Source organism: Centrocercus urophasianus, unplaced genomic scaffold, assembly GCF_019232065.1.
Source record: "Centrocercus urophasianus isolate 14NV4802_14NV808 unplaced genomic scaffold, USGS_Curo_1.0 seq_21, whole genome shotgun sequence".
Lineage (NCBI taxonomy): Eukaryota > Metazoa > Chordata > Aves > Galliformes > Phasianidae > Centrocercus > Centrocercus urophasianus.
In genome coordinates, this window is record NW_024884767.1 from 1429818 (window position 1) to 1573996 (window position 144179).

Consider the following 144179-nt stretch of genomic DNA (forward strand, 5'->3'; position numbering starts at 1 on the left):
AACATGAGCCTTGGTAACCTGGCTAAGGATTTAGTCCTGAGACATTGTACTTGATTCATAGAGCACTGGTGGTACAGCTTTACACCATTACAATGAGATGTTGTGTTTCTCTGAGTTCAGCTATGTTTTCTGCATTTCAGGTCACTCACTACTTACTTGACAAGACACTCATCATAGATGAAGATACTTTGTATGAGCTTTCCCTAAAGCTTGAACCCAGACTCCCTGCCTGAAGATCCAGCTTTGTCTCAGAGTCTACAGAATGCTTTAATACAATGAACAAAATTATGCATGCCCAGTCCTAAAGACAGCAAGGGAAATACTGAGAAGAATGCAAGCTCTCTTTTCCAGTAAGAGATACTGAACCTCACAGCATTTCCCTCTCAGGCAACAAAAATTTGCTGTTGGACAGGGAAGACAAAGATGCTTTCATCTCTGCATTAATGATTGCTATTTTGCAAAGACAGTGTTTCACAGTAAGATGTGTGCATTTAGTGGAAAATAAGAGGCTTTCCTGTGAAAGATAACTCATTCTAGCTATCTTAATGTTGACAAATTTAAACAGTGGTAATATACCCAGTTACATAAGGCAGATGAGCAAAATGAGATGGCTCTGATGTGGTCTGTGTTGATGGCTGACAGTGCAGTCAGCCACACACTTCACTGAGGAAGTAATGGTACTGGTGTCCTCCTGTGACTTTAAATTAATTGAAAAAAAACGGGAACTTAACAGTCATCTCCTAGCCTGGAGTGACTCTAAGGTAGCATCTAGTATCTCTCTCCCTATCCACAGTTGTTCTAAATGTTTGTTTAATGATATCCTTTATAGAATGTTACCTTTGTTTCCTATAAATGTCTTATCAGCCTTTTCTAAGGTAACTGATTTTACATATAAATAAATTGTAAATATTTTTTCATTAATATTCTATGAGAATATTTTCAGCATGGAAAGCAAATAAACTAGCTGAATAGTTGTACACAGTTGCCAACCTTGCAGGCTTCAGCTGGGAAGTACAAGGTTAGGAGCTATACCTGAGACTCGAGAGATCTGGACCTGCAGTGAACGGGGATGGTTAGTCGTGTTGCAATGCAGTCCTGAAAAGGCACTTTATTTTTTCTGCACCTTCTGCAAGTTCTGCGGCAAGTCAGGCAACAGAGCACTTTCTGGACACACTGTGGAGAGAAGAATATACATGGTCTGTCAATAAGTAGTGACTATTAGAAGTTGGAATGGCTGTTTTGCTTGGAAATGTCTGGTTTTTGTTCAGTCACTGAGTGCTGACTCTGCTCTAAAATCATTCATATCAGCGGCAAACTTGGAATGGAGCAAACACGTACTACACATTTTTATTTGAAGTAGTGATTGTCATTTGTGTAGGGGCACATGTTTCAAGGAAATGTAACAGATGGTAACTGTTTTTAAAGCCTATGCTTTTGTGATATGTACCAGGTAGACAGATTTCATTTCTACAGATAGTTGCTACTTCCTAAAATTTTCTGATCATAAGTGGCCTGTTGTAGCTGCATGGCAAGTGAGCTCAAATGCATGCTGTAAAGTACATCAAAATACAAAGTGCTGGTATTAGCACTGCTGAATAACTTGGCTGGAAAAGTGTCCTTTTCCAATGATGTTCAGCCAGTTGAAGAAATAGGGCTATATCACTGTATACCTCCCTTAAATCCTCTCAGGGAGATAAATGTTCAAAATGGATTGTGACCTAGGCCTATTTGATCTGACAGTTCTCACTACAGTCATGATGCTTCTGAATGATTGCAATGAAAAATGGATCTGCCTGGCTTGTGTGCTTTGTCTTTAATTGCACTTTAATTATATTGTTGGTCCAGCCGAGAACCGCACAGTAAATTCATTCATTCTACACAAGTGTAAATGCAAGCATTTATAAATGTACCTTAGCAACTGTAAAATTAGTGAAGGGTCTTCATCTGAAGGACCACCTCTTTGTAAATAACTGCATGTAATACTGGGAAGTTCCTCAATTAGAAAAGCAGACAGTGACAAAAAAGGAAATTCCAGAAACATCTGAAGTATTTCTGATGATTGCTGTAGAAATGAACGTGGAAGATATTATTTATAGAAGCTTTTAATTATCAAAATTGTGCTTATTCTTTTCATTAATTGCTGACAAAAAAGCTGGTCACATCCCAGTGCATGGTAGAATGAAAAGCATGTATTGTTTGGACCACAAAACCGGCTTTTTGTTTATTCTCTGTACAAAAACAGATACTATCTGTTATTTTTGTTAAAGATTTCAAGGTCAAAAAGAAATGGGGGGAAAGTGGTCAAAAAAATATGATTTCTTAATTTGGTTTTGTTGTTTCTCTGTTAACACGGAAAATATGTAACAGCTGTCAGCGTGGCTTGGCATCTCTGTTGTTTGCTGTGAACTGCTGCTTTATCTTCCTGTATCCCTCTATACCAAATTTCCTCGATGTTTTTAGGGTTACAGGGTACAGTTCTTTGTCTTATTTTGTTCAGTTTGTTGTTCTGTACTTTTGGTACATGTATTGGTTCTTCAGACTTTGAGAACACTGAATATGTTTTAATGCTTGCTGTACACAGGGGTGGTGCTGTGCTAGTGCTCCAGTGTTACACATGGACATAGGCTAGAAAGATGAAGGATTAAAGATGTTTATTTTGATGGTGCTAAGCATCTGGTATCTTTAAGTCAAGTCAACCACAGTGTGGTTGTTCAGCCCCTCTGGAAAGGGATGTACTACTTACATGCCAAAATTTACCCCTTGGTCAGTGGCAGGATTTAGACTGGCATCACTGGAGTAATTTGGTAAATATTATGGTCAGAGCAGTGTTTGATTCAATGATAAACAATTTAACAATGGTTTTGGATGTGGATTCAATGTGTTCATTAAAACACAGGAGGTGGCTGCTCAAAGAATTGATCAAATATTTTGACATCCATAATCCTAGCCAGTATTTGCAATCCCAAATCTGAGCTGGAAAAAGCTGTTGTGAAGAAGTCCTATGCAGTAAGTGCAGAGTGATGCATTTTGCCCCTCACTCAGGTAGTATATGCATTTCAAATGTAAGCAGCCTGAGTGCCTCTGCTACAGTACTGCTGCAGCGCTTGAGCTATGGCTGTAGTTAGTGGGCAACCTGCTTTATGTGAAGCTTTGCTCAGTACACCCACCTAACCAGCTAGTGCAGTGATCTGTGTCTCTGTACTGCACAGGGCTTGTGCAGTTCCTTACTACCAGTTTCTCTCTGCCACTCCACCACAGACGTATAATGTAGTGTATTGAGATGCAAATCCTATTTATCAGATACCCCGTTTGCCACTGGTGTTTCAGGGAGGATGTTTCCAAGTGAGGATTTTGGCATTCAGACCTTGCTGTCTTTTAGGATCTCGTCCATTGTACTTTTATGCCGTGCAAGCAGTGCGGACTTACTCATTTTTGCAAATGGAGCTGAAAAAGCCCATATGATTTAGAATTTGTGAGAAAGAGAAGGGCTGAAGTACCTCTCTACTTGCCTTTGTTAGCTCCTCAGCGCTGCTGCACCAGTGAGACGCAACAGCAGTTCTTTCATTGCGGGGGGTTGCTCTCTTCATTGCTCTCTGGACAAAAATGCCTCAGGGTGTATGGGCTGGCTAGCTGCAAAGGGGATAGCATATTTCACCCACTTTTCTCAGTGGGCACATCTGCCAGCAAAGTCCAGGAGAGTTCTGCAGTAACTTTTACTGTACAAGTAGCATCCCAGAGTCAGCCTGCAGTCAGCTGGGGACCTGGGCAGGAGCACGGGCACTGCCCCTGTGTGTGACAGACATGTCTCACAACGGTAGGGGCCTAGAAATGCCTTCACCCCAGCCTTCACTCCCTGCCTGCTCACTCCCCTTCCCCACTCAGCTCTCCAGTGTTGTTCATGGCACTTCATACCAGCCAGTGGATGGAGGCCATGATCAGTCATCATGTGGAAGCAAAGTGAATCTGTTGAATTTACAGTTGCAGTGATTGTGTCCTGTCCCTTTCTTTCTGCTAGTCCTGTAACAAGCAAACATGCTGCTTAGGAGCGACAGATTCAGCCAGGACTGATAACTGTCTAAAAGCAAGAAAGAAATCTCTGCCCTCTTTGCGCTTTCCTAGTTCTTGCTGCTGGTTGTTATTCTGTAGGGTAAAAAGAAACTTCTTATTTAAAAGTATTTATTAAATTTAGTCACGTTGATTTTGATTTCGGGACATGTTCATTATCCCCAATTTTCCTTAATTACTATTATTTATTTTAAGGGATTTTTAAAACATTGTTTTATTTGTATGGAAATTCAGTCTTTATTCCTTTCACTCTTAGCAACAACATTAAGCTTAGATATATAATTTAAAATTCTCACTAATAGAGATATTTTTACCCGGTCATAATTGCTTTTCATTAAGGGCAAAATCCTTCAGACCTCATTCTGACATTACGTTAGGCTTCACTGAGAGCTTTTCTTAACTAAATTTTTGGGGATCTGGCTCTCAGCTATTTGCCTGTTAACAGTTTTTGCCTCCAAAGGTCAAATGTCTCTGTACTTTGCTTTATGTCTAATATTCTGCTTACTTATGGTGGTTTTGTGGTACCTTTACTTTTGCAATTGTCTCTGAATTTCTGTTCTCTAGGTGAATAGATGTATGTTTATTTGACAGATGTACCTATATCTAACTGCTTGGTGCACATCCAGATGTTTTTGCATGTATTGTAACTTATCTTTTACTGGAGGTTATTGCTTTGTATTGTTAGTAAGGCATATCAGGCAGGGTGTTGTGCCTGTGTGCTGATTAAACTTTTTTTTTCCTGAGTTTGAGGAGTACTTACTGGCTTCTGTTTTTTTTTTTACCCCTGGTGGTGAAAAGTGGGAACTTAAACACACCACGTCTGAATTCTGGGTCTTTGAGGCAAACAGAAGATGAGAAGGGACAGCCCATTAATAAGGAGAAAGCCAGAGAAAAATCTGGGTGTTCGACTTTGAATTTGACCTTCTCCATTTTATTCTTTGTTTGTTTATGTTGCATTGCAAATGCTGTGGGCACAATGGGGATGAAAGCTGATTTTTAACTTGGAGCAAAGAATGAAACCAATTTCAGACACGCTGATCCATTGTGATGTGTAGGGGCAAAGTGACTAAATTAGATATGGAGCAGATTAAACAGGACCAGCTGCACAGCTCATTCTCCTTCAGCTGAGGAAAACCTGTGTACTTCTACACCTCCATTCTGTTTGTACTCCTGCAGATAATTAGAAGGTGCTGGAGTTTAAATAGCATTTCAGAAGGTGTTTAATGACTTCCTAGTTCAATAGAATGTTTTTTGAAACAAGAAACAATTAGTTATTTAAATAGAAAATAGCATTGTCCCTAACATCTTCCTCTTGTTGCTGTGTTGCTGACCTTTTGACTAAATATCCTAAGCCTTTTCTTGGCTCCTGTACTGCTCTGGACTTAAAGGTCATATAGCCACATACTCAAAACACGTTAAGAGAAAACATTCTAGGTTTGTAAGTAAGGTTTGTTTTCCTTTGTTGAATTAAATTGGATGAAAAGATACCTATTAAATCTGTTTCAAGAAATAAAGTAATTTAAACACATAAATAGGGCACAAAGCGGTGTATTCAAATCAGAATCCATTCAGTGTTCTGTAACCCTGCAATCACTTTTTTTGCAATCTTTTTATATTCTCATTGTTTTACGTGAGGACTGGAACTGACCTGAAAGGGCAGCTTACTCTTGAAGATGTCAGATGTTTTCATTCAAGAAAAAAAACTTAACCTGACAAGCAGCTCTTTTAAAATATCCTGGCTTTTGCAAGATCATTTTCATTTCAAGTTGTTTTCCCTTCAATTTTAACTGTTTCATTAAGCTTATTTTGACGAGTTGGCTGGTTTTATATTTTTCTCTTACTGCCATAATCACAGATCGTTGAATGAGATTGTGATAGTCCACTTCTTAGTATGTCACAGGAAAGCAACCACTAAATATTCTCCAAAGTGGTAGACTCAGTGTAATGGTCAGGGAATCCGACAGCATACTGCCTTTTTAATCTTGAGAATGAAGAAAGAGAGGAAAGCTGTCAGATGCCATTTGAAATGTCAGCTCTGAAAAGAAAAACCTGAGTTTGGTATTGATTGAGCAAAGGTAACGAACAAGAATCATGAAGACTGAGCTTACCTTGAGAGCTGAGTTTGAATATTCTGATCCAGAATTTGTGTGTTCTAGAAGAAATAAAATTCGGGAAGAGCTTGAAATCTCAATGAGCACTGAAACAATCCAAGATGTTCGTTTCAGTTTCTGTCTGCCTGAGCCAAGGCTGCATACTTGCCTTGCTAAGTGTTCTAGCAGAAGCTATTTTAAATTTGTTTTCCCACTGGAAGCAACTCCTCTGTGTAAGCTTCAGACCAGGCACTGGTCTGCCATAGTTGCACACAAGCTGTGCACATGGCTGCATGTTGGAAACTAGGCAGCAATGCTGTTACTAAAGACATACTGTCTCTCACTGCCCTTCCTGGAAGCTACTCGCTTATTCAGATTGGGAACCAGTTTGATTTTACCTTTCTAGGTCCTGAGTGTGTTTCGCATAAGTAAAAACTAATAACTGTTCCAGACAAAAAGAATTCACAAAGTCCTAACTGTCTTTTTCATGCTCTTATAAATCTAAATATTTTATTCATTCTTGTTGTTAAAGTTTCATTTCTGATTGGCCATGCAGTTGAAAAGAGGACACTTCTTCCCTCACTACGCCTGCTGGAATTGCCATAATGAAAAGTATTGAATCAATATGGTGGAAAGATAAAGGTGCCCAGACTTTACCATATTTGAATATGTTGGCTGCGCTTCTCTTTAGAATTCCCTCACAATCTCAGAATTGATTAATTTTTCCATTTCTTTATTGGTAATTGGCATAATTAATCATTTTAAAGTAAATGCAGCATTTTGCTGTATTGTTTTATGAGGAGAATAAGAATCTCCCTTTGAATATTACAGACTCAAATCCTTAGTTAAGGTGTCTTGTGAAATGAAATAAATGGTTTCCATCACTGTCACCAGCTGGCCATGCAGGAGTGACAGGAGAAAGAGAGTTAAGTATCATTCTCTGGGATGGGGATGAGAGAATGCAATATCAGGGTTCCCTCTTGCAGAGCAGGTACATTTGTTCTCAACCTGTTCTCTTGAGAGAGGGGGAAAAAATAAAAATTTTAAAAAACATTTCAGTGTAATACAACTTTTTTTTAAGTGAGACAAAATCTCCACAAAAATATTGTTTAAGAGCAATTTTCAAAGGGCTGAAATCGTCTGAAATTAAATGGCCGCCCCTTTCACACATGAATCTACACTAGACTATTTCTAACTTCAGTCTTCCTGCTCGGGTCCAAAAACATGCCTTGTGGAGCTCTGCAGTGCGCTCTGGCAGAAAATAGCACGATCAATTTTTAGACAGTCACGAAGGCCCCATGATTCTCTTGTAAGGATTATGAATATTCCTACTTTCCCGTAGGGTCAGGCTCATTTCTAGAAAAGTCCTTTCTCCTCTCTTAGACCAAAAAGCACTTTGCTAATTATAGAGAACCTTTCGTATAGAATGTGGTGGATGTCCTGTCGAGAGCAACTTTAATAACTTAAAATAACTGGGGTTATTTTTAAATGGTTGGCTGGATCCAGCTCAACTTTTTATTTAGCAGACATGTATTAGCACTTAAAAGTAAGCTGAGCAGCCACAGCTGTAGGAGGACTACTCTGTGCCTACTTGAGCACCTGGTCAGTGGAAAATTTTTGCCCCTGCTTAGCGCCAAGTACTTGCTTAAATGGCAATCAACTTCAATGAGATATAACTGGTTTTTTGTTTGTTTTTTTGTCAGCTCAAAACAGAATGCTTTTCTGTCTGAGATCTCAGTAATTTGCATATGCAATTTGCATAATGAACTTCCACAATCTAAATAAGATCTCTGGTAATCATTTGGTACACAAGAATATTTCTTCCCAAGAAGGCATGCTTCACTGTGTTGGCATATGACTGCCTTGAGAATCTGAAGAATTAAAGACCCACTGAAGCTGAAAACCAGTGATTTTCATTGCTCTGGGGCAAGCTGACTTTTAGCTTTTGACGATGGTGTGAGGAGTGGCTCTTTGCAGCTGCGTGATGCCAGCACTCTGATTCCAGCAGTAGGAGAGCTAATAATGACAGGTGTCCTTGCAAGCTCTTCACCACAAATTTAGCATCCTATAATTCCTTACTCAGCACCTGTAATAAGCAACTACAGCTAGACTTACAATTTCTGTCATAGTTGCTTTGATAACTCTATTTCCCACAAGTGTGAAAATCTGACTTTATAGAAATTTTCTTTCAAACAAATGTGCTAATCAGGAATGCCTTCCCATAAAACAAAATGACCTTTTTGTCATCTGTATGGGTAGATTCTCTGCTCAACAGCTTCCACACACACACAAAAAAACTCAAATGGGGCACAGATTACATCTAAATTTCGGCTGAACTCTCTGCACAGGGACAGGTGGCATTAAAATGAATAGCAATAGAATTAACACCCACCTACTACTAACTCACCAGCACAAGCACAGAAACCAAGACAGCATCTTAACTGAGAGGTTTCAGATAAATACTGAGATTAGATAGACATGAATTTAGAGCATCATTTATGGATGGTTCTTAGCATTCCAATTGTTTCTGTAGCTGAGTTCCTCAGAAAACAGCTCAAGGGACTGAGCTATTTCTCAAGTACTGAGTGAAACTTCAGAAACTGCAAGGGAACCTGCTAACTCTGCCAGCTGCTTGTGATGTTTGTTAGCAGCCTGAGTTTTGTTTTCATCTTCTGTCCTGCCAGGCTCTAACAAATGGCTTAGACATCTGAGTGTGTCACAAAGGTGCTTACATTCATGGTGTCAACTACTTTGAGGGGGAGATCTTTGTGAGAAAAGGCTGTCTTCAGTCAAATACTTAAAATGAGGTCTGAGCTTCAGACTGTGTTGCTGGCACAGTGGTTGCAGTCAGCATAGATGCATCAGCACACAGAACTTCGTGCTGCATGCAGATGGGGCCCATTGCCAGAGCAGAAGTGATGCAACCAGCAAGGCACTCTTGCTGAGCATGGCAGGAAGAGTCACTCGCTGTTTTCTTTGCCAGTTCCTGCGCTGAGGTGGATTTGTTATGCTCATATTTCTGTGCTCATGTTACCACAGGAGAAACTCCGTTGGGTTTTTGTTGTTGTTGTTTTCTATCAAAACCAGAAACACTGTGCTGGTTTGATAGAAAGCAGGTGTGGTAAAGAGCGGGGTTGGTTATGATTATGGTGAGAACGCATTGTTCTCATTGACAAAATACGTTACGATATTTTTGGGACGCAGTGCCTACGTTTTATGTAGCTTCAAAAATCTGAGATTTGATGTTAGGAAATCACCTTGCATAATTCAAGAAGTATTAAGCATACAATGGGAACAAATAAAGTGTTGGACTTTTTTTGAAAGCTGCTCAGTATTGGCCCTTATGTTTCTCTGCCAGCCTTGAAAAATGCTTAGCTCCAATGAGAAAGTAACTAGGCCAATGAAATTGTATATTCCTTCTTTCATGTGCTTATTTCTTAACTACTTTGCAATAACTCCAAACTGGAGTTTTAGTGCTTCTCTTACACCAACACCTTCAAATTTCACATTTCTGGACACGTCTGCCTTACAAGAACCAACAATGAGTGTGGTGGAAGAAAAGGATTGAAAAAAACCTGCCTGCTATCTTGTCTCGTCACCTGCGCTGTGATGTCACCTCACCCACACTGTGAGGTTGCAGTGTTCTAACCCTACTCCCTCTGGGTGAGTGGGGCTGCTCTCTGGGCAGGCCAAGTGAGAGGCCTGGCCGAGAGGGTTTGTGGCATCTCTTTTCTGGGCCCCCAGGCCGAGGCCATGGCCCTCTCTGCCTGAGAGAAGTGTGTGAGGGATGGTGTAGCTGTCACTCAGCTCACACACCTCCTTCTGCCACATCCTGCTCCTGTCCCCAAGGGCATCCTTCTGAGTGCAAATGTCATTCATGTAACCAGGCATTTTAGGATTGGCCACCGCAATTATTTTCCCTTCCCTCACCTCATTCTGCCCCTCTCATATTACCTGGACTCCTGTCAGCCCCAGCGCGTGGCTCCCCTCACACGCCAGGCTCGCTGCAGGCAGCAGGACCTCTTCCTTCGGCTGCAAGGTCAGTCCCACTAACCGCATTGCTTCTCTTGCAGTTTTTTCTGACACAGGGCTGTTCCATCACTCGGAAGCACTGCAGGACTCAGCACAGCGCGATTGTAATTTATCAATCCACACTGCTCTTTGGTTCAGGAGGAAATGTCAGCCCACTGTGCAGCTGCTTCACAGGCTAACCCTTCAGTGACAGTTTTAAATAAGGGCAAAATCAGTTCCTCTGACCTGTAACAGCAGTGCAGGGAGCACGATAGTTCTAGGAGTGGTTTGTGGGCGGGATACAGCTCTGTGCACTGGGGTTATGTTGTGCAGCAGCGTCTGAAAGCTCAGAAGGGCCCCAGCTGGGCCCTGGTGGGGTTTGCATCCGTTCCCACCAGGAGGAGCCCGAAGTGAGGCCTCGTGCAAACCATGGCGTGTGCTGGGGCTGGCAAGCTGCCTGTCTGGCAAGGGACACAGCTTTTCCGTATCTCCTCTGCTCGTAGTAATTGATTTAGGCGTGCTTTTTATTTAATTTCACTCAGATGATTAGATTTTTATACTTGCTCACAGGCCTGTGGAATTATAAGCAGAAAGAGGCTGAATGGCAGGTTATTTTCTGTAGAGGTGCTGTGTGCTGTGTTGAGGTGCAGTCAGGAAGATGCCTACACTGCCGCTACTTCTGCACTCTAGACATCCTAACTTAAGCCCTTCTTGGTCAGAAAGGCCAGGGGCAAAGGGAAAGTGGGGGATAACCCCTCTTATAGCTGCTGATAAAGATTTAATGTTTTAATTTGAATCTCACACTCTGAGCACGTAGAGTGAGGCAGCAAATGAAGAGCAACGTCAGCTGTTTTCTGGGCATCTAAAAATGGTGCCTCCCTCATTTAGTTGCTTGTGATATTTATTGCAGAAGTTTCTAAGGTGCCCACAACTTCCATAGAAGGGCAGAGCAAACTTTCCCCTGGCATCTGCAGGCTTTAGCTGAGATGACTCAAAGACATAACTTCTCAGAAATAAAAGACCACCTCCGCCAATACCCATCTCCACCATGTGAACTTTCTGCTCACCGCCGTGTCAGCGTGACCCAAGAGCTTAGCAGTTTGAGAGGCACATATACGTTACCTGTGTGAACTTTGGCTATGACTCTGCCATTCCTCTGAAATGTCGCTCGGGGTCACATGGTGTGGCAAGTAATACCATCCATGACTCGTCCAAATATTTGATCTTGTTCTATTTCTGGAAATGTCACTACCGCTGTAACCGTTGCACCTTCTTTCCTTCCTAGCTGCATGCACACGTGCTACCTGTGCAGGAGTAAACAGAGCAGATGATTCCTCTTTAGAAGTTCAAGAAAGTAAAGGGTGAATAGCAAAAGCATTCATTTGCCCACATAGTAGTAAAGTTCCTTAAAGGTTAACGAGGTGGTTTGTGCATCTTCTGTAATCTACACTCCTCTGAAATTTCCAGAAGAGGATACCACAGCTTCACCTGTATGCAAGTCACAAGGCGGCTGTGTGCAAGGTGACCTGCTGGGAGCTGGGCACAGTGTGGCTGTCTGTCAGCACAACATGGGGGATGCTCTGCAGCCTCTGGCAGCAGCAACAGTGGGAGCTGTAGCATGGTCTGCTTCCACTCCACTGCCAGATGTGATTAATATGTTTTAATATTGGTTAGGGACCTGGTCTGTGAAAACCATACTTCTTCTGGAAAGGGCCCTCAGCTTTAGCAAAGGCACTAGTCTAGGTACATTATGACAAAGAATGGTTCAAGCCCTGAAATAGGCACTCTCCAAATTTCTTCACCCCAGCATTCACTCTTTGATCACCAATGGTCCCACTTCCTGAAATGACACTTGCAGTCCTTCAAGCTGTTTCCCCTCCAGCTCCAGCACTGCAGCAGTGACTTCTGCTACATCTCACACTCTTCTGTTCTGACTCTGTGTGCAATTTCATTTACCCTCTGTGGTGCTGCTGTGCAGGAAATGGGACCAATTCTGCTCAGCTGTGAAGAAAACTTGGGTTTGGAGACACGTTGTGATATGTGCTGCATGGTTCATGCCTGTTATGCTGTGCCAACATTGCATTAATTCCCTTCACAATCACCACTTATGCTTTCAAAAAGGCTTGTAAGAATTGACTAAAACTGTTCACCATAGGGATTAATGTGCTACATGAAAAATATGGAGAAAGAACATTTGAGTTAATTGCTCTGTGATTCTTCTCTTCTGTAGAACAGTGTTTTTGCATTCTCCAAGCAAGTCCCAGTGACCTTGGCAACAAAGCTTCAGAGGATCTGTGGTTGCCCATGACAGAGTCCATGTACTCTGCCTTTGGGCCAAAGGCATAAGTAATCCTAGAGGGATACAAAAAACATCTCCACTTGTTGTCATGGTTGGATACTAGGAAAACGTAGGAAGAGCAGTGATGCATTGGAACAGGATGGCCAGGGAGGCTGTGGGGTCATTGTCCATGGAGGTGTTCAAGAGACTTGTACATATGGCACTGAGGGACGTGGTTGGAATCACAGAATCACAGAATCACAGAATTGTAGGTGTTGGAACGGACCTCCAGAGATCATCGAGTCCGACCCCCTGAGTTAGTGGGCATGGTAGGGATGTGTTGATAGTTGGACTGGGTGATCATAGTGGTCTTTTCCAACCTTGATGATTCTATGATTCTATGACTCTATGAAGCAAAGCCAGTGTTGTTACTGTCTGAAAACCGAGTGACATGTACCTGAAGTCTCATGTTACAAATTCACCTTGAAAACACAAAATAATATTAGTATTGTACCTCAACAATTGTTGTGTATAATGCCATAAAAATTAGACTTTGTCTGGAAACTGAAGAAGAAAAATCCAGAGCTTGTTCAGATGCACCTCATTTTGTCCTAAAATAAAAAATCCAAGTTCAGATGTAGCTTATGGTGCATGGAAAGAACCCAAAGTTTCTGCAGTGCTGGTGCAGATATAAACTGAAGTAGAAATCTGTAAATGATTACTAGAAACTAATTAAAACCAATTTTATGATTATTATTCTACCTTATTATTATTCAAGCTCTTCTGGTTCCTGGATAGCATTCCTGCTTATAGTGGTAGCAAAATTAGTGGTAAAAAATGATAGATGTGCAGTGACTTCAGCTAATCTGGTGTCTGCTGCTGCAGATGCTCACCACCATGCTGGGCCTCATCCTGTGCCAGCATCCATATCAGAAACTGTTCCTGTGCTCCTCTGAGCCCGATCCACACCAGAAAGCACCAATCCCTCAAGTGATTAATGTGAAAATATCATAAAGAAGTGATGAGAGACATAGAAAGGAAGCTAGTCAGTGTGTAGCTACCCATAAAACAAATAATTAGGAGAAATCTCTAAGAGAAGATGATAAATTTTGTAGCAAAGGACAGTGACAGTAAATGCACAGGCAGGCAAGAAACAAGTGCTGTGTTTATTTGTGCATCAGGCTGACGAGCCCCTCTGTTTTTTCCTCCTGTCTGGTGGACATTCTCCTGATGCTGGTGCCTCTGTCCTGCATCACAGCAGCTTGGGACAGTGCTCAGTTTCTACCAGGAGATAAACAACTGAATTATTCAGAAATCATGCTATTTCTAAAGGAGAAAGAAAAATGCAAACAAGACAAAATGCCCTTGTTTTTTATCGTGAGGAGTCTTTCTCACTGTGTACCCTCATTGTTTAAAAGCTCTTTGAGTTGACCTCTGAAATTACCCACCACATTCTTGAGCCAGTCATACTGCTATTATTGCTAATACTGCTACTGCTATTACATATGCCCTTGTAACACACAGCCTGGGTTTGGTTGGTGCTGCAGCATTATATGCATTTATATTCAGAACAACAGCCCTTGCTTATGGCAAATCCTATTAACTGAATTAGGAGTTTTGATAGAAAAGACTGTAGACCTCTTTTCAGAGCACCCCAGAAGATACTGTTCTTCTCTCCCACACAAAATTCCATCTCTCTTGCTCTGCCAGTCCCTTCACATTCATCAGCCACCAGCAGTGGTCCCTGCAACATCACTGCCACACTGCAGACTCCGAAAGCTGAATGGCCACGGCCCTTTCAGACAGAAAACAAACTGCTCACTATGCTTTTATGTCTGGAGAAGGAAATGTAATGAGGTGACACTTAAGTTGTACCAACAGGTGTGCAGATTGACATTGTTCAAAATAAAAAAATCCTGCCTCACTCTGATCTTTTTTTTTTTTTTTTTAGGTCGTTCTCCTACACCGGCTGTGGCATCTCCAGTGTTGGAGGCTTTAGGAGCTCTTAGAGAAGCATCTATAAGGTAAATCAGAGCCTGCCTTGGGGAGGGGGAGAGTTTTCCATGATCCACCAAGGAAAAAGTGTCCTAGGAAGCAAGTACACTTGATGGAAGACAACACAGTCCAAAAGACAATGCATAGACACATGCTCTTGTGGCCTTCTAAATACACTCCTTCTTGTGGCCTTCTAAATACATGTGACTCCTATAGTTTAATGAGGTGTGTGGATCAGATTGGCCCCTTGAAGTAATGCAGTATTCAGAATGTACCAAAAAGATTCACAGCTGATGTGTGCCTGGGGCTGCTGGAGGGATGGTGTCACTGTCTGCAAAGGGACATGTGCACAGCTTTGGGTTTTCAGGGCAACATTTTGACTGTAGGCCAATTCCATGCAGTAGGGACAGCATCTGTGAAACAGAACTACAAACACATACCATTGTTAAGAAAATGCATCGTTTCTGAGACACTGAGGTATAGCACTAATAGTTCTCCTCAAATTAGTCACAAGCAAATATTTCCAGAGCATGGGTTGCAGAAGCTACAGTGCAATAAGACACAAGCACTATCCACCACAGACCCAATACTTCATTTTGATTTGCAATCCTACCATCTCCCACTTTGTTTTTGGTACAGCTGCAAGAGCCCATCCTGCAGCTGTCACCAAAATGAAGGCATTGATAGAGTAGAGGCACTCGCAGAGCTCAGAGGGGCTCCACCACACAGTCCAAAGGGAGTGGCCTGCTGGAAATCCACGCTCACTAAAAAAAAAACCAAGTGAGATTTTTAACTTCATGTGGAAAAATTATGAAGAGATTATACAAACAAATATCAATACATTGATAAAGCCATGACAAAACAACAGGGACTCTTCCATGTCCATTTCCCAAACGGGACTTGTCAGAGCCCCTTTTTAAGAAAATGTTTCCTTCAGCAACACAAATTGGAATTTGTGTTATTGATTTAAACACAGCATACACCTTCTCAGGAGCCAAGTCACTTGCAAAACTGGTTGCATTCTGATTCTGGGAAGGAAAAGACCAGCATTTTCTTCAGACTTCCAGAACATGCTAGTTTCTCTGCTAGACTGAGATAGTGCTTGGGTTTAATCAAACTCATGGCTGAGCTGTGAACACATTTCTGGGAATAATAAATTATAAATAATTGGGCACATGGATTCCTAACAGGTTTTTAAAGCCTGGATTATTTTACTGGTGCTGCTGTCTGCCTCTGGATCACTGCGGATTCAAGTAACCATTACATTTGTTCTTATTCTAGATCTTTGTGCAGGACACGTGGTGTGAAGGTAAAAGAGTATCACTCTTTGTCCTGAAAGAAGAGAAGTCACAAGTTTTTGAGCGGCTGGGAGTCAGAAACTGCTATCTGTAGTGTGCTTCTGTTCTTTGTGTCTTAAAGAAGTCATTATACATGGCCTTCTGACGCTATATTTGCTGTTCAGAAAGCTTCTGTTATAGATGCTTAATAGGTACTTCTGTATATTTTCTGTAGCTTTTTAAGTGTTAAAAATGATTATAGTGTTTCAGAGCAGGAGAAAATGTAGGTAGCCCAGTAGCTCATTGAGGAAAGTGGAACAAAGTATGCAATGCTCTGTCCACATTGTCCCCATGGCTTCCAGCTGCTGCCAGATCCAGGAATTTTGTTAGCCTGTTTCATTTTGTCTGCTACACGCACACAGCTCATTTCTCTTCCACGTGCTCATCCAGTATCGCTGAAGACACGCACACCACTTACCCACATTGTCCTTTCACAAGGAGTTCCTTAAGTCCATGACAGTTGTATAGAGCTGCCTACCTTCATTTTGGTTTTTGCTCCTATTTGATGGAACATGCTCTTTTACTGAAAAAGATAGCGAAGAGTTGACCTTTATTCCCATTCCCATGCCAGTCAGGGTTTTCAGGATTCAAGCATATTGAGCACTCCTTCCTGCAGTGATTTATAGCCTACTCCAACTTTAGTCCTATAGCAGAAAAAGCACAATTTTTAACAGGCCAAGGTAATGCAGAAAAAGCATGGGGGTTCTGTTGGTGATAGCACTGTAAAGAAATTCATGAGTGTCACATCCCATCACATGTGACCATACTTTACTGCATCTTGCCGTACTGACTTACTGGTCACTGAAAATATGTCTCCAGATAACATGCTGTTGCTATGGAGCAAACTAAAGGATTTAATTATAGCCCTAAGTCGTGAAAATAAATAAATAAATAAATACACTGGTTTAGAATTGTGTGCTCAATACAGAACTAAAAGCCAACCAATTTCCAATTCTACTAAAGGTACCTTTCCAGCCTAGATAACTCTAGGATTTGACAATGCTATGTAGCTGGAGAAATGCAGTAAACACGAACCATTTTGTCTGAACACACTACTTCAGTGCAAACCTACCATAAAAGTAGATTGCTTCTTTTACAGGGACACTGTTAAAATTGATGGTTTATTTGTCATGCACACTGTGAGAGGGTTTTTGAGTTGATGCTGGGCTGCTTTCTCTTGCAGAGATCGTGTCCTCCAAGAAGGATGGCTGGCACCTTTGGTCGTCTCCTGGCTGGCCGTGCAACTGCTGCACTTTTTGCAGCAGCAGGCACAGGGGTACTCACCACTGGGTACCTCCTCAACCAGCAAAATGTGAAAGCTGCTGTGCATGAGAAGCGGAAGCTCTTCCCTCCCAGGTGGGCGCTATAGGCTAGGCATCCCATTGGGCTCCACGGAGGAGGAAGATCCTCATCAGAGCAGCAGAGTCCTCATGCAGTCACCCCGTCTGTGTGCCTGAGGACTGACAACCTGACAAACAACACCCTTTGCTGGTCACCTCAGTTTTACACCAACAGTGACTCTCAAGACAAGAAAGCAGGGGTGTGTGATAGTATCAACACTCCAAAAAACACTGCCAAACAGTGACAAGCCTACAGAATACTTCAAATTTCTGGCAAAACACTAAATTAGTCCTATTTTATCTCATCAGCTATGTAGAACTGTTGGGACTGGCTGACAGTACAGACTCTACCTTTAGGAACTGTGAACATACTTTCATCATTCAAGTAGCAAAAAATTTTCCTGTGTAATTACAGCACTTGAAATATTCCTAATTTTGCTGCAAAGTGGTTGGCTGATGATTAGAAACTAACTACAGACCTTAATGTACAGGTTGATTTTGCTGGCAATATTTGTGAAAAACAATAGTGATCAGGCTCTGCCAATCTCTTTTTCTCAAGTAGTGTACATTAGTTAAAATAAATTCCAATGGAAATAATAGGGTTATGCATCAGACAAAATGTTACAAGGTAGGTGGGGTATGATTTGATTGCAAAAATGCCTTAATAAGCATAATATGTCCATTCTGTGGAGAACACCAAGCTGAGTGATACAGTCAAAATGCTGGAAGGAAGAGATACCTTCCGGAGAGACATTGACAAGCTTGAGAGGTGGGCCTGTACAAACTTTGTGCAGTTGAACATGACCAAGCTGCACCTGTGTTGGAGCAATCCCAAACATGAATGTTTTTGGTGAAGAATGGATTGAGGGCAACCCAGAGAAGAACCTGTGGTTGCTGGAGGATGAAAAGCTCAATACAAGCCAATACTGTGTGCTTGCAACCCACAAAGAAAACCATATCCTGGGCTGCATCAAAAGAGGTGTGAACAGTGACTCTGTCCTTCTACTCTACCCTTGTGAGATCCCACCTGGAGTACTGTGTTCAGCTCTGGGGCCCACTATCTAAGAAGAACATGGATCTGTTGGAATGAGTCTAGAGGAGAGCTATGAGGAGTCAGAGGGCTGCAGCACCTCTCCTGTGAAGAGAGCCTGAGAAAGTTAAGGTTGTGCAGTATATTGGAGGAGAGACCTCATTGTGACCTACCAGTCCCCAAAGGGGTCCGAAGCTGGACAGGGAATCTGTGTCAGGGAGTAACAGGACGAAGGATAATGACTTTAAACTGAAAGAGATTTGGGTTAGATGTTAGAAGGAAATCATCCACAGTGAGAGTGACCCTGGCACAGCTGCCCAGAAAGGGTGTGAGTGCCCCATCCCTGGAGGCATTCAAGGTCAGGTTGGATGGGGCCCTGGGCAGCCTCAGCTGACGGTGGATAACCAGCCCACAGCAGGGATTGGGACTGATGGACTTTAAGGTCCCTTCCAACCCAAACCATTCAAAGATTCTATTATTCTATGATTTTTCCTGGCTTGGAATATGGTTCAGCTTTACATAAACAGTAGTAATACAAGTACAGAAACAGCAGGTATTGCAGATAAGTTAGCTTTCCCACTGACAGAGACCAGACAGTCCCACTGATATCCACACAGCTGTGAGAGTACCTTGTCTTAGAATTACAAATCCTTTTTCAACTTAATTCCCTTCCTGCCTAACAAAACAACATTACAACTCATTTATTTCTGACGAGGAGTGTCTCAGCAGAGAATTGGTGGGGTTTGGTACATTTTTAAAGCTCATCAAGATTATTTTATGGTTGCTGCAGGTAGCAGAAAGCTGCAATTGTATGCGGGATTATTCATCTGTGCAAAGTTTGGGGGCATTTGGAGTGACCTGAATGTTCCTCCTCTCCTAAAATTTGGTGCAACATATAAACAAAGAACTAATGTTACTGTCAAGTCTTGCAGCATACTTCATATGTCATGATCCCTTTAATAATTCTGTGAACTAGCAAAGATCACCGTTCAAAGTTACAGTGTTAACTGCTTGGGATGTTTTTTCTCTTCAGTGCAGACTATCCAGATCTTCGCAAGCACAACAACTGCATGGCTGAGTGTCTCACCCCAGCCATTTATGCTAAGCTGAGGGACAAGCTGACTCCCAATGGCTACAGCCTGGACCAGTGCATCCAAACCGGGGTAGACAATCCTGGCCATCCTTTCATTAAAACTGTCGGCATGGTTGCAGGTGATGAAGAATCCTATGAGGTAAAATGCTTTCATAAAATTACTGTGTTTGTTGCTGTTTTTATGGTCATTAGTTGAACACCGCTTCCTGGCAGGGTATGCGCTCCTAAGATAAATAACACTCCAGAGAGCACGTAAGAGGCAGGCCATGTTTATAAAGACAATGCATTCCCTACTCTTCCACATGAGAAAACGCAAAAACATGAGGCATTGCTACATCTACCCTCTCTGCTGCAGTCAAAGCTAATAAAGTACAGCTGCTTTAGAGCAATATTCTACCTGCCTCCAGCAGCAGCCCTTCTTCCTACTGCTAAACTTAGTTTATGGCAAAACTATGCAACCCTGAGATACACAAGATGAAGGTAATGTGGAAATTGTATTGTGGAACACCTAAGGCAGAAATGAAATGAAAATGTCTTCTGGGATTTGCCAGACACCTTTAAGCTACAGCTATTGGATCATGACAGAAGAAGAAAATAGACAGCATTAAGACGGACAGGTTTACTTAACACTGAAGTAGTAAGAAGAATAGGAAAAAAAAGAAAATTATTATTTTTCTTGACATCTCTAATCTGCTTCCTTCAGCCTACTACACAATGGTACCTATTATTACATGGTCTCTTAACAGCATCCCAAATGCTGGGCCATGGAAGATGGACTGGGACTTCTGACATTCTGGGTTATCAGCTCCTGCAGTTCAGTTTTCCCCTACAGATGTGGTGGCTACCCTGAAAAGCTGCTGTGGCTACTGACCCATGACTGAATGAAGGTGTGGTTGTGGCCACAGCTGACATGTGACTCTAACGAGGATCATGGTATTGGTCCTGAATGACCTAAAAGCAGGAGGCAAGCTGCCAAGATACTCTATGTATTCTAGTTGGCAATACATTCTGAAATCTAGTCTGGTTGTCACAACATTCCATGCCTGTCTGTGGTAGCCAAAGCAGGCTTGTAATCTGCTATTACACCTTCATTTTGTGTGAAGATCAGCAACCGCTACAGAGCGCTGTCTAGGTCAAAATGCCCTTTTCATACTTACCCCTGTCAGCATTTGCAAAGCTCCCTGTCTATGCCAAAGTGTTTCTCCTGTGGCTGAGGCTCATGCTTTCGACTGTTTCTGTGGTGTGGCAGATTCTCTACTGATTTTTCTGACTTCCATAGGTGTTTGCTGAGATTTTTGACCCTGTCATTAAAGCAAGACATAACGGCTATGATCCACGAACCATGAAGCACCATACAGACCTGGATGCATCCAAGGTAAGACTGAAAATAATAAGGAAGTAGAAGATCAGGACTGCTTCCCACAGTTACAGTATTGCTGCTGTAGTATTCCATCCGTGGTGGGACCTTCAACTGAAGGACCAGTTGGTTACTCTGCCATATCCTGGGTCAAGATCCTCAGGCAGAAGGACGTACCGCATTTTGTAGGTTGGAATTTTTCTTCTAAAAGTGTAGCAAAACAGCATGCATCAACCATAAAATCCCATATTCTTCCTTCAGATCACCCATGGCTATTTTGATGAGCACTATGTCCTCTCATCACGTGTGCGCACTGGCCGCAGCATTCGTGGCCTGAGCCTTCCTCCTGCCTGCACCAGGGCTGAGAGGAGAGAGGTGGAAAACGTTGTGGTAACTGCCCTAGCTGGGCTGAAGGGAGACCTTGCTGGAAAGTACTACAGCTTGACCAACATGTCTGAGAGGGATCAGCAGCAGCTTATTGATGTAAGTACAGCTCCAGAGCTGACACTGTCTACACTTACCCTTGTTTATTTTTACCTTCACCTTCCTGTAGGGTACATGCCTTCCTTGTAGTTAAGGATGATAATCATAGTGTTAATCCAGTGGTTATTGGCCCAGCAATATTTTTAACTTAATGGCAAATTATCCAGGGTCTGTGTTTTGGTTATACACATGGACTCTATGTGTAGGCACATGGAGTTATGTTCTGGATATCAAGCTCTTTGTGAAATTTATGTGGATGCTGCTGCCACCTCTTTGGACAAATAAACAGAACTTTTCCTTGATTATTTTCTTGCTCAAAGATTGACATTTCCTATATTAATAACCATTCTAACTACAAGTATTACGTATTAAAATATTATATATTATTTGTATTCCAGACTGCCGGGGTTGGGGCTTTAATCTATAACTGCTTTATGTCAAAATCACATGAATTCTTTCCCTGGAATGGTTGTAGCCAACTGCACCCTATGGCCTTTTCCCAGTCCTACAAATGCACTTATGAACTTGAAGGGTCAAAAGCAATTTTCATTGTCACAGAGACGGAAACACAAAGATTTCCACCATGGATTTATGTCATTGTTCAGTTCTGCAGAGATGTTTTGAGGCAGCCAAAGTTTCCAAGTGCTAACCTAGCACAAATAACAATCACCTTGAAAACCCATAACAGGGATTCATGTTGAGATTTTAAAAATCATAAAAATCTATAAGATTGTTTTAAAAAATGAAAACAAAACAACAAAACAACACAAATGTTGCATGTGCATTTTATATATCCAAAGGAATGTCTGTACCCTGTTAGCTATATTTACGACACAGTTATTTGTTACATCAACACAAAGGCAGCTGATGAAGTAGCATAACTATTTATAACACTACAATCAGGTGTTATAGTCTGGATTAACCAGGAGTTATGCATTATGTAAGGTCAGAAATGTTTTTTATTGAATGTTCCTGGTGATATATTTATTGGCAAGATGTTGGTTACCTGTGTGAACTTTACTCCATTGCCCTTTTCAGCAGGAGAGAGCTCTTCAGAAGGCAGAGATCAAAACAGGGCTGTGGAAAATCAAATTCCTTTGCAGTTCAAGGGTAACTTATTGGGGAGGTGGAATAGGTTCACCGATTCAGCATTTTGCCTTACTTTGCTAGCTTTTACAGTAGTGCCAATTAATAAAAATCAGGGCATTGAACCTTGTAACCCCAGGTTCTATCTTTTACTCATAACATTGTCTTCTCCCTTCAGTACTTTAGGACCTCAAAACCCCAACGTGTATCTTAGAGCTTGCTGTCACTGTTTAGCAGGCACTATTTGATCTCTCTAAGACAAAATGAGTGCACTCAGCACAGAAGGCATTGAAGGTTTGGCCCATATGCTTGTACAAGAAAGTAATGGCACTCTGCTGTTCACTTGCAAAAGGATGACTTTTTTTCTCAAACAGAAGTGTAGAATAGAGCAGGTAGAGAAAATAAATGTCTCGTCCCTGTGGAACTCCATATCGTTTTCCCCTGCATGTGCCTATCACAGAGCATTCAGAGATGAAAGTCGAAAATTCTCCACTAAGGGGGAAAAGAAAGTAAATTTTATTAGCTTGTCTATCATGTCAAATTTATTCTGGATAGCCTTGGTATTAATCTTAATTAAACTCCAGGGGAAAAAAAACAAAAAACCAAAAAACAACCACATACAATATTTGACAAGGCAGTGTTTGAGGAATTGAGAACTAATTATTTTTCAGCACACCCATTAAAATCTTATCCGCTTTGAAACAAAAAGAAATCTCAGTTAAAAAAAAATAATTGAAATATGACAAGTCTGTGGCACACTGAGTGCTGAGTTTATTAACACTGGAGACAGCATCACTGCTGAAGAGCTGCACAAGGCTGTGATGCCAGAGGTTGAGCCCAGCATAGTGCTACCTCTTTTCAAAACTGCCACTGGATATTCTGCAGTCTGTAAAGGCTAATTGGCTTCCCCTACAAGAAGTGTTTTGGGAAAACACTCTTGTACATTGCCAATCAAGAGCCTGCAAGATTCAGGAAAATTCACCTGGGTAATGTGCTTTAAGCTTCCACAAGAAGGAACCAGATTCATAGGGTATACTACATCATTTACTTGTACACTGATTGCCTTCATGTAAAATGTATTGATACAAATTATACTGCTTCCCTGAATGAACTTGAATTTTGTTTCCTTTTCTCTCTCTCCCTTTCTCTCTGGCCCCATTTCCTTGGCTAGGATCACTTTCTCTTTGACAAGCCAGTGTCCCCTCTGCTGACATGTGCTGGGATGGCTCGTGACTGGCCAGATGCCAGAGGAATCTGGTATGTTGTGTGGCATCTGCTGTGTTTTAAAGATTGTATTACTGTTCTCCTTGCTTGTCTTAGCTTTGCAGCCATGCTATCCTGATACTCACAGCATATTTAGTTGCTTTAAAAAAATAATAAATTCTTGCTTAATTAAAATATCCAAGAAAGGGAAGTAAATAAGACCTTTATGTTCACAGAATATTTTCATGTACTCTCTAATAATATCAGTACAACACTACAACATAAGCATGGCTCCTTCTTTGGGTCTTTATCTCCAATTTTTTCTATTTCTATTTCTATTTCTATTTCTATTTCTATTTCTATTTCTATTTCTATTTCTATTTCTAGTTATAAATTTGATTTGGGAAAAGGCCTATCAGTCACTATGAAACCAGTATAGCTGAGTTTAGGAAAGCAGCTGTAACAGCAGTCAGCAGTGATGCTGACAGCTGGAAACCACTGGCCATACAGCTGCAGGACACTGCATCACTGATTCCTGCCTCCTGTCTCAGTAGACAGGGTGTTTTATCAGTTCCCTGAATTGAAAGTAACACTTCCTTTCCAAATGACCTGGGCAAAGATGGTATATAGCAGAAGCTGAATTTCCCGTTTTCTTCTGGGTCTGTTCCTTCTTTCACAACGCAGTTGATAGGTTTTGTGCACAAACAGAATATTTTCTATGGATATAATGAAATAAAAGCCCCCAGATCAGTGCACACTGCCTAGAAGACAATGCAGATGGCTGTGCAGTGCATCTGCATCTCTCCTATTACATGTCTATGGGTTACCAAACGTTTTAATCTTGAAAAAGTAGGCAGAAAGAACTATGAGAAGTAATCTAGCTTATCTCCTTGCTCTAGGAATGGTCAAGACTTTCAGAGATGTTGAGTCTTGATGTGGGAGAAGAAATTTCTTCCCCACACTGGGAACACTGGCTCGTGTTCAGCACATCCAGAATTACTGAAACAAACTAAAGCTGCTTTCTGCTTGGGAGCAGGCACTGTGGAACCCGACCACTCGTGAACACTAATGACCTGTTAGAAATCTGTGAGGATTTCTGTTTCAATAAACTTCAGATTGGTTCCCTGGTCCCCATTTATATCTGAGAAAGAGGCTTGCTCCAACAAGGTGATAAATTTGAGGCACCCCATCTGCTGTTTCTACAAACATAAAAAGTGCTACCAATGTAGACTATCCAGTGATCCCAAGTTGAATACAATTGGGCTTGTTTTACATGTGAAATACTCAGTAGAAAGAAATAGTAAGATTGAAAAGTTTGTTAGTGGATCTGGGTCTCAGGTAACCTTAATGTCAGGGCACAGGATGTTTGTACCTGCACAGTTCTGTGTCAGCAAAAGGCTTCACAGTGGCAAATAAGCTGAAAATCATGCTTAGAGAACTAAACTTCCACATTTCATATGTTTCAAAGTTGGTAATATTACAGTATTTGTACAAAGGAGTCTGATCCTGCCAGACATATACTACATGCTGCAAGAAAGACTGTGGATAAGACAGAGAAAGTGGAAGAAAGCTACTAAAAATTGCCTTGGGTTTAACCTGGCTCTTTACATGCTTAGCTACAGTGAATTGTTTAAAGTAGGAGTAGCTAACTTCAGGATTTGTAGCTTGACTGATGACCCAGCAGCTCCAGTGCAGTGCCCACATGTAGATGCTGTCCTCCATGTAACTCCATGGATGTGGCCATACAGTGCAACCAAGTGGGAAAGCAAGCTCAGAGATTTGAAGTAAAGAACATAGCTAAGTAAAGGCACAGAGCCTGGCCCCCAGCAGCATCAGTTTTCTTTCCTAGCTGCACAGTATACAGAGATCAATAAAGAACGTGCTCACAGACAGTGGATGTAGGGCTGGTATTTTCCTCTTGATCTCCACCAGCTGTGCTTGAGCTGGGAGACAACATGTTCCTCTTATCTCAACCCTCACTTTTCAGAGCAATATTGCTTTGCTGCACTTATCTTCCACAAAGTCCTGAAAAGCTGCAATAAAGGTGGGTGGAGAGAGAACTGCATTTGTCTCATGCTTTAAAGTAGCACTTCTCAACCAGGCATAACAACGATAAGACATTTCTCATCTGGATTAATGAAGAGGACCATACCAGAGTGATCTCCATGGAGAAGGGTGGAAATATGAAACGGGTGTTTGAAAGATTTTGCCGTGGCTTAAAAGAGGTAAGAACTAGACTTTGTTTTTCCTGCCTGGTTGCAATTGGGCAGTTATCAGCAATGCTTACCATGGTTCATACTGGCATCTCCAGGGGCAACAGTAACATCAGTCCCGAAAGCAAAACACACTAGTGCAGTTAAAGAAGGGAACAAAGGGAAATTGATAGCTGAGCTGCAGAGAAAACGGTCAGCTACTCCTAAAGACAAAAACAGCCTTCATGTGTTGGTACACAGGCTAGAACAGCACTGTCCAGACAACTTGGGAATGGCTACAAGCAGGCCGCATTAGTTAGCCCCATGTACTGCTCAGACAGAGAAAAATTTCTTTCTTTTTCTGAGAAAAAGGATTATACTTAGTCCCCCACAGACAATGTGCAAAGAAGGTGCAGTGGGGCAGGCGACACGGCATAAGACTCTGCTCCTCCTTCCCATTCTTCCTGCATAGGTTGCCAGAGTACATAAAACACTAATTGTCTCCAAAACTGTCAGTGTTACACAGAACAATCATTTCTCCCCATTGGTGACCCTGGCACACGTACTTCATCTGAACTGCGAAGGAATATAATTAAATTTAGGCATAAGTAAGTCAAGTACCTTCTCCTAAGAGTCAGGAGCCACTCCAGAATTGATAGAAAACTCACCTGTAGCTCCGTTTTGTTTGTTTGTTTGTTTTTTAATCCGTATGTTTGAGGCTTTGAGGCTTTTGTGAATTGCAATCTTCCTAAGGTTAGAAATGCATTGCAAAGGCCATAATTCTGAGGTGAACATATGACTTCATGGGCTAAGGCAATACAAAACAGGGAGCTTTGTGATAAAGTGACCAAGAATCTACAAGTTAATGACTGAGAAAATAATGAAGAAATTCTTGTACTATTCAGTGAAGAATTTGGCATCTGGTGTTTGCAAAAGGCATGGACCAGACTGAATTCAGGCGTGTATTTGTGCATTAGTGTTAGTGGAGCTCACCATCAGCACATGCACGTGATGAGAAGAATCTCAGGTACAAGGAAATATCTTAGAACATGATATATATGTAACACTTTCTTTTCACTTTCTCGCTTATTGTCTTCATAGGTTGAAAGATTAATTAAAGAACGGGGCTGGGAATTCATGTGGAATGAACGCCTCGGGTACATTCTGACCTGTCCATCCAACCTGGGAACTGGTTTACGTGCTGGAGTCCATGTCAAGCTGCCCAAGCTTAGCAAGGTACATGATTCATTTAAAAGGCTAGTGACATAGGTCAGCTCTTCTGATTTACTGAGGAACAAATGATTCACAGAGAAACAAATGCAAAATGACAGCTTACACAGACTTCGTGTTAGTGTGATATATAACAAGGTCCCAAGGATTATGTATAACTAATTAAGCAAACTTTTATTCTGCAAATTATTGTATTTGTTATGGAAATTAATGTACTTAGAAGACAGTGCCAAGACAGGCTGTAATCCGTAAGTCAAACCGCTTGGCTTGCCTGGGCTGCACTGAGCGACGAAGAATTGTTTTGGGCAGCATATATATGGATTTCTCTGAAGGCAATACCTCCTATTTATTTTCATGGAAACTACAACAGATACAAAGAGCACAAGAACACTGTTTGATAGAGCAAATTCTCAGCTACAAAGCACTCTTTTTCAACACAGTCTCCACCATTAGCTCTGCAATTTCACCAGCAATAAACAAGAACTTGCATGTCACTCTTACAAAAATCTGCTCCAGTGGAGGTGATGTACTGTTGCTGTTACTGTAGTCACATCCACTGGTTGATCTCCAGAAATGTTCAGCAAGCATCACTGAATGTCAGTGGGTGCCATTTTTCCTGCATGTGGGAATACAATTCCACACATTTGCTACATATGCACTTCCACGTTCTGCACCGATTTTGCCAGGCTGTCCCCCTGCTACCATCTGTCACAAGGCAACAAAATGTAACAGAATATGGGTAGGAATGTTCAGTTCCTACTGCCTCACCACCACCATTTGCTTCTGATGTTGTGGAACAACATCATAAAATAGGAGACGTTACTTTCAGAGCAGCTCTATATAGTTAATATAGTTAATATATAAGTAACAAAACATTCAATTTTTTTTATAGAGTATTTGAGCAACAAAACCATAAAACTAGTGGGATACGTCACCCTGTTTTTGGAACCTAATATATTACCCCAGTTTGATGGCAGTGGTGGCAATTCTTAGTGAGGTCTCAAAGTGTTCATCAGAGCTTTTTGACAAGTTTATTTTTCCTGTGCTTCACCCTTGAAAGCAGTTGTTCACAAAGGTACCAAAAGCAATGACATGAACAAGGTACCCCTTCTGAAGCAAGGGGTATTTCTCTCTGATTAGAGGGGCTTATAGAAGTCCAATAGAGACATGATCAGATTGTTGAGTTGAATATCTGATTGCAACTCTATATATTCCATTTTAAAATTTGCAGGTCATGTATTTCTATCGACTGAAAATGGAGTCACAAACATAAACTGAGATGACTTTTTTTAGCAATCTCGGAGTCTATTCTCAAATTCCTTCATCACAACAGAAAGCAGTGCTGCATATTTTTTGCAGTTCACAGAACTGTGTTCAGCCAGTGTATCCAAGTGCATACAGTTATACACTGCAGTGCATGCTCTGGTTACAGCCCACACAGTGCTGATCACGCACTGCTGTGCGGCTGTTGTGAGTGACGGGTGCATGCCTGGGGTCAGGCCAAGATGCCTGGTGGTGCTGAGCTGCTGCCACAGTGGTGTGGGGCAGTGGCTGCAGCAGGGGGTGGGCTGGGCCACATGCGACCTGCAGGCTGTGGGTTGGATGTGCCTGCTGTAAATAAGGACTGAGAAAACTGCCTGTGTGTCTGGAGATGCTACACATTAAGTCATGTATAAAAGCATTACAAGGATTCTGCACAATGCACAGGTTAAAAGGCTGTAAACACAAATCTGTTTTTCTGCTAGGATCCTAGGTTTCCAAAAATCCTGGAGAATCTGAGGCTGCAAAAGCGTGGCACTGGTGGGGTGGATACTGCAGCTGTAGCAGACGTGTATGATATCTCCAACCTGGACCGCATGGGTCGATCAGAGGTAACCTGATACCTTTTCTTTTTTTCCTCCTTGCTCCTTACACAGATCTGAAATGAACAAGTCAGTTTTCTTTCAACTGGGTTCACTCTGGTCTCAGAGTCACCTCAATGGAATTGTGATGGTTTGCATTTCTAGATCCAATGAAGATGCTTGCAGAACAAAAAATTATACATGTGCATCAAGTGTTTGCCAAATATTCTTGTTATGGTAATGAGAGAAAAAAAAATTGCCATGAGAAGGCACCATAAATGTGACCTGCCGTAAAATGTCAAGGAGATAATTAAGGATTGTGTCCTAACCCACAAAGGAAATTGGGTACAGAAAGCAAGACAGGATTAATGTGTTGTTTTCCTTTTAGTATTCACAGTCTTGCACTTTCTCCATGCTGTGAGAACAGGATGAGGTCAGTCCTTTCACTCCAAAATAATAAAAAGAGAAATTGCTGGTATCTTCTCATGTCCTGTGTCAAATTGAGCAGAAGACACAAAAGAGCTGGGTTTTGATCAGGGAAGATATTGACTTGTCAGCTCTGAATTCCTTCTACTGTGCAGTAGACTATGGTGAGAAGAGTTCATCTCACGCATTTTTGAAGACATTTCAGTTTGAATGTGTATTTGTGGAGCCAGAGAGTGAAAACAACCCTACATCTTAGCAGGGAGGCTGCTTTCATGGAACACTCAGGTCCCAGACCCCATTCCAATTTCATATTTATAAAGCAGAACAGCTCCTATGAGCAATTCTGCTGAAGGATGGTCAAGAAATGGCAGTGTCAGTGTTATAGCGTCCTTCCAGTAGCACTCCCAGAATGTTATTCCAGGTCATAGGCTGTACATCCTGTGACACAGCTACAGCTTCTGTTATGTTTACTCTAGGCCACATCAAGAACAACTGATTGATAGAAAAACTGATCTGTCAAGGCCCTGTAAGTCCAGCAATTTGACCACTCCGCCAGTAGATAGCCTCAAATCTTCTGCCAACTATCTTTCATCTCCCAGATGAGTGTGGTGAAGGTGTGTTTTCCCAGAATACCACAGCACTGGGGAATCTTTGGCAGCTTAGACATGGATGCAATTTGTTGAAACCCAACACCTGAATTCAGCCTGATGCTTGGTAGTTTTCGTAACACAAATACAGTCCTGGGATAATGAACTTGGATTGCGCTTGGATCAAATTAGCTCACATTTTGTCAGCTGGTTTGCCTTCTTGCTTGTCTTGCATTTTCCGCCTCAGAGACAAAGGCAAGTCAGGTCTTCCTTACTTCCTTATTTACATATGCCCTTAAACATCTTCACTAACAAGGGGTGTTTGGACAGAACATTGAAAATTAATTTTTTTGTTTAGTTTAATGTAAGCAGTTAAGCTCCTGTGAATCTAAACTGAAATATTCAAAAGTAAAAAGCTATTTAGCATTATTATATGCAGAAACAGTATGTAGCAGAGATATTTATTAACATCTGAAGCATCACTGTATGTGCTGTATACTAAATTAACACTAAAAAATATGAAAGGATTACACTATATAATTCATTAAGGGATTCTATTGTATATGCACTGTAAATTTTTCCTATATATGAAGACACCCATTGAAGTCAGTGATGCTTCATAAAGCAAGCATTCAGAGAACTGAGCCAGGAGATACAATACAATCCCTGCCTTGAAGATTTTGAAATCTAAATAAGACAAGAGAAACTCAACAAGATAAAAATGTTTTATTGTAAGATATATTTTTTTCAGTTTCTAGTAAATAAATTCAATTATGTGGTAAATTTGCTTTCAGAATTGAATTATGTTCCCAAAGGTGCAAGATAAAATTCTTCGTATTTTTGTTTTGTTTCAGTTAGTGGTCAATGCAAACTTAATATGAATTTCCTGTTCTCCTGGAGGCTGCAAATTCAGACCTCTGATTTCCCAAAACAGCTGGTCTATAACAGACAATATAATAAACTACTGAGCCACTGACATGCTTCATTGCAAAAACAAATCCCTTGAAAATCAGTGACTGTCACAATCAAGCAACAGTGGGATTTAGTCTTTGCATTCTGTTTCAACAAACCAGTCATTAACGGTTGTTAATGGACCATCTTGTGAAAATTAAGAAAAACTGGTACTATAGTTTGCTGGCTACAGTGACAGTAACAAAGCACTAGGGCCCGGAGAAAGCCTGATGAGGGCAAGGCTCTTTGGATTCTTCTGCAATTTGAAAAGATTACAAAGACATCACTACACTCTGCCATACAGAATTGCCAGTTTTGGTGCTGCTCTGGGCCTGAAGCTAATCCCATCTCTGCCAGTGTATATCAAGAGCACCTCCGTTGAAAACAAGGGAATGGTACATGGTGTAGAGCCAGCATGCATTTGGGATGATGGTATTTCCTTCAGAAATGTGGGTTCTGAGCTTGATGAACCATCTCAGCAAAGCCATCATGCCAGCCAGGGTGGGTGGGAAATCTTTCCCTGAATGCAGGCAGCTGACAAGTTATTGTGACAGAACATGAGTTTATGGTGATCTGTAAGAGAATGCAGGGTCCTAATCCATGTCTGTGAAGATGTACAAGTCTCTGGTGTCACACAGGGCATGTGATCTCGTGCTGTGACTCTCCTTGGGGCCAGTTGTAATTGTTCTTGCAGAACAAGACAGTTTTTTCCTTTCTCTATTAATAGCATTACTTAAAGCTCATACTACCTTTTTTTTTTCTTTCTCTAGGTGGAACTAGTCCAGATTGTCATTGATGGGGTCAATTACCTAGTTGACTGTGAGAAGAAACTAGAAAAAGGTCAAGATATTAAGGTGCCACCACCACTGCCACAGTTCGGCAGGAAATGATCTTGCTGCTGATGACTGGTAATTGGCTGCCCTTCTGACAGAAAGGCACCTCTGTATATCTCTGTACAAATAGCTTGTGTAATAAAACACTGCCTGATACTTAATGTCTCTTTAAGTGTCTGGTTGCACAGTCTTTGTAGGATGAACCAGTACAAACACTTGGTGGTACACTCATCTGTGAGGCCTGCTTCCCTTTCTTTTTTGACTAATGATAAGGAAATTTCTAGCTGAATAATCCAAAAAGCACCAGTCCTTAATTCCATCCTGCATTTGCACTTAGGAACATACTTCTTGAATAAGTAACGTAAGTCTTGAATAGCAGAAGTCTTGAATAAGCATCTGATTTTCATTCACAGATGCTCTTCTCTCCAGTTTCCGGCCAGGCAGGTGCTGCAAAGTGGTAGCTGTTTTTTTCTTTTGACACAATAATCAGCTCAATTGTTAACTCAGTGGCATAAGTCTCAGAAGTCCAGCACTTGACCCATCATCAGGAACTCACTGGTGTCTCTGTGTGGGAGCTGCCACTTCTCTGTCCAGCACTGACCTGCAGATAAACTTATTTACCACGTCATCTCAAACCCCCAGCAAAATAATTTCCTGATATTATGCCAACACAAGCCTGCCAGGGAACCAGGCTCCTGCTAATTGTTATGTGAGATGTATGAGGATGTGCTTAGGATATGCCTTCATGTAGTGAGCAGCTGGGTGGAAGGAACAAACAGCAGACAGCTATTGTCTCATTGCTTCTTCTTGCATATTGAAACATACTCAGTGTTTCACTGTAACCACAGTCAGAACACCAGTTCTCAGAAAACCAAACAAACTACAACCAAAAAAAAAGCCCAGAATAAGCAGTGATGACTGCTGCCTGTGCTGCTGCTGAGCTGTCAGTAGTACTAGCCAGAAATGTTTCAGCTCTTCAAGTACTGTTGAGAAAACTTGGAAACTGTGGCAAGCCACTAGGACAGACGGTTCAGATCTCTCTTCCTGGCACCTGTGAGAGTGGGCAGGAGTGTGTGTCTATAGAAGACCAGAGGAGCATTATAAGCTTGTGGTCCCCCCTCTAATACATTCCCAGCCTCCAACCCCTAGTAATGCTGAAGCAGCTTCTGTGCCTTTAGAAGAGTCTGTGAATTTCTCTCCAAAAATGACTCCTGTCCACTATTTGGAAGACTAGTGCCAACCCATCTTCCAGAAAAATGTATTACAGCCAAGACCTGTTGCTTTTTGAGAACAGCCCATCTTAGTTTAATTCTTTTCCTTGTGTTAAGGATTCCCTTAGTAAAGCGTCTTTCACGAACGCTTCCATTTCAACCCAAGCTAAAGCCCCTTGTGAAAGTTCTTCAGTGAGTCATGTCTGAAGAGCTGATTGCAAAGCTAATAATAATAATTCCACTTTAAAAATCAATCAGATGCTAAGAACTGACTGGAGAATTAGCAACTCTTCTAAATCGATAGCATGGTGCACTCCTGCTTCTTGCTCAAGGAAATCTGTTACTGGAAACAGGCTGGAGCTTCCACTTGATTGGTGTTTCTTCCTCATCTACACTACATGGATTACCTAATGATTTTAATCTTCCTAAACATTCATTAATAACAGTAAGTAATTCTGGGGAAGGGAAAGAGATGCCTGCTGACTTCACACAGAATGCAAACCACTAAATCTGGAACAACTTCAGTGTTAGCTCTCCAGAATGCTCAGGCTAATAGAAAGTTCAACTGTGGGCCAAAAGTGCTCTGATTAGAGTCTCACTTTCCATGCACTGACATGCAAGGTGATGACAGACAGCAGTACAAAGTCCAGCTGGCAGCCATTTGCTAGTTTCATTCCTGAGGAGTCCATATCAGAGCTGATTATGCTGTTTTAAGACCTTCAATAATGACCTGGATGTTAGGGTGTATTAAATAGTCAGAAAGTCCACTGTAGCGCTAAGTGAGAGGGAGCAGCTTGTACACTGGAGAACAGGGCTGCTGTACAGAGGGAATGTTAGCACAGAAACAGGCTGACAGAAATCTGATGAAGTTTAACACAGGCAATTGCAAAGTCCTGCATCTGGAACACAGTAACTCCACTCCACAGCACAAGCTGGAGCACAAATGTGGAGAAAGCAGCTTTGGAAGGGCTTAGGGTCCTGGAGGACAGCAAACTGAATATGAGTTGGCAGTCTGCCCATACTGGGCTGCATTACATGAGTGTAGCCAACAAATTGAGGTACCTGATTATTTCTCATGTGGTATTTATGTGAACACCTCTGGAGGACTGTGTCCAGTTTTGAGCTCCTCTGTACAAGAAAGAGAGACAAACAGCATGCAGCAAGTCCAGGTCAGGGCTACCAAGGCAGGCAGGGTACTGGAGCACATAATGCAGAACAAGAGGCTGAGGGAACTGGTTTGTTCAGTCTGGAGAAAAGAAGGTTATGGGGAGATCTTACTGATGTACATAACTGATTTCTACACCACAGGATGGACAAGACAAGCTTTTTGGAAGTCCGTGGTGATAGAACAGAAGGCAGAAACAGAAGGTGGGACACAGGAAATTCCAGTTAGGTGTTAGGATGACTTTTTCCACTAAGAGAGTGGTCAAGCACTGGAACAGACGTGGAGATATTCGACACTCGAAGGAACAAGGACATCAGCGATCCAATCTAAGCTGCTCCTGCTTTGGTGGAGCAGCAGAGTTGGGCTGGGCTACTGCCAGACCTCCAGCCTACATGATTCTCTGATCCTGTGGCTGAGTTACTTCTGGCAAAACACCTGCAACTGAGGAAATAAGTCAGAGAAATGCCCTGGACTTCCTGTGCTCCAACCACACACGGAAATGTAAGCCTTCACAAAATAGGGATGCCCCATTATGAGTCACAGTCCACTGTGATTAAACTGTGGCTTTCTTCACATTGCTGGCTTCCAAGTATACCCTTCATAATTAAAATATTCTTCCTTGTACAGATCACTTTTTTAAGGCTTGATATTTGCCGTGTACATGTTTCACTTCTGCTAACTTTCACTATCCATGGTCACTACCCATGACCTTCATACTGTCAGCAAAGGTAACTCAGCTGATTAATATTAACAATGTTTTTTCATTCTTTATTCCAGTATTTTAAATGAAACCTGGACAGTCAAATATCTATTAGTGTTAAACTGCACAACTTTACCCAGTCCTCACCAGCTTCCTGTCTGTCTGGACTATGTTCATCTGCAAGCTGAGCAGATCCTGTGGCATGGGTGCTATCTGTACAGCCGTCACTGACAATTTGAAGGGAGCAATGCTGCAGCTGCACTGTTTCCAGGGCATAAGCGTCAGAGAATGGCTGCAGCAGGACGAAGACAGATAGATAGATAGGTAGATAGATAGATAGATAGATAGATAGATAGACAGATAGATAGACAGATAGACAGATAGACATACAGACAGATAGACAGATAGACAAATAGATAGACAGACAGATAAAGCAAGTCTGGAAAGTTACAAGGAAAAAAGAAAAGAGAGAGAGAGAGGGAGAGAGTGAGCATCATACAAATTATGATTCAGTAGGAAGATATTAAAGGTTTGTAAAGCTGGATTGCTGCTCTAGCCCTAGACATATGATGTTAGTTTTTCCTTCTCATCTTTAGTTTTCCCATGTTGCCAATTCTGCATTGCTGAGATCCTTTTCTGCCAATAAAATTCTTCCTAATAGATTCATACAATGTTTCTCTATAAATCTTCAGAATTTATTTGATTAAGTAGACCAAGAAGAGCTACATCCCATGCCTCAAGTAGTTTTACAGTCCTCTTGATGAACATATTGCCAACTAGGGATCACCATAAGCAAACTCCCAGGTCATGCCCCATCACAGCCCAGCAGTGGTCTATCAGGCTGCTCATGCAAGGTGGGAGGGAAGGCAGTGCCAAGGGGTACTTCCAGTCTGGGAACCCAAGGGGAGAGAAACACACAGAGATATATATACCTTCAGCATACCAGGAAAAGGTTCTTGCACCAAAGGGCGGTGGGCATGGAACAGCTCCTTAGGGCAGTGGGCATGGCCATGAGTCCATGGAGCTCAAGGAGTGTTTGGACATTGCTCTCAGACATAATTTGAATTTTGGGTGGTCTTGTGTTGAGACAGTTTGGACTTGATCCTTTTGGGTTCTTTCCAAACCGGGATATTCTATGATTCTTTGAAAAAGAGGGTTCAAACATTCCTCTGCTAGCTAACGGGACTCCTACAACACATGCAAATGACTAATTTCCATTTATTAACAGCCAGGTCCTGTGGCTATTGAACAAATACGCTGCCTGGAGCTGTTCAGTTTTTTGGCGAGTTATAAGGGTCTATCCACCACTGAAGTGCTGAATATGGGCTGCTAGTACAGAAAAACTGGACTGCAATAGAGAATATACAGTAAGTCTCTTTTTTTTCCTGAGAAATAAAAACAAAACGCGAGCATCAGAGTGGCTGACAACACACATACTATGTGATCATTGAGTTTTGGCTTTTTTCCACGCATTAGTGCTCATATAACTCATGGACTAAAGAAAAAAATGCAATCACTGTTACGCGAGCTCTCTGAAGGGAGATGTTGGTGGATGGGACTGTGTGTGCTGAACTGAACCATTTTCTGAACTGTGACTTAAGCGCTTAAAAGCCAGGTCTGCAGCTTTGACAACTGTAATTGCTTCTACCTATGATATTCTGATACAATATACCTAAAATCACTCGCTGCCCCAACAAAAGCTGGCTTGACAGACCTTCAAAGTTCATGAAACCGTCACTCTTACGAGACTGATATGCACCTGAATAGACCTGATATATTTTTTTCTCTGGAAACAGAAAAGGTGGCAGATAACATGGGGAATAAATTACAGCTAATATTTACATTACTTTACTAATATTATCTATTGGAATTTAATTTAAGACCTGAAAAAATAATTAATGTTCGTCTTTCTACTCTAATGCCTTTTACAGCTTATCTTCAGTTTAAGGCTTAATTAAAAGATTAAAGACTTTACACAGCCATTTCTTTTTCTGCAAAGATGCTTGAAGACACAGTGTGAACTGAAGCACACTGGATACACTACAGAAGCCCTGCAAAATCAACTCTGTCCACTGCCAGAAGTGCACAGCATACTGCTGCTATTGACACTACATTTTTAACTCACTTAGTGTAATTAATTTTTGGAGACTGGGCTCCTAATGAGAAAACAACAGCTTCTTTACAATAATAAGGTTATTACTGTAAAGTAGGGTCATTAACATATTTTGATCACCTATTCATTCTTCTGGGGACTCACATGGACCTATGAGCTTCCCACATAAAGGGAAAAATGTCCAGGACTAATGATGTGAGTTAACTTCACTTTACTTTCTTGCATATGTGTTCCTCTTTGAAGTAAAAATGTTGTCCACAACCTCTTTGTCTACATGTGTGTCTTTATCAAGACGTCTGAGCTCCCCTTCCAGTTTTCTAGTTACATTTTCTGAATGAGGATTTCTCCTCAGTTATACTAACAGCCAATGGGGGATGAACAGAATTACAAGGAAAATGTATGCCCCTTGTGGAAATCAATAACAACCACACAGCAATTAAAATATGTAATTCTTAAAGCCTAACAAGACCTGTATGTTGATAAGACTAGACAGCCAGTTAAATCTGAGGTAATCCAAATTCCTCGGGGGTTAAAAGCAACTGAACATTTTGCTTGGAACTCAGCAAAAAACTGCAGAGACCACTGAATTGCATTCTGTAGAGACAGAGGACTTGTATGTTTATTGATTGATAGGTATATGGAGTAAGACTGAAATGATCAGAAGAAGCATGGAGCACCCTCCTTTGCTACCTAACATGCCTATAGAATCTATGCTTCTGTATTTAATTCAGCTTGTAAGTTTGGACAGATCGTTTTCTTTACTGTGTGAAACACGGCAGCTTTATTCAAAAATGGTCAATGATCTAGAAAGAAGGGACCAAGCAGCAGCAAGAAAATTGCAGAAGAATGGATCAGCTCTTCAGTTCTTCATTCTTCTCCATCTTCAACTCTAGAAATTAAAACTTACTTGGACATGGCTTTTTAAGCACAATGGGCAGCTCAGCACTACCAATAGCTGACCACAGGCTAACCTTTAAAGGATTCACTTCCTCCAGACTCATGGATTTACCTAAATACACATATGTGAGTTGATCTATTAAACACATTTATACACCAGTTAAATATCTTGAAGAATTGGTGTCACACACAACATAGCCTGGCCCCTGAAGAAAGGTGCAGAGCTCTTGGAAGGAGTCCAGAGTAGGACCACTGAGATGATCAGCGGGCTGGAGCACCTCTCCTATGAGGAAAGGTTAAGGGAACTGGGCTTGTTTAGCTTAGAGAAGGGAAGGCTCCAGAGACCTCATTGTGGCCTTCTAATACTTGAAGTGAGTGTATGAACAGGAGGGGGAACGACTGTTTATGAGGGGTGGATGGTGATAGGACAAGAAGGAATGGTTTTAAACTGAGACAGGGGAGGTTTAGGTTAGAGATAGGAGGAAGTTTTACACTCAGAGGGTGGTGACGCACTGGAACAGGTTGCCCAAGGAGGTTGTGGGTGCCCCATCCCTGGAGGCATTCAAGGCCCAGGCTGGATGTGGCTCTGGGCACCTAGTCTGATGGCTGGTGACCCTGCATACAGCAGGGAGGTTGAAACTAGATGATCATTGCGATCCTTTTCAAACCAGGCCATTCTATGATTCTATGAAAAATGGGGCACTGGTCAGCCAAGCAGGCTTGCGGGGGATGAAACAGTCTTGGTCATACCAATAAAAATCCACAAACATTTCAAATCACATACAGTTTATGTAATTCATATTATAAAGGCTTGAATTCATATTTAATATAATAAGGGATTAAGTAGAAATTAAAGTTTCTTTGAATGAGAGAGAAGGATTCACTTATGCTCTTCTTTCTCTGTTTACTAATGTAAAATACTTCAGACTACAGTATTCCTGGACATCAAAATGTGAGTTACTGAAGAGGCCACAGGATCTGCTGGTCTGAATTTCAAACTCTGCTGTCTCAGATCACCAAAGCATTTCATGTCTGTGATTGGTATATGGAAAAACTCTCCTAAGAGAGGCTTTAGACCAGGAATATCCAACCCATGTCTCACAGGCTACTTGTGAAGCACGACAGCTGATAATACAGCCCCATGTAGGGGTAATATACATCTAACAGTTGCCTAAAAAACGGGTGTCAATTTACTAATCCAAGAATGCTAAAGGTGAGATTACAGAATCATAGAATCCTCAGAATTGGAAGGGACCTCTAAAAGCCATCTAGTCCAACACCCCTGCAGTGAACAGGGATACCACAGCTACACCAGGCTGCCTAGGTCTTGTTCCAGCCTTGCCTTGAAAGTCTCCAAGGACAGGGCATCAATCACATCACTGGGCAATCTCTTCCAGGGCCTCACCACTCTCCCTGTAAAAGATTTTTTCCTTGTTCCTAACCCAAATTTCCCTTCTTTGAGCTTGTTTTTGCTTGTTCTACTACAGACCCTGCTAAGGAGTCTGTCCCCTTCTTTTCTGTAGCTCCCCTTTAGATACTGAAAGGCCACTATCAGGTCACCCCACAGCCTTCTCTTCTCCAGGCTAAGAGCCCCAGGTCTCTCAGCCTGTTCTCAAAGGAGAGATGTTCCACCTCTTGGATCATTTTCTCTGGACCCACCCGAACGGGTCCATGTCTCTCCTGTACTGAGGACTTCACATCTGCATGCAGTACTGCAAATGAGGCCTCACCAATGCAGAGCAGAGAGGCAGGATCACTTCCTTTGTTCTGCTGGCCACGCTTCCTTTGATGCAGCACAGGATACCGTCAGCTTTCTGGGCTGCAAAAGTGCATTGCTGGTTCATGTCCAGTTTGCCATCCTCCAGTACCCAGAGGTCCTTTTCAGCAGAGCTCTGCTCAATCCTTTCATCTCCCAATTTGTACTGGTAATGGGTGCTGCCTTGACCCAGGTGCAAGACCTTGCACTTAGATCTGTTGAATTTCAAGAGGTTCTCCTGACTGCTCAAGCCTATCTAGGTCCCTCTGGATGGCATCATGTCTCTCTGCTGTGCTGACCGCACCCCACAGCGTGGTGTCATCAGCAAAGTTGCAGAGGGCACACTCAATCCCACTGTCAATGCCACTGATGAAGATATTAAAGAGTATTAGCCCCAGCACCAAACCCTGAGGGACACCACTCGTCACCAATCTCCATCCACTCACTGAGCCACTGACCACCACTCTCTGGACTCAATCCTGCAGACAGTTCTTCATCCATTGAACAGTCCACTCATCAAATCCGTATCTTTCCAATTTGGAGAGAAGGAAGTTGCGGTGCATCATGTCAAAGGCCTTACTGAAGTCCAGATGGATGACACCAGTGGCTCTTCCCTTGTTCATTGATGCAGTGACAATGTCACAGAAGGTCACCAGATTGGTTAAGCAGGATTAATCCTTGGTTAAGCCATATACTGGTTCTCCTGTATCACCTCCCTTCCTTTCATGTGCCTTAGCATTGCTTCCAGAAGGATCTGTTCCGTGACCTTCCCTGGCACAGAGTAGCATTGACAAATTGTTAGTTCCCAGGGTCATCTTTTTCATCCATTTACAAAATGGATGTGATGTTACCTTTTTTCCAGTCACCAGGGACTTCATCTGATTGCCACAATTTTTCAAGTATCATACAGAGTGACTTGGCAACCGCATTAGCCAATTCCCTCAGGATTCTGAGATGCATCTCATCAGGATCCATAGACTCATGGATGCTCAGCTTCCTCAAGTGGCCACGAACCTGATTTTCACTTACAGTGGGAAGTATTTTGCTTCCCTGATAGTCTTGTACCAAACCAAATGTTTGAAGGCTGTGTGGCAAGCAGTTGTGTGAGAATTCTGAGGAAAAAAAAAAACCAAAAAAATTAAGCAACTCAGCCTTCTTCTTGCCTATTGAAAACGCTCAATATACCTACATTAATTCACTTTTCCTCAGAATTTGTAAATTGTGTATTTAACTGCTACTTTTCTTTTTGTGTGTGTGTGAAAGAAAGAAGTTACATGTTTTATTATAAAATCTAAAACACAGATAAAAGCACAAGACTAAAAGTACGTATTTAAAAATGTTATGTATTAAAAATAAAAAAAATATTTCTTATTTATATGTGGCCCAGGACAGGTCCTCGTCACTCCACACAGCCCAGCCAGCCAAAAGATTGGACATCCATGCTTTAGATTCTGCTGCCCCGACTGTGCTGTGGACAGGCAATTCTTCAGCATTTTGAATGCTGTATAGTAGGGAGGGTGGGGTGGGGGGGGGGAGAAGTCATACATTTTTACCATGATTTTCATGGTTGCTGTCTTGCTCATTTCTCACCTGCTGCCTGTGTGCAGCAGAGCTACCAGGTGACTGAAATTAAGTTGAAACTAAAATCCAAACCAGCACAGGTGTGATTACTGCTAAAGACTATTGTACAGGGAATGCTGTCTTACTGGTTCAGCAGAAAGATACTAAACAGCTTTCTTCAGTGGCTGTAAACGTGACTGGGGACCCTAAGGGGCACTGTCTTGTAGGGACATAATGCACAGAAGATTTCAGACCGCAAAAAGAGATGACAGTACTTGTACTTCAGCAGAACTCTACTGCTCTTGCTGATGCTGCTCTTCAGCTTTTCCCTGTATTGTTTTACCAGCAGGGCAGCTGAAGGCCTATCTGCTGCAAGTTTGGTGTGGAGGAGATCAGAAGCTGTGTTAGATGTCTACGGGACCCATGGCTACTTTTATGTTCCATACTATGCACTGGTGCTGTTTCCAGTAGCCATTTATGAGAATTAGTTTTGGACATTCCCGAACTACAGATTTGCCAGCAGTATTCTGTAAGAAAAGCCAGGACCTCAAGTTGTAATTGAACTGTAACTTCACTGGCAAAATTTATTATTTTTAGTTTTAAAATCAAATCTGGAGTCCTTCTGATTTTATTTCCTAATTTATTAACAGGAGCTTTTAAATAGCATTCATTATCTTTGGCTGCAAAACACACACTTTTTATTACTCCCAAATCCGTGCTGGTTCTTGCTGGTGATGCTGCTTAACAGCAAAAACACACAACATCAGTGCCCTCTTTGTGCACATTTATCTCCCTCTAGTGGAAGCAAAGCCTTGGAAAATCAGCAAAGGACACCACGTCTGCTTCTCGAAGGAGTAACAAACATTGAAGATGACTAATAAAGAAGGAATGTTGTCCAGCTTTTCTATCCATTCAAGAATGGCAGTGGAGATCTAGAGAAATGCTAAGAAGACTGACTTGAGAAATCAAGTTCTTACTGTATTTTGTTCTTCCGTTGCTCTGCTGGGATTTAGAACAATGCAGTCCCAGAGGCTTAGGTTGTGACCTTAATGGGACAATCTAGACAGAAGTGTGACCAATTCCAATTCCATTGGGAGTTTTCTGGTTCTGGGCTTTCAATCAGGTTCAGCAGGAAGGGACCACTCTGATGCCATCAGCACCACTCCTGATGAAAGGTGATGTTGTAGCAAGGCAGGGCTTGGGCCATTCTCCCACGTAACAGTGTTAGGACAAGAGAGACTGCCCTCAAGTTGTGCCAGGGAAGGTCCACGTTAGATATTACGAAGAATTTCTTGTCAGTGAGAGTGAACAGGCACTGGGATGGGCTGCCCAGGAGGCAGTGGAGTCATTCATTGTACCCATGGGTTAACAAGAAACGTGGAGATGTGGCACTGAGGGACACAGTCAGCGGGCACGGTGGGGATGGGCTGATGTCTGGACTCGATGATCTTAAGAGGTTTTTTCCAACCTCATGGTTCTGTGATAAAGCACTATTTTTACTCAAGGCTAAGCGGTTAAGCCAGCACAACTGCACCTGCAGAGCTCCCGACCTGCAAGAACTCTGCTATAAAGCTAGGAAGCGTAACCAGAAGAAAGCAGGCAGTGCAGCCACCGCAGGCGCACACATCAGTCCCCACACACAAGCTCCCCCCCCAAGATGGCGAGGGAACGCCGAGCGGCAGCTGCCCTTCCGGTGGAAGGAGGAAGTGACGACACGCCGCGCCGGCAGCAGCGGGGACGGAGTTCCGCTTCCGGCGGGAGTTGTGAGGACAGCTGCAGCTATGACCAGGTGGGCTCGGAAGGTCGCCGGTGCGGGCGGCAAGGCGCTGAAGTCCACGCCCTGGGAGGAGATGGCGGCGGGGCCCGCGGAGGGCGGGCCGGAGAGGAAGAATAAAAGGAAAAAAACGTACCAAAACGAAGATGTCAATGGGTTTGCGGCGCACCTGAAGCAGGCGGGGAGCGGCCGGGGGCTGGAGGAGGAGGAGGCGGTGGCGGTGGCGGTGGCGGCGGCCGCCCTGAAGAAGGACCGTAGGCGGGAAGGCAGGAGGCTGAGGAGGCAGGAGGCAAGGAAAAACGCCATGGTGAGCTGGGTGCCCGCGGTGGTAGAGGGGAAGGGAGCATCTCAGCCTTAAGTGGGGTTGAATCCCTGCTGAGGTTTGGTCCTGTGGTTCTATAAAGTGAGTTAGCGCAAGTGGACTTCATTAAGTACACGCAGTTTAAGGGAATTTCACCCTTGGCATGCCTTTTCTGCTTACGTGCTGATCTGCAGCGCTTTGGGGAATGGCCAGCCTTGTTCCCGGGTGAAATGTGTTTTCTGTCTCTCTGTGTGACAGTGCAGTGTTCCTGTGTGCGTTTGCAATTTCATCATGTTATGGGATCGTTTTTTTGCAGCACCTTCTGCCTGAGAACTGGAGTGAGATCTCCAGCAAACTCCAAATGAGACCACCTGAAAGTGGTTGCTCATTAAGTTATTCTAAATGGACTCTGCAATGGCAAAGAAAGTGACTGCTACTCATTCATACAAACTACCATGAGTTTTTGTTTAATAATGAGTTGCAATGCAGCAACTCATATAAGCAGCTTTTGAGACATCAGTACTGACACGTTTTTGCTTGTGTTTACTTTTTACATGTCCAGAACAATCTTAGGGAACTAATTCTGCTGCAGTGAGGATCAGAAGTTGTCACTCAGCTGCAGTGCTCAGTTCCCAGTGGCCTGGGACAAAAATCCTGCATGCGTTACTGGTGAAGGAAAAAAGCACCAATAATCACCTTGTTTAGAGGCAGAGACCACTGGCAGTTAATTTGTTTGTGCTGCAATGGCTCTTTTGTCTTAAGCATTTTTGTTTGAAGTGTTAAGCTGTTGTTGATATACTTGCCTTCTGAAAAGCCTAGAGGCCTTGTTAGGCTGGTTTTTTGTTTGTTTTTCTGAGCTATTCACTGAACCTTGGCTTAACATACTGGAGTAACTTCAAATGTCAGTGCAAGAGGTATGTATTTATTAGCACCTCCTAGGCTTCAGCCAAGATACACTGGGACCAAGTGGAAATCTGGCAGATAAAAATGATAATCAGATAACAAAAGTAAGAAAACTCTGTAGTTATGCCACCTGTAAGTGCTCTGCTTTGCTCTGTGAACTGCTTATAAAAATGCATGTAACTTATTTTTTATTTTTAAAGGTATGTTTCCACTGCAGGGAACCTGGCCATGGTGTTGCCGATTGTCCAGCTGTACTGGAAAGTCAAGATATGGGTACAGGAATCTGTTACCGGTGTGGATCCACAGAGCATGACATTGGCAAATGCAAGGCAAAGATAGACCCAGCTGTTGGTATGATTCAGAAGTTTGCATTTTGCGGGGTGCTTTGGTCTGAGTTTTCTTCCTACTGATACGTTCATTTGTGGTCTGTTCTGCAGACAGCGATTAATATGTTTAAAGGAATACAGTCTTGTAACAACAAACCTGGCGTTGCAGTTACACTATCCTATATCATACTGTTTCTTACAATGTTTTCAGAGTTGTCTGTGACTATACAGTGTTCTTAACTTTTGTTGTAATCTGTGGAATTTTGCAGGTGCGTTTCCATATGCAAAATGTTTCATCTGTGGTGAGATGGGACATCTATCAAGGTCATGTCCTGACAATCCCAAAGGATTGTATGCCGAAGGTGAGTGTGGTGATCTGTTGCAAATAAAACATATTTTTCCTACTTATGTGACACAGAACCAAGAAACATTTTGGATTAAGAAGAGCAACTTTCAGATGTCTTTTATTCTTGGTGAATACAGATCAAATCGACAGAATTCATCATTAGTATTCACTATCTGGAGATTCCTATTTCAATTTTGATCTTAGCATTAAAGAGGAGGTGAAGTTCAGAGTATGAGAATTTACTTACACTTGACAGTTTCAAGAGTATTTCAAAAAAACCATAATCTGTTTGTATGTGGCCAATGTGTGTTTCAATTTACGTACAACTCAGTGATTGACAGAGCCTTGCTACTACATGTGGGTGCTATCTGTAAGATACAGAGTCCTAGGAAGGTGTGTGTGCTGGCTCCTAAAGCTGTATGCTCATTTGCTGCAAGGTGTTATGTAATAGTGCTTAGGAGCATTGACTTGTCTGAGGAGATGCATCTTTTCTACAGGTTGTCACTACAGAAGTGTAATACAAAAATTTTCCAGAGCAGAAGAGTGGGTTTGTATTGTTTTATTTTCCAACTCTATCTTTTAACAGGTGGCTGCTGCAGACTTTGTGGCTCTGTCGAGCATTACAGAAAAGACTGTCCGGAAAACCAGAACTTAGGTGAGGTGCAGGAGGTGGCATAGAGTGCGAGTAGAGAGCTTTCTAGTAACAAGATGGCACATTGCCCTTAAAAATGTGTGCTATTGAGAGGAGACAGTGAGTTGCTAGGCAAAAGGAACTTTCAATTTAAAAAAATCTAGCTTGTATGCTTCTGAGGGTTGTATGAGTAAATGTCTCTTTATGTTGCTGTTCACATTGTTAGCAGCTGTAATAGAAAAAATGCAGAATTGGTTTATTTTGCAGGCACATTGTGTGAAGAAGCTGAATGTCTTTTCAATTGCAGTGTGGTGGTTCTGGCAGTTGCTTTAAGCTCCATCTGCAGGCAGGCATTTAAGTCATCTGAGAAAGGGCTGTGAGAAGAGACTGCGGGCCAGTCCTGCTTGATTTGCCAGCTGATACGCTGGTTTCATCTAACTGTGCAGATAGAAAAGTAGATTACAATTCTGCTTAGCTGACTGGCTTTTAATGAAATGTTTGATGTTTAACCGAGCCCTCCCTTGTGGTAAGGCCATTGATAGAAAGTATTTTGGGTGAACAGCTTCCCTTGTTCACTGATAGTTCTTTCTTTTTACCTCCTTGCAAATTGGTTTGCACTGAATTCGTCAGTATGTGTTACACATTAGAATGCATTTTTGTAATATATTAATTATGATAGGGGTATACAATTTATGTGCCAGGATATGATCTAAGGGCATTTATTTTTCTTAAACCATTAGACAGAAGAAATCTGTTCCTTTCTGTTTCATATGTATAGAAGATACTCTATGTATCTTTTATTTTAAAAAAACAAAAACAAAAAACCCCCCCAAAAAAATAATTTAAGAGAGGCAAAACTGTCCAAGGTTTGGAGAACGACACATTACTGAAGTGATGAAACATTTGTTGGTTTTCCTACTTGCAGAACATTTGGGTTAACAATATGCCATAAGTTTCTGAAGAATTGATGTGAAAAACACTTACAAAGGCAGCAGAGTTCTGTACTTCAACTGCTTTTTCTAAATGATCATACAGATGCAGTATAATCTAGGTGTTGTGTTTGAGAGCACATCTGTGCCATTTTAGATGTGTGCCGGTTGGCTAGTTTGGAACGAATAAGGTTGAGTCTTTACTGCTCTCAGAAGTTTCTGATGTGAAACCTAGGTTTTTTTTCTGTTTTTGTTTTGTTTTTGCCAAACCTACCAGCCACAGCAGATTGGTTTGGACGGTGCCTGTCAGAGAACTGCTGCAAATCTGTGGTGTCTCTTGCTGGGCTTCTGCACACTCTGTTAGCAGCAAAATATTTTTGCATGCTTAATACCTTTTGTAAATGGAAATCCTGTGCAGATGCTGTAGGAGAAAAGAAATATTTGTGGGAAACAGCACTGCTGAAAGTCAAGCCATCTCTTTCCACCAAAGGCTCCTGAGCAGTGGGTAGTGCTGACCAGCAAAGATCCACTATGCAAGAAGTCTGGAAGGCAACCTGTAAGAAGTTGCTCCTTCACATGAGTGGCTGCAGTCATTAAATTGCTTGGTCCAGTCTGGAATAGTGTGCACATATGTATGACAGTTAATAGGAGCTAGCAAGTGCTGATTTGTAGAGCCACTGTAATTTTGTAGACAAGGTTAAAATAAACATCCCTGCAACTCTTTCTGCTTTTGGGCAGTATAATGAACAGTATGAAAGAGAACTGGTCAAAATAATATTTAAAATGGGGGAGGGGAAAAGTGTTTGTTTACATTTAGGGAGGTAAGTTGAGAAATGTAATTTTTTCTTGATTTTTCTCTCTTCAAGAATGCTTTCATTTACAGTCAGAGATGCCTGACACATTGTGAAATCTTCACACAAGAGTTATTAGGACTTCAGAGTTAATGTATTTTGTGTACCCTCTGAATTTTTGGACAGTCAAATAGGAAGGGATGCATAAGATTTTGGAACATTTAAAATCTGTGGTGGGGGGGATTAGGGTACAAAACACAAACACACACTTGTTGAAGGCAATTGGTTTCAGATGTCTAAATTGAGAGATCTTTGCTGAACCAAAAGCAGGCCCTTATGGGCCAAATGTTTCTCAAATCTGAAAGCTCAATCTGATGATAATGTTTAGTCTTTCCATAAACTCTTGTTTCTTACTCTGCAGACCAGGTTACAGTTGGGCGATGGGCCAATGGAATGAGTGCTGATGATGAAGAAACAACAGAAACAACTAAGCTACAGAAACCCAAAGTGAAAGTACTGAAAGTTATTAATTTTTGAAAGCCTCCTTTGGGTGCTAAGCTGCAGTGGTTGTGCACTGCTTCACTTCAGTGAAGTGACTGCGTAGAGTGGATTGCTGCTTCCTGAAAACCAAGCACACTGCTGCTGCTGGGTCTGTATCCCTGCTTTTTTCAGTTCAATTCAGACGCATCCAGCAGACTGAAAATCTGGGAACAACAGAAATGCATCAAGGTGTTTATTTATATAATTTTTTTTTTTTTTTTTAATTTTTTTATTTTATTTTTATTTTTTTTGCAGGAAAGCATTTCTTCTGCTAATTCTCTAAAGAGGAAAGTTGGTTTCCTCTGCTAACATGCAGTGTAGTTGCAGTGAAAGCATAGGGATACATGCATTTTGTCACAGGGCTTTATGACCATTCGATTTAGGTGATCAGTAGCATTACCTTAAGGATGTTGCTGTATTGGAGACGAATACAATGATGCTGATCTTAAGCCTCTCTTTGAAAGGGGTTGCAGGCATTTTCTAAATATCAATTGGATTCTAGATTGGTTTTGTTTCTTTGAATGATTTTGTGCAGTGTATGTGCACACTTGAGCTGTCTGACAGCTAAGTTATCAGGTAAAGCTACACCTTATGTGACTTGAGCTTTCTATCTGGAGAGCTTGGGGGTACAATTCCTGCTATACATGATGGATCAGTTAGTGTGTACGTGCAATAATCTGATAGATTATGCATGTTTAATTACCTGAGTACTTCACCAGTAAGCCAAATCATGCTCTTTCTCAGATATGCGTTATGAAACTCACTTGAAAAAGAGAGCCATTAGAATCGTGTGTTCAACCTTTGGCTCCAGACAGGACCTCTCAAAATCCAAACCCCATGACAATGAGAGCATTGTCCAAATGCTCCTTGAGCTCTAGCAGCTTGGGGCTGTGCCCCCTGCCCTGGAGAGCCTGTGCCAGTAGCTGGAGAGCAAGGGAGCTTGCGTAGTTTACTTTTTAAGAAAAGCACCCAAAAATCTTGATCTTTAGTATTTTGGTCCCTTGGGGTATTGGAAGTAAACTTTCCCTTCTGTTAGTTACATGTACTTACTTCATAGTGGAGATATATATATTATAGAGAAAGCAGCCTGCACTTGGAAATCAAAATTTCAAAATTTCCTCAAGCCAATGAAAGATGGAGTTCCTGCAGTAGGTCTCCATATGTTCTCAAGTTTCTTCCTGTGCAGCTGACAGTGACAGAGTTTTACTTGCATCTTATTCTGTCATCTAAGTTGAACAGGCAAGCACAGTGTAAGTAGAGGAGTACATTCCAAGCTCCGCTCACGTGCTGCTTTCATTCTGAACTGGGGTCTGGGCACAGCATTGGCAGGTGCTGTTCTGCATCTCTGTGCTGTGGTTCCTTCCACTGTACAGATGTGGACTCAAGCACCTGTGCCATCAGGCTTCTCAGTGCTGTATTGCAGGCAGTGCTCTGAAGGCCTTACATGTGCCTTCTTAAATTTCAGCTTGCATTATGTATTAATAAGCAACTGTCTTTGACAGAAAGCTAAATGGTAATGAAGGTGTTGCTTCTAAATAATTGGTTATCATTAAAGTTAGTTCATGCAGAATCCTGCTGAGAACGCAGAACTAACACCAGACAACAAACTTGAGCTCAGAACTGGCTTTTGAGATACTTGAGGACAAGGCACTGAGGCTGTGGGTTTGGAACTTCACATTTCTTCACACAGACAAACTACAAGCATTAACAGATGACAAACATTTGCTGTAGGGCGTAGTAGCTGAACATGTAATGCACATGCAAGGAGTTGGGCAAACTGAGCAGAGAAGTGGACAAGCTACTTGGTAGTACCAGTCCTCTGCGTATTAGACTGATTAGTATTTACTAATTTAAAATTAGTAACTGGTGACTGGATGTCACCAGGCCCAATCCAACAATGAAATAAGATTTAAGAGCAGAATTTCATAGAATCATAGAATCACCAAGGTTGGAAAAGACCTAAAAGATCACCCAGTCCAACCGTTCACCTATTCCCAATAGCTCCTACTAAACCATGTCCCTCAACACAACATCCAGCCTTTCCTTGAACCTTTGTGCCTTAATCTTTTTTTTTTAATAGAAAACTTGAATTTAGAGCATGCAGTCTAATCCTAATTTGACACAAAATCCAGCTCTAGTCCACTGTCAGCTGCATGACTCAAAGTAACTTGTAGAACAATTAACACATATGCAAAAACTTAAATTAATACTGCTTGACAGTTTCTCACACTCTTTTCACAGATTTGTGTTAACTTCAGTACTTGCTGCCCTTCAGCTCCAAGAACTTAATACACTCCAAAGCTGTGTCTTCAATGGTGTTTAATGAGCCAGTAAGACCTGCAGCTAAGTAAGGCACAAGACTTGATGTCATTTGATTGAAGTAGTACACCTGTTTAAATAAAAACAATATAAATTAAGAACCCTGGACTGCAATAGTTAGCCCTTTTATTTCAGAGACTAGCTGAGAATCAAAGTTTCTGTGGGTGAGAACAGATGCACATAAGCACTAGAAGCACTGTGAAAGTGAAAGCAAGGCTCAGCAAAAAGACTCTATAGTCTTACAGTAATCAGAATGCCAGGTCCTAAAGAATATACATACATATACACAGGAGCTCAGCAGGAAACACTGTCTAATCTGTTAAATATATCATGGAATTCCCTGAGTGCCCCGAATTAGAAAGGACAAATGAGGATCATCTAGTTCACCTCCCACAGATGTGTTTCACAAACAATACCGTTGCCTGAAAAGAGAATCTCAGCCAGTGAGAGATACTCAATGTTTTCAGAAATACACTTTCTGAAATTAAAAAGTTAGGAACTTGGAAAACAACAGAGGAGAGAGACATTGTTGCTTGTCCAGGGACAAGGTTCAGATTGCATAATTACAGACAGAGAAAGTAAACATTAAATGAGAACTTATTCCCTGGGCATCCTCTGTACTCAGTGAGGGCAGACAAGCACCATCAAACATCAGGAGAATGCACACCCTTCTAGAAGCTTATTTTATGATTAATTGAACTACCCAGAACAGATTCAGGCTGGGCCCAGAATGGTTTGAGAGCAGCCTGAGCAGAAGGATTTGAGAATGTCAGTTGATGAAAGACTCAGCATGAGCAGGCAGTGTGCTCTTGCAGCCCAGAAGGCCAACAGTATCCTGGGTTCCATCAAGGGAAGTGTGGCTAGCAGGTCAAAGGAGGTGATTCTGCCCCTCTACTCTGCTATCATGAGACCTGGAGTACTGCTACCACTTCTGGGGCCAAACACAAGAAGGACATGGAGCTGCTGGGTGGGTTCAGAGGAGGGCCACAAAGATAATCAAAGGGCTGGAGCACCTTCCCTACAATGACAGGCTGAGAGAGCTGGGGCTCTTTAGCCTGGAAAGGAAAAGGCTCTAGGGGAACCTTATAGCAGCCTGCCACTATCTGAAGGGGCCTACAGGAAAGCTGGGGAGGGACTTTTTGTAACACTGTACAGTGGCAGAACAAGGGGAAAAGGCTTTAAACTGGAAAAGGGGAGATTTAGGCTAGATATAAGGAAGAAATTATTTACTGTGAGGGTGGTGAGACACTGGAACAAGTTGCCCAGAGAGGCTGTGGATGCCCCCTCCCTGGAAGCATTCAAGGCCAGGCTGGAAGGGGCTGTGAGCAACCTGGTCTAGAGGGAGGTGTCCCTGCCTGTAACAGGGGGTTGGAACTACATGATCTTAAAGGTCCCTTCCAACCCAAACCATTCTATGATTCTCCAGAGCTGCCAGTCTCTATTTAGTGCTTAGTTTGACTTCATTCCTAACTTCCACCCTGGCTGAATTTGGGCAAAACAAATTCCACACAGTGGAATAAAGATAACCTAACAGATGTCTGGATAAACTGATTCCTTTATTGTTACTACTGTTCTAGACTGTCAGCTCAAATAAGATCACATGCACATGCAGCACCAAAGGAAAGGAGGCACAGATGAGGCCTTCAGAGCAACTCACCCTACAGGAGCTGCTGCTGTCACTGTAGATCTGGAATCCAGCACACAGGATTTCACTTCTGCAGTGTTCAGAAGAAGGTGGCACAGATGTCAGGGTTACTGACTTCACAGCTACTATGTATGGTTCACTGCAGTGCAAGCAGAAAAACATAACTTTTTAAAAAATATATATATTTAAAAGGAATGCATGTAAAGGACCTCAACTACAGACAAAATTTTTTTATTAGATGTCATTTTTATATTAAGGCAAGTATGCTCCTGTATGCTTAAAACATGTAAAAAAAGCTCATTTATCTTGAAAATGCTTTGTTACTGACTCAAATCATGAGGACTTGTGTGAAAAGTAAAAGAATGATCGCTACAACACATTTCCTTTCTGTCTGGCTTTGTGGGGGTTTTTTTTGTGGTGTTTTTTTTTTTTCCCCAATTCCCCCAACTCCTCATGAACCAAGTTTACAGCATCAGGGCCTTAGTTCATGGATAGACATGGATATGGTCCCAGCACTGACAAACCAAATCCAGGTTCCCAGATGTGGGGAAAAGAATCCAAGCAAGGTACAGAATAGAAGTGATGTACCATTAACATGAAGAATTGTAGAATATAAAAAATTATAGTGAAAATAAGGAATAACATACACAAAATAGACTAAACAGCCCCATTTATCCATATTTCATTATAACGAAAGGAAATCTAACGAAAAATCAATCTATGTTAAATCAGCAGATTTCTTTTAACAACATTTAGCAGCAACATTTTCTGACACAATAGATGTATCACACTGAGGTATTGGTGAAGTCCAAGCATTTCCCTAATTCTTCCAGAACTACATTAAATAAGACTACAAAGTAATTTTTTAAAAAACAAACTCTCAATCATGTACTTCTGGATCTGAACATGCTTTGCCAAGGTGCCGTTTGGAACTCGGGCCTGTTTTCTGTCATGGTACACCACTCCTGAACAGTCATTATCAGAGAAGCAATGCTAGAATATGCTAGAAATCTGGGATGCTTTGAACTCACTTCATTGTATGTCCACTTTGCAAAATAGATCTGTCTGTGCAGTCTCAGGTATCCATGTATATTTTGAATCGGCCGCTCATCTGATTTATCTTAAGAAATTAAATATCTTTGCCATCGAACAACAGGCTTGGTGGAGGTCAGCAGCAAATCAAATTATGGGGCCAGAGCTCACAGCTCAACTTGAAGTTCTGTGCTCACCTGGGCTCAAGAGGTTGCCTTCGAGACACAAGAATCACAAAGTCCCTGGGCTGATGGCCACTCATGTGTGGAGGTGGTGAGGTAACGTAATATATTTTGTCCTCTTCACTCACAGCCTGTAGGACTTCACAAGTTCTGCAAATGCATTTAGTACACGCATGTAGTACTTGTCATATGCAGCAACAGCTCTTATGAAAAGTAACTGAACATGTATTCCAGCCTAAAGTTCAATGTATAGTTTTCCTGCTGATGCAGAAAACGTGACAAGAATACAGAGACAAAATATCTAAGTTCTAATGCAATCCTCACCTGACACAACATTTCTGGTCCACAAAACTGGAAAAAGTGCTGCGGAATGCTGGAGCAAGGTCTTAAAAGCCCATATTTTGCATACTAATTCCTATTTGGAATAAAATTAGCTTTCATGCCATTATACTTGCTGACTGACCAAATATTGTCCATTTGACATATCACAGGAGTGACAATTAGGAAACATTAGCAAAATTTTATTCAAAGTGTGTCCTGCTGCATTCAGAAAGGGCCACCCAGTAGGACGTACTCTTTCTTGAAAGTACTGATGACTAACTCTAAGTTTCCTGTACAAAAAAAGAAACCCCAGAATTTTCCTTTGCCCTGGCAATAACTGATTTCACTTCAGCCTCTATTGCCTCAGCAATAAATGCCACTAAGTTGGGGTTCCATTTTCACTAGTAAATTGGGCTTCAATACAGCTGTAAGAAATCCAAAATTCTGGCTCTACATATGGAAAAGCAACAATTTTCTTCAGATTTCATTTTTTCAAGCCATTTAAGGCAGAAAATGACAAATTTTAAATATTCCTATACTTTCACTTATTTTCACTCTGTAATATAAGTATTCCAAGGCAGAATAATTAACTGAAAAAGCTTCTACTTTAAGAAAACACTTACTTACTTAAACTAGTATCATATAAATTCAATTGCCTCTGGTCATCATTCTACACAATATAAGGCAAATTAAGAAAACACCTTTTACAGATATTTTGAAACCCATTCAGGCACATTTTGGAAGATATTACTTTCCTTAAAATGCACATTTTGAAGATCTTAATTTCTGGCATTCTCACTTTGTGTGATGAAGCTAAGCATCATCATCCCAAAAAGGACAAACACAATGGAGTTTTCAGCTCTGGCTTACTTCTCACAGTGTCTGCCATATATGGACATCCAGTTATATACAACCTTCTTGTTAACCCTTCTAATATACAATTATCTAGGCACGGAATTTTGTTCGTTTTTGTGAAAAGTAACCTCTCTCCCAGCTTTTCTGATGAGCCAGGGCAAACTTATTTTTAAACTAGGTTTTGGAGAAATTAAATTTTGCTTTCAAGGGAAAAAGCCAATCCATATTTTGGCTAATGAATTTTTAATGACAACTTCCTACAGCACTTTAGTCTTAATTAGGTAGAAAAGTGTCAACATCTCAAAAAATATGTGCCTTGGAAAAGGTTAGTTGTCAGTGGATTTGAGCAGTTTTAAATAAAGGTAAGTTCTTACAAGAAATGTTTGTCCCATTGCTGGCAGTATGTGAAGTCAGACAAAAGGGAGAAAGCTACATGTGATGCTGTCTTCACTTGCATTTCTACTTTGAATGACAAGACATCACCATCCTCACGGGTCCATATTTTTATCTGAAAAAGTTAACACTGTATTAAAAACACGATTAATTTTACCGTACAATACAGCACAACGTAACGTGGAATACACTGACAGCACAGTGACATCACACAGTTTTAACTGCTTCAAGGTAGAGATAATTCCAGATACTGCAGATTTCAGAGTAGCATCCACTGGATGGGAAACTGGTGAGTAGAAGCAAGCTGGAGTGAGGCCACAGTACATGAACTGGGCATCCTTGCACTACACGTGAGGCAACACAGGTTTCAGCAAAACAAAATAAAACAAGCAACTGCTGTCACTGCCTCTGGGATTTTGGAACACATCCAGCAACCCTTGGCACTGAAGCTTTGGGACCTTACCTAGAGACATCCGAATGGAAGCAGATTTTTTGAAAAGCAGACTCTGTGTTTTAAGAGAGATGGTTTTAGACAATATGTGAATCTCCTACTTCCCTGAGACGTCTCCTCAGTCTATGAAGTACAGCAGCTTGTCTTTAACAGATAGGAAGATGTTGGAACAGGTAGGTAGTAGAGTTCAACTACTGCAGCTCCCTTTGTCCACACAAATCAGTCACACACAGTACACCAAAACATTACTCAAAATGTGATTGTGCCTGCACTATCCTATGCTTGCACAATATTGTCCTGATATGTTGGGTCTGTATGTCTGAACCCTGTCAAGGAGGATTCAAAAGAAATAACTTGTATTAAAGAAGTACACACGACTCTTGCCCAAGAATGGGTTGGGTGTTCCACAAATCCTGTAAAATGGAAAAAAATGAGCAGGAGAGAAATAATAGATCTGTTAATATTAGATCTGTTAATTTCTTTTTCAAATCCTGTACAGTTTTAACAGATTTTCATTTCTAAAAAATTCAAGCTTCATCATCTCTGCTGCTCTTTTTGACAAGCTAAAAATTAGAAGTCCATGGGTTTACTAAGCATTCATGCAACAGACTCTGTGTGTTCATCTATTTTCACGTTTTAGAACAGGGAAAAAAACCAAACCCAAAATGTAAGCCAGCAAACAAGTCATACACTCTTCAAGACTTCAGAATCACAAAATAAAGTGCGAGTAGCAGCTGTTAAAACCTCGCTCTGTAAAGTGAATACTGCTAAGGACAGCATTATTATACAGGCCTACAAGTCTTGTGGCTCTGTGTTCATGAGCTCACAGTACCTCCTTCTACTTTCAAAACAACTCATCCAACCTGGGGTCACTCCAGGAAAAAATGAGAATACAAATGGACACACTGCTTCAGAATATGCCTACAGCAATATTTCAACTCAAAACACTGTTCAGTCTTTGACAATCTTGTTTCCCATAATATGAATGTCTTCATGTACAGCACTGATCAGCAGTATCACCTGATTTCTATGGAAACATGATGTAAAGTTCTGAGATACAGCTTCGTAAGGGATATTCCCAGTGTCAGTGTTTACAGAAATGAACATGAAACTGCAACAAATGACCACACCGACAGTTCCTAAGACAAAAACATTTCATTACCTGAAGTTGCAGAAAGCCTTTCCTAGGACTGCACCTGTATCAGCGTGTACTTAACTCAAGCACACATCTGAACATGACCAAAGGAGTTATAAAGGTTATGTTCAAGACTGGTTTCACTCACATTTCTTTTTTAAAGAGCAAATCTCATCCACCTGATGGGTTGAACCTGGAGGTAACCACAGGTACGTATGGGGACAAATATACCCTCTGCTTACTGCTGCCTGCAAGTGCATGTTAAGTAAGATGAAAAAGAAGACTCGTGGAATACACAGCGCACCAAAATGGAAGCGCACCAAAATCCTCCTACAACCAGGAGGATTAACACATTCATCCCAGAAAAAAATGGTACTGTGCTACCCTGAATACCTGCCACTTCTCTAAGGAATATGTAATCACTGACGATGCCAAATTATGCAGAATGGCCCAGGAGAATGGGAATGGATGGCTGCTCTCTGTCCACTGACAGCATCAGCGTGCTGCCTGAGCCAAGATTTTGTTGGCTTTAAGATACACACTGCAATCAGTTGAATGAGCAGCAAGAAAAAACTGCTCAAGATCTTCAGTCAGAAAATACCTGTCTCGGAGGCAGATCTTACCATCAGGACTATTTAAAGAAATCCAAAATGGTGAGAAAGTTCCAAACTGCATCAGTATTACTAGTATTGGAAGGTACTGTTGCTTGGTGACAGAGGGGAATCAGATCGTGTTTAAAATCAGATCATGTTTAAAATGCCATCTGGAACGTATGTTTTTTTTCTGTATTAAGTCATTTCATCATTTGCAGCTAGTTCTATTACACATTTCAGGCATCTAGGATTAAGAAAGAAATTGAGATTGTGGCAGTTCCAGTGGAAGCAGAAAGAAGTTTTCAACTGGATAACAATAAAGTCTTAGCAGTTCTGAAAGTAATGCCCAATGTCTCAATCTGACTGCTTCTCCACCACAAGTGCTGTCATCTGTGCGGTGTATCTACTGATGGTTTTAAACTACTGGAACAACATGCCTACAGAACGAGCAGTTTTGCCACCACTGAATACCTTCTGATTTACACACATACTCTTACATCAGCTGTATATTCACCAGATGTAAAAATCAGTACTGAAGTTTCGCTGACTGTGACATCCAGGAGGCAAGACAGTTTGTAACAGTCTCTTCTTGCCTAAGAACACCTCTGAGTCTGCATGATCTTTAAATAATCTGCTACTCACTAAACATATTTCAGAAAACAAACCTTAATAGATTTTTCTCCAAAGTTTTCTTGCAGTTTTTCCAAACAAGTTAATCTCAACTTAAAACCAGTTCATATGAGATGTCTAGGAAATTTTGGCTTATGACATCAGTCCTAGCAGTAGAAGTGATTTGCTGCACACTTCAGCAGGAAAAGAACTTTAATAGGAAAAATGTAGGAAAATAGACACCTGACAGGAAAACTGCACATAGAAAGAATCAAATGATCTCCTGAAAAGACAGAAATTGAAAAATATGGTAAATCTACTGCTGCCACTTGCCAACTGGCAATAGGCAATTAAACCTACCTCAACATAATGTCTGCTGCTAAGAAATATTTTCCAGGCTATAAAGCTGGTGAAGGCAGCATATTACAGACTGCTACACATATTGCTGATAATTTTATTTGTAAGAATCCCAAAAGATCCTCAACAGCACTGCCTACACATAGATGTCCAAGCTTGGTGTTTTACTAGAATCAAAGACTGGCAAAATCACAGAAGTACTTCACTTGTGCCAAAGAAAACCCTTCAGAGAGAGATGTAGTTTCAGTTGTGTTTTCACACTCTCCTCTTGCTCAAGCCCAATCATGACGTCCTGTAAGCCTGCTCTGTAGAGATCTCAAGTTCACTAGTCATGCACTCTAAGAGACTTCCATGCCACTTTCAGGTTGAACAGTGCTCTGGACAAATAGCTCTGCAGCCTTTTAGGGTACCTCTGGAACTTTTGTTTTTCAATCCTAGGCAAAGTAAAATCAAACAATGCCAAGCCAATGCACCATGTACTTACGTTATTCAGTGTACTGGTTACTTCCCATCCCGTTTTTGCTGCCAGGTATGTCAGTGTAGCTATATTGCTGTAACTCATATATGCCTGAAATTTAAAATACATTTCTTATATATATATATTCAAATGAATGGTAAAGGTACAATACACATTCCAGAAATGAGATGATCTTTTTTTTCATCATTACCCTTGAACTGCAAAAAAATGTACACTTTCCCATAATAGTTTCCCTTCCGGAATACACAGTCCAGCAGTTTCTGAATTAAATATCTTCAGTAGCGAGAATATGCGCTCACATGGCTGATGGCAAAATAACCCTAACTTAACAACTATAAAATACCACTTTGGGCTTCTTCAATTACAAATCACTGCAGTGAAACTGTGACCACCCAAAAATTAATATAGGTAACCTCTGAGACTGCTAAATTAATGGTTTTGTCCATCTTTCTTCTAACTAATTAAAATTTACTGGAAAATTAACCTCCTCATTGCTATCAAGCTGTGGTCTATCATGGCAGTTGCTTTACAAAGCAGGCTCAGAACAGAGAAAGCGCAAACGTATCTATTATTTATGCATGACTACACTGGATAGAGCTCTCTTTTAACTCTGTAAAATGAGAACAGAGCTTCAGAGTCTTTAATGACAGGTTTTAATTCAATACCAAATAAATCTAAGTATCTCATTTTTAGCAGTGACTGCATAGTTATGTTTATTGTCTTGCAGAAAACAAATGCTGTGCAATATTAAGATTCCATACACAGAGATTCCACTGTTAATAGCAAATCACCTCCCGGATTATAATTCTCAATTATTTATCTACTTCGAGATGTAATAGAAAAAGATCTTGAAAATATTTCTGGGAGCCACTGAAAATTTAAATGCAATGAAAATTTACCTACAATTCCATGTTGAAACAACATTTTGGGTTTGTGCTCAAATTCACCTAAGCTCAGGTTCACCACTTTTTAGTTTACGGCACTGGCAGATTCTATGGCCTTGCATATCCAAGTCAGAAAACACCACTTTAGGCAGAGCATCTAGGAATGAACACATTTTCATCTTTATTTCCCACAGAAGTGAAGTTTACCTTATTTCACTGTTCACCTGTCTGTTTGCATTGCCAGGTCTTTCCCCCAGCTCACTAGACACAACAAAACCCCACAACTTCTGACAGCTTTTTAAAAGAGAGGCACAGTGGGACATAAATCTTCAGGAGACCTGTCTTCATTCCAGCTCTGCTTCTTAAGGGACTATCTGGTAAAAGATTCAATCTTAGAGACACATTTTATGTTCTGTACAAAACTCACATCAAGACGTAAGAACCTTTTAAGAATAAAAGAAAGCTCTTTTTATCACAGGCTTATTGATTCTTCCACAAATAACACAATACTTTGGTACAGCAGGTACAGTGTGGAAACTGACAGGGTCTGTACAACTCTTTTACACACTCAAAAAGTGTACAGTATTTTATTCAGGTAGAGGGTAGAACACAATCTAAAGATCACCTGGTTGCTTTTCTCCCACAGATCATAAGGTTTGTCTTCTTTAGCAGACAACATGTATTTTCTAAAACAAAGTTAAAAGAAAAAAAGCAGAATGAAACAGTTACTTACACTTTTCATATATATATATATATGTGCCCATATCAACCAGTTCTATAGGGTTAAGTGTCTTCCAAATGCTTTACAAATATTTTACCAATTGCCAACTGCAGGACAAGTTTGTGTAACTCCTTTTTTTTTCCCCAAAGAATACGGGGGAGACAAAAATAACCCCAAGAACAAAATACTTATGGGATGAGTAGCCCCTAATAATTTGATACAACTAAGGCAGAACAGTCTAGACTGTTAAGCAACATAACAGTTATGTTTGAACAGACTTAAGACTTCTTTACAAATTACTGCTTTTTAGTGGACATATGGAAAATGAGTTTCCAAAACCAAATTTTCCCTGTTGTTCAACTGTACCTGGCTAGTCGAATTCTCTTTCGGGCAATAGCTCCATGGTATCGTCGCACACTGTCCTTTAAAAAGTCAAGCAGACAAGGACACATCTGATTATTTTTAGGAACACATGTGCATACAAAACAAACAAAGAAACAGACTAACTAAAAAATATAACAGATGGACAAACCCATGAACGCATTATTATTATATAAAGAACTGTACTATGAGGAACGTATGGATGTTGAACTTTCCCCAGATTAACCTGATTCGGTGGTTTACTTTTGACTTGACAACATTCCTGTAAGTTACAAAATCAATCCAATTAAAAAAATCATATCACAGCAGCATACTCCTAGCATTTTGGTCCTGATGCAAGGGCAGCCACACAGTGTACCACAATACATTCTATTCCTTCTAAAATGTGGCACCTAACAAAATAGTCAATCCAACTCACCACCATCTAGCGTTCAAAGCATGCCAGACACATGGAAGAATTTCTGTTTCAGTGCACACTGACCTAGGGCACAGACGTGCCTTGCCTTTCAAGGCAGCAGGTCTTTCCCTTCCCTTACCACTGCTCTGCCGAGGAGTATTTTTTTTCTGAAGCACAGAAGTGAGCCAAGAGCAAAAACTGAACCAAACTGCTCAACAGGACTTATCACTCTGAAGGAACTAATACTCTGGAAAAAGCTTTTTGTTTCCTTTAAAGAGCTGACATGCATCTTTTACTAGAGTAAGCAGAATGTCTGGATTAGTGCATCTTAGCCTTTCTTATGTACAAACTAATAATTTCATCTGCCATGTTCAGTCTAATAACCACTGAAGTTTAAATAACCTTGAGCGTATTTTCCATTTTTCCTAGACTTGCTTGTTTGACTGTGTGGGAAATGGTATAGATCTTCTTATCTTGATGTTCAATTTGTGGATGCCCCCTCTAAGCCAGGTCTTTTAGGGAAGCACTGTTCTACTGGCACAAGTTAAGGTGCTGTTTGCCCCTATTTTTTAAAAGAGTACGAGTCAGTCTTTCCTCTGGAAACAGTCCAAGAGTGAAGCAGGAGTGAACCTTATGACTTCACCTAATACACTGGATACCTTGATGTTTAAGAATAGTTTCATTTCTGCCTACACCGCTTTCTAAAAATCTCATTAATTAGAGCATTTAGTTAATGACAGGTGATAACAAATAATTCAAGAACAGTGCTTGTACTGCTCTCAATGCCTAGTGAACCTCTCTCAAAGAAACACATGCTTCTGTTTCCACACCAAAAGAACTAGAAAGCTTGCCTGTGTCATGAGATTTGATTCCCAAGGTTTTTCTACTAACTCTATTTCTCATCTTTCTTAAGAGTTTCTAAAAATAAGAATTCATTTAACATTTCTAAGCTTTACAAGTTTCTTGCTGTCTGGGCATCTTATACAGTCACTGGAGACTAAAGCAGAAAAGTGGAAAATACGCACAGCAGATACTTCTTCTCTCTTCATTCCCTAACTACAGAAGTTCTAATGACAACTACCTTCCAATGCACGTCTGTTTTGGATGTCTAAAGTAATAACGATTAATTTTGCAATCAGAGGTAAACACTTCATTTGTAGGCTTTGTATGCTGCAAGAAGAAGCATTCCAGAGCCTTATTTAGCCCTTCCTTTCCCAGCAAGTCTACAGCGGCCAATTGTGTGACATGCAGAGTGCTAAGCAGGACCACATAATTCCATGCATACATTCATTCTAGTATAAGGGTAACAGCTAACCTTAGTAATAGGTTTGATTTTGGGGAAAGCGAGCTGCTCGCCTTTGTCATTCACGGAGTTAAAAATGAGATATGCACTGTTAATATGTCGTGCTTGGTTCTGGATCCATTCTTCACAGTTATAAGCCTCGACGCGAACACCAACCTCCACACTGAAATAAGAGCTCAAATTAATCACTGAACTACCACAAGAGATGCAAAAGTAGCTCTAGGATATACTAAGAAGGACTGCTGAACACTTTCCTGTGTTCACAAAGCTGTACTCAAATACTTCCTGCAGGAAACAAATAAGTTATTCTGCATGGACAGATGCTTTTCACAGATATATAAAATAAAATAAAATAAAATAAAATAAAATAAAATAAAATAAAATAAAATAAAATAAAATAAAATAAAATAAAATAAAATAGAATAAAATAAAATAAAATAAAAATAAAAGGTGACACTAGACAAATAGAATGAGTAAAAAGAGAATAAATTGAGCTAAATAGCAAAATATGAACACCAGTGAGAAAACTGAGCAAAAATTAGCAGGACAGCATTTATTTTACATTCAGCAGAAGCATACCATGAAGAGGCTACCTTCCTGTACGCACAGACAAAGGGATGAGAGTAGGCCTGAAAAAAGGAATCTGGAGGCTCTGGTGACAGGAAAGTAAATGTGGGCCAGCAGTGTGTCCTGGCAGTCAAAAGGGCCAACTGTATGCTGGGGTGGAACATGCACATAACATAAGCACATATTTATAGATACATCTTTCTAAGTTCCATTTGCAAAATACTTCATTCAGTAAGGCAAAACCAACTACCAGATAAAAATCTGAAGCATGCAGTTAGGTAGGTGCTGGAGAATTCAAGGAATAAGTATATGAAGAGGTTTACCTATTTTGAAATGTATTGTTCACAATTGCATTGAAGACAAGGCGGTCACCCACAACAGATGGACCCCAGAACTTAAACATACTGACAGATTTCAAGATGGGATATGAACGACAAAGGCGACTGAAAAAGAAAAAAAAGAGGCAGAGAGCAAATTATCCAGTCACATTAAAGAACCACCTTTGTTAAGTCTGAAGTCAGCAGCGATTAAAGTATACATCATAACTCACCAAAATACAACTCACCAATATAAGTTAAAGTGTTCAGCTCCAACAGCATTTAATTCAAGCTTCAAACATAATACTACTACTTTTATCACACTGTTTCATTTTCAACACTTTACAAACACTAATTAATTCTCACTGTTTCTTATTACTTTATTTTGGTACCAGACCATGAATACCTTGCCTTCAGAGCAACCACATACCTCACAAATAGTTTCATTAACTTCTGCATTACTGCATGGGGAGTAGGATGATGCTCAATATGCAAAAATGCTAAATCATAAAGCCTTTAGGCAATGAAAGAAACCTGATGACCTACTCTTGTCAATACAGTTTGTTTTTTTGTCAAATGTCTTCTGTTCATTTTATATAAATGAGAATAAAAAGCTACTAATGAAACGAAATGCACATATATAGTTTTAATTAGCACACACAGTGGGATAGCAAGATGTTGGTTCAATTCCTTACCAGTACAGAAACCCCAAACTGTTCAGTTAAATAATAATAATAAAAATTGATTCTCTTTTCTGTGTCCAGTTCTGTAGAGCTCTTTTCTTATGTCAGACTTGATACACACTGTATTCAACTACATGCTGTCAGGTTAAGGTGAGTTGTTTTGTTCATTTTTTTCAAACTGCCTGTGACGTTTTATGGTAGAATTTTTCTGTTCTAGTATTGAAGACTGTACTGTTTACATGAGCGCATAAGCACAGCTGCTCTTTGAACAAGGGCACGGGTGGAACAGATACCTATCCAACCAAACTACACTGCTAGAATAGCTTTGCCACACTGTGTCATTCACACTAAGGAATTCCAACAACCTAACACTTCTCTGACATGTCAGAAAAAAGTCTGCAGTATGGATAATGGAGGTCGCAGCTGGAGTACTATGTCCAGTTCTGGTCTCCACAGCCTAAAAAAGACGCAGATGGATTGCAAAGGGTCCAAAAGAGGAGCACAAAGATGATCAAAGAACTGGAGAACCTATCCAGTGAGAAAGGACTGAAGAAATTAAATCTCATCACCCTACAGAAGGCTGAGAGGGGAACCTCATCACAGCATTCCAGCACTTATAATACAGCTACCAAGGTGACAGAGGTTCTCTTCACAAGGAGCCATACTGGTAAGACAAGGGGCAACAGATCTAAGTTGTACTGGGGGAGTTTTTGTCTTTATAAAATAAACAATTTTTTTTGCAACAAGAATAATCACTGCAACAACTTCCTCAGGGATATGGTGACCTCCATCACCAGAGGCTTTCAAGATGTAATTTGGACACAGCACTCGATAACCTCATCTAAGCTACCTTTTCCCATAACAGCTAGGATCTGATGATCTTTTGAGGACCCCTCCAACCCGGAATGCTGCATGATCCTACTGAGTTTAAGAGTTTGTGAAATTTAAGGGTGAAGGTGGGGGAAGGAGAGTCTAGTTTGCAAGCGCTCTGGAATAGGCAAAGTTTTGGTTTCTTCAGCAGTTCTAAGTGTAGTAAAGACCCCACTCTTGGCAGACATTATTTTGTAGCACACGAACACTATACATGAATTTCACTCATTTTCACACTCTGCTCAATTCCCATGTATGTGTGCAAAACTTTTCAATTAAGAACTGCAGATGCACATCTGAGACAAGATTTCCATTGTGAAGTTTTTATGCTTGAAAATACAGTTTTGTACCATTTCTAGCTTTTAACTCAATTCCACTCTGGAAGCTAACACTGTAGAAGCTAATGTTCCAGTATGGTTAAACGCACACAATTATCTGTTGCTAATTAACTGACTGGTACATCTTTTTAATAGGCTAGGACATTCAAATGACTTTGTAATTTCATTAAGAATAACTTGAACTTCTGATTTAAAACATTCAATAGTTATCTCATTTAGAAAGTTCACAATAAGGTTGCAAATACAGTATTACAGATAACAAAAATAGTAATAAACAGAAATTCAGCCTAAATATGCTGTTTTTCCAGGAAAGCTATGGCCTGAATACTTCTGGAAGTTTAAGACATACAAGTGACTAATCTGGCTCAAACTAGTATTTGGATGGCTTTACTACTATCTGTAAGATTTTCATCTATCATACAGGCAAAAAAGAGGGAGGAGAAGGTAAGTAACCTTTCAAAAGTCCCTACACATTTACTTTTTCAAGTGTTAGTCCTCCTGCTCCATTTCTCTGTCAAAATCTGTGGCCACAGCAACTCCTAACTGGCACCTTCAAAGGTCACATCTAATTACAAGTGGCCTCAGAAAAGGTTTATAGGAAAACAAGCTGCTTCTCAAGCAGAAATTACAGTATCACTGTTTTCAACCATCCTTTGTCATCAGTTATTAATCTTGAAATTTTCAACACGACAAAGCATGTTTGACATTAATTATTCCAATGAAAATATTTTCAGTACTTGCTTTGCTGATGTTTCCCTTCACTTTATGATTCTCAGTAGGTCAAACTTACCAAATGAAAACAAGTAAGCATTTTGGGTCAAATTCTGGTACAAATCTGAAGCCTTTGAAGCCAATGAAATTACACAACAGTAGGTAAGGTCAGTGCATTCTCATGTTAATAAAACAAGCAGTTCTAACTAAGGAAAGCATGTAGGTTGCTCCAAAAGTAGTGTCTCCTATTTATTTCCAGGGAAACTACAACAGATACAAACAGTAAAACAACACTACTTGATAGAGAAAATTCTCAGTTACAAAACACCATTTCTCAACATAGTCAACATGCATTTTCAACAGTGAGTGCATGCAGCACTCAGAACAATCTGCATAGGCATCTGGTACATGGTCTGACCTTCACGTTGCTGTCACCACTGCTGAAAGGCACCACCCACCCCCCACACTGTGCTCAAATCCACCGGCTGGTTTCAATAAATGCTCAGAAAATGTCAATAAATGTCAGTGGGAGTCATTTTTTTCCACATGGAGGAATTCACTTATACACTTTTACTTCATATGCACTTCCATGTCAGATGCTCCTCTGCTGCCTGCCTGTCGCACAGAAACAAAATGTAACAGTATTGACAGGAAGATTCAACATGTACTGCCATACCACCAACCTCTGTCTCTGGTGACATGGGCCAACATAAAGAAATACAAGACATTACTTTCAGAGTAACAACTACTGTCTCCAAGTCAGAAACACATGAATAATGAATGGGAAAGTAATTTAATTATTAAAGTTAAAAAACAAAAGCAAATCTAACATCCCTGCAGTGAAATAGGTCACTTGGTATGCAAGAAGAAAGTGCAATTCAAGTGTTACTTACAAAGAAGCTCTGTATATTGTCCAAGAACAAGGAGGAAGATAAACAGTTCAAATTCAGACAAGAAGAATTTAATGACAATATGCCCAGGCCATAATGACAAGCAAAGCTAGACAGTGTCACAAAAATATTTTGTACTTAGTATCTCAACATGTCAAAGCAAATTACACTACTAAAAATATCAGAACCCACAGGATGTGGGACTCAAAGGGGCTGAAAGGCTAGGAGACTTGTGGAGGTTAAACATCCATTCATCATTCATCATCAATAAAAAAGAACGTGGTTCTTCTGATTCTTCGTCCCTGACTTATTCCTTCCTCTGGTATAAGGATTTGCAGACCACCATTTAAGTCTCATTTAAGACCACCATAAGAAGTCTCTCTATTTCTGGCTATCCACTGATAACGAGCCTGCATTAGTTTTATTATGACTTAACGACTGCCACTGCTTTTAAAACACTGCACCAACCAAAAGGAGGGTGGGATTCTATTCCTATTCCTAATGCTGACTTTCTGCAGGGAGTTTCAGGCAAATACAGCCTCTTTCGCCTTCGGGCCTGCATGTGTAACAGAGTGACTCCAACAGTAGTGTGGCATGCTGTGGTAAATGTACCACATAAACTGCTTAAAGACCTCCTGCAATCTTAAGAAGAAAAGGCAAGAAGATTTGGATCTCCTTATTTCACGTAATAAATCCCACTGAAACCCTAAATATCAAATTGGAGGAATACATCCACTTAGAAACATATACAAAGACTATGATGAAGAAAGTACCTTGCTGAAATGCTTGCCACTGTCTCCATCCAAGCCATGATCTGACCACCAAAAGTGTTTCCATGATGGTTTGCATGAGGAGGTTGGACAAGCTCAATACTTTGTACATGAGTAAGGTCAGCTGAAATCGCATCTTCCTCTTCAAAAATTTCTGAAATATAGCAGCAATGTATCACGAATTATTTCAGCTATTACCTCTGATAGCCAAAAGGAAAATATTCCCAGTTACTGAAGTGTGCCATTTGCCTCAGATACACTCAAAAGGAAAAATGAAAAAGGAATACAGGTGAAAACCTCTGTTCTTTGCAAGGGCAGAAAGACAGTGATGATTTGTTCTGTTCTACCATGCTAGCTAGAGGAGGTGGATGGTGCAGCCCTAGGTATGTGACTATGATGCTGCAATCCTTCCTTCCCAGGCTATCTTCTCTGAAGATGCTGCATCAGAAGCAATAACTGAGAGGCTTGGTTAGTTGAGAATACATGCAGCCAACTGTCAGAGTCTGTGCTTGCATTATTCATGGTTGCTATGCATAACTTCTAATGGATATTGTTAAAACTATTTATTACTTGTTCAAATGCTTTCCACAGACTTTGACCACCATGTATGACAGGCATCTGTGCAAATGTGTCTAATTAAGTTGGAGTATTGCATGATTAGTTCATAACCTGCTGCTTACAAATTTTTCATTATTAGAAATATAGAAGCCATAAAATAAGAATACAAATACTTATCTGAATTAATAACAACCTTCTGTTACTCAAGCATTTCCAATTCCACTTTCAAGTGACTAGTCACTTTGCTTTTTCAGTTACATTTTTAAAGAATGCTTTTAGGCATGAGACGATGTCAGTAATTTACTAAGTGCACATCCATAATACTTGCTACTTGACCTGAACTGTACTTTTGAATTTTGCCCTAATTAACTGGCTTTATGATTATGTAACTGCACGGACACATCTGACTAACCTGAACTTTGGAACTGCTTAAGTTGTTTCACAACACCTACTCAGAAAATAAACGTCACTTTCTGAATATGCTACATGGAAGCATCTAATGCAGTATTTTCTTCTTTTTCTCCTGTTACACTCACTCTGCCTCCTGAAGTAGGTGAATTTGTGCTTACCATTATAAGGCCCTTCCAGGAAATTTCTAGGCAAGGCAAGGCAAAAACAGCATCTCTGATCTGTCTTTCATGGGATTGAGTCATTTTCTATGAGGCAATTATCAAGACACAAACACTTTTTTTTCTGTATTAGTCTCTACACGATCTTATTAAATGAAGACTATAACTTGATAAAGATACATGCTGACCATTGTTTTTATGTAGTTACAGTTTAGAATTTCAAAATATGAGCAGATTTCTTAAAAATTTGTTAGTAATTTACTTCATGGCCTTTTACAGCAACTTTGGAGTACAGCTGCCTTTAAGAAAAGATATTTCTACCAGAAATAAATATCAACTTGTTTCTTGTCTGAAATTTTCTAGCTTGGTCCTGAGGAGTTTAATTTTTTTTAACCTGTTAACAATCACATAATGAAGAAATGTCTGCATGTTCGGAATATCTCTCAGCAGGAACACAGTTCTCAGTGCTTTCTTCCACAGTCATAGCCATGAATAGACTTTATCCTTTTTATTACCTTATAACTACTCCTATAGGACCTTATTACTGTATTGCAAAGTTCTGCACAAACTGTTAAACCTTACACATAATCTATAAGAAGATCTGCATTTCACACCCATTCAACATGTGCTTAGCCTTTGGTCTTTTGCATTTTAAATCTGGAATTTCTGAAAGCAATACTATTATATTAGTGCAACTATCCAACACAGCATCACAAATCTGGCACACTCTTTACAATCTGACACCACCACCTCAAGAAGCTATATTCAGATGTCTGAACTGCTCTATAAGTTCTTTAGTTATTTATTCCACGTTCTGTACTGACCACAGTAGTCACCTTCTTTATTACTCTCCTGCATTAGGTTCTGAAAAACCTCTTGATAGCCCAGTCGGATTCTTTTCCTTTCAGTAGCCAGGGCATGCTCCAGATGGTCTTCTGCAGACAGAAGCTTTACAGGTTCTAATGCAATCTATACAAATTAAAAAAAAATAATAATAATAAAAAGGCTCTTGATTCTACAATCATACTGTGCACTTTGAACTCAAAATACCATCAGCATTTTACATAATCTTTTGTTATCAATTGTCGAAGATGACACGTCTGATTAATACAAACAAGAATAGAGCTAAAGTTCAAGGGATACTGCATTATCTTTTCAGAGTCATTTGTCAAAACCCAATGACATTCTTTTAGCTTTTACATGTACTTATCTATGATAACACATGCAGTTTAAATAAACAAGCATACAAACAAATACATAAAAAAAAAAAAAGACCTTAACATATATTACTTGTGTGATTTATTTACAATATCAGGCGCCAGAAACCTAAAAAGAATGCACAGGCTCTGTAACACAGACAATACCAATATTCTGCATCACACGGTAGTGCTGCCATTATTTCTCAGTCTTAAGAGTCTTTACTCAAAATGCTTTTTTAGTTTTCTTGCCTCATCTCTGATCTTACTTGAGAGCTTCCTCACCTTTTCCAAATGTCTCAGCTGAAAGATGGTGAATGTATGCTGTTGCTCTCTGCACAGCTTTGGCAACAATTGCTCAGGAAAAAAGGGTTTGAAAAGAATGTTCTTTAATTTCCCCAAGACCTTAGTTTCCAATGGAATTAGAACTGAAGTCTTAAATTCTCTCTGGCAGTCCTGTCTTAAACCTAGTCATAGTTAATCATCACCAACTTAATCCTGAAATAACCCTCCTGGAAATTTGGGCAAAAGGTAAATTGGTTAATGCCATGGCTATGATATCAAATGTTTAATAAACAATCTTTACTTCATAACATTTTAGTGCTCTCAGATTAACCAATTTAGCTGTCAATCTTTCAGAGGTAAACTGAGCTTTAGTTTTGGTAAAAGTGCTCTGAACTGTTTCTTCAGCAAGCTGTCATGTATTGTTGCAAAAAAGAAAAGAAATAGCTGGGGCCCTGTGCGATCAGGTGGGTGGCAAAGATGCCAATGGCAGTGGTTGGAACTGGGTGGGCTTTAGATCCCTCCAACCTAAGTCATCCTGTGATTCTGTGATTCTATGATTCTGTGACTACTCTCTACCAATCTCCAGTCAATATTTTAAAAAGGCAGATGCATTTTTATAACGCATTAAGAGACAAGAAAATCAGAAAAGAAATATGATTCTAGCAATTTGTGTTATAAAGAAGACTACATACAAAAGAGTTTATTAAGAAGATCTGATGAGTATACAGCCTCTCTCACAGGAAAATATTAGAAGAACAGTGGCTGCTGAGCACAGCAATGGGAAACAGGCCGAACAGCACCATGACTGACTACTGAACATGTCCAGGGGGCTAGACACTGAGGAGAATAAACAACAGTGGCATGAATGCTATTTTACATAAATGCTTAATAATTAATTTACACTGGAAGACAGCTTAAAAAATTTCTTCTATCTGAATAGTGGTGACTTTGAACAATCTCTTCAAAAGAGGTGAAGAATGAAAAAGAAAAAAAAAATACATGAACTCCCCCAATCCCTCTCATGTATGTAAATCAATTTCTGAAAAGGAGAGAGATGGTGCAGACTCAAAGGAATATTTCTTCCATGCATACGTCTGTCAACACTGAGCCCTTATAATGGCACCAGTTCTACTACTAGTAAATGTGCAACAAAAAGTGGAAAAAATTATAAAAAGCTAAGAATTTTAGATGTTGTAGTTGTGGAAAAAGCACTTTCTTTATTGTCAAGACTTTATGCTGCTTTTCTACTATTAAACAGAATAAGCTCTTATCTGTGTTTTCCCATATTTCACAATATAAAATTTGGAATATCTCAGAGAAACCTGGTCCCAACTTCAACCACAGAACAAAACAAAAAGAATACCTTTTCAGGACCAACTGGCTTGACTACATATGTTGCATATGCCACACTCACAATTTTTTCAACATTAGTCAAAACATCCTGCACTGTAACGTTGATGCCAACCTACAGGGAAGGAGGTAGTAAGACAAGGGGACAAAAGAAGTAATTACACCACTGTCAGTTGAATTGAGATAAAGCAACACACTGTGTATCAAATTAATCACATCCTGCCTCTTAAACCTAAAGGAAGAAAGTAAAAAGACTGATCTGCTATCACTGATAGAGCTCCGAACATTTAAGAATATCAGTATTCTCTGACCCCTGAAAAGTTTTTAGTATATGGATGCTTCCTATAAGTTACAGGGTAAAACAAAAAGCAGGACAGACATTTAGTTTATGGATATCTAATTACCTGTATATCGTTTGGAGTCCTCATTCAAATCTACTACATGTATGAAAAATTAAATCTTTATAAACATGCAGAACACTTGAAGAAATTCATTTGAACCTCTGAAAAAGGCCTGATGTGCATCAAACTTTCTGATGTTTTATTTTTAAACTGTGTTTTAAATTACTCTTCTAGAATATGCATAATTCCCATTGATATTAAGAAAAACTGGACTTGGGCAGAAGTCAGAAAAAAGTATCCCTTACCCTGAATTCTCATTTCAAATGATTGGACAATGCATTGTTACAATATAAAGAACATGCACTCCACTGAGAAAAATACTCCCATATAACAAGTTTCAAATACATTTACAACTCCACGTATTCAGTAGACCCTGGCTTTGACCCAGATCCCTTTGAGGCTAATAGCTTAGGACTGGACTAACACCATCTATACCATCCTGTCCATAATATCTGCCAAATATTCTAAGTCTTCAGGGCTTAGTTTCTACTTTGACATGGATTGTTTAACAGCCAACACGGAATTACAGTAGTAATTATGAAACTAGAGTTTGATTAAGCAGCACTGATTTTTTTAGATCTGTAGAAAGCACCTTCTGAAACTAGTAAGGCTAGGCTCTTGTATCCCTCCTCCCATCTCTCTTCTCTGTACCTGAGGCATCATTATGTGGTAAATACAAGTGGTAAGCTCTTACCTCCATGCTGGTTTTGAATGCTCTGTTCACCTTTGCTTTGATGGTAATAACTTGTCCAACTCTGTTAAGAAGAGTAAAATCTTCTTATGGTTAATAATGGTTTACAAGTCCCTTCCTCTATAGGTATCCATAATAGTAGAGAAGAAAATCTCTGGATGAAACTGTCACTAGCTGTGATCAGTTTGTACCTTCTACTGGGCACCACAAATGCAGTGAAAAAGGTTATGCGCAATTATTTGTAAGTCAGGCTTCAATCATACTCAACATCATGCTCAATAATGATTTCAGTCACTCAGAAAACTGCATAAACTTATCAATCAGTATCCTTGGTATGCTCAGCACCCAAGTCCTTAATACTAGATTCTGCTTTTGCTCAAAGGCATATCTTGCCACAAAAATTACATCAAGTTACTGAGCATATCTAACTGCAAAACTGCATGGGATATGTTCTATACACATTCTCTAGCATACACATACACAAACACTAGCAATTATTTCCAGTCTGTGCTCCATTCCCAAATCATTTAAGTTTCTGAAGGATGTGAAAGGAGTTCACTTTCTGTGTTGTGGGCGTGCAGGGCTGCAGCAGGCCCTTCTGTCCTAGCAGCATGCTTCTGAACAACTACTGCTCTTTTTCATTTGTCTACACGGAATATCTAAGCAGAATAATATATTTTCATCTACATAAAATCAATTGGCTATGAAAACATATTCTTTCCTTACGGAACTTGTAAAATGCTTCTTATATACTAAGACTGACTCTTATTTTTAATATCCTGCTACTAGGCAAAGTTGAAAGAGGGCAGCCTCCTTAAGAGGCTCGATAAGAGCCGTATTATTGAGCACCTTATTGATATGCATGGTGAGAACCACAGCTGAAATAAAAGGCCACTGACTTCATGGAAATCAGACTGACTTAAAGCTGCTAAGGATCAGATCCAGAGTGCAGCAAGCTTCATCCAGATAGAACTCGACAAAAATTTGCAACTTAAGAACTTGGCACTGTATGATCCCAGTTTATTTAAAGTATATATATTTATTGTTTCTTTCCAATTTAATGAATAGTGTTTTGATATGTAAAGGTATGCCTTTTATTAAACTACTTCTCTTACTCCCAGAATTTCAAGAAAGTTGTTTTCAAACACTAAAATGGAAAATAAGAAATCTGTTCCTTTACAGCACCAGACAAGGAAAATGAACTGCATACAAATTTTCTCTTTCTTGTTCACATTTCAAGAATGCAAGTGGGAACCTTTGCATAGACAGGAAAAAAAGTGGTTAGAGGTATGATTTAGGACCTTTTGCAGACACATAGCTTTTCAAGATATGTAGAAGCTTTTCTACTATGCACAAACATTAACATAATTCCAGGCAATCACCAGTTAGAAGTTTAACAGAAGAAGTGATGAATTCTGCACCTGACACAGTGCATACGTACAGATTGGGGAACGAGCGGCTAAGAGCAGCTGTGCAGAAAATGATCTGGGGCGTCTGGTGGCAGCAAGGTGAATGCGAGCCGGCGGCGTGCCCTGGAGCCCAGAGGGCCATCCAGGCTGGGGTGCATCGGGCCCAGCGCTGCGAGGGCAGGGGTTGTGCCACTGTGCTCTGCGTTGTGCGGCCTCACCTCCAGCACCGCGTGCGGGCGGGCGATGTGAGAAGGACGCGGAGCTGTCAGAGGGTGCCCAAGGGAGGGCTGCGAACGCGGAGAAGGGTCTGCACGGAAAGGTGAATGGGTTTGCTCAGCACAGAGCAGAGGAGCTGAGGGGAAGCCTGATGGTGGCTGCTGCTCCTCACAGGGAGTGGAGGGCAGCGCTGAGCTCTGCTCTGTGACAGCGACAGGGCCCGAGGGAACAGGTGGAGTTGCGTCAGGGGAAGGCAGCTGGGGTGAGGGAAAGGGTCTGCGCCAGAGGGTGGTGGGCATGGCACAGCTCCACAGGGCAGTGGGCACAACCCTGAGCTGCCAGAGTTCAAGAAGTGTTTGGACAGCACTCTCAGCCACAGGGTTTTGGACTTTCCTCTTTTGGAGCTAGGAGTTGAACCCTGATGGTCCTTCTTCCCCTGAAGATTCTATGTCTATCACAAACTCCCAAGAGGATTACAGTAATATAGTAATAAAGGTAATGAGAAGCACAAGGTCAAAAAAGATAAATTCAGTAGATAGACTTGACTATGGCACACACTATTGGCAAGTATCATGCTTTCCTCTAAAGAGATTGAGTTCAGAGAGTTGTGGACAACATCACAGTACCTGCGAACATCACCAGATTGTCCCCAAGGTCCCCTACCTAGCAGGGACTGCGTTAGTCTCTACCCCAAAGAGTACTTCACTATTCTCCACAAAAGATTGTTTCTGACCTTTGCTAGTAATAGCTCCCTGGTGACTCTTCCTCTTTTTGAGAACATTGCACAACAGAGGCTGGAGAGGTAGGACTGGGTCTGTTGATGTTAGACGAAGTGCAGAACTTGAGGGAAGTATATAATAAAGTTGAATGTGATCTCACTCAACCTGAGGAGCTAGACTTGCAACAAGACAGGTTTGGATTTCAGAGACATTATACTGCCTGACTGACTTACATCTCCCCTGGTACTCCAGTCTGTCTACCTGAACTCACATTTCATTGCAGAAGCATGTCCTCTGGGGTCAATGGCCATATCAGAAAATAAAGATGTCAGAATGGAGATCGTAGTGCAGCATGATCAAGAAATGTCTTTCTATGTACTTTCCAGAGCTGTTTCAAAATGGAATTTTTTACACTATATCATGTATTCTGTCTTCGGAAAAACCAATTTATCTAAGACAAGACAGCTGATTAGCTTGGGCAGAAGTCACAGAACATCACACTTTCTCTTGTAACTGGCAGGAGTCTGAAATCTATCAGAACAACTCAGAGTATTAGTGAAAGTGAAATGTCATTTAAAGTCAGATTTTCTTATTGAGCTGCTGCATTTTAAAAGACAAGGAAGAAGGATTTATTTGTTATCATGACATAAAGCTGAGTTTAGCAATATATGGATGCACAATGAGAAGTTGTGTTTCCATGCCAATTGACAAGATATAAGCACAGAAGAGTTAATCCCTACAGAACATCTGGCAATCTTGAGTTAGGTGAATAAAATTTACAGCCTGCAACTTAAAATTTATAAAATACAAGAGCTCTCCTACTCAAAATGTTTGCATAATCTGGTAAAGTTTTGGAAATATAAGGGCTGACCTGAGTCTGAAGAATAATTACTGACATGACTTCACTGTTACTAGGCTTGTGCATAACTTAAAGTTAATAATGAAAAACTGGCACTGTAACTGGAAGTAGAACAAGAAAAATAGTTAGAAACAAATCGGGAAGGACAGTATCTTCTTTAGAAGCTTGGGTCTGCTTTCAGAAACAAATCTGAAGCTATTGAAGTCTGAAATACTGTGGCAGAAAGAAAAACATTGCCCTGACTTCACTTGCAGGACCAAGTCTTGCAGGATTCACTTGTGATTACAGTTTTCATGAACAGACATTTTTTTCCTAAGGAAAAGTTTAAAACCACAAAACAAATACAATTAAGACAAACATTTTAAAGCTTCTTGTACAACAGATAAAGAACAAACTGTGATTTCAACATGATCATATTCACCCACTATACTACTGCTTCAGGTTCTCATCTTTGAAGCCACTAGTCTGAAAACCTGTTGTTTAGCAGTGTGAGTGGATGCTTATTTTATACTCATGTTCTGTTTTCAACTAACATCAGCTGTACATCTGACAGGCAGTGTTTCTTGGCTTACTATCATGATCATCCCTGCATGTACATAGGCAGGTAAGCAGTTCTACCCCATTTGTGCCGTCACTTATGTACTCATTAATTTCTAGTTTGTAAGATGCAAATACACAAATGAGAAGTTCACAGACCATTTTTCTTCTTTTGTTTATGTCTTGCTGCTGCAGCAGCTCATGTTCTGTAATATGACTAACTTCCACACATAGTTTTGCCTATTTAATTGTTAACAAACCATGGCTTTTACATAAATGGTTCATTACAGCATTAACGACAAGTAATGACTGTAAGTTCACAGCAAGATAAAGTTCAGGAAAAAAATGTGCCATTTCCTCCTACAGTATCTTTTTTTTCCTTGGAAAATCGTGAAAATAATCACAAATGCAGAACATTTGTTTTGCTATCAGAAGATTATTAGAAGATTTTTTTAGGAAGAGCTGATTGAAAGATGGTGAGAAAAAGGATTTGTGATACAAATGATAGAAAAAAATCATAGGTGTGTCTTCCTTATTTAGTGAGATAAGTAATATTGTGTAGCATTCACATAAACTGCAGTAGATCACTAGGCCACTGGTTTCTCACCTGGTATCGATGTTTGCAGGTCAAGTAAGTACAGGTTATTTTGGACTTTAGAAATTGATTTGTTTGTAGTAGTGTCAGGCTATCACAGACAGAAAAAAGCATTCTGGAGACTGAACCCTTTAACTTTAGAGAGTATACTGGCCCATTTTACCATGATTTTACAATGCCTCATTTTATCTCTGCCAAATTAGAAATTCTAAAGTGAAAACATTCGATGATTGCTAGCCGTTTCTGTACCTGGCAGCCTCTTCAAACTGTATGTCATCCATAGATGCTGTCACACAAGACACACCAGCATGTTTCTCAGCTTCAAAAGAGACACAGGACACAGAGTTACTACACTGCTCTAGCAGCAAGCCATTCACCTACATACTCATACACGTGCATCAGAGACAGAGATGAAACACACCCAGTTTGTCTTCTGATCATCCCAAGGCAAATATGCAGTAAACTCTTTTGAAAAAGAAGGAGCTAAATAAGAGAAATACTTACCATGAAATAAGGGTAGTATCAAGAGATGAGTCTGGACTATTATAATGATTCTCCTGAGTTTGAAAGTTCTGTTTAAAGTATTCTGCTAAAAATGGACACTGATACAAGATAGCTAACAAGCATGTTCCAGGACAAAAGTATTAGTAGGTCTATAGCACTCCCAGCAATCACCTCAAAACTAGGATGCTTTGAATCGTGGCAATGTTAAATCTGCATAAAAACTTTGTTACGTGAGAATTCCAAGACAAAGGAAAATGATTTACTGCCTTGATAGCATGGTAGCAGCAGTGGCAAGCAGGTATGTGCATGCCTTCAGTGTTGCAGTAAATGCAGGAACTATATATAAAAAAAAATGCAATCAAGATTCAAACATTAAAGTAAGTATTTACTTTGTATAACAATTGCAAAATACTATTAGCAAAATCTGTACTATGCTCTCCATCTCTCTAAGACACAGTTACGAAAAATAACATCTATATTAATAGCATTAATCAGGAAAGTTAACTATAAAAAAGGGCAACGTCTATACTGTTAACATTCGACAGTTCAATAGTTATTCTTTTAAAAGCAAGTTATTGCGATTTACCACTTATTTGACAACAGCACTAGAGTTTAATGTCACAGGCTCAATCTCCAGCACCTCGGGGGCTGTGCAAACACCAGAAACCCCAGCTCCAAAAAGTTTCCTGACTGACAAAGGCTAAAAATGCTGATGGTAGTGCTCTGCCAAGAGGTAGGGGGTCTCACTCACAAGAAGCCTAACAATATTTTTAGTGATCTGTGCAAGAATAAGCTTGGAGGGGTAAGACAGAAGATAGTGCATGCGTTATCATAGCACCTGAGAAATTCCCTTTTAAAACATGATTGTGAAACACATGAAGGCACTCATGAAGAACACATTGATCCACCCAGGGTAAGAGGTCCCTATCGACTATGAAGCTGGAGTTTTAATAGAAGATAATGAACATGACAGCGATATCTTGTAAACTCAAAAGTGGAGCAAGAGGCCAGCTGGGTCAAGCCTGAAGCAGTAGGACACAGAACACGGGTGTGACACTGGTGCTGGCAAATGCAGTTGGCACTAGCATTGGGAAAAGATGCTACAGCAAAAAAAATCCTATCTGTCATGTTTAGCATGCTGTGACACAGGATTCAAGTGTTACAAACCCTCTGTGTGCGAAGGGATGAGTGGCATGACTGACTGCTGCTGTTTTAAGACAAACCAAAGAAAAACAGTTAAGGTGGGCTGAAAGGAAGCTCTGCAGTCAGTCTGCAGCTGATTAAGATCGCAGATTAACTTGTAGCCCAGGGAGCAAGGACCAACTCTGCTGCAGAGCTAGGACTTAGGGGCTTTCTGTGGCGAGGAGCCTTTCAAAAAAAGCATTTTTAAGAGCGAAATAACCAAAAGGCTGAAGACAAAGCAATTCCTTCGTGCAATATCACACCACTCAGCAAACTTGCAGTGGCCCTGAGAAGTGTGCCGGCTGCTGCCCCTGCATCCCACTGCTTTCTCCATCTGAAGGGTTATAGAATCATAGAGTCGTTTGAGTGGAACGGGCCTTTTAAGGGTCACCTCGTCCACCTCCCCCACAAGGAACAGGGATATCTACAGCTACACCAGTGTGCAAAGCCTGGCCCAGCCTGTACGTACAGCTGCTCCAGCACAGTGCACGCCAGCACTCAGCCCAGCACAGCAATGCCATGAGAGCACATGCTCCCACATCATGCTGCTCTCCACGAGGCTTCGTGTGCACGAATGTAGATGGCTGTCGGCAAATCATCTCCAGAAGCCATGAGAGAGACGATAAAAGTCTCTGAAGTGGGTGGCTTTTTTTACCCGGGGTTCTCTTTTCCATCCTCCAGTACTTCTCACTGCTCCATCCCTGACTTTCCCTTCACTGCCCTGTTTTTTTTTTGCGCTCCTCACCCTCGCAGCTCCCTCCCGGACCCAGCAGGCCCCTCGAAGCGCAAACCCACGGGCCTCACGCAGCCCCTGGGAGCAGAAAGCCGCCCACCACCGCCGGGCGCGGTGCGTGTGAGGGGCTCCGGACATTCGCCCCGCCGCGCTGCCCGGCCCCTCTACCTGCCAGGCAGGCGGTGGCGTCCATCCACTTGAGGAGCTGCCCGGTGCTCAGCTCCCCGCGGTGGTTGGCGTGGGCCGGCAGGACGCGTTGGCACATGGGCACCCATCCCCCCGCCGCCCCGCTCCGCTCCATGCCGCTACCCGCGGCAGTGTCCGCCGACGCCTGCCCGCTGCGGCCTCCCCGTTCCCTGCTGGGCTGGGCGGACCCGTCCCGCCTCAGCGCCCGCGTCTGAGAGAGAATCGCCCTCTGTCGGCGGGGCGGGCTGTGGGCAGGTGCGCGGTCCTCCTGTCTGCTGTCCGCTGTGAGATGAGAGCGGTAGGACTGCTAGTTCACAGGTAGGTAAAGGGGAAACCGAAAACTGTAGAAGTGTGGAGTGCGTGCTTGGGCGAGTGGTCAGCAGACCTCCCCTAGCTGCGCAGCAGTCTTAGAGAAACAGAAAAGACAACTTCTCTCATTTCTGTTGGGGTAAGAGAAGCTAGTACTTGGGAAGGGCACTTCGGAGCTGCAGGTGACACGTGATTTCTGAGGAACGTGTCTTGTGACGGCGGTCTGTCGGAGGTAGGAGCTGCCCACCAGGAGCAGTGGGCATCCAGCAGCCGAATGAGTGCCACAAATGGCTGCTGCTGCCTTCTCCACTTGGCAGCCACGGGGAGTGAGGTGACGGCCTCACAGCCTCGATGCAGCGTCCTTTTCCTAGACCAGCCTTAGATCTGCTAAGCGGACTTTCCCCCGCCCTCCTGCACCTCTCCTCTCGCCGTCTGCTGAACTAACTCAAATGTCTGTCGTGTCCATCTTGCAGCTTCAGCAGATCCTTTCGTTGCAGCCCCGGGTACTCCTTTAGCTTCTTGCACATCAGAATACCTTTTTCACAGTTGTCAGTGAATTTGGCCTCAGAAAGCACCTGGTAGATCAATGTCATTCTCCTTCACAGATGAAAGGATTCAGAAATGAAGTTACCAGCACAAGTTCACAGAGATCTGTGGCAGACATTCAGTTTCCCAGCAGAAAATTGACTTTTGCAGCACAGCAGCCATACCAGCACTGCTAGAAGCTGGCGGGACTACCTAGCAGGTGAAGGCAGCCTCTGGGAGGCATGTGTAAAGGGGCCTATTTCTCTTTCACAGAATCAAAGAACTGTAGGGTTTGGATGGGACCTCTGGACCTGGGAGTTCTGGTCTGCTAAAGCAGGTTCCCTACAGCAAGAGCCATTTGGCCAGACGTGTCTTGACTATCTCCAGAGAAGGAGACTCCTCAACCTCTCTTGGCAGCCTGTTCCACAACTCTCTCAAGCCCACAGTGAAGAAGTTCTTTACTGATGCCCATTTGTGGCAAAGGGAACAAATGGTCATGGGCAGATGGAAGATGCCTTACATCCAAACCCATAGATTGCTGAGCTAGCCTTCAGTGAAAGTAGTCTTCTGAAATGAGAACTGATGGTGAACTAGAGGGAGCTCAACTCCAAAGGCTTACTCAACCACCTGAGACATTGGCTTTCCTTCAGAAGTTATTTGCTAATGTGGTTTTATAAATGATTCTCACTTTATGGCTTGAGGCCTGAACTGAAACAGTAAAAACAACCAAGGAAACAGGTGCAGTATTGTTTTAAATAGTTTTAAAAGGAAAAAAATAGAAAGAAAGAAAAAAAGCCTAACAATGGATATTAGATTATTCCATCCTAGTAACAAGTATTTATAATGGAAGCAACACAATGTTAAAGGCTTTGTGTGGCACAGTAGTACATTTAGCGGGTGCTGTGATGAACAGGACACTGTAAGAGAACTGTGCCAGGAGAGGTAAGGCATTTTGTTAATAAAAGATGAGCTCAATATTACATGTGAATAAATATTCTGTAAAATAAAGCCATTAGAGCTAGCAAGAAATATTACTCAGTTGTACGGTAGCAGACAGTTCAACTAATGCAGCTGCTTTAGATATGACCCTCAGCCAAGTGAGACCTTATTCTGTGAAATGCTGTAGGACAAAGGAGTCTGATTTAGTACCAAAATTTCACAGAAGCCTATAATCTAGAACTGTTTTTTAGGTGCCTACCAAAATTCTGTCAATGTTTAAGCAGATTTATGCAAGACCGGAAAGCTGCGGAGTTCTTTGGAAAACTACAGCCTCATGTGTAATGGTGACATCATTAGCATGTTCACAGATCTCTTCTTACCAATGGAATCAGCAGGGCTATGATATGCCTCCTGACTCTTTTGGGTAATGTTTTAAATACTGACATCAGTTACCTCAGTAAACTGACTGGAATATACAGCTGTGCGTCTTTGTAGGTTTTGTGCTTCCATTGTCTTGAAACAAACACACCGGTGCCTGAAGTTATACATGTTTTGGAGAGTCATATGTTTCTCACATAGCCCCAGTTACTTCTGGAGAAAAGTGGTGTTTCTTTGACACAGCTTTTGAAAATACAACTACTTCTTGTAAAATGAAACTTTATTCTAAAATGTATCCAAAATTGCAAGACACAAGCACCATTAAACAGATAAATAGACATATATTTATGTACAGAGAGCATCAAAACACAAAACAATTGTTAATATAATTCTTATACCATTTTAATGAGTATCCATCAATAAAACTTTACAATTTAAAGGAGACTTTTCAGTTGCAAAACAGTTGTAAAATCATATGTATAAATTATGTTTACTACAATTCCAATAACAGAGGCAAAGTAAAATACAAAAATAATAATCAATACTGCAAATTCAAATACAAAACCCAAAGTAATGCTGCACAGGTACGTACGTACACTGGATGAATTCATGCAGCTAGGCAGTGCAACAAATTAACTGCTTAGTTTAACTTATCACAAAGTGGAACAACCATGTCGGCAAACAGAAGAAAATATATTTTTGTAATAAATCATAGTGCATTTTGAAGTTAGACTTTATAAAATGATTGTTGAGTGATATACTTCTAAAATCCCCCATGTGATCTGAGATTCCCCAACTCCTCTCCTGCAAAATAAAATACAAATGACAAAAGCTAAAAACCCCACTGTAGTACAGAGTCTGATGTACTGGTACCATGTTGATTTTTTATCCTTGGTATCAGACTTGTTTGCAAGAGTCCATGTCCCTAGGGACATACATTACTCCTTGCTATGTGAAAAGTAAATCTTAAATGTTCAAATGCTATCCCCATTAAGTTGAATCTCACATGATGCGTAGACTGTGCTGGTTTAGAGAGACACAGCTGAGCCTTGAGAAAATAACTCTTAAATCCCTACAAATTACAGAGAGAGAGAGTAAAACGGAGGACAGAGAGACCTCTTCATTACCGAGGTTCCTATCCCTAATTGCTTTGATTACACAAACACAATAACATAAAAGGCTTTTATGGCTTGGATGAAATTTCTTCGAATTTGCTGGGCAAGCGGAAAGCCCATGTTTCTCCACAGAGCTTGCCTTTCACAGTGTAGAAGGCTACGGACTGTTCTGGTTGGTGAAAGGAAGCCTCAGTAACTGCATGGAAAGATACTTCCACAGTGAAAATGCTTTAGAGATAAGGAAACAAAATCAGAACAGAACCTCATGAAAACTCGTGATTTCTTGTGTAGCTGTGATACTAAAACATGGCTGTTCACCTTTCAGTTTTGCGTTGTTTGGTACTTCATGATCAAAAATAGTTAAATGAGAGGCTCATGCCTCATCAAATGTTACTGGTTAGGTGTCTAAGTTAGATGAGATACAATTACACAGTCTGACGCTTTTTCCTAAAGTCTTAAGTGATAAGCACGCTCAGTGTTTTCACTAGGAAGTCACTGCTAATGCTACATTTCTTTGCTGAGAAGACATTAATGCACAGCAGCCTGTAAACTACTGAGGAGTTGCTCCCTGCATCCTTTGTGCATCCACAACTCCCTTTCAAGCCAAAGATAACTTTCGTGTTAATAAGTTTCAAGCAAACAAGGGATGCAGGAAAACACTTGTATTGGGTAAACAAGGTAGCAATTTATACAGCAGCATTTCTAAATTTTCAACATGCAAGCACATGTAGAGAGAAGCTAAGAGACAGCATGCACTGCAGTGATATGTCATTGTGCTTATGTCTGGTGGAGAACACTATGGCGTTTTCACCTGGGAAAACATAAACATTAGACCCAGAAGATTCAAATAGCCAGTATTAATGAAGCCATCAGCTACTATGTAGTAAAGAATACCCCAAAGGTTTGTCCGCTCGTAGCTTATAGATACTGAAGCTGAAGAGAATTACAAAGGCACAATACAAGCCTATATTTCTTGTAAATTATATATATTCATATATTTTGCTCAAACCACCTCAAGATACTGAATGATAAAATATAACTGAAAATATAAACATTAATTGAAAGTTAAGCACTAAAAATAAATGCTTGCTGGAGAAGATAGCTCATTACTTGCTACATTTCAACACTTCCCCGGTGCTAATCTTGTCCACATCTCCTCCATGGCTGACAAAACCCATCAAGATGTTCAACAATATGGTGATCCACTGAGAAAAATGCAAGAGTATCAGGCAACAGACAAGAACGGCTGTATGCATCTGAAAAGTTGTCCATAAGTGGCTACCACAGTTACCTTTGTCACTGCCACTGCTTTACTTTTGGCCCAGAATTCACTAAGGACCCAGAAGCAGGAACAGAAAAAATCATGGAGGGATGAGTCTAGGGTAATTCTCAAAGATAGTATTTTGGTTCAGTTCAGCACTTAAAATATGAAACAGCAGAGCAGGGATTGTACTAGCGTTATCATAAGAAGCATTTCTCAGTTTTTCTATTCATAGCTACACAAGATGCTTATCATTTTCAACACCAAATAACCCACAACTCTGAAAATATAGCAAACATACTTATACCACTGCTGTTAGACTCATTAAAATATGAAAAATAAATTACACCTACATTTGAATGATGAAATTGTATGGCAACTTTGGAGGCAGCCGCTCTTTGGAGGCTCAGCTGAGACAATGTGGACACTTCATGAAGGTGAAAAGGCGTGAGTTGCAACATTCATATTTTTAAACCTCAGCTGTTCCTCAGCTTGCAACAAGAAGTGGTATGATTATTTTGACATGGTACCCATGGTGAGTGAAGAAGGACAGATACCAAGTTGGGTGAGAATTAAGGTAGGTGTATGGTGCAAGCCTGAGGTGGAACTTAGATGGGCTTTGCTAACCCGGACAGTAATGCTGTCTGCAAAAATCTGGTCTATCTGAAACTGGGCACCTTCCTTATCTCCAAACCAGCATATGAAATTATATACATTTACAGAAAGCGTACAAAAAATCCCCATATACTGCCATTACTACCTGAATTTTCACAATCCTAAATTAGGAGCTTCTAGATTCATTCCTGAAAGCTCTTAGGAAAAGGAATCTAGTCATCCCTAGAAAGTATATACATTAATATCTTAGTTACAACCTCACAGCTGAATTTAAAAGCAGCATATGCTATTGCTGGTGTTGATTCATCTATGCAATGGTTTCTTCATATGTTGCTTTAAATGAATGAATCAGTGCAGACAAAGAATGAGAGAGCCCATTTAACAAACAAGGGAGGGCAGGGATAAACCTTCCAGAAATGTTTAACAAGCTAATTCAAGTTACCCCTGCTTACATATATATATATATATATATATATTAAAGAAGAAAAAAAGAAAAAAAAAAAAAAAAAGAAGTACAGAAGGAGGCAATAGCAAACTACAGGGCAGAAATCATGTTTGAGACTTAAGGATTTAAAAAACTCATCTGGAAGCCACATGGATTCAGATTCTCAGGAGCTATGTTATTCTTTCCCATTTTAACCCATTCCAGGGATGTGAAGCTAAGTATTAAACCCAAGTGTATGCTCTTAAAAGCAATCAGGATTTATCACTGGAGAGGGCAATGGATGCCATCATACAGTTTTTCAGAGGCATCTCTGCTTCTGCCCTTCCTGTGACTTAAAAGTGGGAACTTAGACTGGTAATTTTTAGGTGGCTAAAGTTAGGGTAGGTTGAATCAGACCAGTGAGGAACAAAACCAAGTCTGGAGTGGTGGTGTCAAATTACCATCACCAAACACCAGTCTGCAAGAGCACTGTTGGATGCTCCAACGCAGATAGGCCTTTGGTCAGGGACCATGCACTCCATCACTTTGCAGCTCCCTGGTCTTGCCAGGAACTCTCAAAGATAAAACAGTGAAGTGAGATTTATGACCTTGTTTCCCATGTTTGGTCCTTAGGCTTCTTGGTACACCACGGATTCCCAAAGATGTGCCAGCCTGGCTGCCAGAGACACCTCCTGTGGGGAGGCTGTCTGCACACAGGCACAAGTTTTTGTCTCTTGGTACAACAGAACTAACTCCACCAAACCTCTCAGCAGCTTAACAGCTGTGGAAAACAGCCGGACATTTTGTTCAAAAAGTACTTTTAAAGAAGGGAGGCCTTCAGGTGCATGTCTGTTTTCTGACACATTCAATAAGCTTCAAATTAAGATGCATGCGTGGTATAACTGCTTCTAAGGGCTGCCACTGGACTAGTCATGATCCCCAAAGCAAAACCTTAAACAACTCAGAAAGGTACACTGTCAAGCAGCTTGTTGGACCTCCCATTTGTGCAGCCTGCTGCCCTTTTGAAACGGTCCAAGAGACTGCCCTCAAAAATCACACACGAATTCTGGAGGAGTTTGCAACTGGAGTTTTTGCTTGCCCTAATGCAACATGCACGCATCTGCATATTTATGATGTGCAGGGAATTTTGTATTGCCATACTTTTGAACTCTTTTGGTACGCCATGGATTAGCTCTTTGCTTATTTGCCTGTCAATAATGAAAGTCAAGCACTTACTGAGGAGAAATACAGCTGCACTGAAATATACAAAATCTGTGAGACCTGACACAAAATCAGGATTAATGCTTAAGGTCAGAGGCAGGCCATTCTGCTTTGTATGGATTTTCTATATTAATATTTAGATTGACAAATTTAATTCCAGATGAGTTGGAAAATTTCTCCTTATTTCTAGAGACTAGAGTTTGAGTGTTTGTTTCACTTGTGATATTGAAAGTCAATCTCTGTTGAAAACACACCTACCTAGTTGTTTATACGCAGCCAGCAAGCACTTTTCTTGAACTGTGATTATGCCCTGTTCTCTATTTTTTGACCTTTCTGGCCTTAGAAATATAAAGACTTGGTCTACAGATGGTCTTGAGGTGTGAGGAACATTTTTTTCAATACTCAAGAGTTTTACATGAATGGGTGAAGGTGCAAATCACTAACAAATACTGCGCTTATTCAAAAGGTCAGCCTAGTCACTTAAACTAAAAAATACATGACTATGAATCCCCTTCAAATTTCTCAGGTTGCATTGCCAGTGATAGCTGGTGACAAGGGCACACAGCACAGATAATGTTCCCTGACTGCAACCAACAGTTATGGGTTTCTGTCCTGGCACCAATGCAGAAGCTTCGATACACCAGGGGAGAACCTGGTGTGTGTTTCCCACGGGGTCTGATTCCCAGCAGCAACTTGCACACACAGCCAGCATGGCATTGCAAGATGCTGGCTGTCCAATCGTGTTTGGCCCCAGGCCCTCATACAGGATGCAAACTGAGCCAGGTTTGCTTGGTTGTGTTTGATTTAATATTCCTGCTAGCAGCTTATGTATCCTGCTGTCTGAAATAAGTCCTGAAATCACTAAGCGTGCTTAACAAAGGTTTACTTAGACGTGAACAGCAAGTTTTGATGACAGAACAGGTACTATTGTAGTACACAGTACACACGGCTGCACAGTCAAAGCCACCTCTTGCTTCAGGGCAGGAATTTATAGTATTAAGCAATGGAGACAAGGTTTCTTGCACAGAACCTGTAGGAGTTTACAGACCAAGAGTTGTTGAGGTATTAATGCCAGCCGTTGGCTACATAGAGTATGTGTGCAATGTGAACCAAATTGACAACAGTTTACCAATGCTTTAAGTAATACCACAGATACGCAATTAAATCTTCCTCCTCTCCCTGCCAGAAATAAGTGCTTTCTGGCTGCATGTACGGCAGTAAAAATCTGGCATAAAAAGCTGCTTTGATGTTTTTTTGTTTGGTTTAGGCAAACATGCACAAAATAGATGCACCACAGCATTCTTGGAAGGGGATACTTGCCATAGGAAAAAAAAAAGGCTTCACAATTTGTCAGTAAGCATACAAGGCATGCTGATACAACACTTCTCAGACAGCCACTGCAGAGCAAAAAGGGTTCCTTGGATGCCTTCCTTCTGTCTCCTCCCCCAAGAAAAAGTTACTTGATTCTCAGCAGAAAGTTCCAGCTCACACTGTCCTCATGCCTCTCCTCCCTTATTTCATTTAGGAACTTATACACTTCTCCTTAACTTTTAATGTCAATGTAAATGAAAGCTTATTACCAGTTAATGTACTTTTCGAATTCTCCTAGAAATCACAGCTTTAGTATCGTTTCCTACTTCAATCATGTAGGCTCTGTTTGGATTTTAATTTTCCTCTATTCTGCACAGCAAATATCAACTTCTGTCTCAGGCTATTTTATGTCATTGCTGGAAGTCATCTTGTCTAATGCATAATAAGCTAACTTTCCTAATGCTGAACACTTAACAACAGCTCTCTGGATCTTGCACAGCCACAGCGTTTGTCATGAAATAAATGTTCTATGGTGGGACTCTCGTTACAGATGTGAGTAACTTTCTGAATATTTATTGGGCAAATTGTTCTTGTTTTTGTGTAAACATCTGGCTGAGTACATTTAATGGAAAAATACAAATGAGAGGGAAGAAAAACAACAGAAATAAAACCTACAAATCTCCAGTTCATCCAGAGGAGAATTGGCTCCTTGTGGTAAGGAGCAAAGTTCTGTACTAACAACTGTTCACACCAAACTGGGGACAAACATAGATTTGGCCATGGGTGTTGTTGTAACTCCCTCCAACCCTGAAGAGCTGTACATATTTCTGAAGCAAACCAGACTTCCAAACTGTATGATCTAGTCCTTAGCACACACAAGGAACTGGGGAAATGTGCCTAGCAAAAAACAAAAACAGAAGGACGTTCTGCACTGATTCCAAAAACCAGTGCCAACGTCCCATAACTTTCTCTTAGAAAAACCAGACCTCTTGCTCCAGTCCTGCAAAATCCCAAGGATCCCACAGGCCCAACTGCCAGACGCAGTGCAGCAGCTCCCTTGGAGAGATGAGGCTGGGTATGAAGGTCATTTGCCACCCAGTCCTCAACAGCCAGGCCCCACAAAGGCCTGCTGAGCCATGTGCATCAGATGTGAGGCAACTTGCTCTTAGGGATATGGAAGGAGATTTCAGCATGAAGGCCTGTGTTATTTATAGCAGCTAGGCAATAAGCTTTGGTTTGGTCCGGCTTCCCAAAAACATGTATTTCAGTAAGTCTTTACAATGCTGAATTCAAATAGAGAAGGAAAAAAAATGTCATTTGCTTTCTTGGATTCTTTTGAACGTAGATATTAAATAGTGGCTAGAAAGTGACCATTTCAAATCATAACTGAAAATTGTCTCTTTATTAAACGTGAAAACATGTACCCGAGAAAACCCTTACACATTTTTATGGCAAGTTTTCCCATTACATGAGAGGCTTTCTTACATACTTTAGGCTTAGATGAAGAACAGTGACCAAAGAGAAGTTCAGACTAAAACTGCAAAGCTGTTAGCTATGTTGAGGGAAGCTATGGCTGCATGATTGAAAGCAAAATGAAAGGACAAGTTCACAAAAACGTTTAATATAGTAGTGAACAATGCTCTAAGAAATAAACTAAGAAACAGAAGAAAGCCATATCTGTTCCACATATCAGTACTATGGGCACATGAATGTGTTCATGCACCAGTAAAATCAGTAAAATGAGATAAAATGTTGGCTTGGGGAAGACTTTTAGACTGTCCACGCTCAGCCTGGGTTTAGCATTTTAGCAGTCTCACTCTTCTGAAGGATATAATTTGTATTGTTAAATCTGCTTAAAATTAAGCCTGTGTAGGCTTTATTTCAAACAAATGAGCATGTGCAGGATCAGAATTTCAATTGTTGAGTAGACAGTCCATTTATCTTCCCTAAATTTGTTACTATAATTTGTTTCCAAGATGACAGTGCTGGCAAACAACTTGCATGCATGCACTCAAATGAGTAATTTAGCTAAGGATTTTTTCCTCTGTTTTTCACGCTGAAACAAAATTTTGGTAATTTCAGTAGACTCTTTGTATTTTTCTCCAAATATAGATCTGTGAAATAATGTCACACCTCAGACAAATTCTACATTTCACCAAGGTCAGGGTGAAATCCTACAAGAAAAATGACGCTATCTGAGTGGTTTCATCAAAGTTTCAGCAGGACAACTGGCACAAACAGCAGCTTATAGGATGGAGCCAATAATGTCTGGAAAGCAGAGGGAGCTGCACACACTGAAATTTAAACCTAAGTCATTTACATTTGAGTGTACTCAATTTTTATAGATGTTGTTTTCATTACATCCTGAATTAGATCCTTAGTGTGATCAGTTTAAAGAAAAATGAGCTGTCACTGCTGAAACAATTTTGGGGGGGTAGGAGGGTGGGGGGGAGGGATTAATTTAACAGATGTGCTTTGCCAGGATTCCCTTCCTGAAGGCCTAACCAAGCCCAAGAACATTTGGGACAGAAGCTGTGGTTCTATCCTCATTTACTGTGAAACAAATTAGAAAAAAATTACCAGGTTTTCTTTGACTGTTTTGTTTTCAATATCTTTCAACCCTCTTTTATGTTCTGCAAATGCAAAAATATATGGTCAAATTCTGGACATTCAGTCCATATTTGTCACCAACAACACTGGATCAGAGATGCCTAAGAAGAAGAGAAAACACCTAAAAATAATTAACTGATCTGAGAAGTAGAAATCACCGAAACATTTGTCAACTGAAAATTCATTTTAACTAGTAAACTAAAATGTTCAACACTGAATACTGTAACAGCTGGTGTCTCATTACACTGCCCATCTAATTCTGAATCCTCTTGAAATGCAGTTTTTCATTTGCTAACCACAGAATAGGGCAAAATTCAAATGATTTTTTTGGCCAGTTCATGAAGCTGCCCCAATGCAATGATTCTGAACTCTTCTCCAGAGGCAAGGCTCTACTCCCTTCTCCCTATTTTCTATTATTTAAGATAAATGATGAGCCTATATCTCTCTCCTCGTGTTTTACAAGGAGAGCAAGGTCTGAATGCCTCCGGAGTACATGAAATGAGACACAGGGCACTGTGCTCTGCAGAATCAAGTGGGGAGTGAGCTGGTCATTCTGGCAGTCAGTACTCTCCTTGAGGAGGTGACACATGGGTGGGCTGGCTTCTGGAGACTCCTGGGGGAACTCGCCTGTCATTCGGATGCCAATCATCCCAAGGCAAACTAGGACACATTTGGGCAACCTACAGAGTGTGAGAGACCTCTCTTGCTGTTACTGCTGTCTTTTGCATGTACCAACTCCCAGAACATCAAGTGCACTTTCAGTTCTTCCTTCTGCTCAGGCAATTAAGAAAATAATGCAACCCATGCATGCAGATACAAGGTACTTGTTTGTATCAGGCTACATGTTTTACTAGTGATTCATACAGCTTCTTCCTTGCCTTAAACTCCATTCTTGTCTATGCAAGACTCAGATATGGAGATAAAATGTGTGTATGGATGCTCCTACTCAAGGGTTTATGTAGAAGGTAAAGTACTGATTTCACTGTGAAATCCACAAATGAATCCCAACTCCAGCTGAATTCTGCAAGGCCAGAATTTTTGCTAGAATTCTGATGATATGAGACTCTACTTCTGCACTTCCAATAAATTATTCCCATATTTCTAACTTTTAAGATTTCATCACTTGTTCTTAAAAATCACAGTCACAGAATTGTAGGGGTTGGAAAGGACCTTTAGAGATCATCAAGTCCAAACCCCCAAAAAGCCTTACTTTAACCTTGCCTGAAAGATCCATCTGCTAAATCATTATCTATTCTTTTCTATATGGAAGCAAGAAATCTATCTAAAAGCATAGTGTGAAAAAACTACCTGGCATCACAGAGAATAGTATTTTTTCCAGAGCTGGACAAGTTCTGACATAATCAACAATGCTGTTGCATAAGGACAGATAAAAACATCAGTTACATTACACACTGAATGCACATTTCTAGTGCATTAGAAACATAAATGGGTGTATTCAGTCAGTACTTGGAAACAATCTTTCTTTCCATATTAATACTCCTTTATGTGATGAAAATCCTACAAGGATCATAAGCAAAAGAAAGAAAACAAATTACCAACCAAAAATCTCCATGCAAATTTAAAAAACAATGGGATACTTGTAATTTACAAGTTGAGCATTTAGCACATCCTGTTGTTTTCTACAGGTTCAGTTCCAGAATGGCTGTAATCACCTGATCTTAGCAATGAGCAATGAACAATGAGTTATTTACAACTTCACTCATGTATGTAAGCACAGAAGGCAAGCATTCCTTACAAAAAGCAAGATGATTAGGTTACTTTATATCTGATTAAAATTCTAATAACAAGACGTTCACTGATTATCCAATCAAACATCCCAAATCTACAATTTTGCAAGCTTGCACATCTTCTGTCCCACCTATCTGTGGAGCTGTATAGTTATGGAAAGTGCTGACATACCTAGTAACTTGAAGTACCAGGGCAGAGTTACACGTTATAAGAAGCACAGCCCAGTTCTGTTGCTTTTGAAACCAGCAGTGTATGTGCTGACATTCATGCTGCAGGATTGATGCAACAATGTTTAATTTAGTATAAATGTCTGACAAATGAAATGTAAAGGGGTAACAAAGATTTGCTGGCAATCAGAAAAACTGCATAGAAAGGAGATTCAAAAGAATACGGAAGAAGAGATATGTCTGAAAGGATGTTATGCTCATGTATATACATTAGGCCAACATATTTTGATAATAATATTCAGTATGTGCTGGCAGTTCTTTTTAAAGTGTACTGCTTTATGCATAGATTTAATTTAATGGTCAGACTTTCATCCTTAACAGGTGCCAATAAGCTAAACTGTTGAAGATTATACCCAATTCAGGAGGAAAAATTAAAAAAAAAAAGAGTTTTTATTAATACAAAGCCACAGCTCTGTTTAATTTTGCTAGAGCAAAAAGCTCCAGGGCCAACATGCACTGTCTTACAATCTCAGTGACGCTTTGCAGGGGCTTTCTCCAAGGCACTCAGCAGACCCCAGATGGAATTAGGTCACAGGCTCACTCAAGCGCACACTTACCTGCTGCATGAAAGGGCTTTGGCACGTGATGTCCAGATATATTCATCTACCTTAGTCCAGCAGCAATGACATCATGTGCCTGATACTGGGCAGAAAAGAGTCCTAGAATTGTTCTTGGAAGGCTACCAATAAGGATAATACAGATGACAAATACAAGCTGCAAGGATCCTGCATTTCGCACTATTTCTGGGGGAAGATGGGCTGCACCGTGGACATAACCAGAGAAACTTGCTAGTAACAACCATGACAGATCTCAGGACATTAGATCTTTTTTTGTTTTTTTTTTTTTTTTTTTTTTTTTTTTTTTTTTTTTTTTTTTAAATGCAAATTATAGGGGCTCCTGGCATCTCTTTAGACAGCAACAAAATGTTTTCCAAAGAGAAGCAAATTAATTCAACCTTCATAATCACTGGGAATAAAGTCCAAGAAACTATATAATGACAATCTAGTTCAACATTACAGCTAATCAAACTAAATTACTAAAAAATAACACTACCAAAACTTTTAACGTAATTTTAAGCCTCCAAGAGCTTCATCCTTAACTGCCCTAACAAGAGAATAAAATAAGTATATGGTTTTTTTTTTTTTCACATATATATAACATATATAAAAATAAAAATGAGTTATGAGATTCTGTTACTCCTTATGTGCATCTACCATCACAATGAGCATACTACATACAATTCTTCAGCACAAATTTATGAAAAAATATCCCCTTACAAGACTGCATGGACACTGTCTGTCCAGAAGTGCTCCTCCTATTAAGTGGCTCTTCCATCTGCAAAGTCCAAAGTCCAAAGTGGACTTTGGTTTTTGGCTGTGGCAAAAATTTTAGTGCAGCCACTTTGTGTTCACATTGCTGATCATCGATGTTTTGACCACTACTCAATTGAAAGCTTTCATTTTCTTGGGAGATCTGGAGGTCACTAGGAACTAACTACACTCTTGGTTTTAGAGCTTTGCCTAAAGAGACATGGGATTATTTCCAGAAGCTCTTCCTTAAAGACCACACACCTTTTCTCCACTCTGTTCCCAGCTTTCACATCTAATATACTGACCTTATAAAACGCCCCAGACCTTTGTTCCTCTTTTGTTCATGGCAACAGGTAAGACCCTCACAAGACATAGTAGTCATAAAAAATATTTACTCCCTCATTTTGTTTCACAAAAATGGCTGCTTACTGAAAGGTTTGGGGGGGTGAATTCATGTACCAGAGTGACCTGACTTCTCAATGGGCTTGGGAGATTGTGTAATCAAGACCATGGATTATTACGATTCAGTTGAGAATCACTGAAAAGGGGAAACATAAACATAAATTGTTAGAACAGGTTTTGTTAATCAGGACTCTACTGTATTTCCACTAGTTACCACCCCTATGGAGGATCGTGCTAAACAGAAAATCCATTACCAAAGGCAGAATAAGCCCTGACACTTTATTGCTAGATTCTATAGCAATTGGAGCTCACATACAGTAACCTCATAGTACTCTATATATACTGAGAAGCTTGTATCAAATTCAGGCTTCCATTTCAAAATAGATATTGCAGATATTAGGCTTCAATTAAAGAAGAAAAATAACCTTCCATGCTTCTTTTTTTTTTTTTTTTTTTTTTTTTTTTAAAGGCAAAGTATTAAAAAAAATCACCAAACTAGGTGAAAATTATTAAATTTCTCCGAAAAATTAAGATGAGCTTTCTTCTATTTCTTGAGATAACACAGTTTGTGATTCACAGGGTATGTAACTGGTATCAAACACAAGTTAATGAAAGCTCTTATAAGCAATTTTATTCCTATCCATAATGGCAGACATTTACAAAATCAGAATTTATCAAATGAGTTCACCTTAAAAAATAACTTATAAAGCAATGATATATGCAACGTAAAACAGTTCAGGAGGGGAGAGGGCAAGCAAATTTTAACAATTAGAATGTAAACGTGAAAAAAAAAGATGGAATATAAGTCCCTACTTTTCACTTCTACTTAAGATGTCATGTGATAATATTTTACAGTGTCCTGCAGGGCTATATATGTATGTGTGTATTTCTGTGCACACACACATACATATACGCTTACCCACGCATGTACATACACAGATAATTTCAGTTCCATCATGGGCAGTTCTGTTATGCTGCTCAGTTGTCTCAATCATGTTTGGGACCCACTTTCTTGAAAAAACAGGGGAGATGGTAGGAAAAAAAATGGTGGGTCTGATTATGTCTGAGATCCTTTTGTTAAGACTGTACACTGGGATGAATAATTTTCTTCTGTAGTAGCTCTCTGAAGAGGGCCAACTCACTGTGGTCTTCAGGACGAGACTTGTTAACGGATCACACACTCATTGTCATGCTAGGGGAGTACTGAAAAAAGAGGAATTCACATTTTAACAACCGTTTTTTACCCAGGTAACTATAACCACTTCAGGACCAATGAGTTCAAATGTCAACATGCTCCTTGAATTTTCTCCTACATTTGTAGCCTGTGCAAAGGCTTGCAGTTCAATTTGCAGAATTATAATTTCTATTACCCTTCATTCATTATGTAAAAATACAGCTCTTACTGATTGAGTCAACTCACTCAAAGATTATTTCCGTGTTATCTGAGTGATGTGATGAGCCACTGCTTCAACGATGCTTTCCAGACCTTTTCCTGATTGATTTTGGTTACTGGGGATTTAGGTAGTCAAAGAGCTGATCTCAAGTAAAGCAGCTGCATTTGTGGTAAGCTGAACCACGTAAACATTTTGGAAGATCTTTTTATTACTTGATGGGAAGAACGGCATGCAGATAAGCCTGACTGGAATTCAGCTGCGCTTTTAGTCTCTATTATTCAGTGTTATTGACTTTAGGAGACAAGCTGAATCAGTGGCCACTCTTCTTTACGTGACCTGAAAGTTCAGTCACCACTTCAACTTATTATTTTAACACAAGCTAAACTGCAGCCCTTATAGAAGTTACAGTTGCCCTCCAGTCAGCATACTTTCTTACAAATAATCAGTGGCACAGCACAGTGCCTACAAGAACTCCACATCTGTATACCTAATTTGTGACTTGCAGACTATAGAAACTGAACCACCCTAAAATCATTGTAGAGGAAAATGTTCAAACACAAGAAATATTACTGTAATGAAAACTGATACAAGAAATGGAGATATTTATTTGTCTTTGTAAAAACAAGGCAGGCAGTGAAATAACCGCCAAAGCTGAAGCTTTGAGTTGGCTGAAGCTTTGAGTTGATTGCTTCCAAGTGTCTATGAATACCTGTTATGGGTCTCTGTCATGTTGAATGCACAGAATGGACTACTCAGATAAAACATCCCTGATGTTTTTTGTACTTTGAGGCTTGCTCTCATCCTGGGCTGAGCATTCTCACAGTGGGCCAGCATGCTTATGTTAGCCAATGAGAGAGAACAACTCAAATGTGTAAAGTAGACCTTTGTTCAAATGAATTTCTGTATTATAGTAAATGTCAGTGTATCCCTATAGTCACTTTGGAAAGGAATCTAAAGTCAAAATAATGCTTATCTGTCAGTTTTACTTTATTATAAGTTCCCCTAATCGCAATCAAAACCCTAATGAATGTCAAAGAAGTTCTGCCTTCAGTTCAGGCAAAGTAAGCCAAATTGAAAGTCACAGATTACCATGACCAAGGAACATCTAATTGAGGTTTTGTGTCTAGTGCTTTTTTGGTAGATTTTAAAACATCTATCTATTTAGGTGGTACAAACTGATTTCCTCCAATACTCCAACCAATTTGACCATATGCCCTCTTTCTGAAGATACCTGCAAAAACATGTAGAAACTCTCTTTCTTTTCACTTTCAAATAAGTAAATAATGACAACAACAAAACACCCCAAAATCTGATTCCCACTGAACTTGCCATGCAATTTTTCTGCTCTGTGATTTGAGAGGAACTGTTTATTCACATTTACTGAGTCAAAATTCACCACTGGCATAGTTAATGAAGTTGCACTCACTTCTGGCAGCAGTGATTTCCAATAAGAATAGAAGTGTTGAAGCCACTCAGCACTTCTGAAAAATCAGGCCACTTCTACTTAGGAACCTACATGTGGATTTAGAAACCCAGCTTCAGGCACAGGAGTAGGAAAATACCTTGCAATGTACTGTATACCATGTTTTGCTGCCGTAAGTGGTCTCCATTACAAAAAAAAAAAAACCACCATTTGTCCAAGAATGAACACTAGAGGGCACCTTTGCCTTTTCTGTCTTTGAGAGCATACTAACCTCCTCACAACACGAGATCTGGTGCTCTTATTTATATACTTCAGTGTGAATTTGTCCTAGAAGATATTCCTGCACTGTAAAACGCATTGTTTAGGAGTCAAAGGTTGAGCAATCACAAATTAAAATACTCAGATGTAAAGATCTGTACTTCAGCTGCTCAGATAGCACCTGATAAATGCCCACTCTGCATCACTGAACACTGAATGTATTTTTTTTTCCTTTTAAACAAAATACCAGGAACTAAAGTTCCCAAAGTAAAACAACTCCGTAAAAAAATACTTACGCTCTCACTCTGAAAAGGGTTTAGGAAGTTTCCACCCATCTCACCATCATCTCTGGGAGTGCCAGGCTGATTACTCATGCTCATATTACTGGGAGAGTTCTGTTAAACAAGATTTTAAAACACAGATTAAGTGCTGAACACCACTTAATTTCCAGGCTTCATGAAGTGTCACACACTCAATACTACAACACAGAGCAGCGCAGCATACTATGCAATGCACTGGATTTACAAAGAGAGATAAGACTGCTGAGTTCTGCAGGCTCATGTCAATAATTTCATGCCCATACAGACAGGTTCCCGGCCCTGAAGGAACAACTATTTACGTGTAGTTCTAATTTGCAGAGTTACTGCCACCATCTTCTCCTACCGAAGTCAGGAAAAACTATAAATGACTTCAGCAGGTCTAAGAGCAAGCTCTGGCACTGTGTTCATTCATATGGTCAAATCCAGCAAAGTCTACAAGCATGTGTCTTGACATACACAACTTCTGAAGGCATACCTGGTGGGCAACATGTGGACAGTATACACAGACCTCACTAATCAAGACCCATATCTAGTGACTCTGCTTACACTGTTAATGGAAATAGTTTCGCAATAGTTCAGGAATGTAGTCAGTCATGGAGGTGCTAAGCCACTTCACTGTGAGCAGGTAATAAGGAGTTTATAGGCAGCTGAGTTAAGAAGGATTCAGACAAAGTGCCCTCGATCCAGCCCCCAGATCAGACTTGCACAAAATTTCAGAAGCAGTTGTACTTTTGTATTTGCTTACACAGAGCCTGTTGCAAGAGTGTCTTAATTTACTTTTCCAGTGTCTAGTTGTAACTGAGATGCTAATTAATAGTAACAATACAAAGGCATCTGAAGAGAAATGTCTATTTTTAAAAAAATAGATACTACACAGTCAGATCTACAAGGTTCAGAAAATGATTTCAAGATTCAATTACTTACAGAAAGGATGAAACTAGTTAACTGTTACAGAAATTATTCAGTCAACAGCTAATACATGATTATGTCAGACACTACAATTCATTAGCTGTTTTCACAAAGCTCATTTGTGGCAACCTGTCATGCCTGGAGTACGAATGCTTCTATTTCTATCACTGCTAAGACTCCTGTTAACACAGGTCTTGTGATGGAAAAGGAATAGTCATGAAAATATGAAACCAGGATCTTCACTAGAAAAGTTTATGTCTGTCATAGTTTTCCCCTTGTGTCTTTTGATCCAAAAAATTGAATGTTATTGCTGTTGAATTTTAACAGTACAAATCCAAGTTTGATATGCCATTATGAACTTAACAAAAATCCAGTGCAGTCAATGAGCAAGCTGATAAAATACAACTTTATTTTGTCCTAAGTGACCAAATAGCAACAACTCAAAGAACCCTGAGTCATCCTTTTTTTTTTTTGTATGTTATTTCCCAATTAGAATAACAGAAAGTATGCCTGCTAGCATAATTTTATAAGACTTCTTTAAAAAAGATGCACTGTACTTTGAAAATACCTGCAGAAAGTATTCATTTAGGATGACTCAGTTTGCAGTAGGATAAACTATGACTGAAAAAAATAGGAAAGATTAAATTAAGAGAAAGACCCCTTAATTCCTTGGTATTCCCCACTACTGCAAAGCCTATCCACCCCACAGTGGCTTTACAAAGAATTCCAGAAGGGTTGAGGCTGGCATAGTCTCCCTGTCCCAGCCCCTGCTTCAGCAGGAGCTCTTAGAGGAGGGTGCCCAGGCTCACGCCCAGGTGGCTTTTGGCGATCTTCAAGAGGAGATCCCACAGATTCTGTGTCCCTGTGCCAGTGCTCCGTCACCTGCACAGCACAGAATGCTGTCTGATAGTCAGAAGGAACCTCCTGCACTTCAGCTTGTGCCCAGTGCCTTTTCTTCTGTCACAGGCACCACTGACAAGAGCCTGGCTCCATTCAGTGGTGCTCAATGGCAGGAAATAACATGTTCTGGAGAATTCATTGAATAGCTATGACTTCTTCCCCTTCAAACCCAATTTTTGAATGCTCCTATTGGTACTCTAAAAGCTCCATTTTGTCCTCTGTCCATGATTTAAATATTACAAAATGTTACAGAATTCCACAGGAATTCCACCACCAGGAAGAACAAAATGTAATTTGTACCTAGCTTCTCCAAAGCTTAAATCTGTTACCTTTTGTTACCATACGAGCAGACTAGTGGGACTGATTGTTGTACATGCCATCTGCTTTGAAATGCCTTTTGCTCAGCTAATGAAAAGCTGCCATTAAGTTTTTACCATAATCTTTATCACCATTTTCAATCTGAATGGTTACAGGTTCAGTTTGGTGTATCTATTTGCAACTATAGATTAATTATTAAATTATTACATAATCCACGTGAAAGCATAACTGTTTTGATAAGCAACCTGAAACATTATTTCAATTTGGTCAAGACCTTGGCCTTCTGTTTTCTTTACCATCTCATTCACTCTGCTTCTAATGGTGATTCTCAGATCCCCTGGAATCACAGGACAGCCACACCAACAAAAACATCAGCAAATTAACTAATTAACACCAGGCAATTACATTTGTTCTTTAGTGAAGTTATTGGAGCAAATTTTTAGGGATCCACAGTTTTAAAAGGTTGAAAACTACTGCCTCAGTTCAACCACGCCCACCAGACCCAAAGCAGGAACTAATTCAGGGTAGTCCTGTTGCCTATGTTATGCAGGAGGTCATACTACACAATCATAGCAGTCCCTTCTGGCCTTAAAATCTATGAATATAAAATTTAAAACTCACTAAGGCCTTGTCACATTTATTTTATATGTTGCTCCTGTACTTTTGATCATTCCTTGGGGATTTACCCCTATTTTATCTTGCTCTGTTATAGTACAAAGCTTTGAAATTCTGCAATTGCTACAGTATGCCAGCCCCAAAGGTTCAAATTCCTGACATAAATGCTTTTATAGCAACTCCCCTGGGTGGCTTTTATGGCCAGTATGGGGTTTCTCATTGTAGCTCTAGCTGAATTTTTCCAAAGCTAGTATTTCTTTGATGACTGCACAAATTCCACGGGCACTGAAAGAAACACTGGTTATTAATGTTTATTTAATATGCATAATTTCAGTTCATTTACTTCTTCCATCTCAATCTACTTCATAAAAGCTTCATGTTTTGCCATTCAGCCAATTAAAGTAAAATTGTCTCTGTCTATGGAAAATGTAGCTCTGAATTCTGTGAGCTGTACTGACTCTACCAAGGCTGGATTAATTTCCTTTATCTCATGGGAAAAGACAATCAGACTACTCTAATATGCATTTTAATCCACTGGAGTTCTACAGCTGTATCTGAGCATCCAGCAACGCCCAACCAAACTCTGTTAGCTCCACTGAACAATTCCTGTCATATTAGTTAGTAATCTGGAAATCTGTGCGTGAAAGAGCCAACTGCAGGACTAGCTGGTGATGTGTAAAGGGAGACTGCTGCTGTAACCAGAACAATCCTGGTACGTGCACAAAATTGGAAGGCGGACATGTAGCAATTCCGCGTGCATCAACTCTATAAATACACAGTTTCCTGCAAGCAGAACCTCCAATCAAATTTCTAAAGTATTATGTAGTACTATCTGCATGAAGTTGTCACTGCAACACACAAGGCTCTGCCCACACACTTGACAGAATCACAGAATTGTAGGGTTGGAAGGGACCTCCAGAGATCATCGAGTCCAACCCCCTGCCAAAGCAGGTTCCCTACAGCAGGTCACACAAGTAGGTGCCCGCATGCCACTTCTTCTGGTACCAGTGAAGGCTGCATGTTGGGCTGTGCTATTAAGAAAAAGGTATTACAAGTGATTATAAAGAATGGTGTAACAAGACAACTCTGTTACTTCCAGAGTAAATACCTTTTTCTTTTAGTTACTTGAAGACGTGCCTCCAATCTGATTTGCATGATATTTATTAAGGTCAACAAATTACAGGACTTCCAGGTAAATGTCCGGATCCAGGTTTTCAGAATATCTGATTATCATGAGTGAATATACTGATACTTATTACCAGTGGGTTTAGTATAGTCTTTTCAAAATAATCCTATGGCAAGCTAATAGATATGGCTTTATTGCTCTCCATTTTTTCTTAAAAGTGCTGCAGTTCGCAAAACTAAACATTACAGGAACATTGATTTTAAAGTGATGTACGGCTGTTATCATTGAATCCACCTCTGCAGCTCTCAGCATAGCTCATCTAGGACAATATGGTCATTTCAGACCCTTATTTTACACTTTGCAGGGCCTGAACACAATGCAGACCTTAAAGGCTTACAAAAACACAGCACTGCTATCTATACATGCTACTGCATCACAGGAGCAGCAGCCAGCTCCAAGACACAGTGCTGAAGTACTTCTCTTCAGGAACGGCCACAGAGGGCTGTTGTAAGGCCATAACCACCTGTGCAATTCTGAAATTATGCTGTTCGCCTGCAGTGAATTTCTTCTGATGCAAGATAATGTCTTCTATATTGGCTGCAACTGCAAATCCATTATGAACAGCACAGCACACTGTGATACATGCCTATGCACATTTTACAAGCTGCACTTCTCCCACAGCCCTACCTGAGCACCACCTGGGGAACAGTTCAGGCTCCTCCTTCTCCACTTTAGAAATACAAATACATTTCACTAACTATACGTGCCTTTTGGACAGTTGGGAGTGTATTCTCAGCCTACAAATTCCTTCTATTTCAACAGAAATTTAGGTGTCTATGTGTTTGCATTTCACCATAGCCCAGGGCCAGCCTGAGGGTGCATCAACAATGATATCCTCAGTAGGACCACAGCATCCACAGACATGTCCAAAATAAAAAAGTTTGCACTGCAAAGGATGTCACAACAGTTCTGTAGTACTTAGTCCTGAGCCAGCCAAAGTACAAGAGCAGTTCATACACTTATCACAGATTCATGCTCCTTTTTGGGAAGATTGTTAAGAATTTTGCAACAAAAGAACAAGCTACAGAATTTTAACTGAAACAAACTGTTCCTCCTTTTCTATATTTGTAGATCAAAAGCACAAAAGTGCAGTGGTTTACTGATATACTTATTAATTTTAGTCAGTTACAGCTGAAGACACTGAGTACAAAACAGTAGTTCACAGATTTATACTGCTTTATCAATGCCAAATAAGCTCATTAACTCCTTATTTGAATAAGTTCCTAAATTAATAATGATCACATGCATACTAGAGTTCTATTTTTATGAAAGAAGTGACATATTAAAGCATGATATGATTTTTGTAGATGCAAAACCCCTGCAGGTTAAGCTCACATTTGTTCTGAGTAAACTATTTAATGATTGTGGAATCAAAACAGTGACTCTTCTGCAAGTACTTTTAAATCTAGCTTTTAGAGACTGATTAAGATACTAACTATGCTTTACGGAGGTGACAAAGACAATCATGCACTGCACAAAAGTAACATCCTTAAGGCATCTTCTCCAACTTGCACCTAGTGATATTTGATTATTAGAACTGTGCTATCATTCAATTTTTGAATGGCTTGGGTTTGAAGGTACCTCAGAGTTCACTCAGTTCCACTCCCCGTGCCCTGGGCAGGTTGCCTTCCCCTCCCCCCCAGCTCAGACTGCCCAGGGCCTCATCCAATCTGGCCCTGATCGTCTCCAGGGATGGGGCACCCACAGCTCTCCGGGCAGCTGTGCCAGGGTCTCACCATCCTCACTGTGGAGAGTTCCTTCCTTATGTATGTGTTCATTTGTCTTAGTATGGAAGGTTGTAACATGATCAATCAAAATATGAAATGAATATATATCAATCACATGCATTAGTACACAGTATTACACAATACAAAGTGACTCTATTTATATTCTCTACTGATCAAAGACATTGCTTTAAAATTTTCAGCTAATATTTATTGTCTGCATAGTCTCCAAATAGTTAACGAGCAGAAAATGTAGATACATAACAAAAAGATTCATAACAAAGAAAATATGCTTACGATGAAATATTAAAAAACGTTACTAGGTACTCACTTTGGAAATACTGTCCATGTCTCCTGAGCCTTAAATTAAAACAAAATTATTATTCAATTAGTTTTGAACTGAAATTACTCAAAAAGCTTTTTTTCCATACTAAGTATGACAGTAGTATTTTAAAATTTACCAGTTCACTATCTCCTTCCTTCCCAGTATCTCATTTTGTAAAAGTTTACTGTCAATATAGGATGATGTTAGTTTCATGCACGCACCTACTGTAAAAAGAAAAGAATGAAGGACACATTCCTCATCTGCACTGCCAATTTGAATCACATCTGCTAGGGTGAGACAGCATAGTACAAGCTGAAGAAGAGTACGTCCAACCTCCCTGACTTCTTAGCCAGGGCAGGGTACAGGCAATGGAATTAATTTGGGGTACATACACCTAAGAGAAAAAAACATACACCTAAGGGGAAAAAAAAACAAAAGCAAAGTGGTGGACAACTAGTGGAAGTTAATGTTGGTGGGGTAAAAAAAAGAAACACTATTTTTACTGAATTTTAGTTATTCAGAACTCCCTTTTAAGAAGCGCTCTAGTGAATTCTTGTTCATCAGTGCCTTTGCTCAAAAAGCACTAACCTACACTCAAACTGGCTGAGATGATACCCACTTTTAATGTATTACAGACACTGATGATGACATTATCATTTAGAAGCAGATGATCCTCGGGGTTGGAATAACAGAAACCAAATAAACTGGAATACAATGAATGAAAGACTACTGGCAAGATTTTTTTTAACATGTTCTCACTTTGGTAAAGACAAGAATAAAGGAAATATTTTAGGAGGGATGTATCACAGAAAGCATTTTTAGCAGCAACAGACAATAAACAATTCTGCTTACCTATTTAGAGGAAAGACACTCCAATTAGAAGAGTGTCAGAGAAAAAACAATGAAGCAAATGGGGTTGTGGGGGGTGACTGAAGTAGCTTAGACATAGCCACAGAAAACAAAGCTTGAGAAAGAATAAGATATCTCCCCACAAATGCATCAAATTCACAAATGTTATGAAGAGCTATTTTGTCACAGCCAAAAGAACACACATTGGTGGAAACGAGCAAAATATTTCTAACCACCAGCTCTGCATAGCTCTACCACCAGTAGAGCAGTTGTGGTCAAAGGAAGATGGTAAGTACAATTAACACCTTTGATTGCGAGACACTGCTGCCTACTGCAGCACGGAAATGAAAGCAGATCTCCCCCAGCCTTTCTCTGCAGAAAGAACTCAATTTCATTTTCAATTCAAAATTAACCTTATGAAGAAGTCATAGTTGATTTGACTAAGCATGTAACCATTTTCACTGCCAGAAGTAACTAAACAAATGCTACATACATACAAAATCCTCTTACAACTGTTTCAATTTTGTTTTTTATTTCATCCAAGAAACAATTCTATGGCTATGGAAACTGACAGAAAAAGATGTAATTACCTTTTGTGCAGTTTCTCAATTATTTGCACGTAATGCGCATCATTACTAAGTAAAGCAACAACCCATTTTAGGATTGTAATCTGTAAAGTAAGACTGTAAAATCTCTAAATGCCCTTACATAAAGTATTTTAGGAATTTTAGGAACCTGTCCTCCCACAAATGAGAGACAATTCTAGGAATTAGATGTGTACTGTTGAATTTTAGTTGTTCAGAACGTATCTCCTAAATAAATTTTGATAGCATAGCTATTTTTCATCTTGTTATAAACTTTTTTTGAAATTTCTTCCTTTGTTTTGCCTTTTTATGATTCTGTCTCACAGACTGCAAGTCTGGTGTTAGGAATGAGAGATATTTCTTTGCCATGAGAGTATAGAATTAAATGTTATTAATTGCAGGATGAAGATAAGGTTCATCCACACCCATGCTGTGAAGATGACAGAGCTTTTTGCCAGGGACAAAAGCCAGATGGAAGTGGCAGCTTGGCTTCTACCAGCTGGACCTGTATTTAGCTTGCTGGGTTTTTTCCCCATAAAGGAAAATGGCACTCAGGAGAAAGCTGCTGGTGCTTTGTGGAGGCAGCTCTTACATGTAAAAGAGAACCTCGCCTGGCAAACAACAGAGACAGAAGTTGTTGCCTGTCACTGGAAGATGGAAGAGTAAGACACGTGAACTGTATTCATAGTTATTGCCCTGTTGTGAGCAGAAATAAATTCCTTGTCTCTACTTCATATGGGTATGGAGAAGTAAGGCAGAAATGCAATTTATTTAACTGTCCCTTGTTTCTTACATTCTTTTCAAGTGTCTATCATCCTTCTAGCAAAGAGCAAAAGCAAAGAGCAAGGAGCTTGCTAGTCAACAGATAAAGCAATTAATGTTTTGTAGAGCTGTGCAAGGTTTCTCCCTTAGATTTGTGTCCTTCAAAAATTACAGTATCAAAAGGCAATGTGGTTAGAGTGTTTGTACACTCTAAGAAAATAGCATGCTCTGTCTTGCTGCATTAGAATTGGCACTTGTATGATGCTGCTTCTGTGGATGGAGTAGTAACACTAATTATTAACAGGAGGATGGCTAATTATAGAACAAATGAAGATATCCAACTGTTGGGATAAAAAAACTTCAACGCATACATCAATATATGTAATAACTTACTTTCAAGTAATTCATTAGAGCCTGCACCAGCATGTCAGAGTAACACCTCTAGTTTTTGAAAGACGAGAAGTAAAAATGGGTCATAAGCCATCACTTCCACTTAACTGTCATTACATACACACTTCTAGAGTGTTTTCAATCCTCTGGGATAAAACTATACTTTGTTACATTAATACAATACAGAATTTTTCTTCCAGAGCTACATTATATATGCCAATTCACAAGCATAAAAAGTATCCTAATACTTTTACCTGATGTATTTATAGCTATTTTTTAACAAGATTTTTACATACAGTTTTCCACATCACTCAGAGAACACAGAAAATGGCACTGGTTGTTGAAAATTCACAATGTCTGTGATATTACTATTATTACCTAATGATCCATTCATATGATGTGAATCCATTCCACCCAGTCCACTCATAGGTCCATCTGACCCTGGCCCCATTGGAAACTATAAAAGGACATTAAAAACTGGTATTACTGTACAGATTTTTTATTAGATGTCATCTAATAAAAAGAAAATATTCTTCAGGACAAAAATAGAAAAGTACACAGTCCCAGATCTGAATGTGAAAGTCAAGTGAAAGTCCAATGCTAGACTGAAAAACCCTTCATGATCTTTTGAGAACTTCACCTCTATAGGCTGGCACAAAATTTAGCAATAATTCATTACTCACTTCAGTACCTTGTGTATGATTTTCAGACCTGCTAGTGCAGACCTAGCTCTATTCCCATTGAACTTACAGGGAATTTTACTATTCTCTTCAACAAGTGCTTTATTAACGAACAGCTTTCATACCCCATCCTATCTATACTGACAATCAGATATATTTGCAGTGTGAGTAGTTTCTGTCCAATTGTAGTTATTAACCTTAATTCAGTTTACAAAAACTCAGAGGCATTAACATTGTAGAATATTTGGCAATCTGACAACTAAGCTATCACTAAGACCCACAAGCACAAGTTTCTAAGCTCTCATCCATGTAGAAAAAGTGCCCCAATCATTATTTTATACATACTGTTATGATTGATTTGAGAAACATTAAAAAGGACAGGGAAACAGCTAAAGCATCATCCATAATAACAGAAAACTTATTATTAATACTATCTGATGTAAATGTAGCAGTTTTGGATAGAACAACCCATGTTATTCAAATAGTATATAACTAGATTCATATTTACATTAGGTCTGTTGGGTCCAGGTGGTACTGCATTCATTAAAGTGTACATGTTGTCTCCAGAGTTGGTTGAATCTGTAATAAGAGATTATTTTAAGTGCCAATATGTATATTTCAATGAATCTGCTCACCTAAGTCATTTCTTGTCATTGTGTACATATTGTTTCCTGAATCACTGTTACACAGTAGCAATATAAAGGAAGATTTCAATCCCTTTCGATCTATTTTTATCACACAACAGAGCTACGAAAAGAAATAATTGCAGTGATCCCTGAGTGACTATTTCTAGACTCGAGTTTTACACATGACTGTTAAAAGGTTTATAAATCACCCAGTATCTATTTAATTCCATAAACCCTTTCTCCTGGACCTCCAAATTATTTCAGTTATCTTTGACATTCTCTATAAAACAGGAGTCTCTTTCTTATCAATACTTTCTGTAATTTGTTTTCCATCTGTAATAAATGATAAATAGTTTCCCATTACACAGACTTCAAGTTAGTATAGTAAATGGAATTTTTCATTCTTTCTCATCTGTGTCAGTCCATTAGATTTCGAACATATCTAGCTATTCAACAGAGCACAGTGCAAAGATCCTCACTTTAAGAACAGCTTTAGTTGATCTGTCTTCAAGGTGCAGTGTGGTGCAATGCTTCAAAACAAACCTGTGTTCAAAACCAAAAAAACTATTCTGGAGCAGCATAGTGCTTCAGCTATTAATTCTGACAAGAGTTTCACTGGGCCTTGCTGTAGACACAGCTGTAAGACTTGATCTCCAATTAATGTGCATGAACTTTCTTCCCTGGCGGAGTACTGCACCCCCAGCGTGAAACACAAGATGTAGCTAGCAAGACATATAGGAGTCTTCAGGTTGAACAGAGGAAGCCAATAGGTGAGAATCACTATTAGATACAAATTATTCATTCTGATCTCAAACTTATCTGCTAACAGATACAAAGTCTTAACACCTTTCATCAAAATATCAAAGAAAGGGAAAGGAAAAAATGCAGCAGATGGTGGACAAATTAGCAAAAGTCTTTCCCAAGGTAATCTGAGAAGAAATAGGCCATATAATGAAGAATTCTCTGAAAGGTGAATGTCTTAGGTAAACAGCTTGAAGGGGACAGCATAACATTAAAAAAAATACTGGCAGCTCTGGAAAACCTGTAACCTCCACAATATCTGCAAAAAGATCTCAAACAGACCATTCAATTTCTTTGAATCAGAGTTATGAACTCCAGCCCATGCAAAATTCAATACTGAGCTGGAAATATTTTTTTCCAAAACAAGGTGATGGATGTCTTCTAAGTCTGAAGTAGTGAAAGTAAAATAGCCTACATCTGATAGAAACGTGTTGGAATTGGGAATGCGGCCTGATCTTGCGCAAGAATATATTTGCACACTGCATTAATTAAAATCAAGATCTTTGCCTATTTCCCAGTCTTTCTGATGTAGCATTTTAAGTTTCAAATAACCTTGGTAAGTAAATAATTTCATTATACACAGAGCTATATTATACACTAGGACATCCAAATGTATTGTTTGTAAAAAGAGGGGAAATGCAAGCTTTTAACTTCAAGTTATCACAGTGAAAGTAGCATACAGCAAGCTATTTTAAGGTTTGATGAGAAGTTCTTCAACCAAAAGATTGTTTTGAGACATTCCATCTCTGGCTCTCCCCAGGCCTTAGGAACACTCGGGACTGTTTTTCTCAAATAAATACCTTTATAAAACTCTCAGATGGATAATTCCTAAACATCTGCACACTTTGGAAAACAGAGCGCTAAAAATTTTTGAGTATCTTCAAATGAAAATAGGAAAAATTTCTCCACAGAAGCTTTACCTGAAATGCACGTGGACAGCCTAACATGTGCCGTAACTGCAGGGCTGTTTATTTTTAAAAGCTTAGGCTGTCTTGAAGTTTTACGATAAAATAAATTCTGACTTTTAAATGCCAGCTTGCTCTATGTATCTTTTTCCACAAGTGATATAGCTGATGAAGCCCTACTCTCCACCTTGTGTTTTTAAAGCCTTGGAATTGTAATTAAAGAAAATATTATATTGATGCAAGAAGTTTTCATGGGAAATTAGGTAACTTCCCTGCCCTCATACACTACAGAGGATAGCAAGAACATGTTGGATTTAAAGACTGAGGATTCTATTTCATCACTGAGGTGAAAAGGTCTATCTTAGTTGGGTAAAGTGCATTACAAAGACAAATGTTGTCCAAAAGGACTCTGAGTAGCTACTAAATACTGTGTAATGTATTTAGTTTCATCTTAGACTCCCAATGTTGTCCACAAGGAAGGACAGCATGTCGTCCACATGTTCCACATGTTGTGATTTTTCCCTTCTTTGCAGAACAATGATGTAGTATCTGTCTGACAAATTTTAAGCCTTGAAAAGGTAGTTAGCTGGCCTGAATCTTCCCATCCTGATCAGTTCTTCAAACCTTGGTAGTAGCGTGGCCAGTCTTTTGTCACCACTTGTCAGAATGCCAATATACAGACCATGTAACTAGGGAAACAATGGGGCCCTGAAGATCTGGAAACAGATAACTGATAGAACACAATAAGGGTCCTTCTTACTCTTCCACAGCAGGATGGAGGAGAACCATCTGCCCAGAATAGCCTGCTGCCAGATGACACAGCCATGCCTGTGAGTTACACTTCATCCGAGATCCACAGGATGGTCAGGTCTGTCCCACAGGATACTACAATGGAGTTTTACCAGTTCAGAGATCTCCTCATTTCCAGCCTGGCAGAATTGTCCCAGATAACTTTGGCAAAAACAAAGAAAGACTGTGTCTTTTTTCCTTTTTTTTTGTTTTCTTTTCTACTGTTGAAATAATGCAAGAAAGGTTGGGCTAGAAATGAACTGCTTTGAACTGTACAGACATAATGACTTGTATGCCTCTAAGACAGCAGGGACAGAAAGGGAGTTAGAGAGCAGGAAAAAATTATATAGAACATATAAACATAATAATTTCTCATTAAAATCAAAGTTTATAACAATAATGTACTTCCTAAAATCCCTCATAATTTTCTTTCATAGTTGCTAAGTACATTTCAGTACCTGCTGGACTAGGCATGATGGGTGTTCCTGGTGGCCCTCCACCTCCTGGAGGACCCTAGAGAGAGTAGAAAATGTCAGTTAGAATGAAGTGAAAAAATACCATAGAAAAAAAAATGAACACAGCACAAATGAAAACAAAGTATAAATGTCCCAAGTTGCTCTGATAAAAATACACACATTTTCTGATAAGCCAGCAGAACAGCTTCTAAGAGACTGAGACAACGCAATTGCTCAGCAAGTTCTGGCATAAACCTATGTACACAGCTATACTGACAAAAGAATATCCGCTAGTCAGTAACTGTATCACAATGTGAGTCAGACAAAAGAAATAACCTGGATCAGGGCCTGAAGGGGTTTCTCTTAGACAGTATCTCAGTGCCTTAGCCAACTTAATTCACTTAATTGTATAATATTCTACATTTTTGAAAAATAGCATCTGTATACACAGTTCCTTCTAAAACTAATGACAAATAGATAAAAAAGTCAGTTTAGTTGTGGCTCCATAAGTTTGTGTACAGTTGTATCACTTGTCTAGACTGCTAAATCATATATTACAAACAGCAACAAAACGCAAAACAAGCAAGGAATATTACTTCCTTAGTTTCAGGTATTCTTGTGTTACAGTTTTTACAAATAAGTGCCGTAGACCGACACGTCTGGCTTTTAAAGTTTATTTAGAAACAACTTCATTATTTTTATTATAAATACTCTAATTGTTTACTAAGCACAGAACTACAGCTTCTTGCTTATATTTCCAGACCCACTAGCATTTTTAAGCAACATGAGGAACTACCAAATCAGTTTTATAAAAATGCCTGTGTCAATAAAATGTCAATAAATATAACTTGCTCCTCCTCTGCATAATAAAAAACACACAGGTTGGGAACAACAGGTGAGTATTTTCAGTGCTATATGAATGTTATTATATTTTATCTCTTTTATGGTACTTTAAAACAGCAGACAGAGTTTTAAAGTAGCAGATTTTCAAGTAACACTGACTACACAGGTTTGGCTGCTCCTATCTGCTTACAAGGACTATTGCAGGGATTTGCTATAAATCACTGAGATATTTTGGAAAGAAGCAACAAAGTTTTGGATTTAAAACAATAAGCTTTTTCTCTCAGTGATCTATAAAACTAACATTTCTTACACAACAGAAGCAATGATACACTAACGTACAATGCTTTTATGCAATAAAAATCAGTAACATAGCAGCTTTCTGATTGATACATTCCTGCCTCTGCTCATTCAAGCAAAGCACTTATCACATCAGAAGCAAGCCTCTCTATTTGCTAACAGGTGATTAACTCACAGTTAATTGTAAATGAAACAGAAACTTTGAATACTAAGCTCAGAAACTCCATGATTTTAGGTTTATATTATTTTTTCAGACACGGTATAAAGAGGTGTAGAAACCACTAACTGGTCATTTATTAGAATAGTAACTCACATTCACTGTTAATAACTGCATCTAATATAAGTTTGGTCTTTACCCTCAGTGTGTGTATATACCTGTCTTCAAAAAAAGCCTCGTAGTGATTTTCATACTAATGATTTTGCCTTTCAGAATATATTTTTATATATTGAAATTATTTCTCAAAAAGCTGTATGATAAAATAGACAGAATAAGCTCCCAAATTAAGCAGTTCCATAACATGAGACCTTTGACTAAAAAACTGCTTTAAGAGCTCTCCAGCTCACACCAGCCCCCACATGATTGCTACTGTTCTGTTCTAGCAAACTCCTGCCCCCGAGCTTTGCTTATTTAACTGTCTGTATGGCTGACCATCACGTGTTCCATTTTCCAAATTGCAGAGAGCCTCTGTGAAGCAAGACTACCTCTTTAGGGTCAAACAAGACATACAGTGTGCAACCATTCATAGTGGCAAAAACTTTCATCCCTTGGCACACCTCATCGCCACCACCGCACTCTGCAAGAGGCAGTCTCTGCTCTGATAGGATCTTCATGAGTGGGTGCCCCTCAATCTTTTCTGGCTCAATCTCACAGCTTTACGAAGAATCTAATTCTCCAAATGCTTACATCAACTTCAGTTGTTTTGAATGAAGAGAAGCATTCATCCTAGGAACAACCTAGGACTGGTAAACTTCAGCAGAACAGTGGGGACAAAGAATTAGGCAGCAACCTCTCCCATGGGCACAGCTGGAGTTCACAGAGCACATCTACTCAGAAGCTCAGGCATTTTTTTCCAGTACTTTAATTTTTTCTGTGTCTCCTTCTTGCATCTTCACATATACTGCAATTTTTCTTCAACGTTGCAAGTTAGAGATAGCAAACCACCACCAGTCTCATCACTGCCACTTGCGTGAATTAAAATCACCTCATTATGCTTATTCCTTTTCTGCTGTTTATACACTGAAATATGTTGATGTCTTTTTTTGAATGTCACTTATCTCAGCTGACATTTGCCTTAGTATGTGTACAACAGAGAGAGTCCTTCAGTACAATGTCTGTTTTACTTAGTTTTACCTCTTTAAAATTAATTTCTTTACCATTTCTTTTTCTAGTTTTTCAAGACTTCAGATATTTCAAAGGCTAAAATATGAAGTCCAGTGCACCATTTCCAAGATCTGCAACAAGTGATCACTAGTATCTAGGGCAAAAACAGCAAAAACAACCTTCCCAACAGAGAGAACTTCCTGAAGTCGATTCAAAGAATTTGCTTGGACATCAGCAGATTTAGACTGTGTAAATCAGGCAAATGAGCCCTAGAATTATGGATACTTATCGGAAACTTAATCTCTTCAACAGCTAATTGTTTAAATAAAAGACAAAATTTTTAACAAGCTCATCCTTGAGCTCATCCTTCAAGCATTATCTCTGAAGGATCATCTCTATTATGAAGAAATAACGAGAAACCTACATGCAGCAGAAACAGGTTAAAAAACCACTGGTATATTGTCCTTGTGGTGAAAGACTTGATATTCCCTTGTTCTGAAACAGAGTCATGTTTTTGTTGACCCAAGCTAAAACATGACAGTTATCTGACCTTCAGAAAATGAAAAATGAAGAGAATATGGACTGTCCAGAAAACTGGAATCCAACAACTTGCAAACAAGAATGACAAATGGCAAATGGCTACAGATAGGAGACAAAATTCTCCTCCCATTACACCATGACTTCAATACTAAATGTGATATAATATATAAAACAATATGCCTTAGAGGAGTAGAAGGGAAGTAAGATAACCCAAGTACAACAGTAACAACAGCAATTAAAACTCTAAAGGTTAAACAAAGTTAATCTCTTGGGACACAAACAAATATGAGCAGCACATACTCCAACAAAGACTTTTGTTGATACGTAAAATGCTCTTGTGAAGTTCCAGAGAGATGGTTAGCGTTCTGTGATCCACAGAATAACAGATCAATGCTGGGCATGATGACAGTGTTTTAACTATTTCATTCTAAGGTACAGACTAGGAAAAAGAAAAGCCACTGACTAATCCATAACAAACTAAGACAATCTCTGTCAAAGAAGGACATAATAGACTACAGAAAAAAGATTTTCCAAGCCTTCAGGAGGTAATTAAGAGAATAAAAATTGACATTAAAATGTTAGCTAGTATCATCCATTTATATATTTCTTCGGGGAGATAAAAGTTTGCATTCATTCTTCAAATGCTTTTTTTTTGTCCCTGAAGAAGTTTAGGAATTCATGCATGATATTATGTTTCCAATATAGCTGGGTTTTTCTGCCTTATTATATAAGACAATATATTGTATTGGTTATTATAAACATGTTGAAATAAAACAGCGCACAGACTCATTTTGACCAGCCTGATAATGATTCCTGTAATAAACATCAACATATGTACCAAAGATGGCAGACAAAATACTAAGTGTCAATCAGATGTTCAGTACTCAGCCAATACCCCAAGGTTCTTCTTAACATCTGGACTGTTATTCCTTTGCCTAAATAAAATGTAATATCTATTCTAATAAGTAAACACACACAGTTGTACTTACTACATAATTCCCAGGAGATGCTGAAGAATAAGGTATCTATAACATCAACAGAAACAAAAGAGTAGGTTTTTCTGCAGTGACATGAAGTTCATGCCAATATTTATGAAGAGTTATAGGTTAATGCATTTTCGTTTGTTTCCAACACGTAGTGAATAATGATGGAAACATATTGTTGTCTTCAAACATAAACACCTTTTCAACACCTTGTTCAACAACAAGTCTAAAATTTGCAATATAGACACAAACTAGATTTCATATCAAATACTTCCATTTAAGGTTACTGTGTCCTCGTGGCCACCCTAATGAAAACAATACAAATAATTCATACATTTAAATGTATGCAAACTGGGGTCTGGTGTGCGTGACACACTGAATTTGTATGTTCTTACATATACTTAAGCTTGATTAAAATCTGGACCACAGGAGGAAACAGACTCTTGTTTTGTTCACCCTAGAAGCTACTGATTTTATTTCTCAGCATTATTCTTTCTTCTTTCTTTTTGAAGGACAGTGTCCTAATTTCATGTAAAATTCAACTACGGTATTTGTTACACAGAATATATTCAGAAATCCAATTGGCTATGAATAACTCAATTTTCTTCTTTATGCAATACTCTTTTCAATGATTCATTCTTAAGGAATATGGAGCAGTGCCATTATAGGAGGATGAGGTAAGAAGAAACTTAATTGATAAAAGATACATTATTTTGTAGAATAAGCATCTTACTTGAGTGTAAATAACTTACAATCCAACTCATTTTACATATATTATTACACATATTTATTACTGAACTTCTCTATTCAATTTGTAGATTTTATTTCTCAAATAAAATAAATAAATGAGAAATAAAATCAACCACCCACTGAAAAATATCCTTTTTTAGTTGAGTCCATGCAAAAGAAAACTGAGGTAGTTTCAGCTCTTTCTTTCTGCAATTGTCTTTCAGTATAGTTAAAAATTCAAAACTGAGAACAGAAAGAATCAGTCCATTCTGTTCAACAAGATTTACCTTATTCCACTGCAAGTGCTAAAAAGGGATATATTTTTACACTAATGATAAATGACTGTCGAATGAAAATGAAAACTCTGCCTTTGTGTTTTCTGAGGAAGTAGCAGACACTGTTTCTCACACGGGATACCTTACTGACCTCCTCTTCCTTCAAGCTGCTATAAGACTATCTCATTTTGTAGTTTTTGCAACAAAATTCAATAGTGTATTACTTGTTACAAAAAGCCTGCCAAAAATGGCTCATCTCTGTTATTTGACATTCCCTGGTTAACAGGAGCAAACGTGCTTTTGTTATATGAAATACATGAGCACACATTTAGTTTCTGTAGAGACTGCAAGCCAGATAGCTTTGCCCTAACTCTTCCTACTTGCACTAAAGGAAGTGAGAATGTATTTTAAACATCCTCCATGGCAACATTCATCTTCAGGAGGGTCTGTAACTGATATGGAGATGTAGAGCTGCAGTGTGATCATGAAAAGAGCTAAATATTCACAGGTCACTGAGTCCTCTGTTAAGATACACTCATCACTGTACCTAATCTGCAATAGGATTAGCAGGAAAAAACAGAACGTATGCGCAGCACTTTAAATGGTGAATAAGTAGATTGTGTTTTTCTTCCTGGAGTACTGATGAGAAATAATTCCCTGAATGTAAAATGATATTTAATATATTTAAATACTTACGGAATTGGCATTAGTTGGATTTGGCCAAGGTCTACCACCCCCTGGGCCCCTGTAATAGAAAATGAAAGATGAGACACAGAACAATTCCCTTTACTAGACCCATTTTGAGGAAGCTAATATTTCAGAGTAACTTATTACCAGAATAAGTCATGAGATGGCTTTTTTCAAATTACATTACAGTGTGATTATCAACCACACCAAGTTACAGTGTTGCAGCAAAGCTCGCATTGTTGCACAACCTTCTTCACTTTATCAGTTCATGAGCTGATGAAAGATCGCTTATGAATACTGCCCTGTCATTCACAATTCAGACACCTTGGGTCCTAACTCATTCTGTACATACGTGCTTTTCAGGACACTACTGGTAACACACCCTTTGCCTAGCACTTTTATTAACATTTTTATGTTTGTAGGAATTATCACACATTCCACAATAATCTTGCTACTATAATGACCAAAGAACAAAAGTATTAAAATGCAAGTGCAATCTCAATCATCAGAGCTGTACTTTTGATAATGTAATGAAGTACCTCCCTGAAAAACTGTGGATACATGTATGTATTGAGTATAACTCTGCATGTATAATACAGTTTCATTAGCATTAGTGCTCTCCTTAAAAAAGTTTTGGCAACAAATACATTTTACAAAAAGAAGCCAGAGAAAATTACCTGCTCTAATATGTGTCTGAGAAGCATACATAGTACATACCTATATCATAATATAAAATAGTGTATATACTTACTAAAAAATGAAAGCTTGCCATTTTATACATACAATTTAACATATCTAAATAAGCACCTACAAACACGTTGCTACTTTTACTAAGGATACATTATCTCCGCAGCCATATCAAAAACATAAAATTTGTTATTAATCAGTCAAAATGGAAATTTCAGACTTCTCAGACATGCTTGTTACACTTGGCTCAAGCAGCATATTTATGATTAAGTAGCAGCTTCCTAGCAGGAGGTACAAGAGTATAACAGGCCAAAGAAGCCTTTGATAAAGCTCATTCAGGCTAAACATCAGGCTGATGCTAACAGCAGAGTGGAATGGAAAATGGAAAAAGGAAAACTTTCCAGACAGAGCACCTTTTTTCTCACTACTCTTGCTGTTCTTTTGAGTTTCTTATTCTTAGCTGAGATCGGAGAAATGCTTTGGTGGATAGACATCGTCTTGAGGGTACTAAACCAGTCTTGAGTTGTCTTGACTCACCATATTGGAGGCAAAATCTCTATGTTTATAGTCATAATGTATGAAAAATCATAATTACCCCTGGAAACATTAAGAATTCCTAGTTATTTATAAATAAGACAAAATCACTATCTGTGAAGGCCCTGACAACTGAAAGACAGAGCAGATGACAAAGCCTTTGCATTTAAAATGGCATATTGGCCTCATTAGCTTTAGAAAGGGGACATCAGCCACCACAGCTTATGAGACTTGGGAGAATTGTTCTAATAGAGAGAGAAAAGTAAATTTTACAAATGAGTTTGGGAAGTATTCTATTTTAAAGTTTTACTAAACTGAAAACTATTAAGTAGTTATGTTGCCTGAGGGATTTAATATAGAATTTATTTTTTATTGTTGGCAAGACTATCAGAAAGAAATTACCTCAAACAACCAACAGAAATAAATCAAATGAAAATTAAAAGAATCACTCCATTTAGAGCTGCTGACATTTTCAGGTGGTTGGAAAACAGAAATGTAGAAGAGGGCCTTCTTGCTGAAACACTCCCCCCACCAAAGAAGAAGATATTTTCAAATGGTCCTTCCATGAAAGGTATAAGTCCACCATCCAGCAGCTCTCCCTAGTCACCACCTGTGAATGTGCAGCACATTCACAGAGGCTTTCAGCAATGGCCTGCAGCCACCTTCTAGCCAGGAAATGGACTCACTGCCTCAAGCAAGCAATGTCCGATGCTAGTGGACTTTTCAGATACAATACTCAGGTCAAATATTCAGCAATTTCTCCTCTGCTAACAACTACACCAGAAATATTAGATGTTCTGCTTTTGTTCTTCATTTTTTCTTTTCTGAAATGTCACATGCTGCATGTGGTTCATTGGCACAACTCTTTGTGAGAAACCAGCATCATTTGGAACAGCACCAGAAGTCTCTGTTCACCATAAAACCATGCACGTGTTTTGCGTAACACAAGAACAGCCTGTGAAAAACATCAAATGGAAGGCAGCCGTGATGATACTGCTGGTTACTGCAAAGTACAGAGATATGAAAAAGCTGGCTTGGGTACATGGTTGGGTTAGCCACGGCAATAGGGAAGTTCAGGTGGGCTTTATGAGGCGACTGGGAAAACAGATCTTCTCCAAGTCACAGTATCTCTGGGGAGTGCACAAGTTTTAAGCTAAGCCCACATTAATGCCTGTGCTATCCTGCAGGCTGCACTGCTGCTGCTTCCAGAGAGGAAACTCACCTTTCATCTATAAAGCTGTTGGAATTTGCAAATTTACTGGAAGTCATGGACAGCTCTATGTATAGACTTAGAAAACGCTGTAACAGATTCTGCTTGAAAGCCATATGGTTTATACAGAGCATAATGTTGTTAGCTTATAAAACACATAAAAAAGCTACCTGGATTTTTTTTTTCCTGAAACTATGCAAGCTTTTTTTTTTTTTTTTCTCTTTTCAAAATGTTTACTTTTAAAGTTAGATAATTATGAATGTTCCACTTCCAAAATAAGAGTAATTTACGAGGTATCCGCTCCTGTCACTAATTTCAGCTGCAATCTATTCTTAAGGTTAATCTTGCACTTCTGATCATAAAGTTTCAGATTTCAGTTTCCTAACAGGAAAATACATTCCATCAAGAATTAAATCTCTAAATACAAGTTTGGGAACTGAGTTAAAAAATACATATTTTTTTCTTTTCAGGCATGACTGAGATATTCTTAGCACTTGAACAGAACTGCAGGTCACACCAACCATTAAAAAGTGCCAGACAAATGTAACAATACTCCCTGAAATTTGCCATTTTGGTCCTAAGGAGAGCATTTTTTCCACAAAGGAAAACAAAAATATTATTAAAAATGGCTTTACTGATCTTCAGCCTAAAACCTTATAGGTAAAATAAAATTATTTGGAAAAAGACATAGGATGTGTATCAGCTGTTTCAAGTAATCTAATATGCATTAGCTATGATGAAGCAAGGAATTATTTAGCAATGCTACATATAAGGAGTATATGCTCACAAACTGAAATACTGTCTATGAGCTCTCAGACTGGTTGCTGCTGCTTTTGACAATAAAGAATGCTTTCTCATCGATACAAATGTAAAATTATATTTGACAGATATTCTGCTCTTAGCCAGAGCAGTTTCCTTTGAAGCTTTCCCAGGAGAAAAAGCTGGATTTTAAAATGGCATCTGCTTTTGTAGAATGCATGCTTTTATATTTTAACATTGCCAGAAATCAAAAAACATTGAATACAACAGTGCAGAATTTTAATGCACGATATGGCTATGTGAAGACACATGTAAGTTAACATAAGGCAACAGTTTTATTTATAGCTCTCCTCTTCCCTAGAAATGTAAGTAGATGAGATGATTTACACTGTTCTTCCTTAGTGCTGTGCCTTAGGTAATAGAGATGTGTAAGAAGTAAAACAGATGAGCTCAACTCACGTGCTGCTGCCTGCAGGTCATCTGCAGATTCTCTATCTGGTTCTGAACTAGACTGGACATGACAAGTCTTTACTGTGGCTGCAGGGTAATGGCAAACCTGACAGCAGCAACTTTACAGTAACAAATGAACGTAGTCTTGGAAATACCATTAAAAGAAACCCACACCACAGTAATGTCTCTGATCCTTATATCAGTGTACATCAATCCAGCTGCTGATCAAAAAGTGTAATTGCTTTGATAGTAAAAAAAAATATATCTATGTAGTAAAACATGCACTAATGAAATTCCAGAGTTCTCCGATTCAGCATGTGACATATTTCAATATACACTGGAGCATAACACTGCTGAACAAGCACTCGGACTCCCTTATGCCTTCAGCATGCGCTATAATAAACAAATGGACAGCAGGTTGTCTTGTTCAAAACCAAAGTGCTCTGTCCCACTTCCAGTTGAGCTGGAGGAAAGATGAGCTTGTAAGAAATGTAGAGGAGTGTCGTAAATGCATGACAAGTCAAAGAGACAGTTATGGTTACGTGCTTCATAACTGTTGTTTGACAGTGCGCTCTTCTCAGATTATCAAGCAAAGTTCTCCAATTTGTGGTATCCAGTTCAGTGGGACAGACAAATTCAAAAGTAAATGCATTCCTCACATTTCTGATTTAAAAGAACATGACCTACATATGTTTACATATGACTTGACACAAGATGAGCTTGCTTATGTTGAAATAATATGAAATGTTGCAATACGGAAATGTCAGTATTTCAACCCATAACCATCTTCTCCCTAGAAAGGGACAGACAAGGAGCTCCTTCTGTCATCCAGAATCCTGTTCATTTTTCTTAGGTGAACTTTCATTTATGTGGGTAAGTGTTGTTAAAATGCTTTATCTGTCCTCAATTTTACTTGTAGAACATTTAATTTTAGGAAGTTACATTTTCTTTTCATGAAAATCTCTCTCTCTTGTGCTTATACTCTCACTGAATTTCATTGATTGCCTACCCTTGGAAGGCTCCTATAATTGCCTGGTCTCTAATATATCATGTATATGACAGAGTAATATCCAACTTCAGAATTTATTTTATTTGCTTTGAGAAGTTAAAGTATGTCTGGAGATTTGAAGAAATTAGGGGCAAGAGGGATTAAATACTTTTTCTTAATGATAGTATTTATTTCAATAACTCTTTTTCAAGTGTGGAACTTTTCACTTTTAATGCAAATTGCCATCTTTCTTTCATTTATGTCTCCCCCCCAAAAAAGAAGAAAAGGAACCTGAGATGTAACAAACATATGTCCTGACTCTGTTCTCAGCGTCCATCTGCTGGAAATTCATTCTTGGAAGACAAAGGTATAAAAGGAAGAACAAACTAAATTGCTCTCTGATTAGGATTGTTAAATCACTTTTGTGTCTGGATACGCTGATCGCCATGCTGCCTTCTGCTACTACACCAGGGATGGCAAAGTTCTTGTTATGAGAACATGTAGTAACTTATGTAGAAGCAGAGCCAAGACAAAAGAATGATCATGCAGTTTCTTGTCTGTATTCTCCTAGTAGTAATTATAGCAGTCTCTTAAAAGTTTTGTATCTCGTATGAAATAAATCTAAATAAAACAAAGAGCATCTTACTTTTTTCAGGCTTACTGATCATTCCAACAACTCCATACAAGCAAAGATTTACGTGAAGTGCAGAAGATTCCTCACTTTGAGTCACCTGCTCTGTTAAAATCCATAGTTTACATCTAGTTCGCTTAAGAAACAGTAATTTTACACATGAAATTGTTCCACATGCTTAAGAAGGGAGCTGACTACAGTGTAAAAATGAATAATACACTCCAAAGACAAACTCCATGTCTAGAATAATTCAGTATAGCTCAACAGAACTCAGCTGACATCAATTTTTACTAAATAGGAATCCAGCCTCAGAAGGACATAGAAATACTGGAAAACTTGCACTTATCTCTGTAAATCTGTTCCATCTGTTAGGAGTGAAAATAAATGTAGCCATGGAAATAAAAGCAGAAACAGCGAATCATCCACACTTATTTCAAAAAGTTGTTTTGCTGTGGGTTTGTTGTTTGTTTTTTTTTTAAGTGAAGAGTGTTTGTTGGTTTTTTTGTTTTGTTTTTTGGTTGTTTTTTGTTTTTTTTTGCTAAAATTATGCATTATTTTGCAGAAAATAATCATATTTATACCAATCTTTACCACAAGAAAAGTAAAAACACAAAAGATTATAATACACACAAGGACATATTGGTGGCTCTACTGACAAAATATTCTTGGTATTTTTACTTTGGCCTGTGAAAGAAACTCATTATTTGTACAGACCTGAAGTGAAAGCAAATGAGACTGAAAAAGATGCATACAGAACAAGGAAGCTGCTGCGGGTTTTTATAACTGCAGTTATTAGACATCAAAGCACGTTACTTATCAAAGCATGTTCTCCCTTAACTTATGTAATCCAACTGTCATTTCTACAACGAAATAATGATTTTTCTAAACATTATAAGGTTTATCATTGTGCTTACATGTTCATTCCAGGCATCCCCGGGCCACCTAAAGCATTCAGTGGGGGTCTCATTGCACCTCCATAGTTCTGCAATGATAACCAAGGGTCAGACTACCACAAAACAAAAAAACAAAACCAAAGAGGAGGGGGAAAGAAAGGACAGCAGGTTAATGATATCCCTATATAACTGCTGACTGGATAGGCCAATGTAATTCATTCTTTCAGGAGTTTCCATTGTTGACTTAAAAAAATAATATTGTTATCCCCAAGGACAAAGAATTACATGTGCTATTCAAATAGAAATATACTAAGAATACTTAAAATTGTTACAAGAGGAATCATTTACATATAGAGAAGTCAAGTCAATGTCCAGAGGAACAACTTTTACAACATAGTCAGCTTTCAAACCACGGAAGCTCATTCAAAATTAGAAACCTAGACTTAGATTCTGAGATTTCTAAGTTATAGAATTTAAATAAAATTTCTTTTGTGACATTTTGTTAGGGTATCAATAAATTCTGGTAAGAAATTACACCATATGATATCACTTCACAATAACATACAGCATAACCATCTCATTTCTCTTCAAATCAATCAATTCAAAATGTGAGAAGAAAAAAATTACTTAATATGATAATGAATGTCATAGTAATGCCAAAAAATGAATTGTCTAATGCCTATGAAATCAGAGCTATGCCGTGATAATATGACAGAAGCCTAACAATTGGACTGTTTTATATGAAAAACTAAACTGCACCTATTTTAATTCAGATGAATACAAGCAGAACAGTCTATCATCACAACTCACGTGATCTGTGTTGATTTTTCTTTTTTTTCTTAACTCTTTTTTTCCTGATATTGCCAAGGAGTGGAAAATATAACATTCTCTAAAATGACCAGTATTAAGTTAAACATACTGTCTCTGCTTTTCAGAAGGTAGAGAGACAAGCAAACAATTTATTTTAAAAAATCTAGGTCGTTGTCTCTTTTCCAATAATTATACTAACATGCTTTAAATTGGTATAAATTACACTAAAAATAAAATCTACATAACATAGGCTTATGGGTATTCTCCATGTCAGCCTAATTCACAAAGTGTGTAAACATGATGTCATGAATACATGAGAAAAGTCCAACAGTATTCAAAGTATTGATCCAGTGCAGTTCACATCTGAAGTGACCTAGATATCTAGAATTGATATGGAACTGGGAGAAGAGGTCCCATGCCCTAAACAGAAACCCCAAATGTGTAATTTTCCTCACTGTTAGACACTCCTGAAAGCGTATGATACAGAGGTTTGTAAGAATACATCCAGAGGCTGAAAAAAAAGTTCATTCTCCAGATCTACTCTATGATCCAACAGTGCCATCTGAAGATAGTACTAGCCACAGCTGCCAGACATCAATCACTACTCATTTCTTAAACCTGTGTGCAGCTGACAGACCAATTGGTGTGCATGCTCAGGCAAAAATCAGCCAGATTAAGTCAAAACCTCTTATTTAACCTAAGTTACCACAGATAATTTTGCCTGAACCACTCCTCTGTCAGAACTGCAGGGCAGGAACTGATGAGTAGTCAAAGCAGATGCTTATAGTAATATCAGATAGTACTAGTGGATGTGGAAGAGAACACAGGCTAACAAAACAATGGTTCCAAATCTATTTTATTTCATTTTCCCATCTTGATCTGGAGGGCTGAGCCATGTGCTCCTTTTGAGCTATCTCCCACCTCTATTTTAGCCTAGGAACAGTGTGTAGGACAGGGTTAAAGACCATTATGGAATCCTGAGGACTGGAATACTTCTAATCAAATGTACTTCCAACTCTAATTACTGCTAATTCTAATCAAATGTACTGTTTCGTCCTAAAATAAGAGCGCTTTCATTAAGTCTGCTAATACACACATTCCTTCAGCTGCAGCTATGCTCTCTGTCCTGATTTGTTCCTTACAGCTTTTGACTTAAAGTCACCACCACCGCTGTTTATCTCGTATTGTATTGTTCATAAAAGGACTCCCTAACATCAAGTGATCAAAATGAGATAAATGACCCTAGACTTTTAAATGTTTAAGATAATCTAATTACATTTTACTTGAATGCATGAGAGACACATTGTAAGCTCGCCAGCAACTTTGAGAGACTGGGAGTAAGTAGTCTATCACAGTGTGCACTGTGTACATTGTCCAGTTGGTATAACCAAGGCTTGAAAAAAACTCAATGTAATTCTTTGCAGCTTTTCACAGATTCAAGCATTTGTAACACTGCTTTTAGCTTCATGGTATTTAGTTTGGAACAGTGTAGACTCATAAAACAAAAAATGCTGAGATAAGCATTTGTATATCAGCACATGAAGTGTTTCCCAGATTTAAGTGCCTGTGCAGCAAGGTAGAACAGAGCCTTACACTCTGGGTACACTGAGGCCAAACTTACAGCACTGTAGCAAGAGAACTTTAAAAGCAAGTTTGAGAGACAAAATTCAGTTTGGTTTTAGAACTGTATTCTGAGATGATTCTAAAAGCAATACACAAAGATGATCCATTTACAAAAGAAAATTATTTGCAAGTTTAAAGTTGTGTAGGTATACCATGTTTTCCCCATTTTAAGGGGATGTTTAGCAAAAGAAAGAAGAATTTTACAAATGCTGCATTTTAAGAGACAGCAAAAATGAAAAAAAAATAACCACCCTTATAAAAACTGGCAGGAGATTTGCCTGCTGTGTGACTCATGGTGCTGCATAAAGTATCAGCTCAATCTCATCTGGCAGCACTGCAAAGCTTCTCTTTCTACCTCCTAAACACAAGTGGTAAATAAACTTCAATGCTACACAAGAAACAACAAATTTATTTAATAACAGTTAGTTGGTCACACAACAGATGTTGCGTAGAACCACATAACTGGTTTCTACCAGTAGGACCCAAAAGTGTAAAGGCAGTTATGAACAGATTTGAAAGGCAAAGTTATTTAATCATTTAAAATTCAGTTTATATTCCAAGGAAAAAATAAGCCACTAGAAAGATTATCTAAATCGAGAAGTAAAAATGGTAAGTATGAGAAGAAAATATTAGCAACGTGGTATAAAGCACAACTACCTAAATTTTCCCTCACCAAGAATGCTAACAAAACACAGATTAACCTTTAGGATTAATCTTTCAAGTATACATCACAACTCATGTATTTGTCTATCTTAGTTACTGATTAAAATGTAATGTCAACAAATACTGGTTCTGCACTTATGAGGAAAGCATCAATATACAATCATGAACAGATCGGCACCTTGGAGAAGATGAACTCTTGCAATCCAAGATTGCTTTCCTCCTTGGGATCAAAGCTGGAGAGTTGTTTATGATTGATAGGCGGCAGAAAAAGAAGCATGAACTCCTAATTTTACATTAAAATGTCTTCAAAACTAACAAGTAATCTATCTCCATAGTGGTTAAAGAAAATCTTATCACTCTTCTTTTTGCTACAGATTGCCTGAGTAGTAGTGTAGTACTAAGTAGTACTGTGAGATGAACTTTACACTCCTTGATGGCATCGGTTGAGAGAATGAGGAAACACTTCCTTGAGGCTTGGACTCCTTACAAATCCTATCTTTTAAAGTATACGCTGGATGTAGGAAAAATTTAACTTTCCTGAAATAAGTGACTTAAGGAATTCCTTCTAATTTCAAATCTTTGAAGAGTGACTTTTGAATTTTAGATTTTATAAAGCTGCAAATCAGAATTAATTTTTAGAATTGACAAAATTTATTTTTAAATGGTATTGTAAGAACAACTCCTAGCACATTCTATCTTCAAACTATGCAACACTGGAATCAAAGTAATTAAGTATAAATACAGATCTATCAATAAAAATGGGTATTTATTTGTAGAACGTACCTGTGGTCCTAAAGGAACCATTCCTCTTGGAGGAGTCATTCTCTGCATAGGTCCACCCATGTTTGGATGTCCTGGAAATAAAATTATGGAGCTTAAAAAGCTATGTGAAACACAGACACTTTCCAAATCAACTTTAATTAATCATTCTACTGGGAGGTGTTCCTGCATATAGCAGAGTGGTTGGAACTAGGTGACCTTAAAAGTCTTTTAAAACCCAATACATTCTGTGACTCTATGACTCCTTCTAAATTAACAACAACAACAGAAAAGCTACAATAAACTTTGAAACACTGAGCAAAGGATGCCATCTTGAGAAAATGTTACATTACATGATCCAAATATTTATTTCATTCACCTTGCTGCCGTGTTGGGTCCATCCCGCTAGGCAATAATGGCTGACTTCCTGGGACACCTCCAAGTGCCTGCAGGCATAGAAATCATATTACAAGAACATAATACACTGAAATGTATGGTAAATAGATAATATTTTGTTTTTAATTCCTAGATGTTTCTTCTGAGTCAAGAGTAACGCATTAGAGTTAACACTCTTAAACATCTTAACTGAATGTCCTGAATGCCCAACTAAATGACCTCAATGTCCAACAACCGCATCTATGGATCCGTATGGACAAACTCTTGCACTTCTTTGAATTATGGTAAATAACCTCCAAAACAGATCCTCATCCAATTTGCTTCTTTTCTCCAATTCTTCCTTTGCTTTAGCTCACCTATTCTTTAATGTCAAATCATTGCCTACTTCTTGGTTACATGGTAATTTATCCAAAGTTTATGTTATTACAGTTTTCCCTTTTAATAGTAATTTTAACATCTTCTTTTAACAGGATCCAGTGTGGACACCATGATTTCTTCTAAGAGTGAGCTGTAACTACATCAGTTGGTTTCAGCACTCAAAGGGTAAGGCAAAGCAGGGCTGTGATGTGGGAGATGGATATTTCTACCTGCCTCCCCCTTGAGGACCACTAGCTTATTACTCGTCTATGGGAGATAACAGTCACAACACTTGCTCCTATAGCTTGCCTTCATGTCTGAAGACAAAATATAGTGTTATTTCACCTGTGGTCCAAATCAAGTGTGTTTTTATTTTTATGTTCCTCTTACAGTTACTGATTTAAGATCAAGTCTAATTTCTACAATCTCTTAGCTACAGTTTAGTCAGCTAGAATAAATTTTTTATGAAAGGATGGCAGCTGATCCACCAAGTGTCATTTAAATTCCAAAACAATGATACTTTTTCATTAAATTGTGTCTGGAATGAATAATTCTTGTACTAAGAAAATAATCTACTCAGTCAGCACAGGTAAGTGCTTACTGAGGGAACGGATAAGCTACTGCTGTTCTGAAAATACTGTCGGCACACACAAAAAGGAATTTATCTGTAAATATCTTATAGTTTATTTCCAAGGAAGGAAGTTCAAAATTAAGATGCACATTATGTTCTTAGCACCAGGTTAAAAGGTATTCTAATGTAATATTACAGAATAAACACATCTTCTGTTAAATTCTGTACATCATTTAAAACTGAGTTTTGCGTTTACTTCCGTGGTGTTTACTTAATTGTCCTAAGGATAGTCGTAAGAAGAAGACATGAAATACACAGGGAAGTATCAAATACTCCCATAAAGAAGGAACTGGTCATCTCTGCTCAAGATACCAGACAAATAAGGATGAGCTGCTGCAACATTTGACTGATACTTGGCTCATGTGGTCATTACAGTTTCTTGCCAAAGCACCAGAGGACTCTTCAACAACACAGAAAATGCCAGCACAGCATGAGCAATGCCAAGAGCAAATACACTTGCAGGGCTGGATCTTGAAGGCTATGATGGAGACCTGGAAAAATCCTGGGGGTACGCTGTGGCATGCAGTATTTACTAATGCTTCTCCTCATGGAGCCCAGATCCAGCTCATGTACCCCAACCCAGGACTGGAAGTGCTGGGAATGCACGCTCCATGTCACACCTTCCTGTACAAAATACCAACTTTACGTTGAGGGATGTAGGTATAGGTGTGGTGGAGATTTAACATCAGAGTAAACTCTGACAAACATCAGATAATTTATCTCCGTGTAACCCAAATGTTGGCCTTAAAGTAGTTCATTACTTTCAGTGGTAACCCTTAAGGTCCCCTAAAAAAGAGAGTTCTGCTAAGAGCAGTAGTTCATGAACGCAGCATAATGTAAATGAATTGCAACAGCTGTAATTCATGAATGTTATCTTACAATCCTGTGAAAATGCAGTGTGCAGACAAAAACGCTTCTGAAATAAAGCTGTAGTTTGGCAGCAATTTCACAGCATTCACCACAACACCCAGGTTCTACCTGCCATATTGCACAGTTCAAAAACATGGAAACAAAAGAATAACGGTGCACTGGTGCACTCCTGGCTGGGACATTACTGAAAGGTGGAAAACTCTGGAACACATTTTGTACTGCATTACAATATACTGTTGCTAACATTTAACAAAGTACTCTGGATGCATTTCACTGCACTTGCACTGTCCTTTGATTTTCTCATCAGCAATGTCACGCATTTCCCTTGTGAAAAAGCAGCTATGTTATAGATCACCAACATTTGATCTGAAGAAATCTTGCAAGCTAAAATGTCCCCAATTCACTAAAATTTGATGTTGAATTTCATGACAATATTGTGCCAATGGTCAAAAAAAGTTTGTTGACATTGTAACACACAATTACAGAAAAGTTGAGCTCTGCTAGTAACAAAGACAGTCCTGGAAGTCTAGGTTGCACAAAATGATTTTCTTGCCCATCAACCTTTCTAAATCTTGCAAATGACATGGCTTTTCTTACAGCTCTGTCTCCTTCTCTCTTAACATTTCAATTGCTGACATTCACTTTCCCCTCTTCTAACTGCACTAAGAAAATAGAAATACTATCTCCATCCAGAACAACCTTTTCATAGATCAGCCCATAAAGGTCTCTGCTGATGAACAACAGCTCATTACTTGTTCTGTTACACTAGCACTCATATCCTCCGGTGGAGATGAGAAAAAAATAGTAATCTGATGCTTTCATAAAGTCTTCAGAGTGCTTGTAAAAGGCACAGAACATTTGACAATAACTGCTTCTCACAAATCATCTCCTGTTTACTGCGAAGTAAATACATTTCATTGTTACTGCAATACTTTACACATCCAACAGAGAACAGGAAGGAGTGATGCATTGCGTGTAAATTGAAGTAAAGCAATTCTAAGAGCTACCTGCATAATGTGTTTAGGAAAACTCAGAGAACGTAAGAACATGGAGATATACTGCATTCAACCTGGGCAGGCAGCACAGCCTGGCTGAGGTTAACATGTCTCTCTCTCTCTCTATAAGGCCACTATGCTCTCCCTCTGCAGAGAGACTGAGAGCCCAATAAATTTTGAGGTATACACAGTAATTACACAAAGGAAGATGAGCCAGCAGTGATATGATGTGTCTATTAATGGTCAGACAAAATGGAGTGGAGAGGGACAGACAGTTTTGTGTGCCACACATTGACAGCATTCAGGACAAAGCACCCTGCACCCAGAACTGCAACATGACCTGGATCACAACTGTGCAGGAGATATAAATTCTTACCTGGTTGGGTATTCTTAAAGGTGGCCTTGGACCTCCAGGGTACCGAGGGGACATGAAAGGCTACGAAAAAAGAAATACTGCTAAATAATTCAACTTTGATTAAAAACACCACATTGAGTCACTGATGTATGGCTTCTGCCATGCTCAGACTTCAGACATCCAGCTTAAATACTTCCACAGAGCATGCAGTGGATTACTGCACAACCGTTAGCAGGGCTAAATAAATTTAGGGATTCTCAATGAATGTGTCTACCAAGATACATTATTTAAAGTTTTTATTACAGCTATTGTGAATGCAGAATATAAACAATTTAATGCTGTGACTGTGAAGAATAAGCCAGTTAGCTCATGTTATCACACATCTAATCTCTTCACTGCATGAGTGTGAGAGATAACCCTGAAAGACAAAAGCAAAATATTCTTGGAAGAGTCAAGAGCCAAGTACCAGCATAATGATTCAAAGTAATTTCCCTTCACTTTTTCATAATAATGCAGTGAAATATCATACAAGACTTCACCTGTGAGGGCACAGATGTGTTCATGCCACAAGCTTCTACAACTTTAGTGGTCTATGTGAATCATACAGAATCAGTGTATCAACTCCTCTCATCCCTCTACTCACAACTCGATAATCATTACAACTTTTCTTCTGTCAAGAACAAAAATACACTAATCCTGCGCTTTGAGCTTCCAGTGGCTTTTGGCTTCTTGCGTACTACTTCACAGCCCAGAAATAAAGTCAGTCCCTTAAACAAAGACCATAAATAAATGATAAACAAATGGCACTACAAGCAAATACACTTAACATCTCTACTTATTCCATCTCAAAGTGTGACAGTAATCTAGAAGTCTAAAAAGCATGGAGATGAGCAGGAAAAAGGCACAAACATCTGACTAAACAGATGATGAAGAGGATCATTTTGGCATGCAGAAGTAACTGTAACTCTAGAAAATGAGGAGCTAAAAGCGTGTGCCTTTGATTGTGAAGACAGGGACAAAAATGACTAACTCCTTCAAGAGCTGGAGAAAAAGTATTTATATAAGGTGTCTTCTCAAATCTTCCAATAATACACTAGCTTATTCTCTCCTATGCCTAAATTGTCAGGCACTTGGAAAGCAAAAACTTTCTTTCGTAACAAGAGCTTGTTTCTGTTCATGACCCAGCCTAGCAGTCATCAGAGAGAAGAGAGGGATGAAAGACAGAGGACATATGGAACAACCCAGGAGAAATTTCTTCTGACAAATTGAGTTACTGAACAAACTCAGTCCTAAGGGTCTCTTGGATGAGAAACTAATACACCTAACAGGAATTATCTAGTCAGCTTTAGCTAATGACCACATGCAGGTCACACAAACTCCATGTTCGACACCATTTCACAAATGAATGGCATGTTTGAGCTGTCATCAGCTGTGCTGCATTATAAAATACAATGCTAGTGATCATCACTATCACTAATGAATGCAATAACAGTAGCAAGACTAGCAGAACAGTTGTAATTGTTGCTATTAATTAGCAATGGTATTTTTCTTATGACCTGTAGGAAAAAAGTCAACTGAACTTTCATGTTGGGATCAGATGAAAATCCTAATAACCTACATAAACAGGCTTGAAATAGACACCAGAAAGTGATTTTAAATACAGATAGTTTACCAATTAGAGAAGAAAGCTTAAACGACAGTTGTAAAGATTGCATTAATAAAAGACACTTGAAATATGCTCAAGAGAAGGTTTCTTTGTTCACTCCATCTGATGGTGGGATTCCACAATGGGAAACAAACAGAAAAAACAGCTCTGCTTGTAGTGAAGTCTGTAAACACAAAGATCCTTGAAAAACAGAAAGTGTGTGATGAAATTAGAATTTCAACAATTTCCTTACAGGTGAACCAATTCCGTGGCATAAAGCAATTTTAGTGACTGTGTCACATTTGGCTCACTCTGTATATTCAGAGAATGATATTTCATTTACAGTTTATTAATATTTGTAAAATGGTAATCAGGAACATCTCGCATGTCAACCATACAAAGTAAAATCACATGATCAATATTAGTGCATAATACTGTATTTGTTAGTCACAGAACAACAACCCTCTTCCTGATTTCCTTTAAGGCAGGAGGAACACCTGCACGTCCCCTGTCTTACCAACAGGTTTACTTTTCTGTTCACTGTATACAAATATCTAAAAAAATCATTTTTTATATAGAATCTACGTTTTATAATGTGCTAAAACAGATGTTAAGTCAAAACTTTACTTTGTACAATATGACTCACACTGTCACTAATGCATGACAATTAGAATCCTCATATTTTGGTTTGCTGCATCCGAGGTCAGAAGCTGTTTCAGATAAAACATCCTTTTATAAATATATCAATGGCAAAAAAAGAACCAAGGATAATTTTCATCCTATACTTGATGCAGCAGGGAATGTGGCCACTGAAGACAAGCAGAAGGCTGAGGTCCTCAATGCCTTCTTTACATCTGCCTTTAATATGCAGGTGAGTTATCCTCAGGGCACTTTACGCCCTGATCTGGAAGTCTGGGACGCTGCTCAGAATATATCCCCAGCAATTCCAGTGGAGACAGTCAGAGAGCTTCTCCTCCATCTGGACTGTCACAAGACCATGGGACTGGATGGGCTGCATCCTTGGGTGCTGAGGGAGCTGGTGGGGGTGATTGCCGAGCCGCTCTCAGCCATCTATCAGCACTCCTGGTTATCTGGCGAGGTCCCAGAGGATTGGAGGCTTGCTGATGTGACTCCCATCTACAAGAAGGGCTGTAAGGAGGATCTGGGGAACTACAGGCCTGTCATCCTGACCTCAGTATCAGGGACCCCCACCTGGGGGTCAGTACTGGGGCCCATCTTGTTTAATATCTTTATTGATGACCTAAATGAAGGGATTGAGAGCGCCCTCACGAAGTTTGCAGAGGACACCAAGCTGGGAGGTGGTGTCGATCTGCCTGAGGGTAGGGTGGCCCTTCAGAGGGATTTAGACAGGCTGAACTGCTGGGCTGAAGTGAATGGGATGAGGTTCAACAAGGCCAAGTGCCGGGTCCTGCACTTTGGGCACAACAACCCCATGCAGCATTATAGGCTTGGGGATGAGTGGCTGGATGAGTGTGGAGAAGAGAAGGGCCTGGGGGTGTTGGTTGGTGCTGTGCTGAACATGAGCCAGCAGTGTGCCCAGGTGGCAAAGAAGGCCAACGGCACCCCGCATTAGAAATAGTGTGGCCAGAGGAGCAGGGAGGTGATCATCCCCCTGTACTCAGCACTGGTGAGGCCGCACCTCGAGTACTGTGTTCAGTTTTGGGCCCTTCACTGCAACGTGTCCAGAGAAGGGCAACGAAACTGGTGAGGGGTCTGGAGCACAAGTCTTATGAGGAGCGGCTGAGGGAGCTGGGATTGTTCAGTGTGGAGAAGAGGAGGCTCAGGGGAGACCTCACTGCACTCTACAACTTCCTGAAGGGAGGCTGTGGTGAAGAGGGATTTGGCCTCTTCTCCCAAGTAACGAGCAGGACACGGGGTAATGGCCACAAGTTGTACCAGAGGAGGTTTAGGTTGGACGTGAGGAAGAACTCTGTCTCTCAGAGAGTGGTCAGGCACTGGAATGGCTGCCCAGGGAGGTGGTGGAGTCACCATTCCTGGCAGTGTTCAAGGGGCGTCTGGACGAGGAGCTGCTTGATGTGGTTTAGTGCTTGTGGTGGCAATGGTGATGAGGAGACAGTTGGACTGGATGATCTTGTAGGTCGTTTCCAACCTTGTGATGCTGTGATTCATTTGATTCTATGATATTTCAGATATTTGAGTTAGTCTGCACACATATGTCACAAGTCTATTTAATAAAAATCACACAGATTACACATAAGATTTTTCTCTGACATAATGTAATGAATACCCATAGAAGCCTCTTTGATACAATTCTGTCTTACAGGAACTTTTATTTTGCTGTAAATATTAATGCATCTATGTATTTCTCTGAAGTATATTTGTGGAAATGTTTAAACCTTCTCCCATTCTTTAAGTATCTGAATCTAAAAAGAGCAATGAAATTTCAGACAATTTTTACAGTCCTTGATTTTTCATGGATATGAACACTGTGCACAAAGAACATTATATTGCATGGGCATGGAAATAAATAAAAAACTGGTAAGTACAAATAACATTTTGGTGAATGTAAGTGCCAAAGAAGTATCATGTAAGATTGAAGAAAATGATGAAATATTAATGTCGAAGACAATTCTAAAATATCTTGCACTGCTTCAGATGAGCATTTATTAGTAAAAGCTACCAGAAAAATTAGAAAATTCACCAAAAGAAAAAATAAACTAATTTTTGTATTAGTTGTTAATCTTTGTCCACTCCATAATTAATGTTATGTTTGCCAATAAAGAGTTCTACTAAGACATATCAAGACATGAAAGAAATTCTGCCAAATGCTTTATGGAAAAATAATTAAAGATAAATAGCAATTCACTACATTAGGAGCAATTTTTTTAAGTCTGACACGCACAAGACATCACTAAAACATTCTGAAAGACAAGAAATCAAGTAGCAGACATTTTCTGTCATATGTAATGTTTTGCTACATTTTTTGTAATTAGGAGAAACAATTGACATTTAGTCTCTTATCTTGTTTTATTCTCTATTGTTCAGACCTCTTGACCATGGTTTATGGAGATACAACACTGGACTTCATTTCTCAAAGTTAGCAGCATTCTCTTTTTTTGCCAGCTCTGATTCTCTTTCCTCAAAGATGTTGCACCATATATATCCATATATATAGGTAATGAGCCTAACACATGTGCACTGATTTGAAAACACAGATTTAAATTGGTCAATGTGATGCTTGTCTTTTGAAGATAAATACAATTTATATTGCACTAACTTTAGCTTCTTTAGCTTCCTACCTGATGGGAGGAAGGGCCAAAAGACATTACCTACTAGAGCCCTCCCGATGCAGAAGGACGCAGAAACATGAAGAATCTCACAGCCAGATCTTACGTAATAAAAGAAAAACCTTGAGCAGTGTATTAGAACATACAACCTCATAAGAAGCTGATCTGCCTGGTGAAAAAGGATATTACCAGAGCAGTTCAATTCAACAGTAGTTTCCAGATTCTGGAATGGCTCAATTGTTTCCAGTAACTAGTGCAGCCTTCAAGCCTCTTGAATCCACAACAGAGATATTACACTGAGTACAAGGAGCTACAATCAATGCCTTCACACATTATCTAAAGCTACAATTAACTTCTCAAACACTTCAGGAACTGGCACACACCTTCAGCAATAAGAAAAGCAACAGCAACAACAATAACAAAAACAGCCCAGCCCAATCCAAAACAATATGAAGAAAATAAAATGCTAGGCAGGTATGTCTGATCTAAGTCACACCTGAGACGACAGCCCTTGATGGAGGTGCCACCAGCATTGGAAATGTGTCACACAAGATAAAATAATAAAAGTAAGGCAAATGTTTTCAGAAATCAGCTTACTGAACACATCTGCAAACACCAGCATATTGTAAGTACTGCATTCAGATATAAAATTTATTAATTTGGTATCACAATACCACTTTACAGGCTATTGTCTAGTAACTGAGACCAAAGGCATAGAAAATTCTACTAAACTGAGTGAAAACAAAATGTGGTAGGAGAAACTTTTCATTCAGTCACCACAGGACACACATTCATCAAATTAAAGAAATGCTAACAAAGAAGAGAGAACGTCTTTTAACTTGAGTGTGCATAAGTGTATGTGTACAATGTAAAGATCTTGTAAAACACAAGAGAATCAACAGATGTCCAGCAGGGAAGTTAACTAATGTCGAAGCTTCAGTCAGTAGTTCTCATGGTCCACATTCTTGTTCTGATGTTTGGGATAAATGATTTCATTAAAAAATGTCCACAGGGAAGCTGATGACATAAGAGCATGGAAGCTAGCATGTTTCTGCGCCACTTCTACAATTTTCACTCTTGTTTTTTTTCATTGTTTAGGCGATTTTATGATATGATGCACTTCAGTTTACTTGTATCTAAGACTAGTGGAATAAACAAAGTTAAAAGATAAAACTTCAATAAGCAGCACAGGTTTCAATAAATTTACTTTTTTTTTAAATTTACCTCCCTTCCCAACATGGTTAAACTATCAAAATTGTGTGTTGTTTCACATAAATTACAAATTACTCAAGAATTCACATTCAACCTCAATATTGCTTATATTTCAGTTCATGTTTGTTGCTTAATGAGGTTGAATGTACTGTAGGTGTTATAATAACTATACGTATTCCAATATTACATGATATCCCACACCTTGTAATACTACACAGTACAATTTTGTGTGACAAACAAATGTACACGAGGCAAAACAAGTAAATGCAGTTTGAAAAGAATTACAGCAGTTCCTAGGCAATGATGGGGTTGTGTGCATCAGCTAACAGAAAAAATACCAAGGAGCAAAATGACAGCAAAGAAGACAAGGGCTGTTTTTCTGAGGAGAGTAAAAGAGCAGTGCTTGAACAAGAGAAATTTGTCTACATGGCATGAAAAAGAAAACCATCACTTTTTAAATTAGACTAGCATAAAATAACAACACTCCTGTAGCTTCACATTAGCATCTCCCTTACTTGGTGTACGAAAACGTTTGTTTCAACATGAGAAATATGCAGATGTCTGGTCAAAATAGGATAAGAGGTATATTTTCAGGGTACATCACCCACCCATTTCAATTAAATGCATTTAAGTCAACCAGAGGAAGAGGAGCAGCTGTTTAACCAGAGGAGGAGTAGTTAAACCAGTCTCAGTTATCTCAGTTACCTCTCTGAGGCTTACTGGTTCACGCTGCTGAGCAAGATGTGTGACATCATCAGGAATGGGATGCACTGTATGCACTCAGTGCTCAAGACACTGAAGATGTTACTTGGCCATGCTCTTCCCTCTCGACAGCATGGTGTGGACAAGGTGAGTGATGAATGAGTATTCCTACAGAGACCTAATTAACAGGGAGGTTTTCATGATTCTTAGGTACTTTTAGCACCATGCCAGCCAGGTCTGACCAGCTCCCACTGGAGCAGCGTCTGCTTCATTGGCTGGGCCTGCAACAGGCTGCGGTCACAGGCCTTTCCTCTTCCATCAGCCCCAGCAGGTTGCTAATGGATGGTGGGAAGGAGAGAATATGTTTCTAACCACAGCTACACCCAGATCTGAAAGAGGATGTCTGTTCCCTGCTCTTGCTGTACTTGTGGCTTAGGAGAGCAGAAGGATGGGTTCTGCCTGCATCAAGACCTGAAGGCAGACCTCTGCAAGGCTTGCCAAGGCCACCTCTTACATGCACACTACCAAAAGCAAACAAAAACTTCTTATTAGCATGCCATTTCTTTATCTGCGCCACCAAACTTAGTAGAGTTTCCTTAGATTGTGAGTCTCAGCATCCCAAGAAGCTGCTGATATTCCCAACTAGAGAATGCCAGGTTAGGGCAAGAAGAGCACACTAGAAATACAAGGTGAAACACAGTTTTTAGCACTTGATATAAAAAGGACAGAAATTATTTAATTAGTTTGCATAACTCAGTCACTGTAATCAGCACAAACTCTAAATGGTACTCATCACTGGAAGCTGAAACGGAACCACAGCCTTTGTGCCCATGCTCTGATGAATTATTTTCAATTAACTGCACTTCTACACTTGAAGAGCAGGTATACTAAGAGGGTTCAAATTACTGGCATCATGATTATAAATTAGGTATCAATTCTCATAAAGACCAAATTTCTTTCCAAGTAAGTTGAAGTTCCAAATCTTCGTTCTCTGCTCCTCCATTAAAAAAAATAAAGAAAGAAAGAAAAAAGAAAAAAGAATCAACTACCAAATTATATACTGTGTCCCTAAAAATAGGATTCATACTCTTTTTTTCTTTTTTTTGCCAAATTTCATTTCTGTTGAAAATGACCAGTATCATTTAACTATTTATAGTCTAAATAGTATCAAATCAGACTAGATGATTCTGTTTACTTTTTAAATTATACTACTGGTACAGAAGAATGATTAGGAAGTAACATTTTAATGTATCTTCTTAGGATTCCCATATTTTGTAGAGTAAGTTGGTTAGCAGTACTTTACAACTTTCACTGGTGTAATGGTTTCTGTTATAAAATACATGGTTTTGTGTTTAAAGAATGTAGTGATAAACCGTTAAATTCGTATAAATGGAATGTATCCAAGTTACTTTCCAATGTGTATATTTTAATTTAGTTTCCTTTGCATTTTTTGTGGATCTCCTTATTGGCAATCACAGTCACCATAGTGTATAAGACACTCACAATTAACACATTTTAATTCCAACTAGGGCTATTACTAAATTAGCCCTTAAAATGACACTCTTGTGCTGGCACAGTCTGCTGATAAGCATAAACATGTTAACTGATCCTCTAAGAAACTCAGACAAGTTATCATTAGGTTCTTAACAGAAATTATTTTCCTATTCAATTGCATTTTGCTGTTAATTTTCACAAACCCTCTCGTCTTCCTTTGCCCCCCAAGAGGCTGACACAGTGTGAGAGGTCTTTTTATTCTACTAAAGTATTTTAGAGCTTAAATTTGGGTTACACACTGCATATCTTGTACACTACAAGTATAAATCAAAGAAATTTTTTTAATCTACTCTACTTCAGATAAAATTGTATAACCTCAGCAAAAGACAGGATGAAGACAGCAAAAGATGCAGGCATTTTCTGATGTTGAAAATCATTTTCATGGCCAAGTTCTTCTATATACATCAGATAAAGATCCCCGTAAAAATCCTTCCCATGTTTATGGTTTTCTAAGAGCAGCATGACATAGTCCAACAACCTACAAATGGCAACAATAAGACCTCTATGTTTCCACATTTAAGTTTCTAAAAGCCATAACCAGAACAATACTTGCATTTCAAACAAAATGAATGCGTCATTCCCAGCAAAGAAGTACAGGACTCATTCCACCATATGAAAGAATACTTTGAATATATATAATTTGCATAGTCTACATAGAAAAAAAGAGAATCAAAACCTCAAAAAAAAAAAACCATCCTTTTTTTGTTAGCCAAATATTTCTCTATGATCTGAATAGCAGGACTTGCTTCCTAGCCAGGCTATTCCCCCAGAAGTTACTGAGAAAATAAATAACACTCATTTTGATGATAGATGGATGATCTTCAGGAAATGTACGCTTAATACATCTGCCTCACTTTGTGAAGAATACAATCATTTTTTGCTCACAAAGACTGAACAAGTGAGAGAGAAAGGAAATAAATTATGCATATGATATATAAAGGAAAATTACAAAGAAATGTATCTTTTAAGATGGTTGTCATTTGCATTTTAAACCATGTTTAACAGTTTTTACTTCAGTTTTTATTAAATAAAAATACTACAAAAATAAAATATTTTGAATCTGATTCAAGCTGAAACTGACAGGCCAACTATCACCTTTTTAAAACAAATAAACATTGCTTTTACAATTCAGACATCCACACAACTCACAAAGTTTGAGATTTTGCTTAAGTTCAGTGAGCCTGCTTGTCACCCCTAACTATGAATTACAATCAACTTTTTAGAACAGCTTTGAAAATGACAAGGAGAGTTTATTACTCCCATTGTTATTCCATTGTTAATACACTGTTTTGAAGCTAAATGAATTACCTTCCTCTAAGAACTTTAGTCTAAACCCAGGCATTTTTAGCTCATACAAAGAGTGACAAGCAGAACTGAACAACTTCAGCAGGAAGATGCACAACATATAAATGTGAAGCCCTCCCTTTTCATACACTTCCAGCAGCAAATAGAGCATCAGTTCGGATAGATGGCCAGCACACTTTCATTTATGACACTTTGAGAACAGGGAACATGAATGTTCAAGATCAAGATGCTGGAAGTCCAGAGCAGACCTCCGAGAAAATAACTTACACCTAACTCTCTCCCTTCCCTCCCTAATCCATGGCTAGCACTGGGTCTGCTTGAACTATGTGTGTGGATGGGGAGGAGGGGAAGTGTGGGCTCAAAGCTTATTTAGCTACTCAAGCTGAGCAGGTTTAATTTGTTCTAGCAGTTACAAGCAGCAAAACCATTACCACAACTGCAGGATGGAATTATCAAAACCAGCAGATGTTAGACACCTTTATCTTTTTAGAAGTTGGCTTTCTTTCTATAACACAGAGAAAGCAGGTAAAAAAAAAGGAACACATATGAACTACCCTGAGACCTTCTTAGACGCTAATCCCCTCCCACATAGTCTAAGAGGTCAAATTAATTTTTAAAATATTTTAAGATGTAATGTGATACTGGCAAGGGCAAAAATGCACATACTCCTATTCCGCAATGAAGCAGTCGTACTCATAAATTTCATGCAGTGACGTGGGTGGATGCATTTACAAACAACCCAGATTGAAGATACAAGAAATCTTTTTTCACTAACTTCATTTATATAGACTCATAGAAAAAAAAATCCCTTAAAAATGTGCTTTCCTATTTTCAAAGCTTGTCAAGGCCTAGCAAGCCTACTAGCCTAACTCACAAACTATATTTGCAGCTCTGAAGATGAGCCATTGGCTTGCAGTAAGGTTTTGTAGTCCATGTCACTTTCCATACTTCACTCTATCCGCCCTTCTCAGGGATGGTGCTTTAACTTTTCATTTCTTCACCTGCAGTTGTCTCACTTGTTCCAATGGAATTGAGGTGGGGTACGAACATGCAGCAAACAGAGCTAACTTTAGTCACAATAAAGTTCATTTATAATCGTGTGTACGTTTCCATTACAAAATGCTTCACAGGCTTAGAAACTTTCGGTTTCTTTCTGCAGTCTTAATAACAAACAGCTTCTTGCTTTACTAAGCAAAAATAAAGGTCTGCATGTGTCATACATAGCTTCATTTATGCCATTTACCAGGAAGCAGAAAATCAGAATGGAGAAATATGGAAAAGCTGACTGGCTCAGTCTTTCACCAGAAGCCAATAGAGGGCAGGCTGCAGATTTGGCATTGAGGAGAACATAAGATTCTGAACTACCATCCATAAATTGCTGTATGTGAACAAGCTTATAATTGCTCTCAGAAAGACAGGCAATGCCAAAAAAGTGGGGAAAACATGAGGACCAGCAGTGAAAGATAAGTGACTAAGTAGGATGTTAAGTAAGCGAGGCTGTCCAAAGGAAAATTCAGAGGGGGGCGGATAAAAACATGGTAGTCCCTGCAAAATCAGGAAATTAAACGAGGACTAGGGAGAAGGCAATAGCTGAAACAGTGGGATTTAAGGAGAAATAGGACATTTTAAAATCCATGTAGATGCTCTTTAAAGACCTGATCAGTCTGAGAGGCATCTGTATGTTTTAGCTCTCACCATGTAATTGAGCAGCACAAATCTGGAATCTTTATTCCTTGCAAAAGCAATGACCCACTGGTGAACAATTCACAGAAACAACTGAGCCACTCCAATGTGGCTTTGAAAGCACACTGGAGAATTTCTCCTTCCTCATCTTCCTTGCTGCTGGATGCACACCCAAATTAGCAGTCTGGGAGGATATGCATATGCCTGTTTGGCCAGTACAGAGGACAATGTACCCAGCAGACCCCAGGCAGATAACACGTGCTAAGTGTCTGCAAAGACTGAGAGAACTTGTAAGGGGATAATCAGAGCTCCCAGCTGCCTTTCAGTCAGAACCGTCTGTATTCAGCTGAATACAGGAGACCTCACTGGCCACCAATTTTTAAGAAGGAGCAGATGTTTTACAGCCTTACACAAAGGTTTAAAAAAAAAACAAACAAAACATTTTATCTTTTCATATACATAATTAATTATTTATATTTTTAAAAGTGAAGAAGTGTGTGTTATCCACTTTCAAGACAACAATTTTTTTTGTTGTTATTTTCACTACTTACATTTCATTTAAACTCATTAAACTCATTTTTAGACAGCAAATAATAATGCAAGTCAGAAAGAGAAATGGAAAAGTTCTTATGCTCATGTGCCCTACTGTAACATGCTCTCCAAAAGCATTAGGTCAGCTCTACCAAAGCAAAACAAGGCTAAAAATAACATTTTAGGACATGTATTAAGATAAAATGAGGATGAACAACTGCCACTAGATGGCATGACAGCCCTACATTACTTCAGTGGGTTGGATTTCTGGTGTTTTTTTCTTTTATATAAGAGTAATATGTAACATTTGTTTGTCAAACATGGTGTCGACACATTCTTCCCATTCCTATCCAAGTATATCTGATGATCAAAAAATTGGCAAATGAAGCAAACTACATGACAATTCCTTCAGACGTATGTGCAGTGGAAATAAGTTTTATGGATGCAAAGAAGTAATGCATTAAAAAAAAACTTACATAAAGAAGTTCTAGTCAGTGGTAAAATTCTTTAACTTCTTTAAAACTATCAAATTTTAAAAGTGAACTGTGAATTATCAAACAATCTATTTCCTACATTGCTCAGCTGGCATTTTAGTTACTTATTCAGCCATGTCTCTCAGATGAGTGAAGTACAAACTCAATGTTGCTTTATGGATGAGTGCCATTAAAACAAAAACAATCTTCTTTGCATGGATGCAGGCATGGTGAACTTTTGATCAGTCATGTAGCAAAAGAAGTGAAGATAACTGGTGTTTAATTAAATATGCATTTAAATATTTTTCATTAGTGAAGCGCAAGAATAAGCAACCTGGGTCAGATCTTTAAGCAGTGACAGTAATTTCATGAAATACATTGGATTAGAACCTAGAACTCTGCATTTCACAGAATCACAGAATGGCCAGGGTTGGAAGGGACCTCAAGGATCATGAATCTCCAACCCCCCTGCCACAGGCAGGGCCACCAACCTCCCCATTTGATACCAGACCAGGCTGCCCAGGGCCCCATCCAACCTGGCCTTGAACACCTCCAGGGACGGAGCATCCACAGCCTCTGTGGACAGCCTGTTCCAGCACCTCACCACTCTCGCTGTAAAAAACTTCCCCCTGACATCCAACCTAAATCTCCCCTCCCTCAACTTAAATCCATTTCCCCTTGTCCTGCTGTTATCAACCCTTTCAAAGAGTTGATTCCCCTCCTGTTTGTAGGCTCCCTTTAGGTACTGAAAGGCTGCAGTGAGGTCACCCTGCAGCCTTCTTTTCTCCAGGCTGAACAAGCACAGCTCCCTCAGCCTGTCTTCATAGGGGAGGTGCTCCAGTCCCCTAATAATCTTTGTGGCTCTCCTCTGGACTCTCTCCAACAGCTCCCTGTCTTTCTCGTACTGGGGGCTCCACACCTGGACCCAGTACTCCAGATGGGGCCTCACAAGAGCAGAGTAGAAATAGACAATCACGTCCCTGTGTTAACCTGCTTTAGAACTTAATAAGTAACTAAATGGCACATAAAATCACACAGAACCAACACTTTACATGCTGTTCAAAAATTAAAATATTCTGCTGAACACAAGCCCCAAAACTGTCCTGTGGTATTTGTATACACACTGATGAAAGCAGATTATTTGTAACAGAGGTACTGCACCTCTACCCAATACAACTTTCAAAATCAACTGCACTGCATGGGACTATCTCTTGTGAAAAATGTGGACCCCAAAACAGAAAATGTAAGTAAGACCAAATATTAAAATCATTTTATCTTCGAATTCTACTACCTAATCCTTCTGGATCACAAGTGGATTAATTTACTCATTTTAAGTGACAACTTGTGTAAAATTTGCTGATGTTATATGTCTTCTCAAATGGTCAGATCTGAAGGTAATTAATCTTATAAATAATCTTACTCAGTCCAGTAGAAGTCCTACTAATTCACTTTCAGATAGGACTCGAAAAGAAAAAAGCGTAAAAACTGGGTCACGTTGATCTCTGTGGACGGCCATATGAAGAAGCTCATGGAAGACTAACTCTGATGCTGAAAAATGGCATGGAAAATATGCAGAATTATTTTATGTTTTTAACATAGTAGCTCACTGTTCTGCTCACACCTTATCTCCAAATTCAGGACATAGTATTGAGAGGAAAATTGGTGAATTGTTGACATTTCTGGAACTTGGACTGTAGCTTGAGAATTTCAGACACTTGTGTGGTCATCTAGTTATTTAGTATAAGACATTTTTCTATTGCCTAAGGAATTCATAATGTTTTAAAAGAATTTTCTCCCATTCTTATAGATGGAAACACATGAAACATTGCTACCCAGGAAAATGAGGATACCGTAAGAGTGATTTGCACGGTTATTTTAACATCAAATCTAGCACTCTGACTTCTCCTCTGAGGCCCCACATTTAAGAAAGCAACTTACCAGAAGTGCTGATCCTCCTGACATCCCACTTACTGAACTTCATTTAATCTAAATTCCCTTTATTTCAGCCTGATTAAAGTCAACTCCAAAATCTCTTTAGGTTCTTTTAATTGGGATTTGAGTTTTACATCACAAAATCTTTTCTTCTGTCTTCCTGTAGCACCACATATTCAATTTCGCTGATAATGAAGCAGCAGGAAATTCAGTACTGTAAAATCCCTATTTATTTCCAGAATACCACCTACTTTAGGAGCTGAAGGAAGATGAGGACATCTGGATGAAAAAATACAAACCTATGATATTAAATGTTACATTAAAATACATGCCTACCAATAGGTGAAATTGAATCACATCCTCGATCCACATAAATGTGTTTTCTTGACTTTCCAAACTTATTTTTGACATTTTAAACCACACTTAAAAAGATGAAGTATAGTCGATGCTAATAGCTGTACATAACTACTATCTTTCTTCCACTGTATCACTACAATGCTTTCAGCACTGTAGTGCTCAACTCTGTCACCTGAATTGAAAATACAAAAAATGCAAACACAGAAGCACAATGCAGATTCAGCTTCTTTCTTCAGAACTCCACTCCACAGTTCAGGCATAAAATTACAGACTGCTGAGTAATGTCAGCAGCAGTGGCCTATACACACATGAAAACCTCACTTTTAGAGAGCAGAGTTTTTAGTGGCTTTTCTGTTTGAAAATGACTCTGCTCCCATATTGACCTACTTCCACATGCCATGCCATTGTACTAGATTACTGTCTTCTTTAAAGAGATACAGAAGTAATGTTAGTGGCCAGCAGTAGGAAGTAGGAGCTTGGATAAAGTTTCCTGGCTCCTATCATCCCAAATGCCACCTTGCCCAGCCTCTCATGGGAAGAACTGAATCAAGAGTATCATTCTGCTTATACCCCAGCCAGCATTTCATGCTGCACATGGAAACAGAGCTCCACTACTGATGAGAAATGAATTGACTTGAAGACATCCAGCTAACGTGAGCTAGCCAAGCATAGCTGGAAGGCAGTAGCTGTGGACAGCTTTAGATCAGGAAAAATAAAATGTTTTCCACAAAAGTAATGAAAGGCAACTTTTATCTGAATGGTCTTCCAGATAGCTTAGAATGCAGAAAGTTGAGTTGTTACAATATTTTTGCAGTGCAAACTCTTAGTGAACTAAATACAGACAGAAGTACCATTCTTCTGCTGTTTCTATAATCTTCTGATATTCAAAAAAACTCAAACTCTTCACTTTCACAATCCAGGAGTGAGTTGCAGGTCTGGGCGCAAATTCCTTGACAGAAGATGAGCAGTTCATTGAAAAAGGACTGCAGTTTGCCAGTATTCAAAGATAGATGAACATGTTTTCTGTGATTTCATTTATTCATACGATCTGTAAGGAC

At 39.5% G+C, this 144179-nt stretch overlaps 5 protein-coding genes across 8 annotated transcripts in view; 3 read left to right on the forward strand and 2 right to left on the reverse strand.

Annotated features, from left to right (window-relative positions):
- Positions 1–4808, forward strand: part of RASGRF2 (Ras protein specific guanine nucleotide releasing factor 2) — a 122826-nt gene extending 118018 nt beyond the window's left edge. For both annotated transcript variants that reach the window (XM_042823091.1, XM_042823092.1), the window contains exon 27: positions 141–4808. In XM_042823091.1, the coding sequence (XP_042679025.1) occupies positions 141–233 (93 nt within the window). In that variant the 3' untranslated portion in view covers positions 234–4808. The remainder of the gene's footprint in view (positions 1–140) is intronic.
- Positions 4809–16980: 12172 nt separating this feature from the next.
- Positions 16981–31485, forward strand: CKMT2 (creatine kinase, mitochondrial 2). Its single transcript, XM_042822977.1, has 9 exons — positions 16981–17132; positions 19180–19378; positions 20519–20614; positions 20858–21079; positions 23337–23422; positions 25470–25593; positions 26662–26796; positions 28536–28661; positions 31366–31485. Exons 1-9 carry the CDS (start codon positions 16981–16983, stop codon positions 31483–31485), a joined length of 1260 nt encoding a protein of 419 aa, XP_042678911.1.
- Positions 31486–42578: 11093 nt separating this feature from the next.
- ZCCHC9 (zinc finger CCHC-type containing 9) lies at positions 42579–49362 on the forward strand. Its single transcript, XM_042822828.1, has 5 exons — positions 42579–42911; positions 44009–44159; positions 44404–44496; positions 45067–45135; positions 47253–49362. The coding sequence occupies exons 1-5, from the start codon at positions 42612–42614 to the stop codon at positions 47366–47368; spliced, it is 729 nt and encodes a 242-aa protein (XP_042678762.1). The 5' UTR covers positions 42579–42611; the 3' UTR covers positions 47369–49362.
- Positions 49363–49379: 17 nt separating this feature from the next.
- On the reverse strand, positions 49380–78678 carry ACOT12 (acyl-CoA thioesterase 12). 3 transcript variants are annotated; one of them, XM_042822826.1, is made up of 15 exons: positions 78546–78678; positions 76208–76277; positions 71627–71687; positions 70545–70646; positions 68537–68669; positions 66577–66727; positions 62318–62437; positions 61440–61590; positions 59713–59768; positions 59251–59311; positions 57748–57831; positions 54100–54233; positions 52565–52699; positions 51348–51474; positions 49380–49760 (listed from the first exon to the last, which is right to left on the reverse strand). In XM_042822826.1, the coding sequence occupies exons 1-15, from the start codon at positions 78676–78678 to the stop codon at positions 49626–49628; spliced, it is 1653 nt and encodes a 550-aa protein (XP_042678760.1). In that variant the 3' UTR covers positions 49380–49625. The 3 variants fall into 3 exon arrangements, with proteins under 3 accessions (XP_042678760.1, XP_042678759.1, XP_042678761.1); XM_042822825.1 differs by having other exon boundaries at positions 68525–68669; XM_042822827.1 differs by lacking the exon at positions 78546–78678 and adding an exon at positions 76463–78388 and having other exon boundaries at positions 68525–68669.
- Positions 78679–93433: 14755 nt separating this feature from the next.
- The window catches only part of SSBP2 (single stranded DNA binding protein 2), a 160517-nt gene continuing 109771 nt past the window's right edge, over positions 93434–144179 (reverse strand). Inside the window, exons 6-17 of the mRNA XM_042822758.1 lie at positions 128480–128539; positions 125234–125300; positions 124879–124949; positions 121021–121088; positions 114857–114905; positions 113163–113198; positions 109176–109230; positions 106105–106175; positions 105295–105373; positions 102338–102366; positions 96331–96429; positions 93434–94162 (exon numbers count right to left, since the gene is read on the reverse strand). Coding sequence (XP_042678692.1) covers positions 94133–94162; positions 96331–96429; positions 102338–102366; positions 105295–105373; positions 106105–106175; positions 109176–109230; positions 113163–113198; positions 114857–114905; positions 121021–121088; positions 124879–124949; positions 125234–125300; positions 128480–128539 — 714 coding nt within the window. The 3' untranslated portion in view covers positions 93434–94132. The remainder of the gene's footprint in view (positions 94163–96330; positions 96430–102337; positions 102367–105294; positions 105374–106104; positions 106176–109175; positions 109231–113162; positions 113199–114856; positions 114906–121020; positions 121089–124878; positions 124950–125233; positions 125301–128479; positions 128540–144179) is intronic.

What these genes read in the sequence shown, in the direction of transcription:
- CKMT2 (XM_042822977.1), top strand. Translation starts at nt 16,981, where the DNA reads ATGGCTGGCACCTTTGGTCGTCTCCTGGCTGGCCGTGCAACTGCTGCA. An exon ending in TTTGCCGTGGCTTAAAAGAG is followed by an intron (nt 25,594 to 26,661) that starts GTAAGAACTAGA and finishes TTGTCTTCATAG; the next exon opens with GTTGAAAGATTAATTAAAGA. An exon ending in ACCGCATGGGTCGATCAGAG is followed by an intron (nt 28,662 to 31,365) that starts GTAACCTGATAC and finishes TTCTTTCTCTAG; the next exon opens with GTGGAACTAGTCCAGATTGT.
- ZCCHC9 (XM_042822828.1), top strand. Translation starts at nt 42,612, where the DNA reads ATGACCAGGTGGGCTCGGAAGGTCGCCGGTGCGGGCGGCAAGGCGCTG. An exon ending in AGGCAAGGAAAAACGCCATG is followed by an intron (nt 42,912 to 44,008) that starts GTGAGCTGGGTG and finishes TTATTTTTAAAG; the next exon opens with GTATGTTTCCACTGCAGGGA. An exon ending in TCCGGAAAACCAGAACTTAG is followed by an intron (nt 45,136 to 47,252) that starts GTGAGGTGCAGG and finishes CTTACTCTGCAG; the next exon opens with ACCAGGTTACAGTTGGGCGA.
- ACOT12 (XM_042822825.1), bottom strand. Translation starts at nt 78,678, where the DNA reads ATGGAGCGGAGCGGGGCGGCGGGGGGATGGGTGCCCATGTGCCAACGC. An exon ending in CGCCACCGCCTGCCTGGCAG is followed by an intron (nt 76,278 to 78,545) that starts GTAGAGGGGCCG and finishes TCTCTTTTGAAG; the next exon opens with CTGAGAAACATGCTGGTGTG. An exon ending in TAACCAGTACACTGAATAAC is followed by an intron (nt 54,234 to 57,747) that starts GTAAGTACATGG and finishes TAACTTTTTCAG; the next exon opens with ATAAAAATATGGACCCGTGA.